This window comes from Emys orbicularis, chromosome 7 (genome assembly GCF_028017835.1).
Source record: "Emys orbicularis isolate rEmyOrb1 chromosome 7, rEmyOrb1.hap1, whole genome shotgun sequence".
Taxonomy (NCBI): domain Eukaryota; kingdom Metazoa; phylum Chordata; order Testudines; family Emydidae; genus Emys; species Emys orbicularis.
Window position 1 is genome coordinate 48693402 of NC_088689.1, and position 132985 is coordinate 48826386.

Genomic DNA, 132985 nt, shown 5'->3' on the forward strand with positions numbered 1-132985 from the left:
GAGCTGAAAACAGAAACTTGTATTTACTACTTTACTAGAAATTATGATCCCATTTAAACACAATCAATAATATAAAACTTACCCTAGGCAGTTTATCAGCTGATACATAAAAAATATTCTCTTTTCACATTTTCACTTGCCCATATTCATTTTGTTCTGTTTCTATAACTATAAATTGAAGAATTACTTTTGTCTGGATACAAAAGAATGTCTCCTAAGAGACAGTTACATTTTCTGAAGTTTTCTCTCTTTAATCCCTATCAGGATTTTTTTGTAAATGCACATCCTGAAATCCTGACTAGTAAGTGAGAGATTTGTTATGCTTGACATTTGAGATACATGTTTTGCCTTTTGTTTTGTGGCCTGCTTTAAAGGGCAGTGAGCATCAAACCTAATCTGACTTCTAATGACTCTAGTAAACACGTCTGAATGAATAAATGCCAAAACATTTAAAATACAGTGTTAAATGTACTTGTTTCTGTACAGAAAGAAAGGCAAAACTACAGCACTAGTCAGACATTGCAATTTATAGACAAAGGTGACATTTTATATTTATTTAAATAGTCTTGTCTTGACAATCTACTTGTCTTTGTAAGGCCATTTTTCTCTCCAAATGTTATCTTTGTTCACTGCTGTATGGTATGCATTGCAGACATTTGGAACAAAATCAGTATCTTTCACGTTCAAGAAAATAAATTGTAAGGAATGGCTCATTTTACTTCACATACCTGTTACAGGTGCGGTGAAATTTTACAGGCATATGCCAGAGGAATATTAAACCTTATCAGGTATAATATGATGATAATTCCTGATCAGTTGTTAAGGAAACTCACTGGATACACATTTTAAAATTTTCCCTGAAGGGAGAAGGGGAAGAAGGAGGGAGTCAGACAATCTGGGTGAATCCTTTGAAGTGGAAACAGAGTCCCAGTCTCATCTGATGAGTGGATTGAAGACTTGCTTACGGATTGAGTTGTCACTCCCAGGGAGTAAATAGAAAGTCCAGATGTACCTTTAGACAGTTGACCCAGGACAAGTTATTATAAGTGGGTCTGATATCACTGGTCCAGACAAAGCATGACAACCTAATGGTTACTCCATTTGTTCAGCAGCAGGGCCGGCTCCAGCATTTCTGCCCCCCCCCCCCCCAAGCAAAAAAAAAAAAAAGCTGCGATCGGCAGCAGCAGTTCAGTGGCAGGTCCTTCGCTCCTAGAGGGAGTGAGGGACCTGCCGCCCCCGAATTGCCGCAGGTGCCGCCCCTCTCCCTTGGCCGCCCCAAGCACCTGCGTGTTAAGCTGCTGCCTGGAGCCGGCCCTGAGCAGCAGAGTGCTGTGTCATGGATCTAAAAGTTTCCAACCTTGCTGATGAATCTTGTGGGGGCCAATACAATCTCTGTGACTCAAAGCACCCTACACACTATTCTAATATCTTTGTACAAAATATACCTTGTGAGGTATCATTTGAAAACTAATAACTTGCTAGTCAACAATACCATGGTGAAATGTAAAGCTATCAACTCCCCTTGTATGCTTGCTTTCTTGTTGAAAACCAAACAGCCCTGCCTAGGCAAAAGTTGTTAAACGGGCTGTCAGGGTTCCCTCCCCACTCTGAACTCTAGGGTACAGACATGGGGAACGGCATGAAAGACCCCCTAAGCTTATTTCTACCAGCTTAGGTTAAAAACTCCCCAAGGCACAAATTCTCCCTTGTACTTTGGATTAGGTAACGCTGCCACCACCAAGTGATTAGACAAAACTCAGGGAAAGGACCACTTGGAGTTCCTACTTTCCCTTAATATTCCCCCAAGCCCTACACCCCCTTTCCTAGGGAGGCTTGAGAATAAACAAGATGAGCACAAACCAACCTTGGGTTTTTTAGACCACTAAAAAACCCAATCAGATTAAAAAAAAACAGAACTTTATTAGAAAGAAAAAAGTTAAAAGAAGCACCTCTGTAAAATTAGAATGGAAGATAATCTCACAGGGCAGTCAGATTCAAAACAGATTTTCCTCTGGGCAAAACTTTAAAGTTACAAAAAGAAAACCAGGAATACACCTCCCTCTCAGCACAGAGAAAATCACAAGCCAAAATAAAAGTAAGCTAACGCATTCCCTTGCTAGTACTTACTAATCCTAATGGAGTTGGATTGCTTGCTTTCTTGATCTGTCTCTGGCAAGCACACAGAACAGACAAAGAACAGACAAAACAAAGCCTTCCCCCCCCCCAGATTTGAAAGTATCTTGTCCCCTTATTGGTCCTTTGATCAGGTGCCAGCTAGGTTACCTGAGCTTCTTAACCCTTTATAGGTAAAAGGATTTTGTGCCTCTGGCAAGGAGGGATTTTATAGTACTGTATACAGGAAGGTTGTTACCCCTCCCTTTATATTTATGACACGGCCTATCCTAAACAAAGGAATGTGTGTTTACCTCAGTTTGCACAGTTATCGGAACCATCAAGACAGCAGGAGAAGAAGATTGCAGGAAACCAAACAATTTGCATTTTAGCAAACACAGGCGTGTGGGAGGGAGCATGGAGCCTCCTTCATCACCCGACTCTATGTTGCCTGTCTCACTGATTGAATAAACTTTACTTTGAGGAATAAGCTTCAGAAGAATCGATTTCAAAGATTCACTGAACTATAAATTTTTTAAAAAGAGGCAAAAAACTTCAAGTTCTCTCCTTCATCCAAGAACCACCAGCACGTGACAGGGGAGGAGGAGGAGAAAAGAGGTCAGCCACCATATTGCTGAAAGACAGATGGTCAGAAAAGTTATCTTGAACAAAGCCTTGAACTGAACCTTGCTAGATTGTTTTAGACTTTTAAATGCATGTTTTCACTTCATTTGCTTGAAACCATTTCCAACTTTCTCTTATACTTGAGCTCACTTAATATCTTGTCTTCTTTTGTTAATAAACTTGTTTTACTGTTAATCTAAACCAACAGTGCTGTGTTTGTACTAAAACAAATGTCAGCTCCAGTTAATGTGGCAAGCTGGGGGGGTTTGTCTCCTTAAAGGAGCAAATGGATTGTATTGCTCTGAGTTGAAACAGGACTGGACATTGCAGAGCACACGGTCTGGGGAAGTTCAAGACTGGGAACATGTTGGAGGCACCTGGTATCATTAACCAAGTCTAGTAAAGACAGAAGTGTGTCTGTGATAATTGTTAGCAAGATAGTTGGATTCAACCACCTTGAATCAGAGCTGTACAGCACATAGAACATGAAGTGCACGCTGGCTTTGAGTATGTCCCCAGCAGGGAGCCACAAGTAGCAGAAGCATGTTGGGGCACTCAGAATTATAATACAAGTGGTGACACAACCTCTCACTGGTCCAAATTTCACCCAAGAATGTGACAGCCACATGATGGAATTTATCTTTTCAGTTTGCTTTATAAAAACCTATGAAATTATACACAAATCCTGTTAAAACAATGTCATAATGGTAGTAAAGTCAAGCACTTAAAAGTTAGGAAAATGCCTGAGTTAAGGTTGCCTGTGCAACCTTAATTCAGCGCCTTGTACCATCATGAATGCACAGTCTTTACACCATTTCATGTTATTTTCCCTCCCTCTCCCAGGTCCCTACTATATTTAGGATATGTCTGTACAGTAACTCCTCACTTAAAGTCATCCCAGTTAACATTGTTTCATTGTTACGTTGCTGATCAATTAGGGAACATGCTCATTTAAAGTTGTGCAGTACTCCCTTATAACGTCGTTTGGCAGCCGCCTGCTTTGTCCACTGCTTGCAGAGAGAGCAGCCCGTTGGAGCTAGCTGGCGGGGGCTTGGAACCAGCGTGGACCAGCAGCCCCCCATCAGCTCCCCGCTCCCCTAAGTTCCCTGTGCGGCAGCCGCCCAGCAGGCTATCAATTGCCAGCAGTTCAGATGTCCCTCCCCCCACTGCCATGTGCTGCTCCTGCCCTCTGCCTTGGAGCAGCTCCCTGGAGCCTCCTGCTTGCTATGCAGGGGGGAGAGAGTGCGGATAATGTCAGGGTGTCCCCCTCCCCCCTGCTCCTGCACCCCACTTACCCCATCTCTATGGGGGAGAGGGGAATGACAGGACAGGGCTCAGGACAGAGGGAGCTTCCTGGGAGCAGCTGCTGTCTCAACTTGCTGATCTACTTAAAAAGGCAGTGTACTTAGAGTGGGGTCAGCCTATTTAAAGGGGCAATCTCTCTCTCTCTCTCTCACAGGGTGTGTGTCTCTGTCTGCCATGCTGTCTCCCCTCCCTCCATTCGTGCTGCCTTGTAGAGTGTGAGGCTACATTAACAACAATGAATTAACCCTTGAGGGCTCAGCCAATTGCTAGTTCATCATTTAGCAGTAAGGCATTCCCTGGTGTGGGGGAAAAATAGTCTAAGGCCTAAACTTTGGTCAAGTGAACTGTATGTAGGGTCAGGTAAACTGTATGTGTGGCCTGGAGGAAGGAGAAAAGGGGGGGGGAGAGTAAAAGGAGAAGGGTAGACAGAAATCATAAAAGCAGAACTAACTGTAGACATTATAAAAGTAGAATTAACCTTTGTAACAAATTATGATTAATAGATGTCAGGTGACAGAGCAAGAAACCGCAAAGGGCAAAACTAAGAAAAAACAGGAAAACTTGTTTTGCTTTATTCCTTATATGGATGTAAAACTTTAAGGAAGTATATGTAATTTTTGTGGTTTTATCCTATATAATCTCTCGCATTTTATCTGTCGGGGGGGTTCGGCTGCCTTGGCTGACTGCCCCATGCATGCATGTTTGATTGATCAATAAAGAAGCCTCAGGCTGTCTAATCCAAAATCAACCGTGTGGTAAATTTTCCACAACACTGGGAAATATCCCACCCTCTTCCACTCTCTGACTTCACCACCTCAACCAACCTCAATCATCATCGCTGTGCATAGCATTAAATTATATATGTCTGGTGAAAAAAATTTCCCTGGAACCTAACCCCTCCCCCACCCATTTACATTAATTCTTATGGGGAAATTGGATTTATTTAACATCATTTCACTTAAAGTCACATTTTTCAGGAACATAACTACAACATTAAGTGAGGAGTTACTGTACTTCGTACATACTTGGGGCAGCTAGCCCCTCCCACCACTCATGCCACCGTGACTACATTTCTATTTTTAGCAAGCTCTCTCAATCAGAGCTCCTTGAGCTGGAAACATATCTTTAGTGCACAGCTTGGACAGCACTCACTCAATGAGCAACTATTCAATATTTTGTTTTCTCCTCATTCAGTGTGGCACCCACTAATTCTATCTTCAGAGCAGGATTTAAATGATGTCCTCATAGGCTTTTCTATGGTGCTCATCACTATAGGTTCCCCTGTGAGGTGAGAGACTATTATCCTCATGTTACAAATGGGGAGCTGAGGCACAGAGTATCCACTAATTCTGGGTGCTTGAGATACCTGGGACCTGATTTTTTTCTGTGTACTTTATACGTACAAAGTGCTATATAATGCTAAGCACAGCTCCCAAGGATTTCAGCTGCCATGATGAGTGATTAACACTTCTGCAAATCTGGACCCAGGGTTTCAGGTTGGACATCTCGAAAATTCAGAACACAACCCAAACTAATTGTAAGTGACTTGTCCAGCATGTCACAGGATCTCTATGGCACAAGTAGAGAGGAGTCAGTTCTCCAGGATGACATTCAAGTGTTTTAACCATGAGACCCTGCTTTCTCTTCCTGCAGTCTCCTAACTTATTCACTACTTATCTTCCAGCTTCTGCAACAAATGAGACAGGGGTCCTACAGACAATATCCTCCTTCACTACAGAGCCCTGATTCATCCGCAGAGAAGGTTCACATTGTGCATTAAATGAGGCAGGGGTCTTGGAGAAAAAAGGGTTTATCATGTAATTATAAACTCTATCATCATACGTACTCGAAAGGGGGCTGAATTTAGCACGCACAGACCAGAGGAAATGGAGCCATGTACCTTGTATTATCTTTACCATATTATGTAAAGTGCTAGAAAGCTCAGCCCTGCAATCTTTATTCAGGCAAAAAACTCTCATGAAAGTCAAATCAGCATTTTGTGTAAGTAAGAACTTCAGGAATGGGCCACTCATGAAGGAAATTGGACATTAAGAAACCAGATCTAAAGTCCATTGAAGTCAAGACTCCCACTAACTTCAATGGACTTTGAGTCAAGCCCTATATCTGCAGAGAGCTGTGAAATGGAGTTTAACAATGGAGATGTATGAAAGAATTGTATTATAGTTTTCTCAGCAAGGGCATTAATCTTGTCTGTTTCCTCCCCCTCTTTAGCAGGCTTATACTTAGGCCAACAGCCTATGCTTTCTCAGGGTGCTATAATGCATTTTATAGCCACCTGACAGGTAGGGCATAAGATCAACATCTTGTGAGCTATTCTCCTGTGCTAGGACAAGAACATCTTGTCCTCAGTGTTCTGTCTCTGATAACCTTAGTCCTCTCATTCAGTGGGCTATTATACAGGTTGTTACCATTTAAGACACCAGGCTGGCTACTACAGCATTAATGAAACAATACCACCAGTGAAGAGGAAATCATAAAAGAATCTAGAGTGACCCCACACAGCACAATTTATTGGATAACAACTAGAATTGGCAAAAGCTATTTTACAAGAAACTTTGTAGTTCATTTTAAACAAAACTTTGCTGCAAGGACATTTCCAGCTGTTTCAGTCAGACACAGGAATAAAATAAAAGGGACAATGGAGAACATAGGTCAGGAGGGTAATAGAGGGCTAGATTGTGGCATTCAGCTACAGCCCTGAGTAAGAGGCTCAGAAAACTCACAATAATTCCTAGGGCACTGATCTTGCATAGGAGATGGAGGGGACCTAGCTTTAGTAAATTAACTAGAAATTTGATGAAATTTTTTCATTAGAAAATGCTGATTCATCCAAAAATATTTGTACTTACGTTGCAACTGTGATTCTCAGATGTGTTGTTTACACAGATACCATTCTAGATGCTCCATAATCTTTTTGAATAGCAACATCCATTGTTGCTGTGCCAGCACCCTAATGTGCCCTCACAACCACTGTAGCAGAGGGTGTAAGGGGCAGGGTGGCCTCAACCACCACTTAGTTCCTTTGGCAATAAGAATCCCAAGTGGATAAGACTCCAAATTGGTGGGCAGGTTATGCAATCTGCATGAGTAGCACATCTCAAAAGAATCTCAGTTGCTGTAGGGTAAGTAAGCATTCTTTCTTTGAGTGATTATCCACACAGATTCCACGCTAAATGACTGACAAACAGTTCTCAAACATGGAGGTGGGAGAAAGAGTTCTACTTAAAGAGTGACTGCAGGACATCCCTATCACAGCTGGCACCCAATCTGGAAGGTAAGTAAGTATGAACAGAACTCAAGATATACCTACATATTTCAGATAAAGGTATCTTACTCAAGCAAACAGAGAGGCTGCCTGAGGCCTAGTGCAGTGGGCTCTAATGGGACCCTTTCATAAGCAGAACGTGAGCAGTCTAACCAAGAGGACAGAGTGGGAGTCTAGAGCCAGACCAGGCCTGGCTACCAGAACTTGAGAGCCCAAGGTAGGCCAAAGGGCAACTGGGAGTCAAGTGTCATGAGGGAGGCCAGGTCAGGATACTAAGAAGTCAAAAATCAGGCAGCACAGGGAAAGCCAGTTGCACAAATGACTTCCTGGACCCCTGCTTGGTTTACATAGAAGTAAAGAACCAATCAGATCCCAGGACTGGAGTCTTCTTCCAAAGTTGAGCTTTGAGTTCTGGTGACTGTTATCCAGGGCCGGTGCAACCATTTAGGCAAACTAGGTGGCCGCCTAGGGTGCCTAGTGGTTGGGGGCGCCTAAAAGCCCGCTCAGGCGAGAAGGTGGAGTGGAGGTGAGCTGGGGCGGGGAGGGCCGCCCGCAGTAACAGGGGGGGGGGGGGCGCACAGGGGAACCGTTCCCCGCCCCAGATCACCTCCACTCTGCCTCCTCCGCTGAGCACACAGCCCCCGCTCTAAGTCTCCTCCAATCGGCGCCGCAAGCCTGCGAGGGGAGGAGAAGTAGAGCGGTGCCGGCGTGCTCAGCAGAGGAGGCAGAGCTGAGATGAGCTGGGGCAGGCTCCCCTAGTAGGGTTAGCTTCCGCGGCGGGGGTCTCCCCAGGCGGGGTTAGCTGCCGCAGGGGGGGGGGCTCCCCGGGTGGGGTTAGCTTCCGTGGGGTGGGGGGGGAGTCTCCCCAGGCGGGGTTAGCTGCCGTGGAGGCGGGCTTCCTGGGTGAGGTTAGCTGCCGTGGAGGGGGTGTCTCCCCGGGCGGGGTTAGCTGCCACAGAGGGGGGGTAGCTGCTGCGGGGGGGCTCCCCAGGTGGGGGGGTTGGCGGGCTCTTCAGGTGGGGGGCTGGGTTAGCTGCCACGGAGGGGCGGGGTTAGCTGGGTGAGGGGGGGCGCACAAGGTGAGGCAAAACTTCCTTGCACCGGCCCTGCTGTTACCAGATTACTGGGTGGCAGGTTGAAACATATTGGCTCCTAAGAGCCTTCTGGACCAGAGTTTGGAGACCTGTGGGGCACCCTCTGAACAGTGTTGGACTGGAATTTTGCGGTGGCTCCTATGGAACACTTGTACATTTTTCCAATGGCTCTCGGGTGCACTCCTCAGAGCCATATCCCTCCCAGTTGATAAACAGGGGAGGCTGTGGTACTTTGTTCAGAGTCCAGGACCTTGTAAAGCACATAGTTCTCACAACCTTGAACCTGTCCAGGACGAGACGGCGGCAGCTGGGTCCTGCATGGCAAATGGATTTTCATGTCAGGTTTCAGAAGTGATACCTGAAACATTGGGTCAATCTTCAGAGATTAGGGTAGTTGCAGTTCAAAGGGACTAGGTTGATCTGTTGCTGGATCTTAGGAACTGAAAGTCCAGCATATGAGTGGGTCTGCATATGGAGGTGCTCTGCGCAGAGCCATATTTTTCCCCACTGAATAGGTGAGACCTTGCTGTTGATGCTGATCCACGTACTGTTTGTAGTCTATTCTGGCCTTTTCAAAGTGTTTCCTCACCTTTTTCCTGGGTCTGGTGAATCTGCCACACTAGGTCTCAGGCAGCCAGCTTCAGAGAGAACATGGGTAGTTGTGGGTGGAAGCTATAGCTGTTTTTTTTAAAAGGGGGTGGGGGGCTGACCTATGGATGTATGGTCTGCATTCTTATATGCAAACTACCCGTAAGGGAGAAATGAGAACCAATCATCCTGGTGATGATTGACATATCATTGTAGATACTGCTCGAGGAGCTGGTTGGTCCTTTCCATTTGGCCGTTGGACTGGGGATGATAAGTGGCGGAAAGGCATGTGCAGACCCCCATACCAGAATTGGGCCATGATGTGGGACTTCTGATCAGAGATAATGCACTCAGAAGGCCATGGGGATGGACTTCATGGCTAATCCATAGCTGGGCCATTTCCCCAATGTGGGAAGAGGAGGCCTGTACAGGGAATGAAGTGGTTCAATACAGTCAAAACTGTTGTAAATTTGTTGGTAATTCTGGTAATTCTACAATGAAGTCTGTGGTGATGGCTGCCCAGGGATGAGATAGGGTGCTCAAGGGCTGGAGGAGACCACAGGTTTTGTGGTGTGGATCTTGGTGTGGGCACAAACATTGCAGAAGGCACTGAATAACTATTATTTGGCATAACCTGGGCCACCAAACAGATAGGGATATTAGTCATTGGGTCATAAAGCACGCCAAATATCCTGCTAGGCAAGAGTCACGGCACAGTTGCCAGACCACAATTCTTCTAGGACCTTGGGGAATAGATGCAGTCCCTTGTGTATGTGATCCCATCCCAGGAGTGATCTCTAGTTACTTGTTGATAATAGCTTCTTCAACAGGAAGAAATATTGAGGCAGAGTGAATCACTGCAAGTATACCCTAGTGAAGAGCTGTGCTGATAAAGTTACAGGGCTTGAGAATGAGGGTTGGTTCCTGGCTGAGGCCTCATGGGTTGGTACCATTCCCAGAGACAGGGCTTCAGCCTGGCCATTTTTGATTCCAGAGCAGTGGGATGATTAAATCAAATTGGGAGAAAATACTTCCCACCAGAACTGTCACTGGTTTAATGTTTTCATGCTATGCAAGCACTCCAGTTTGTGATCAATGAATACCTGGACTGGGTGGTGAGCTGCTGCCAGATAAAGACCGCCTTTTCATAATGGCAGTGCTATCACCAGAGTTCTTTATCTAGTATTTCATAGTTGAACTCTGCTGGGGTGAGCTTCCTCAAATAATAAGTGCATGGGTGTAGTACTTGTTCGGGTCCAAGTCATGGGGAAAGGACAGCCCCAAATTGCCAAACTGGAGGCATCAGCTTCTACCATGAAAGCTTGTGACACATCTGGGTGAGCCAATATGGGCAGAGTGGTGAAGGTAAGTTTCAGCTGACTGAACACATACTGGCCCTCAGAAGACCCATGGACTTAGACATTTTTCCAGGGGACAGCAGTGAGGGGCTCAATTTGGTACAAAAAATAGGGATGAATAGTCAAAAATTAGTTAACTCAGGAAGCAGTGCAGGTCACATACCAAGTGGGGAATCTACTAGCCTTGGATGGCTTGGACTTTGCGCAGATCCAGCTGGATTCCTTCTGGAAATAAGAAAGTCCAAGAACTCCATGGAGGCCTGCTGGAAGGCACATTTTTTGAGTATGCTGCCCTAATTGTGCCAGGACCATTTGGACAGCAGCATTATGCTGTACAGAGTTGTGAGAGAAGACCAGTATATCATCCAGGTAAACTACTATGTATTTGTTCAATATGTCTTAGAACACATCATTTATAAAATGTTGGAAGGTGGACATGGCATTGGTCAGCCTGAAGGGCATTACCAGATATTCAGACTGGTCCTACCAGGTTTGGAAGGCAGACATCTGCTCTTCCCCTTCCTTGATTGCTTGTACACACCTCCCCACAGAGGACCAATGTAGTGAATATACAGGGAGCCCACACATGATCCAGCAACTTAGGAATCGGGGGTAGCAAATACCGGTTCCTGCTAGTTATTTGATTCAATGTGAGGTGGTCAAGGCAGAGCTGCAGATCACCATCTTTCTTCTTGACAAAAAAAAAGAAAAAAGGCTGGTGCACTGCACAGCAAGGTCAACTTGTGGATGAACAAGTTGGGCTTCTCATGGAAGTATTATCAGAGTGCTGTCAGCTCAGGTTCTGACATACCATTTGAATGAATTTATGCTATTTTTGCTCCTGGTTGCAGCTCTATTAGCCAGAGATAGTCCCATTGTGGAGGCAGGGTTTCTGCACTCATCTGCTCAAAAACCATCAGGGTAGTCTTGGTATTTCGAGGGGAGTTCTGATGTTGCTTTGATGAAGGGTTCAGTCTGGCTGCCTGCCCCCACCTGAGCCTTTTGAAATTCAGTCACTGAGACAAAAATCTACCAATCTCCAACAGTGCTGCCAACAAAACTCCTATGAGAAACAGATTTCCTGTGCTTACCACCAAATGAGCAAATTGTGAAGGATCAGCCAGGAGATATGGCATTTCAGGGGAAGTGCAGAGAGTGAATCATGCTGAATTGTGATGTTTCTTAGTGTCCCTGAATCATGGCCACTAGGGGAGTGGTTTCCTCCATTACTGGACAAGAGGGCAAAGGGGAAACTTCAATAGTCTCGTGAGGTCATTGTAGGGGAATCTGCAGGATACAGGCTGCTACTGTGTATAAGAAGCAGTCGGTTGTGCCTGAGTCAATCAGGCCTGTTAGGATGGGAATTCACCAGGTTGCCCCAGGTATATGCAACTGGACCAGCACCTGCAAGGGGGAATCAGGTAGAGCTCAGGGTGTGTTCCAGTCCAGACCAAGGTGCAGGGGGGTTCTTTTCTTCCAAGGTCCAGGTCAGTCCCCCTTAATGTACCTGAGCCAGCTCATTTCCCAGGTCCCCAGAGCAGGTAGAGACAGAGTGACCCAATACACCATAGTAGAAGCAGAGATTATGCTAGCGGCAGCATTCCTTCTCTACAGGGGTGAGCTATTGTCAGCCCATATCTTCTTGCATCGATTCAGCAGAAAGTATTGATGATGAAGTAACAGTATGTGGTTAAGATAATTTCTCCTCCTTCCCATAACCAGTTGTCTATATGGATGGCGAGATCCACTAGGGCATCCAGATTCATAGGCATCTCCATCCAAGGCCAATTCATCTTTAATTTCTTCTTGCAGACCCCCCCAGAACAAATATAGCTGTGCTACCAAGCTCCAAGCTGTTTTGCCCATGAAGCAATGGACATGCACTACGTTGGAGGCTATGGTACCCTGCCCCTGGTGGAGCTTTCTTAGGGCATTCTGCCATTCGAGCTTGGTGCACCTCATCAAATAGCACTGAGATGGCTTGGAGGATGATCCACCCCCCCAGTGGGACAGAACTGGGCTGTCCAACTTCAAGGGAGAGGCCAAGTCTAATGCTTCTCCAGACAGCAGGCTGATAATCAGGCTCACCTTTGTACAATAAATAGAACAGGACTGAGGATGCATCATGAACAGGAAGTAGCATTGGTTTATAAAACTTAAGCATTGCTGGGGTTATAAATCAAATTGTTTGAGCAGATGTGTCAGGAAACAGGGCTTCACGGCCTTAGGGTGGCCAGGTATTCGGTTTTCAGCCAGAAAGTCCAGTCAAAAAGGGGACCTGACAGTGTTTGGTCAGATCTACTGACTGGACACCACAGGCAGAGAAGGTACTAGGTTGTCACCTGTGGCAGCCCCTACTCAGCCAGGGCTGCCTACCTGCCTCGGGCAGCTGCAGCTCCCAGCTGTAGCTCTGCGGGCAAGTCCCTCCCAACCTGGGTAGGGTTGGGATGGGTAGAGAAGGGAAAAGCAGCGAGCGATGAGGGGAGGGGGACAGACAAGCAAATGGGAAGCAGGGCCTTAAGGGAAAGAGGTGGGGCAGGGGAGGTTTCGGTATTACAGCTGGAGTGTCCGTTTTTTAAATATTACAAAGTTGGCAACCCTACAGCCTACCTAGAGTGCAGCATTTTCTCCAAGGTGAGCTGGAAGACCCAGGCCTTCAGGGCTCGGTTGTCCACCTGAAGGTAGGCAGCCCCCTCGAGCATGTCTGGTGTTTCCAAAGGTAGCAGTTGGGTTGCTAGGTCCATTCTGGCACACCAGGCTCACTCCTGTGGCCTAAGTATCTGTGCAAACTATCACAACAAAGATGTGAGTAGTCTTACCTAGTGTTCAGAGTAGGAGTCAGAAGCCAGGAGACAGGCTCGGTCTGGATACCAGGAAACCAGAATCAGAGACTAGGCAGACCAAGATTCGGGGTAGGCTGCACTAACAGCATCAGGCCAGTAGAGTGAGTGCAGCCTATGGGCTGTCAGTCACAGTGTCCACTGTGTGACCTGTGCAGGTCTGCCCATGTGCAGACAGGATTCCTGGCCTTAGGAGCATGGGACTCCAGGTCCTGTTGTGGTTGTGACTCATGTGAGGGTTACTAGTCGTACTCTGCCCAGCAACAGTTTGATATATACACCTCTACCTCGATATAATGCTGTCCTCGGGAGCCAAAAAATCTTACCGCGTTATAGGTGAAACCGTGTTATATTGAACTTGCTTTGATCCACCAGAGTGTGCAGCCCCGCCCCACCGGAGCACTGCTTTACCACGTTATGTCCAAATTCGTGTTATATCGGGTGGCGTTATATTGAGGTAGTTATCAGTTCTTTGGCAAGCATGCAACATGTGTGTGTGTGTGTGTGTGTGTGTGTGTGTGTGTGTGTGTGTGTGTGTGTGTGTGTGTGTGTGTGTGTGTGTGTGTGTGTGTGTGTGCCCGACCACAGCTCCAGTGCTTATGGGTTTACTTTCATTTCGCTAATAAAGGTTTATTTAAAATACTTATCCAAATTCTAGCATCTTTTGTATCGGACCAGACAGGTAGCAGGAGGAATCTGCAAAGCGGCATTATTGCCTCAAAAGGAAAAGGCTTATCAGTGCCCAACATCAGGAGGCAGGCAAAGGTTACCACAAGCCAGAGGGCAAACCAAGAGTCAGTATACTAGGAGGTCAGAATCAGGCAGCAGGAAGAGATAGCACAGGGACAGCACTCCTAAGCAGGCAAAAACCCACTTATTTGGATGGGTTCCCATTCCTCTGGTTGGTTTAAATAGAAGCAGGGAACCTATCAGGACCTGCAGAGTTTCACCAACCAATCACTCCTTAATCTTCTCTTTAAGAAATAGCACTCTTTGAATCTATTACTATAAGGCATGTTTTCTAATCCTTTAATCATTCTTGTGGCTCTTTTCTGAACCTTCTCCACTTTGTCAACATCCTTCTTGAATTGTTAACACTGAGACTGAACACACTATTCCTGTGGTGGTCATTCCAGTGCCAAAGACAGAGGTAAAATAATCTTCCTTCTCCTATTTGAGATTCCCCTGCTTATACAGCTCAGGATCACATTAGCCCTTTTGGACACAGCGTCACATTGGGAGCTCAAGTTCAGCTGATTATCCACCATGATTCCCAAGTCCTTTTCAGAATCTTGTTTACTAGGATAGAGTTTCCCATCCTATAAGTAGAACCTAAATTCTTTTTTCCTAGATGTATGATTTTACAGCATGTTATTTGCTTGTGCCCAACTTACTAAATGATTCAAATTGCTGTGTACCAGTGAGCTGTCCTCTTAATCATTTACTGCTTCCTTGATCTGTGTGTCACCAGCAAATTTTATCAGTAGTGATTGTGTTTTCTTCCAGGTCACTGATAAAAGTATTAGATATCAGTTCTTGGTCCTATGCTCCCAATGGGACCCCGCTAGAAACATACCTGCTTGAAGATTTCTTATTTTCTAGAAGAAGGATTCATGTCCCAGGGAGACCAGTAGGGCCAGGATTGAAACACATATTGAGGTAGAGGACACATGACAGTAATACTATCATGAGGATTCTTTGAGAATTCCTATCTTCTTTCTGTGTCCTCTGATGGATTCCTCTCTAGATTTCCTACTGAATTCTTGTTGAGCCATCCAGGGTGGAGCATGAAGGTGGAAAGGTGAAGAACATCCTCTGGGGAGGAAGAAGAGTAGACTTCATCCATAGGTGAAGAAGTCCTGTCCAGAGTACCAAGTCTAAGAGAAGGGATGGGTGCTAAATCAGGTTGAGGCAGGGGAACGGATGGCATGAAACTCACATCTCAAACACTCCAGTAAAGGATTCTCCGTTATTTGATCTATGAGTAGATCAACCAGTACTGTGAAAGGCTTCAGTACCAGAATATTTGCTGCCACAATGTTCATCAGTAGTGTGAAAGTTTTGATCAGTACCGGGATGAAGAGGTCGGTGCTGAAGGTTTTGGCGCTGAAGGCAATGCCAACAAGCATGGCACCATGATGGACAGTCCTTGAAGCCTGACTTGGATTCCACCACCACCATCATAAGAAGTACACCCCTCTATGGGAGGAAGGGGAGAGAAGATGACCTACCCGTAAGAATCCACCTTTTGTTATATAGAGATAGTGATAGGGTGTACAGAGGTACCCACATGAATCATAGAAGATTAGGGTTGGAAGAGACCTCATGAGGTCATTTAGTCCAACCCCCTGCTCGAAGCAGGACCAACACCAACTAAATCATCCCAGCCAGGGCTTTGTCAAGCCGGGCCTTAAAAACCTCTAAGGATCGAGATTCCCCAACCTCCCGAGGTAACCCATTCCAGTGCTTCACCAACCTCCTAGTGAAATAGTTTTTCCTAATATCCATTGCAACATGAGACCATTACTCCTTGTTCTGTCATCAGCCACCACTGAAAACAGCTTAGCTCCATCCTCTTTGGAACCCCCCTTCAGGTAGTTGAAGGCTGCTATCAAATCCCCCCTCACTCTTCTCTTCTGCAGACTCCCTCAGTCTCTCCTCATAGTCATGTGCCCCGGCCCCCTAATCATTTTCATTGCGCTCCGCTGGACTCTCTCCAATTTTTCCACCGCCTCTGTAGTGGGGGGCCAAAACTGGACACAATACTCCAGATGTGGCCTCACCAGTGCTGAATAGAGGGAAATAATCACTTCCCTCGATCTGCTGGCAATGCTCCTACTAAGGCAGCCCAATATGCCATTAGCCTTCTTAGCAACAAGGGCACACTATTGAATCATATCCAGTTTCTCGTCCACTGTAATCCCCAGATCCTTTTCTGCAGAAATGCAGCTTAGCCAGTTGGTCCCCAGCCTGTAGCAGTGCATGGAATTCTTCCTGCCTAAGTGCAGGACTCTGCACTTGTCCTTGTTGAACCTCATCAGATTTCTTTTGGACCAGTCCTCCAACTTGTCTAAGTCACTCTGGACCCTATCCCTACCCTCCAGCATATCTACCTCTCCCCCCAGTTTAGTGTCATCTGTGAACTTGCTGAGGGTGCAATCCATCCCATCATCCAGATCATTAATGAAGATGTTGAACAAAACCAGCCCCAGGACCGACCCCTGGGGCACTCCGCTTGATACCAGCTGCCAACTAGACATCGAGCAGTTGAGCCTGACAATCTAGCCAACTTTCTATCCACCTTATAGTCCATTCATCCAATCCATACTTCTTTAACTTGCTGGCAAGAATACTGTGGGAGACCATATCAAAAGCTTTGCTAAAGTCAAGGTATATCATGTCCACTGCTTTTCCCATATCCACAGAGCCAGTTATCTCATCACAGAAGGTTATCAGGTTGGTCAGGCATGACTTGCCATCGGTGAATCCATGTTAACTGTTCCTGATCACCTTCCTCTCCTCCAAGTGCTTCAAAATGGATTCCTTGAGGACCTGCTCCATGATTTTTCCAGGGACTGAGGTGAGGCTGACTAGTCTGTAGTTCTCCAGATTCTCTTTCTTCCCTTTTTTAAAGATGGACTCTATATTTGTCTTTTTCCAATTGTTCGGGACCTCCCCAGATTGCCACCGGTTTTCAAAGATAATGGCCAATGGCTCTGAAATCACATCAGCCAACTCCCTCAGATGCACTAGATCTGGGCTCATGGCCTTGTGCATGTCCAGGTTTTCTAAATAGTCTTTAACATGTTCTTTCACCACTGAGGGTTGCTTGCCTCCTTCCCAAACTGTGCTGCCCAGTGCAGCAGTCTGGGAGCTGACCTTGTCTGTGAAGACAGAGGCAAAAAAAGCATTGAATACTTCAGCTTTTTCCACATCATCTGTCACTAGGTTGCCTCCCCCATTCAGTAAGGGTCCCACACTTTCTCTGACCTTCTTCTTGTTTCTAACATACCTGTAGAAACCCTACTTGTTACCCTTCACACCTCTTGCTAGCTGCACCTCCAATTGTGCTTTGGCCTTCCTGATTACACCCTTGCATGCTCGAGCATTATCTTTATACTCCTCCCTAGTCATCTGTCCAAGTTTCCACTTCTTGTAAGCTCCCTTTTTGTGTTTAAGCTCACCAAAGATTTCTCTGTTAAGCCAAGCTGGTCGCCTGCCATATTTGCTATTCTTTCTGCACATCGGGATGGTTTGTTCCTGCGCCCTCAATAAGACTTCTTTAAAATATAGCCAGCATTCCTGGACTCCTTTCCCCCTCAAGACTCAACTGTGTTCATGGGCTGCCTTGGGCCCAATCAGCCATGCCGGTGTCAGGCGTTAAGGGAAGAGCTAAGAAGCTGCTGCCTGGCTGGGGGCAGGAGAACAGACCTTGAGTTCTCACTGAGGGACAGAATCAGTGCCTCTCTGAGGGAAGGAGCAAGTTTGTATCTTGGTTTGTTTTGGATACCCTGAAAGGGGTGGAACAGTTACATTTCCTAGCCAGAGAGCTGAGTCACCACAAGCCAGAAGGTGATGGATGCTGGGCAGACTACCAAGAGGGAAACAGAAGCAGAGCCACTACTTCACCATGCCACACCATAAGGAGGATACTGTACTACATATGTATATATATTAGCAAATGGGCAAAGAAGACATACAAAACTAATTCTAGCTTCACTAACAATGAAAATGTTTTAATTTGTATTATGAAGCTTCTACCGCATTGTTGTTTCCTATTGTTTGCTGGTGTTAGTTGTCAAATAAGGGAACTTACTCCTTTCAACTATTGCAATACAATTTCAGTATCCATTTCTATAGTCAGAATATAAGTTTTTAGTAGCATTTACCTTTCTCCCATGAGAATGAAGCCCAAATGCAATCTGAAATCCTAACAAAAAATTCCTGGTTTCTGTCCACACTTTAAAAGTCAAAAACAATTAGCTTTCATCCTGCTTAACCAGCTACGGTGTATCATTTGATACAATATTTAATACAAAGATCAATCTCCAGCACTTATCTGAGTTAGGAGAGAGTGGCTGACTATTAAAAAAACCCTAATACTAATTAAAAAAATAATAGTAATAATTTTCAAAATGCAACTGTTGGCAGAACTCAGGATGAGAAAGTTGTCAGACAGCATTCAACTAATACTTGTATTACTTTTGCTAACCCCACTAAAGATAGTTATGGGACTCTTAATACCCCACATTGCTGCACACATGCAGGAATGGAAGTGTTTAAGTCAGATCAAGACTAGACCTTTTTGAGGAATGAAAACATCCTGACAATCTAGAAAGAATATTTCTGCAGAAAAGTACTGTATATCACACACACAAAACAGGTATGGCCAAACAACAGATCACATTAATTGAGTTTTAAATATCCTCTTTCTACACAAGCAGTGCAGTTGACAGGGATATACTGTATAAAACTGTCCACAGTTGTTATATTCTCACCAAACTCTTCTGTAAATAGTTTAATTCATGTTAGGGCTACAGTTAGGTCTATTGCAGGCTGCAAGGACCCAGATCTTCAGCACATGTTAATTGGCAGTTATGTTTTGGAGGTACACTGATTTACACAAGTTAGGATCTAGTCGTTTATTTTTAGATAAAGTAAATGTTGGTAGATGTAACTGCTTAAGGGAAAAGAGACTGAAATTATACAGTATTAAAAGTGTGCAGGATCTACACAGACTAATTAATATGCAACACATTAGGTGCACTAAAGGCATGTGATTTCTGAAGTGCACCATTACCCCACCATGTAGACAAGTCCTTAGTCTTTAATCGCTGTTATATTTTAAAGAGTCCTGTATTACAATAATTTAATATTTTTCTGGTTATCTAAATCTTATTCCATGTTTTTCTCTAACATACATTTTGTCAAAGTTCAAAATTCTTAGTTATACCAATTCACAGGCTTGGTCTACACTTACCCCCCAAGTCGAAGTAAGGTACACAAATTCAGCTACGTGAATAACGTAGCTGAATTCGACATACCTTACTTCGAACTTACCGCGGTTCAGACGCGGTCCACACGCGGCAGGCAGGCAGGCTCCCCCGTCGACTCCGCGGTACTCCTCTCGTCTAGCTGGAGTACCGCAGTCGACGGCAAGTGCTTCCTGGTTCGATTTATCGCGTCCACACCAGACGCGATAAATCGAACCCGGAACTTCGATTGCCAGCCGTCGAACTACCGCGGTAGTGTAGACATACCCACAAAGTCAAATGGACATAATGTTTTGATGTGTTAAATATAAAGATTATTTCCTTAACACCTTAATTTTTATCCAGTTAGAACAAATAAAAGTTCAATGAATGTTTCTAGTATTGTGCCAATGCTGAAAAGATTTACTAAAAAAAAACCCCTGAGTATAGAGATAGTGCTGTGCATTCAGAAGTGAGCAATGGAATGTTATTAAAATTACTGGAAGCGTGTTACTCTCCACTCAACAGGAGTTGCCAAGTCCTTAAATATACACAATGTTGGGCTTAAAAAAAAGTTTCACACCAACATTAAAAAAATTTGCAATATGCAAAGCCAATCTGGAGAAAGGGAATTAAACACACTTGCTGATATTTTAGCCCTTGCTGCCACCTGCAGCTCTCATAAAAAACTGTGTTCTCTCATTAAAAGTTTCCATTTCAGAGCCCTAGACACCGCAAATTGAGGAACTGTTTCAAGCACACTAACTATAAACTCTCCATTACAGAACTGTGATCACAACTTAAATAAAACTATTGCCATGACTGTCAGTTCCAATGTAAGTGTTGTACCTCATTTAATATCCACATTACACAGGGGAATACAAAAGGCCAGACTCTGTTCTCATTTACCTCACTGTATATCAGGAGTAATACTACTGAAGGCAATGGTGATAGAATGGTATAATACCAGTGTGAGAACAGAGTCAAAACCTGTATCTTTTTGTTAAAGCCAACTGTCTTACCAGGAGTCTCACAATATTTACTGTTTTTCTAAAAGCCCCAGTTCATGGAATCACATGATTAAAAGAGAATCTCAAGATTTCATTTTTAAGTAGTCTTGTGATTACAAGGAAAAGCTTGAAAATCTGAATGCTACGCTCTAGGCTCAAAACCTAGAAGGCAAATAAAGAGAACCCAAAATGTATCATTTTTAAGATCTCATGATTTTTAAGCCAAGAGTTATGAACAGTTGTGGTCAGTAATACATCTCATACTTAGCCCTGTAGATTGTTGTTGACAGCATATTTTTACAAAGCAGGCTATGAAGGATAACGTACACTGCATGCGGTGCATTTGATCTAGATCTTCAGCTAACTGGCCTGAGTAAGCAGTCTGTGGGGTGTCTTCTCCTCAGTACTCTGGCCCTTTATATTCATTTTCTGGAGGGAACTTGCCCAGGGTCATTCCACATCTGGACAGTTATCAGAATACACCTAGATTCTACTTCGCATCACAGCAAGCCTAACAGCCCCTTGCTTTGGTCAGCAGCAGGACTAGAACCTGGCACCAGACCTGTGCAGTCTCCATTGTGGCTGGGAGGCTCCTGGGTTCAGCTGCTCCCCAAATTACTCCTGTCATTGAATATTAAGCCTGATTTGGGGAGCAGAGAAGATATGCTAGTCTGAATAACTATGGTTATGGCTACTCTAAGCAGGATTTACCAGGTTGGTCCTCCAGGACTCCAACCATAGAGACCCATCGAGGAGGCCTCTACCCAAAAAGATGTAGTCCCGAACATTGTTTCCTCACCTAGCAGGTTGCAACTCCAGAGGGTCACAGAAAGTAATAGGGGGGGTTGGATAGAACGGAAAATTTTATTACTATTTAAATCAAAGAAAGTCTGACTTCTCTATACCCCACACACTCTTATCCTTCAAGGCCATGTGTTCTCCGTCAACCTCTCAAAACATCCACACAAATAAATTGTATAGGCTTATCATGAGTATAGTTTTTACTCTTATTTTTATAGCAAGTGTAAACAGGTCACAAGAGCGTTTTGACTTTGAATAAGAGATTGACAATCTGAGAAGGCTGAAAAACACTGGTCTATCTAGCACATCATCCCACAGTTAGCCATAGCTTGGAGCTACGGCTAGAGCACCATCTCTCACCCATGCCTGTGAGCAATAACCAGGGAAAAGTAGATACAGCCCATCAAACCAGGGTGCAACCAGAGCTAGACACCCACCAAGGGACCAGTCTCCCTGTCAGACCACCCCTCACAGACCAAAGAAAGGAGCAACTGGCACTAGGGGCTAGCAACCCCACCCCAGCCTTCCACCCACTCCAAGGTTGGAGCAACCACTGTCAGAGATGAGAATGTGAGTAGTAATACCTACCGGCTACAGCTGGAGTCAGGAATCAGTACCAGAGTCAGAGCCAAGGGTCAAAGCCAAGGATCAGGTATCAGAGCCCAGGGCCAAAGCCAAGGATCAGGTATCAGAGCCCAGGGCCAGGATCAGAGCCAAAGACAGAAGTCAGGAATTGGAGCTGAAGGTCAGAACCCAGGTTACCTGGAGCAAAGCAAGGGTAAGGCCAAGGCAGGAGCAGGACTAAGAACAAGCAGATACAAGGGCTACCATAGCCATAGGCAAATGTTTAGAGTAGCTACTACACTGCTGCTGCTGGGCTTAAAACCTGATCTGCTGACACTTCTAACCAATCAGGCAGTATAGCCTGTCAGGCAACCTACTACAGACCAGCTGCGCTTGTTAAATTGCCCAGAGATTGGCTTTGCTGCAGAGCCTGCTTCCAGACTGACTCTGCTGCAAGCCCTGATTCCTGACACCCATCAAACAGCACCCAAAGTTTCCTGAAGAACAAAGTCAGGGAGATGGCCCAAAAAGCCTGCCAGAAGCATAGCAAATCTTATATTCCTGAAGCTCATGCCACACTGTAGCCTTGGCAGGCTTAAGTTCCAGCAATCAGAATATTTGCTGTTGTTTATGTAAATAAGGCAGTACATATTCAGATTTGCAAATTAGGGTTTTGAGTCATTTGCATAAAATCTCCACATTTTTATGCCTTCAGCTTTGACAGGCATTCCTGGGACCTTCATGCTACAGCACAGATCATTACCACTTTACAGAGCATGAATAATATCAGAAAAAGGTTATCTGTTAACAACTTATGTGTCCATGTTATCCATTCATTGCTTTATGGACAAGCAGTCAGTTCAGCATCCAAATCCATATAATATTCCTGTATGCTACAATTTCCATTTTGATTGCTGACACATGAAAAACTATATATTACCACACACCTCTTCTGTGATTACACACATACAGCTGCTGAAAAGCACAAGTTACTCCAGCTAAAGTCAGCATCAATGCAAGCTCAAAATGTTTCATTCTGATCCACACGCTGCAATTATATATTCCAGTTTAGTGTTTTGTTTTGTGTTTTTTAAAGATTCCACTAACTTTTCCTCATACCTCTTTCAACACAGGTAACAAAGATCTCCAGATCTTCTTTTTTATTGTTTTGCAACAGAGCAGCATAGAATCTGAGCCCAAGAAGAGAAGATGCTGTCAGGTTTTCAAACACATAAATAACATGACATTTCAGAAATATGCAGTGCATATTTATTTATATTAATATGTCATTAATATTCTGGCATTTGGAATCATATTTAATAAAGCATTTTGGAATTGAGTTAATTCCTGTTTTCCCCAACTACTGTCTATTTTTTATTAAAATCACCACCACTCTCCTACTTCTCTAGATCAGAAGGTAGACAAGCAACTTTATCAAGATTTGATGCTGTATCTCAAATCAGCGTTACTCTGTGCTATATCTGAAATGCAAGCTAGAAATCTGGCTGTGTCACACTGGAAGCATGTCACCATAGGCCAGAGGTGGCCAAACTACGGCCCGCGGGACCATCCTGCCCACCCCCGAGCTCTGGCCTGGGAGGCTAGCCCCGGCCCCTCCCCTGCTGTTCCCCCACCCCTGTGGCCTCAGCTCGCTCGCTCCGTCGCGGCGCAATGCTCTGGGCAGCGGGGCTGTGAGTTCCTGGGGCAGCGCAGCTGCAGAGCCCGGCCTGACCCGGAATGGAGGCAGGGGTCCTGGAGGGGCAGTCAGGGATGGGGAGAGGGGTTGGATGTGGCGGCAGGGGGCACTCAGGGGCAGGGGTTCTGGGTGCAGTCAGGGGGCAGTCAGGGGACAGGGAGAAGGGGTGGTTGGATGGGGCAGGGGTCCCGGGGGGGGCCGTCAGGAATGAGAGGAGGGGTTGGATGGGACGGCGGAGGTCCGGGGGCAGTCAGGGGACAGGAAGGGGAGGTGGATGGGGCAGGGGTCCCGGGGGGGAGGAGCCACGACCTCCTCCCCTAACCGGCCCTCCATACAATTTACAAAACCTGGATGCAGCCCTCAGGCCAAAAAGTTTGCCTGCCCCTGATTTAGTGTATGATGGTAGTGTCCAAAGACTCCGGCTATGATCAGGCCCCCACTGTCCTAGACACTGTACAAACACAGTGAGAGACAATGCCTGCCCCAAAAAGCTTACAGCACACCTCCCAAAAGTTCTGGATTTCCCCCAAAACCTCCTGTTCCAGTTAAAGCAGGGCATTTCCCACATTCAGGGATATCTGGGGGGCAATTTGCCTCAGGTCCCCCATTTGAGAGGGCCAACAGATCAAGTGGCATTGCAACCTGGCACACAAGGTCTCAGTGCCACTCTGGTTTGGTCTGGCCACCCCTCTATCTCCATTTACAGAAGGGTGGCCAGGTCAAACCTGAGTGGTACTGCTTCCTGCTATAACCACTTGAAATGCTGGGAAGTATGTTACAGTCTAAATAGATAAGACGGATTGGGGAAGGGGGGGCAGGGAAGGAACAGAAGCTTGCCCAAGGTCACAAAGCAAAGAAAGGAATAGAACCCAAGTCTCTAGTAGTCCAGTCCAGTGCCCAACCACTGGACCACTGTGCTTCTCTAATGCTTAGCCAGTTATCTAGATGTTGCAATCAAATCTAGCTTCAAAAAGACTCTATGTTTGTTGCCCTGTATTAGAAATAATTAGGGAAACAACGTTCTTAAAATATAATGCCTTTATGGTAACACTACTGGCACTTGTTTTCTTAAGTCAGCCCTGTTTCCTCATTTCTAAAAACCTTCACTCCAGCAGTAGGGAAGCAGGAATCAGAGGGGTAGCCGTTTTAGTCTGTATCCACAAAAACAAAAGACTCCTCGTTGTTTTTGTGGAAGCAGGAATGGTTCTCAATAATAAATACAGTGATTAATGCATTGGCATTTATTATGTCTACACGGCAGTTAGAAGGGTGTTTCAAAGTGCGAGCAGACAGACTCATGCTAGCTCTGCTCGAGCTAACACACTAAAAATAGCAGTGCAGCTTGTGGCAACATGGGCAGTGGCTCATACCCACGCAGAGCTAGCACATGTCTGTCCATCCATGCCGGGAAACATGCTCCCAGCTGTGGTGTAGACATACCCATACATAGGAGTTAGTTCTCCTCACACTCTTTAGCTTACCTAAGGAGCACTAGCTATCTTTAGATGCATGAAGCAACAACGTAATGTACTGGGGACAACTTGTTTTTGAAATGATAGATTTCATTATTCTAAGCAAAGGAAGGAGTGAGAGTAGCAGAACAAGGACAATGGACTTCAGAAAAAAGCAGACTTTAACCAACTCAGAGAACTGGTAGGTAAGGTCCCATGGGAAGCAAATCTAAAGGGAAAAAAGAGTTCAAGGGAGCTGGCAGTTTCTCACAGAGACAATATTAAAGGAACAACATCAAACTATCCTGATGCAAAAGAAAGATAGGAAGAACAGTAAGATGCTAATATGGCTGTATCAGGAGGTTTTAATGACCTGAAAATCCAAAGGGAATCCTACAAAAAGTAGAAACACGGACAAATTGCTAAGGATGAGTACAAAAGAATGGCACAAGCAGGTAGGTACAAAATCAGAAAGGCTAAGATACAAAACAGTTATACCTAGCAAGTGACGTTAAAGGCAATAAGAAGAGGTTCTATAACTACATTAGGAAGAAGAGAAAGATGAAGGAAAGTATAGCAATTTTAAAAATTACAAAAGAAGAAGTATGTGTAAGACCTGAAAGGGTGGACTGCAGTTAGAACTTTACAAATTACATTTGCAGCAACGTCTAGCATAATTCTGACAAGAAAGCAGATTTTCAAGTTAAGAGCACAAAGTCTGGTGGTTTTTGGAAACTTAGTGCCATCCAGTGCATCAAGATGAACACTACATGATGTATACAAAGATGCTAGTAGAAGGAAAATTAGAGAGACAAGGTGGGTGAGGTACTATCTTTTATTGGACCAACTTCTGCTGGTCAAAGAGAAAAGCTTTTGAGCTTACACAAAGCCCTTCTTCAAGTCTGGGAAATATACCCAGAGCACCACAGCTAAATACAAGGTAGCACAGATTGTTTAGCATAAGTAGTTACTAGTTACATACTTCAAGGGGCCATTCAAGATGAAATGGCCTGTTAATGCCCCGTAAGTCATAGGGGGTAAAGGAAAGGGAGGGGAAGGACAGCTGGGGAGGGAGGTTGTTAGAGGAAAAGTAATTTTTCTGGCAAGTATTGTGTACTTGCTAATGAATTGTCACTAGTGGAAAACTTATGGTTATTATCAGGATACCACAGAGTAGGGAATTTTTTTTAAAAGGTTTCTTTATTATGACAACACTGGCTAAAATACAAATTGAAAGAAGTCAGACACATTTCAGTAGGGTTTTTTTAAATGTTTGTTTTAGAGGTGATATGATAAGATCCCTGATATGGTAAGGAGACAAATTGATGAATGATAAGATTATACAGCAGAAGACGAATAAGTCTTTCAGATAATTCATATAATTTTATCAACCATGTTTGTATGCCAGAAATAGAATGTGGGGGGAAAATCCATTTACCTCAAGAAAATTTTAAATAAAAATTAGCATAATGTTGAATCTGTGTCCAGAACAGGCTGACAAGAAATAACTGTAGGTTTTTTTCCTTCCTATTTGTAAGAGGCTGAGAATAAATGGAAAAAATATCAGTGAGTTACTCATAACTTCATTACTTTTTAAAAATAATTGCTAGAGCATTTTAGCTGCAAAGAAAAGGACAAAAATAAGGATGAAAGTAATCTTCAAATGCTCTAGTAATTCTATGTGATTCATTATTTTGGGAATAAACTAGCAAAGCCCATTTTCTCTACATAGACTGAATCCAAGTACCATTTAAATCAATGGCAAAACTCCTCTTTGACTTCACTGGGAGCAAGATCAGGCCCACTATAAAATGACAAAAGAAAGTGTAAGGCCTGCTATTCCTCTTTCCCAGTTCCTTAAAGAATTTCCAGTTAGCTGGACATGTTGGGTATAATTGCAATTGGCTAATAGTTAAACTTGCACCAAGGCTTTGAGGGTTTTGCTATTCATTCATTTAAGAGGATTCTGCTGTTTTAGGTAACTTATTGTAATTTGGTAAATGGAGAATACGTTTTTAACAGATCTATTCTTACATAATATCCATTTTTATTGCATTTTACTTTTTGTGTTCTTGATGTTTATTCTTTTAACTCAGTGTTCATTTTCAATGTTTTCAATGTATTTCTGGATGGATTTTGGTTCGGTGCATGGAAAATATAATTTTAACTTTCTATTCCTTTACCAGGAATCCAATCACTGTGACCTCTGTGTACTTGTTCCACTACTCAGAATGTACCATGAACCAGAAATTCTGAAATGAAAATCAGATTTGGAAAAGGATTATACTGAAAAAAATGCTTATGTTTGTATCTCATAAGCAACAAAAGCTTTTTTCTGAAAGATGAGGAGACTTCTCCTGATGGGAAGAAAGAAAAAGGTAATCGTGTACTGTAATGAGAAGGATGAAGAACATGAATCAAGCTGTCTCAGATGAAGGCATATGCAAGTTATTATAACTGTGAATCACACAGTAGGTGAAGCTGTAAGCCAAGAATGGCAAGGAATGTGAAGTGAGAAGAGAACAGTGATTTCATATTGAAAGTTGCAAAACAAAAGTAAAAATCAAGCCTATCCAAACCACAGAGTTTCTGAAAGCCATGTTTCAAACTCTTTGACTTTTATTTACAAATCCCATAACATGATCCTTTCATGGTTTTATATTGTAGAATGTCTTATTGTCTAGCTGAAAGTATTCATCAAAATCACCAATATAATTTATTGTTGTAACCTGAAGTAGCATGTCGATCATCAAACACTATTGCAAAAATATTCTGTTCTCATTTCCAGATATAAAGTCAATGAATTTAAATTCAGATTAATCATTTCAGATACTACAGTGACAGCAACCATGTAAATACCTGGATAGACAGACAGAGAGACAGACATGTTTTGTCAGTCTATGGACTTCTTAGATACAAGCTTAATTGTGATCTCAGATATTCAGATATATTGCCATATTTATGCACAAAGGCAATTTTACTCAGCACAAAGCTAATGAGCTTTGAAATTCATGAGAAACAAGTTCATAATATATGTATCATGCTGTTTGTCATTACCCCAGTCTACCACCATATTTTCAAATTGGAAAAAACTGTACACAGGCTCATAGGTTCTTTCATAATAAAGGTTTTACATTCACCATGGGAAACTGGTATTTTTCACTTAGCACATTTATGTCATGCCATACATAAATGAAAAAGAACTGTCTCACCATAGTGGCACAACAATGTGATGCACCTGTGAAAAAGGCTAATAATCTGGGATGTGTTAACAGGAATGCCATGTGTAAGACATAGAAGATAATTGTCATGCTCTATTAGGCATTGATGAGGCCTCAGCTAGAGTACTGTGTCCAATTCTGGGCACCCCAGTTTAGAAAAAATGTGGACAAATTAGAGAAAGTCCAGAGAAGAGCAACAAAAATGATAAAATGTTTAGAAAACCTGACCTATGAAGAAAGACAAAAAGAAGACTCGGGTGGGGGGGGACACCTCATAACAGTCTTCAAATATGACTGTTATTAAAAGGTTGGTGGTCAATTGCTCTCCATGTCCACTTAGTGTAAGACAAGAAATAATGGGCTTAATCTGCAGCAAGGGAGATTTAGGTTAGATATTAGGAAAAACTTTCTGACTATAAGGGTGGTTAAGCTTTGGAATAGGCTTCCAAGGGAGTTGTGGAACCCCCATCATTGGAGGTTTTTTAAAACAGATTAGACGAACACCTGTCAGGGATGGTCTAGGTTTACTTTGTCCTGCCTCAGTGCAGGGGGCTGTACTTGATGACTTCTCGAAGTCCCTTCCAGCCCTACATTTCTATGATTCTATGATACATACATTCAAACAATATTTTTAGTTGGAAAACCACTATCAATTCATCAATCCATATTTCAGCTAAAGGAACATTAACTGCTCAAGCAAAACTTGCTCTTCAAAAACACCAAACTTGTTTCTTTTTTTGTTGGAAAATGAACACTAACAAAAACAGAACTCCCCTTATAGACTTGGGGTCACACACATGAAGTGACACGATAACCCAACATTTCCACACACTTATTTAGTTTTCCTGCCCTCTCTAAGATGCCTTATCATTGGATGAAGAATGAACCAGAAAGGCCTTATGTTCAGCTTGCGGGGGAGGGATAGCTCAGTGGTTTGAGCATTAGCCTGCTAAACCCAAGGTTGTGAATTCAATCCTTGAGGGGGCCATTTAGGGAACTGGTGTAAAAATCTGTCTGGGGATTGGTCCTGCTTTGAGCAGGTGGTTGGACTAGATAACCTCCTGAGGTCCCTTCCAACCCTAATATTCTATTCTATTCTATTCTATTCTATTCTATTCTATTCTAAGCTTGACTGACAAAATCCTGAGAACCAAAAACCTTGAAAAGGTCATAAATTTGGCTTTTAACATTCTGACAAATCAAGTTCTTCACTGGGTCAATATCCAAAAACCTTCCCATTCCCATCATCTAGCTCGTGGGCCACAGAATCTTCTAAGGTGCAAAATGCTTCATCAGCTATTGCACAGCTCATTATTACAACTAATTGAAACACAGAATTTCCCTTTTGTGGGAAATTTCAACATTTCAAAATTTCCAGCAGAACAGAAATTCCATACAATTTTCATTTTGGAAATAATGACACATAGTGCTTCTGAAACAAAATATGTTCTCTGAAATCCCAGTAATTTCTGTTACATGATTGTTTCCAGGATCTCCATTTGGATTCCTAAGAACTGAAAACATAACAACTTTCTCATGGCCCAAACAGACACTGCTGGCCAAAAGAATCTTATCTCACATACACAGAGCCCATCAGTGGCATGAGTGTGGACAATCACTTAAAAGAGGACAATAAGATTCCCTAAATACTCTCAATTAATCTTCAATCAATTTCACCAGTTTATCCTTCAATCAGATTGGGGAGAATGTAATAGGGTTGTATATGGAGAAAGATGCTATTAAACATTTTTTTCCACAAATAAAACTAGCATTTCCTGAAAGCAAATTTCTTCCTTTGCTGATGGTGTTCACAAATATAATTTTATGGCTAATAATATAACCATAAATTATACTCTACAGTATTCACTTTCAACAGCTCAAGGTTGGAGATAAAGAAAACATCCATGAAATTTCAGGAAGTTAATAGCCTCCTCTTCTAAAAGGTCAGTTGTTTTCTTCTTCTTGCTGAAGAATGTCTAAAGGGGCCCAGCAACTTCCTGCTGAGGCCAATCAAGTTTTCCACTACTGCACCCTTGGTACTGTAACTGACCCCAGTGCAGAGTATGGCTAAGAGTGTTGTGGTACTCTAGGCCCTAGGTGTCTGGTAGCATGCTTGGTGTACCACAGCCTTGGAGGCAAGTGCTGTTGACGCTCCAAGCGCTACAATTTTCAGGCTCCAGCCCTCTGCTAGTTTCCAAAAACACTCACACACTTGAAGTAACCAAGAGTGTTTCTTTACTAGAGTTGCCAGAAATAAGATATGCAAACGACCTAGGCAACATTGTTTTAAGTAACGGCACAAAAAAGAAACAACACTCTCTAACTCGGCTACTAAAGGCAACCCAGTGCAGGGCTGGGAAGGTCAGAGTACAATTGCACCTCTTCCACAATGTCCTCCTGCCTGCAAGCCACTACTTTGTATCCTATTGTAAAAAGAACAGGAGTACTTGTGGCACCTTAGAGACTAACAAATTTATTAGAGCATAAGCTTTCGTGGGCTACAACCCACTTCTTCGGATGCATATAGAGTGAAACATATATTGAGGAGATATATATACACACATACAGAGAGCATGAACAGGTGGGAGTTGTCTTACCAACTCTGAGAGGCCAATTAAGTAAGAGAAAAAAAACTTTTGAAGAGATAATCAAGATAGCTCAGTACAGACAGTTTGATAAGAAGCAAGTGTGAAAATACTTACAAGGGGAGATAGATTCAATGTTTGTAATGGCTCAGCCATTCCCAGTCCTTATTTAATCCTGAGTTGATTGTGTCGAGTTTGCATATCAATTCCAGCTCAGTAGTCTCTCGTTGGAGTCTGTTTTTGAAGTTTTTCTGTTTTAAGATAGCCACCCGCAGGTCTGTCATAGAATGGCCAGACAGGTTAAAGTGTTCTCCCACTGGTTTTTGAGTATTATGATTCCTGATGTCAGATTTGTGTCCATTAATTCTTTTGCGTAGAGACTGTCCGGTTTGGCCAATGTACATGGCAGAGGGGCATTGCTGGCACATGATGGCATATATCACATTGGTAGATGTGCAGGTGAACGAGCCCCTGATGGTATGGCTGATGTGATTAGGCCTTATGATGATGTCACTTGAATAGATATGTGGACAGAGTTGGCATCGGGCTTTGTTACAAGGATAGGTTCCTGGGTCAGTGTTTTTGTTCAGTGATGTGTGGTTGCTGGTGAGTATTTGCTTTAGGTTGGGGGGTTGTCTGTAAGCGAGGACAGGTCTGTCTCCCAAGATCTGTGAAAGTAAAGGATCATCTTTCAGGATAGGTTGTAGATCTCTGATGATGCGCTGGAGAGGTTTTAGTTGGGGGCTGAAGGTGACAGCTAGTGGTGTTCTGTTATTTTCTTTGTTGGCCCTGTCTTGTAGGAGGTGAATTCCACCGTGATTTCAATAATTTCCATCCCACCATCAACCTCAGCCTAGATCAATCCACACAAGCGGTCCATTTCCGGGACACTACTGTGCTAACAAGCGATGGTCACATAAATACCACCCTATACCGGAAACCTACTGACCGCTACACTTACCTACATGCCTCCAGCTTCCATCCAGGACACACCACACGATCCATTGTCTACAGCCAAGCTCTAAGATATAACCGCATTTGCTCCAATCCCTCAGATAGAGACAAGCACCTACAAGATCTCTATCAAGCATTCTTAAAACTACAATACCCACCTGCTGAAGTGAAAAAACAGATTGACAGAGCCAGACGAGTACCCAGAAGTCACCTCCTACAAGACAGGGCCAACAAAGAAAATAACAGAACACCTTCAGCCCCCAACTAAAACCTCTCCAGCGCATCATCAGAGATCTACAACCTATCCTGAAAGATGATCCTTTACTCTCACAGATCTTGGGAGACAGACCTGTCCTCGCTTACAGACAACCCCCCAACCTAAAGCAAATACTCACCAGCAACCACACATCACTGAACAAAAACACTGACCCAGGAACCTATCCTTGTAACAAAGCCCGATGCCAACTCTGTCCACATATCTATTCAAGTGACATCATCATAGGACCTAATCACATCAGCCACGCCATCAGGGGTTCATTCACCTGCACATCTACCAATGTGATATATGCCATCATGTGCCAGCAATGCCCCTCTGCCATGTACATCGGCCAAACCGGACAGTCTCTACGCAAAAGAATTAATGGACACAAATCTGACATCAGGAATCATAATACTCAAAAACCAGTGGGAGAACACTTTAACCTGTCTAGCCATTCTATGACAGACCTGCGGGTGGCTATCTTAAAACAGAAAAACTTCAAAAACAGACTCCAACGAGAGACTGCTGAGCTGGAATTGATATGCAAACTAGACACAATCAACTCAGGATTAAATAAGGACTGGGAATGGCTGAGCCATTACAAACATTGAATCTATCTCCCCTTGTAAGTATTTTCACACTTGCTTCTTATCAAACTGTCTGTACTGAGCCATCTTGATTATCACTTCAAAAGTTTTTTTTCTCTTACTTAATTGGCCTCTCAGAGTTGGTAAGACAACTCCCACCTGTTCATGCTCTCTGTATGTGTGTATATATATCTCCTCAATATATGTTTCACTCTATATGCATCCGAAGAAGTGGGTTGTAGCCCACGAAAGCTTATGCTCTAATAAATTTGTTAGTCTCTAAGGTGCCACAAGTACTCCTGTTCTTTTTGCGGATACAGACTAACACGGCTGCTACTCTGAAACCTATCCTATTGTAGCTACTGTTGGCCACCTGCAAGCAACAGGATGTGTCTCTGGTCAGCTTTCCTGGCTGCCTGCTATACAGCACTCTCTCCATAGCCTGCTTCCAGGCTGTGCCTCCAGCCTCCCTCCTCAGCCTGGTCAACTCTGACCTAAGGATATTAATTCTCATTCCTGTGGTTAAGGGATTGTGGATCCCACTACTGGCCGGAAGTTAAACTGGGTGGGAAAAGTGCCCAGAAATGACCTTGCAGGTTACAATACAGAACTGCAGTGTCTGGCATATCTCAAGACTTAAAAGCTTTTATTATGTTGGTTCCATTGTCTCAGGGGGCCACATTGATAACGTATCCAGCAATTGCCATTTATCAAGCATGACTAGAAGTGTCTCCAGAATAAATGTGCCCATGAGTTTGCTATCAAAATCCTTGGTGTGCAGCACAACTGTGTTTCTTATTAACTCGTTGTCTACCATGATATTGCTTCATGTCCACATATCCACAGTAAGATCCCAATCAAAGAACTTAAGACACTGCTTCACTTTAAGGATCTGAATAAAAGTCAGTGGGGCTATTCAAATGCTTAAAGTTAAGCACATGCAAGGTGCTTTGTGAGATTGGGGCTTATAGGAGTAGAATTCCATGCTTTTAAAATCTAATTTATTTGCTTCCAAACGTTTTCACACATCTAAGACATAACAGCGGGAGGGGGGGGGGGGACTTTGGGACTGGAACAGGTAATGAGGGTCTAGTACTTTGATGTGCTTTCACAAACACAAATCTTCAGCAATTGAAATTGACTACTGAGCAAACTTAGCATTGAGGACAGTCCCTCTTTGGGTTTGGAAAATAAATTTACCGAGGACTCCTTTGGGCAGCATACTTGTGTGTAGTCTGTTCTTAGTAATGTGCTTATCTTGAGTTGGATTACTCTTTTAAAGATTCAGTGCTCTTATAGTACGGTTACATTTCAGGCAACCTGATCGCCACATGTCCTCATAGCAGTTGTGGCAGAATCTGATACTGGGTTGCCACATAAGCTTGTAGTTTTGCATTCGTGTAGTCAGCATTTGCTAGATAGGAGGACCACAACAGAGAAAATCTGCTATATTATAGTCTGCTTTTTTCCCCTAGCCTTTTTAATTATATTTCAATAACAAAATTAAAATATATTTGATCGATATACAAGCACAAAATAGTACAGTGCTTTTATACTATAATCATAAACAAATTAGTGTGTCCATGAGAGAAATGAAAACAAAACAGGGATACCACATGAAATTACGAAACTAGTTGATGCTAATTAAATGGATAATAACCAGTAGAAAAAAGAAAAAGCAGGGGAATTAATGTGTTCCGTGCTCCAAATGTTCAATTAAGCTTCACTTCTGTGCCCCGCAGTACTGTTCATGCATCTTTGTCCATTTCATCTAGCAGTTTGAATATCACTTGACTTTACTCCCCCCCAAAAGACGTGCTCATTTCTGCTAACAGCACAAAACAACAGAATGGCCCTACAGATGGAGTTCTTTGACCTATCACATAGTCACTAAATTGGGTGGGGGGGAGGGAGAGATTATTTGTTTTTAATGGGGATCTGATCATCTAAAGATAATTATGTTACTGGAACTAAATTCTCCACCGATTCGTACCCTATATAATTCCAGTTATATTCGATTATTTATGAGGTGTCACCTAAGTCTGACGTCCTGCAGAATACAGGCCATATAATAATAATATAACATGAAATTATATTGTAAATCAGCAGAGAATTTATCACAGGAGAAATCAAATCCAGGGGGCAATTTGTTGGACAAATGATATTCCACCTGGGTCACTGACTGAAAAATGGGTTTTACAGAATACATTGTCCCAGGAAAGGCAACAAAATCTGCCCCTTCTCCCTAAAAAGCCAATACTAACATTACAGTAACACTCTATTTTCAAGTATTTTCTTGTTTAAATTTAGCATTTTATAACTTTTCAGTAGGCTGTCCAGCAGCTTCATTGTAAACAGGGATTAAAATAAGGGAGGGTGGGGCAGAGTTTAGCTTCCCTCCTCCTTCCCCCCCCCCCCCCCCCCGATCTTATTACATCACCGTGGCCTTTGGTAAATCTTATCTATACTCCAGAGTGCTAGTCTTGTTCTCCCATCTATTAAGCCAGTATTCAACAATCCCAAGATTTTATAAGTGGCTCATTTTTCACTGTATGCCCGTCATCATCCGAACAGTATTTTCTAGTACGGTGGCTGATGATTCTCTCCTTCCTCCTAGACTTGTAATGGATTGCACCTTGTGGGAATTGCAATATATCAGCGGTTCTCCAACTTCATTGCACTGTGACCCCCCATTAGAATGACTGCCACTGTAGTTTCTGGGTAGGAAACATTTACAAAATCCTAGCCCAGGACTTGAACAGAGGGATTTGAAAATGATAAGTATCAGGGGGTAGCTGTGTTAGTCTGTATCTACAAAAACAACAAGGAGTCTGGTGGCACCTTAAAGACTAACAGATTTATTTGGGCATAAGCTTTCGTGGGTAAAAACCTCACTTCTTCGGATGCATAGAGTGAAAGTTACAGATGCAGGCATTATATACTGACACATGGAGAGCAGGGAGTTACTTCGCAAGTGGAGAACCAGTGTTGACAGGGCCAATTCAATCAGGGTGGATGTAGTCCACTCCCAATAATAGATGAGGAGGTGTCAATTCCAGGACAGGAAAAGCTGCTTCTGTAATGAGCCAGCCACTCCCAGTCCCTATTCAAGCCCAGATTAATGGTGTTAAATTTGCAAATGAATTTTAGTTCTGCTGTTTCTCTTTGAAGTCTGTTTCTGAAGTTTTTTTGTTCAATGATAGTGACTTTTAAATCTGTAATGGAATGACCAGGGAGATTGAAGTGTTCACTTACTGGCTTATGTACTCCCACCTGTTCATGCTCTCTGTATGTGTGTGTGTATATATATCTCCTCAATATATGTTTCACTCTATATGCATCCGAAGAAGTGGGTTGTAGCCCACGAAAGCTTATGCTCTAATAAATTTGTTAGTCTGTAAGGTGCCACAAGTACTCCTGTTCTTTTTGCGGATATAGACTAACACGGCTGCTACTCTGAAACCTGGCTTATGTATGTTACCATTCCTGATGTCCGATTTGTGTCCATTTATTCTTTTGCGGAGGGACTGTCCGGTTTGGCCAATGTACATGGCAGAGGGGCATTGCTGGCACATGATGGCATATATAACATTAGTGGATGTGCAGGTGAATGAGCCCTTGATGGTGTGGCTGATGTGGTTGGGTCCTCTGATGGTGTCGCCAGAGTAGATATGGGGACAGAGTAGGCAACGAGGTTTGCTACAGGGATTGGTTCCTGGGTTGGTGTTTCTGTGGTGTGGTGTGTAGTTGATGGTGAGTATTTGCTTCAGGTTGGGGGGTTGTCTGTAAGCGAGGACTGGCCTGCCTCCCAAGGTCTGTGAGAGTGAAGGATCATTTTCCAGGATAGGTTGTAGATCGTGGATAATGCGCTGGAGAGGTTTTAGCTGGGGGCTGTATGTGATGGCCAGTGGTGTTCTGTTATTGTCCTTGTTGGGCCTGTCCTGTAGTAGGTGATTTCTGGGTACCCGTCTTGCTTTGTCAATCTGTTTCCTCACTTCCCCAGATGGGTATTGTAGTTTTACGAATGCTTGATAAAGATCTTGTAGGTGTTTGTCTCTGTCTTAGGGGTTGGAGCAAATTCGGTTGTATCTTAGGGCTTGGCTGTAGACAATGGATCATGTGATGTGTCTTGGATGGAAGCTGGAGGCATGTAGGTACATATAGCCGTCAGTACGTTTCCGGTATAGGGTGGTGTTTATGTGACCATCACTTATTTGCACTGTAGTGTCCAGGAAGTGGATCTCTTGTGTGGACTGGTCCAGGCTGAGGTTGATGGTGGGGTGGAAATTGTTGAAGTCCAGGTGGAATTCTTCAAGGGCCTCCTTTCCGTGGGTCCATATGATGAAGATGTCATCAATGTAGCGCAAGTAGAGGAGGGGCACTAGGGGACGAGAGCTGAGGAAGCGTTGTTCTAAGTCAGCCATAAAAATGTTGGCATACTGTGGGGCCATGGGGGTACCCATAGCAGTGCCACTGACTTGAAGGTATAAGTTGTCCCCAAATCTGAAGTGGTTGTGGGTGAGGACAAAGTCACAAAGCTCAGCCACCAGGCGTGCTGTGGCCTCATCAGGGATACTGTTCCTGACAGCTTGTAGTCCATCCTCATGTGGAATATTGGTGTAAAGTGCTTCTACATCCATGGTGGCCAGGATGGTGTTTTCAGGAAGAACACCAATGCATTGTAGTTTCCTCAGGAAGTCGGTGGTGTCTCAAAGGTAGCTGGGAGTGCTGGTAGCGTAGGGTCTGAGGAGAGAGTCCAAATAGCCAGATAATCCTGCTGTAAGAGTGCCAATGCCTGAGATGATGGGGCGTCCAGGGTTTCCGGGTTTATGGATCTTGGGTAGCAGATAGAATACCCCTGGTCGGGGTTCTGGGGGTGTATCCATGTAGATTTGTTCCCGTACTGTAGCTGGGAATTTCTTGAGCAGATGGTGTAGTTTCTTTTGGTATTCCTCAGTGGGATCAGAGGATAGTGGCCTGTAGAATGTGGTCTTGGAGAGTTGCCTGGCAGCCTCCTGTTCATAATCCGACCTGTTCATTATGACTACAGCACCTCCTTTGTCAGCCCCTTTGATGATAATGTCAGAGTTGTTTCTGAGGCTGTGGATGGCATTGCGTTCTGTATGGCTGAGGTTATGGGACAAGTGATGTTGTTTGTCCACAATTTCAGCCTGTGCACGTCTGCGGAAGCACTCTATGTAGAGGTCCAGTCTGTCATTTCGACCATCAGGAGGAGTCCACGCAGAGTTCTTCTTCTTGTAGTGTTGGTAGGAGGGTTCCTGTGGGTCAGTGCACTGTTCAGTGGTGCATTGAAAATATTCCTTGAGTCGGAGACGACGAAAGTAGGCTTCCAGATCACCGCAGAACTGTATCGTGTTCGTGGGGATGGTGGGACAGAAAGAGAGTCCCCGAGATAGGACAGACTCTTCTGCTGGGCTAAGTGTGTGGTTGGAAAGATTGACAATGTTGTTAGATGAGTTGAGGGTACCACTGTTGTAGCCCCCTGTGGCAGGTAGGAGTTTAGATAGCTTACTGTCCTTTTTCCTCTGTAGAGAAGTGAAGTGTGCATTGTAAATGGCTTGTCTCATTTTTGTAAAGTCCAGCCACGTGGAAGTTTGTGTGGAAGGTTGGTATTGTATGAGAGTCTCCAGTTCTGAGAGCTCATTCTTGATCTTCTCCTGTCTGCTGTACAGGATGCTGATCAGGTGGTTCCTCAGTTTCTTTGAGAGTGTGTGGCACAGTCTCTCACCATAGTCAGTGTAGTATGTTGATTGCAATGGATTTTTTACCTTCAGTCCATTTGGTATGATGTCCATCTGTTTGCATTTGGAGAGGAAGATGATGTCTGTCTGTATCTGTGCAAGTTTTTTGTTGAGGTTGATGGATTTCCACTCCATACGGCTAAATTTAGTGCCTTGCATGGTGTCAAGTATCAGGGGGTAGCCGTGTTAGTCTATATCTACAAAAATAACAAGGAGTCTGGTGGTACCTTAAAGACTAACAGATTTATTTGGGCATAAGCTTTCGTGGGTAAAAACCTCACTTCTTCGGATGCAACTACACACACCACACCACAGAAACACCAACCCAGGAACCAATCCCGGTAGCAAACCTCGTTACCTACTCTGTCCCCATATCTACTCTGGCGACACCATCAGAGGACCCAACCACATCAGCCACACCATCAAGGGCTCATTCACCTGCACATGCACTAGTGTTATATATGCCATCATGTGCCAGCAATGCCCCTCTGCCATGTACATTGGCCAAACCGGACAGTCCCTCCGCAAAAGAATAAATGGACGCAAATCGGACATCAGGAATGGTAACATACATAAGCCAGTAAGTGAACACTTCAATCTCCCTGGTCATTCTATTACAGATTTAAAAGTCACTATCATTGAACAAAAAAACTTCAGAAACAGACCAAAGAGAAACAGCAGAACTAAAATTCATTTGCAAATTTAACACCATTAATCTGGGCTTGAATAGGGACTGGGAGTGGCTGGCTCATTACAGAAGCAGCTTTTCCTCTCCTGGAATTGATACCTCCTCATCTATTATTGGGATTGGACTACATCCACCCTGATTGAATTGGCCCTGTCAACACTGGTTCTCCACTTGCGAAGTAACTCCCTGCTCTCCATGTGTCAGTATATAATGCCTGCATCTGTAACTTTCACTCTATGCATCCGAAGAAGTGAGGTTTTTACCCACGAAAGCTTATGCCCAAATAAATCTGTTAGTCTTTAAGGTGCCACCAGACTCCTTGTTGTTTTTGAAAATGGTAGTGCTGTAGCAGTAGTGCTAGGCTAAGCAGTCTATTTTGTACTGTAGAATAATGGTTGGACAATAACGTTCACCAAGAATGCAGCCCCAAATATGATGAACTGAAGGAGCAGCAGTTGAAAGTTTAGAGAACACTCTGTGATTTCTATACTCCACTTATCAACTGAGTCCTCAAAGTAAAAATAGCAAATGTCTTATGCCCAAACCTGCCTGAACTGAATGCTGAAAGTCCTATCATAAATTGCAAGAGAATATGCATGGTATGCCACTACAACATCACTGGCAATTATATCTATATTTTTCTCAAAACCTTACCTGCATAATTCCAGATATCTGCACTATCAGTGGATTCATGCATTATATGAATTTGAATTGGGAAATATTAGCCCCAGAATCTGTACCTGCAGCCCGGTTTTCAGAGCTTACCCCTTTTCTCTAACCAAATCTCAAATCACTGCTGTAGGTGTTCTCTTAGGAGAGAAGTTGTAGCTGCATGCCAAAAGGGGAGATAGAAGACATTTGCTGGGTAGACAAATTGGCTTGGAGGTGCAGTTGCAGAGATGGCTGAAGAATGCTGATCCTGAAAATAGAAAGAGTACTGTAACTCTTATCTCTAAGCTGTTCCTGAGAAGCTACTAAATTGGTTTTTGGGGACTAAAGGGCTAAGTACACTGCAGGGAAAGAACTATATAAAATTCTCATTCTCTGTCACACTCATCTTGTGATCCTGGAATGTAACAGGAAAAGACTTGGTGCAAATGTAAGGAGTCACTTTTCAGAAGGTAAATTAATGAAACACCTCACAGACACTTTGTCAGGTTGGTTCTTTCAGGTGACAACCTACAACTATTCTTCAGATACTAGCAGCTAGCTAGGCAAGCTCAAGTGTGGTACTTCAAAGACTATGTATGCTTAGTTTAGATTTTTTTTAAATTAAGTAAATGGTTTATTCTGAACTTTTAAAAACATTTACTTCGGCATTCATACGTTTTATTTCATGGGTAATTGTGAAGAGTATTAATTGCTCCACTTGTACTGGTAAACATTCTGCATCATACCATGGATCCATTTGAGACCATCCATCGAACATACAGTCATTTTTTCTGCACATGTACCCTGCCACAAACATTCTATTTTAAATGCTACCCATTATTCCTCTACGCTAACTGGCACATTAGTTATAGCAAAGGGCCATTTGCCTACTATCTCTTAAAATATCTTTCAAATGCCTTGATTTCACAAAGCCTCTCTAGATTTACAGTGTATTGACTTATGGAGTCCATACAATGGGGAGAATAGTATCAGAGGGGTAGCCGTGTTAGTCTGAATCTGTTCCACCCCAGACACACCACACGATCCATCGTCTACAGCCAAGCACTGAGGTACAATCACATCTGCTCCAACCCCTCAGACAGAGACCAACACCTACAAGATCTTCACCAAGCATTCTCAAAACTACGATACCCACACAAGGAAATAAAGAAACAAATCAACAGAGCCAGACATGTACCCAGAAGCCTCCTGCTAAAAGACAGGCCCCAAAAAGAAACCAACAGAACTCCACTGGCCATCACCTACAGTCCTCAGCTTAAACCTCTCCAACGCATCATCAGTGATCTACAACCCATCCTGGACAATGATCCCTCACTTTCACAGACCTTGGGAGGCAGGCCAGTCCTTGCCCACAGACAACCCGCCAACCTTAAGCATATTCTCACCAGCAACCACGCACCGCACCATAACAACTCTAACTCAGGAACCAACCCATGCAACAAACCTCGATGCCAACTCTGCCCACATATCTACACCAGCAACACCATCACAGGACCTAACCAGATCAGCTACAACATCACCGGCTCATTCACCTGCACGTCCACCAATGTTATATATGCCATCATATGCCAGCAATGCCCCTCTGCTATGTACATTGTCCAAACTGGACAGTCACTACGCAAGAGGATAAATGGACACAAGTCAGATATCAGGAATGGCAATATACAAAAACCTGTAGGAGAACACTTCAACCTCCCTGGCCACACAATAGCAGATGTAAAGGTAGCCATCTTACAGCAAAAAAACTTCATGACCAGACTCCAAAGAGAAACTGCTGAGCTCCAGTTCATTTGCCAATTTGACACCATCAGATCAGGATTAAACAAAGACTGTGAATGGCTATCCAACTACAGAAGCAGTTTCTCCTCCCTTGGTGTTCACACCTCAACTGCTAGCAGAGCACCTCACCCTCCCTGATTGAACTAACCTCGTTATCTCCATACTGATTTATACCTGCCTCTGGAGATTTCCATTACTTGCATCTGAAGAAGTGAGGTTCTTACCCACAAAAGCTTATGCTCCCAATACTTCTGTTAGTCTTAAAGGTGCCACAGGACCCTCTGTTGCTTTTTAATGGGGAGAATGAATGTGAATGAAACTCTATTCAAAATAAAACTATACATGTTGCTCTTAGCATTCAGATACTCAGCAAGTATTCAAGACCTTTTCACAGCTGGTATTCTATCTCACCGGTAGTGCTACCAGTTGTCCATTACCTTTCCATTGAAATCAATGCAATATTAGGCTATAATGGGTACATTCAGTAACAAAATAGATAGTTCTACCTACCTGTACAATGCCCATAATATTTCACAGCACTCTATTTAACACATTTGCCTTTCATTTCTAGGGTTAGGTTTAATCCATGGCCAGGATACATATGTGATATGAGTGTTAGTTGTTAAACCTTTGATCCTAGTTATTGATTTTTTTGTAATATTTTGGTTTAATGATGGTTTGATATACAATACTTTCATATCTACAAAATAAATGCTAAACATTTAGTTTCTTATAAGGTTGCAAATGGATGTTGGCCCAATTCTCTTCTAAATGATGGTAGCATGGCTGTAAAGTGTGTGTTTTGACCTTCTTCTCTCCTTCACAAGAGCAACCGGTCTTTGGCTCCATCAAATACACAATGTAAACCACAGACCTTATTCCAAAGCTCTTTCCTCTTCTGCAAAAGCCACCAAAAACTTCTCTGGTTCTCATAATCCTCCACTGCAAGCCCCTGACTCTCACCGAGCCTCTCCAAATTCAGGGCTTCAAGTTTAGTCCCATAATTTAAACAACTGTGAACTTTTTCTTGCAATACATTCAGATTAGGCTTCAGTTCTGTTTAATAATTTGCAAAGGATTTCCAGCTCACAGAAAACAAAGTTCATTCACCAGTTACAGTTAATTAGCTTCACTTCATTTTCTGACTTGCATGAGGAAATTTATCCAGTTTTACATTCTCTGAAATAATTATTGCAATATTCCACACTACAATTTTTGACAAGTTGATTAACGGCCTAGAAAAAACAGTGACATTTTTGGCATATTATTACATGCATAGAATATTATTGTAAAAGTGATAATGTAGTCTTTTGTGAAGCAATTTCTCATATTATAAATACTTTGTGGTATGCATGCTATAAATCCTGTGCACATTTAATTATTTGTAATTAGTTGTGTGTTTGTAAAACTAACAGTTTAATCATGTTTAATTAGACACATTGTAATTGAAACATTTGATAGCTGCATGTTGTCTTGTTAAATTGATGAAGAACACCTGGAATGTGTAATTAGTTCCACCACTAACAAATTAACTTTAACTAAAATCTGCTATTAATAATTATTCCCCTTCCTTCCTGGTTGATCACTAGGCGGAGGATCATAACAAATATCCAGTTTACAGCCAATGTAATTTATTTGAAAAAGAACATGGCTGCATAAGCCCATCAACTACCAACTTTACGCTTCAGAAACACATTCTAAAATACATGGATGCCTTAACAACGATGCCTATGTATTTTGCACAGGACATTGTTTTTCCTGTTGAAAAAACAGCAGACAAAAGTTTACTTGTATTTCCAACACTAATTTTCAAACTCTAGAGATTGGGTGAGGCATAAGTGTGGGGGGGAGGGGGTAGAAGTCAAACCAGGGAGAAGCCCTTGAGGATACATTTTCATGTACTTCCTCAGCACTGGGAATTCTTTCATGGCATTTTCAACTAGTAGTCTTAGGCTTTGGCAGCTATTTTGATAAATAACTTGAAAGAGCAGGGTTTCTTCTATACAAATTGTCTGTCAAAACAAAAACTAACAAAATAGTCATATGTGATGTTAAGATTTTGTCATGGTTAATTTTAGTAAAAGTCATGGACTGGTTGTGGGCGATAAATAAAAATTCATGGGAGCTGTGACTTCTCTGTGACTTTTACTAAAAAGAACAGGGAAAGAAGGTGGAGGAGGGGGAGGAATGACAGCTGGAGCCCCACAGGGAAGGACTGACAGTCCCAGCCCCACCAGCACAGCCCCGTCTCCAGCTCCTGCTGTAAACAGAGGGAAAGGGGTGCGAAGCCCCAGCTCCGGCCCCAGCTGAAGCCGTGGGGAGGGAGTGCACAGCCCCAATTCCATTACCGGCTGAAGCCACAGCAGGCAGGGGGACCCCCACAGCTCCCCTCCGCAGCAGGAGACAAGGAGATCCCTGGAGCCCCTAGCTGCCACAGGGGGGCAGCAGGACCCACGCAGCTCCCCACTGTGGCAGCAGCAGCGGCATTCCTACAGCTCCCCACCACTGGAGAGGGGGTAGGGAGACCCGAGCAGCACCCCACCACTGCAGGAGGGGGCAGGGGGACCCTGAAGCTCTGAGTTCCCATGGGTGGTGGGGGCCCCAGAGCTCCCAGCCACCCGCAGCTGCCCAGTCCCTTCCCATTTTATCGTGGATATTTTTAGTAAAAGTCAGGGACAGGTGACAGGCTTCCGTGAATTTCTGTTTACTGCCCGTGACCTCTCCCTAACTTTTACTAAAAATATCCATGACAAAATCTTAGCCTTATATATGGTACATCTCCAGCCTTAGTGGAAATTACTACTGTAACCGTGACTCTGAGCCAATGGATACTTATCCCTGTCATGTGACATTAACATTTTGTAACCCTGACTCATGTTAAGTGACTGGGGAACAGGAAATATGGCCAATGCCTTCCCAGCACTGTGTTCCACATCCTTATCACAACTACAGCCCATCTTGTGCACCTCTTCCAGTCACAAGGAAAACAGAGAAGAAGAGGACAAGAGCCTCTTCTCTTATTTTACTATACGAATTTTTTTAAAAAAATGTATCTGCTGCACTTTGGGGCAGGAAGTGCCTTCCACTGCCAAATGCTGCTAAGAGGACACTGGGGGATTCCTGCACCCAATCAGTCCTTGTTCAATTAATAGTTACCTTCCTTATCTTCTCTCATCCTTCTACCTCCCATTTGTACCAAATAAAATTGAAGGAGGAACACCTCAGCCTAATGCTGAGTTCTCTTTGACTACACTGCATCTGTAACACTGGTCTACAATTTTTGAGAAGTCGTCTGCTTCAGAGATAAAATGTGCTATTTATTATGTATTTTGATGTGCTGAATTCAAATATGACAATTAAAACAACTGATTGGCTACTGTTTCTAAGATATTTAAGTTTTTACATTTTATGTCTATGGCTATTGTGTAGATAGTAGAGTTTTAATCATAAATTGTAAACCTAGGACTTTTCATGTGTTTATGGTTGCTTTACATGATAATATTTCACCTGTCCTGTTTATGTAACACTTTAAAAATCAGCAAAAGGGTTATATAAATAAAATTTATTATGAAACAAAAGGCAAAAAACTATTATGTACATAGTTTAGTCCTATTCAGTGTCTACTCGGCGCTTCTTGGCTTGTCTCTTGTATTCATTACATGGAGCATCTCTTGTCACTGTCCAGCAATAGTCTGCAAGCACTGATGGGCTCCATTTGCCCTGATAGCGTTTCTCCATTGTTGCAATGTCCTGGTGAAATCGCTCGCCGTGCTCATCGCTCACTGCTCCGCAGTTCGATGGAAAAAAATCTAGATGAGAGTGCAAAAAATTTATCTTTAGTGACATGTTGCAACCAAGGATTTTGTATGCCTTGAGGAGGTTTTTCACCGACAACCTGTAGTTGTCTGCCTTGTTGTTTCCGAGAGAATTTACTGCCACTAACTGGAAGGCTTTCCATGCCGTCTTTTCCTTGCCACGCAGTGTATGGTCAAATGCATCATCTCGAAGAAGTTTACGAATCTGAGGACCAACAAAGACACCTTCCTTTATCTTAGCTTCACTTAACCTTGGAAATTTTCCACGGAGGTACTTGAAAGCTGCTTGTGTTTTGTCAATGGCCTTGACAAAGTTCTTCATCAGACCCAGCTTGATGTGTAAGGGTGGTAACAAAATCTTCCTTGATTCAACAGGTGGTGGATGCTGAACACTTTTCCTCCCAGGCTCCAATGACTGTCGGAGTGGCCAATCTTTCTTGATGTAGTGGGACTCTCTTGCATGACTATCCCATTCGCAGAGAAAACAGCAGTACTTTGTGTATCCAGTCTGCAGACCAAGCAAGAGAGCAACAACCTTCAAATCGCCACAGAGCTGCCACTGATGTTGGTCATAGTTTATGCACCTCAAAAGTTGTTTCATGTTGTCATAGGTTTCCTTCATATGGACTGCATGACCAACTGGAATTGATGGCAAAACATTGCCATTATGAAGTAAAACAGCTTTAAGACTCGTCTTCGATGAATCAGTGAACAGTCTCCACTCATCTGGATCGTGAACGATGTTGAGGGCTGCCATCACACCATCGAGGTTGTTGCAGGCTACAAGATCACCTTCCATGAAGAAGAATGGGACAAGATCCTTTTGACGGTCACGGAACATGGAAACCCTAACATCACCTGCCAGGAGATTCCACTGCTGTAGTCTGGAGCCCAACAGCTCTGCCTTACTCTTGGGTAGTTCCAAATCCGTGACAAGGTCATTCAGTTCACCTTGTGTTATGAGGTGTGGTTCAGAGGAGGAGGATGGGAGAAAATGTGGGTCCTGTGACATTGATGGTTCAGGACCAGAAGTTTCATCCTCTTCCTCTTCCTCGTCTGACTCAAGTGAGAATGATTCTGGTGCATCAGGAACCGGCAGGCCTTCTCCGTGGGGTACTGGGCGTATAGCTGATGGAATGTTTGGATAATGCACAGTCCACTTTTTCTTCTTTGACACACCTTTCCCAACTGGAGGCACCATGCAGAAGTAACAATTGCTGGTATGATCTGTTGGCTCTCTCCAAATCATTGGCACTGCAAAAGGCATAGATTTCCTTTTCTTGTTCAACCACTGGCGAAGATTTGTTGCACAAGTGTTGCAGCATATGTGTGGGGCCCACCTCTTGTCCTGATCTCCAATTTTGCAGCCAAAATAAAGGTGATAGGCTTTCTTAACCATAGTGGTTATACTGCGCTTTTGTGATGCAAAAGTCACTTCACCACAAACATAGCAGAAGTTATCTGCATTGTTCACAGAAGTACGAGGCATCTCTGCTCACTTTGGCTAAACAGAAATGTGTCCCTTTGCAAAATCAAACACTGACAAATAAGAGAGCACCACACTGTATGATTTCTAGAGCTGATATAGGGCAATTTGTTCAGCAGAGTGATGTAAGCTTCGTTATGATTGCATCATCCATGACTTCTAGGAATAACATGATGCAATTCATATCATGTATGACGCAATACCAGCTTCAGATTGCATCATTCATTGTTTTGCCTAAAAAGCAAGTACTGTCCAAACCCAGTCATAGATTTATTCATAGATCCAGTCAAAGATGTATTTTAGTCATTTCTGGTTTAAATTGAGATCCCTTCCCTTTATAACTCACTTATCCTCTGCCATTCCCAAGTCAAGGGTCGTATATACTGACCCAATAGCATATCTTGAAAACTAGAGCCAATCAACAATTTTAAGCATCATTTTCGTTCTCAGTGATCCAGAATTAGTAAAGTTTGACTACATTTATTTCAGAAGCATTTTGGCTGTAGAGCAGTACAATTATAATCTGTCTGCCAGGAATCATTACTCTGGCTCCATGATCCCTTTAAGGATTTTCCCTGTCTGATTTGACAGTTAGCTAGGGAATACAAGCCCATGTCTAGGGTATTGGGCCCGTTCAGTATAATTTTAGACATTGTTCACAATATATAGCATGAACTTCTAAAAAAAAAATCAGCCCGAAGTAGACACATAACATGGAAAATTTCAGCCCAAACAATCAAGTTTCGCAAAGTTATAAGCAACTGAAAACTGGGTCTTATAATGGAAACTGTCAGACAACCCTAACTATAAGCACATTACTACCTGCACTGCCTAGAACACAGAGCACATATGGCCATTAGGAGATATAAAGTTTGTCTGTTTCCCTGGACTGGGACTAGGCTGCTACATAAGAATGATACCAGAATGATGTCACTGAGAAGAACCTGGTCTGAGAGATCTGTGACGAAGGTGGAAGGAAACTGAAGCTAGACAAATTTAGACTAAAAATAAGAGTTTTAAAAAACAAACAGTGATAGCAATTAAGTATTGGAACAACTTATGAAAAGTGGTGGCAGATTGTCTATCACTGAAAATTTTTAAATCAAAACTGTATTGTGATTGAAGTGGATCAGATAGGTTATAAGGTTCTGAATACTGTACGTGTTGATCTGTATTCGTCATAGAATCATAGATACGTAGAGCTGAAAGAGACCTCAAGAGGTCATCTAGTCCAGCCTCCTGCACTTAAGCAAGACCAAGTACACCTACGCTATCCCAGACAAGTGTTTGTCTAACTTGTTCTTGAAACCTTCCAGTCATGGGATTCCATAACCTCCCTTTGGTCACCTAGCCCAGTGCTTAATTACCCTTAAGAGTTAGGAAATTTTTCCTAATGCCTAACCTAAATCTCTCTTGCTGAAGATTAAACTCATTATTTCTTGTCCTACTTGAGTGGAAATAGAGAGCAATTGATCACTATTCTCTTTATAACAGCCTGTGACTGGGGTCCCAGTGGGGGTCAGCCGTGGTCACCCAATTAGGGTGAACTGCAAAGAATGGGGCAATCCCCAAAAAGCTGGTGGATATTCCAATACTTAGGTTTCTCAGAAGTCCAAACAACACAGTTCCCTTAAAGTGATCCAGCCTCAGGCCTCCTTCCAGATACCTAAGTCAAATATGATGATTTCTGAAAATCTTATTTCATCATATAAAAGAAAAGTTTCTACCAATCCCAAAGAATTGGACACATTACCTCCCAGGTTAATGAATGTTTCAGATCTTACCCAAATACACGCTACAGCCAATTCTTACTAACTAAACTAAAATTTATTAAAAAACAGAGAGAGAGTATGGTTAAAAGATCAATATACATACAGACATGAGTTCAATTCATTGAGGTTCAGATTCATAGCAGAGATGGTAAGCTTTGTAGTTGCAAAGATTCTTTCAGATATAGTTCATAGGTTATAGTCCAATGTCCAAATATCATATTCAGGGAGTACCAGCATAACTGGGACCTCAGTCTTGTGACTCAAACTTCCCCTGATGAAGCCTAAGCAAATCTGAGATGACAGAATCAGGACCCAAGGGTCTTTTTATACAGTGTTCTAGCATCCACTTGACCACACAGTCCTGGTTAAACAATAGGCTTTTGATGTAACCAATTGCTTTCTAAACACCACCAGTAATTAGTTACACAAATTAACATAGGGCAATTTATCCATTAAGCAGTCTATGACCAACTTCAAAGACACAGATAGACAATGACATTATTTTACCCAAGATTCATCTAAATGTTAATATTCCCTTTTGATCTCTGAATTAGTAGCTATAGTGACAGACAGGAACTGTCTGTTTACATGGGTAGCATTTAAGATACACACAATTAGTATTACTTCTAACTTCTAAAAAGTTCTAGCCTACTTGGCACAAATGGTTCTCTTTACCATTCGCATACCTTTCTAACATGACTTTAAAGGTGGGCTTTGGGTCATTCATCCTAGCTGTTTAACCCTTTCTGGCCATGAGTTATATTTTGTATAAGATTTGCTGCATTATATAGCAGTGGTAGCAACAATGGTCTGCATGGTTATATTTTAATTAGACAAAAAGAACAGGAGTACTTGTGGCACCTTAGAGACTAACAAATTTATTAGAGCATAAGCTTTCGTGGGCTACAACCCACTTCTTCGGATGCAGTTGTAGCCCACGTGGGTTGTAGCCCACGAAAGCTTATGCTCTAATAAATTTGTTAGTCTCTAAGGTGCCACAAGTACTCCTGTTCTTTTTGCGGATACAGACTAACACGGCTGCTACTCTAAAACCTTTAATTAGACAATGTCACACAGCCCTTAACATATTTAAAGACCGTTATAGGGTCCCCTCTCAGTTTTCTTTTTTACAGACTGAACATGCCCAGATTTTTTAACCCTGTCCTCATAGGTCAGGTTTTCTAAACATATCATTTTTGTTGCTCTCCCTGGACTCTTTCCAGTTTCTCCACATCTTTCCCAAAGAGTGGCACTCAGAACTGGACACAGTACTCCAGCTGAGGCCTCACCAGTGCAGAGCAATACAGTACAATGACCTCTCGTGTCTTACATACAATACTCTGGTTAATAAACCTCACAGTATTAGACTTTTTGCAACTGCATCACATTGTTCACTCATATTCAATTTCTGATCCATTGTGACCCCCCAATCCTTTTTAGCAATATTACTACTTAGTCATTTATTTGCCATTTAGTAGTTGCACATTTGATTTTTCCTTCCTAAGTACAGTACTTTGCACTTGTTTTTATTGAATGTCATCCTATTGATTTCAGACCAATTCTCCAGTTTATCAAAGTCATTTTGAATTCTAATCCTGTTCTCCAAAGTGCTTGTAATCCCTCTCATCTTGTGGTCATGCACAAATTTTATAAGCAAACTCTGCACTCCATTATTCAACTCTTACTTAATACTATGTGACCCAGAACAGACCTCTGAAGGATACACCCTCCCAGTTTGACAGAAAGCCATTGATAAATACTCTTTGAGTGTGTTTTTTTAACCAGCTGTTCATCCACCTTAGTCATTTCATCTAGACCACATTTTGCAAATTTACTTAGGAGAATTTCATGTGGGACAGTCTCAAAAGCCTTACTAAAATCAAGATAAATCATATCTACTGCTTCTCCCTAGCCACTAGGCCAGTAACCCTGTCAAAGAAGGAAATTGGGGTAGTTTTGCATGATTTGTTCTTGACAAAACCATGCTAACTATTCCTGATAATTTTATTGTCCTCCAGGTGCTTACATATTGACTGTTTAATAATTTGTTCTAGAATCTTTGCAGGTATTGAAGTTAGGCTAACTGGGTTCTCTTTGTTCCCCTTTTTAAAAATAGATATTATGTTTGCCCTTCTCCAGACTTCTAGAACCTCACCCATCCTCCATGAGTTTGCAAAGATAATCACTAACCATTCTGAGATTGCTTCAGCTAGTTCTTTAAGTTCCCTAGGATGAATTTCTTCAGGCCCTGATGACCTATGAATACATCTATCTCATCTAAAAATGTTCTTTTAGTTATTGTTTCCCTGTTCTGGCTTGTGTTCCTTCTCCCTTATTGATAATATTGGGTGAAATATCTGGACACAACTACTTTTTTAGTGAAATCTGGTACAAAGTAGCCTTCTTAGGGTATGTCTACACTACGAGAGTAGTTCGATTTTACTTAAATCGAATATGTGGAATCGATATTACAAAGTCGAACGTGTGTGTCCACACTAAGGACAGTAATTCGACTTTGTGAGTCCACACTAACGGGGCAAGCGTCGACATTGGAAGCGGTGCACTGTGGGCAGCTATCCCACAGTTCCCGCTGCCCATTGGAATTCTGGGTCGAGCCCCCAATGCCTTCTGGGGGAAAAAATGTGTCGAGGGTGCTTTTGGGTAACTGTCGTCATCCAACCGTCACTCCCGCCCTCCCTCCCTGAAAGCGCCGGCGGGAAATCAGTTCGCGCACTTTTCTGGTCAGTGACAGCGCGGACGCCACAGCACTGCGAGCATGGAGCCCGCTGCGACCATCGCTGCAGTTATGGCCGTTGTCAACGCCTCGCACCTTATCATCCACCTTTCCCAGAGGCAGATGCTGAGAAATCGGGCGAGGAGGCTACGGCAGCGCGGTGAGGACCTGAAGTCTAAGAGTGGCACAGACCTGTCACAAAGCACGGGACCCCGTGCCGAGGACATCATGGTGGCAATGGGTCATGTTGATGTTGTGGAACGGTGATTCTGGGCCCGGGAAACAAGCACGGACTGACTCATAGACTTCAAGGTCAGAAGGGACCACCGTGGTCATCCAGTCTGACCTCCCGCACGACGCAGGCCACAAAAGCTGACCCACCCACTTTCCCTTAACTCAGCTGTTGAAGTCTCCAGATCGTGATTTAAAGATTTCAAGTCACAGAGAATCCTCCAGCTTGCGACCCCTGCCCTATGCTGCGGAGGAAGGCGAAAAACCTCCAGGGCCTCTGCCAATCTACCCTGGAGGAAAATTCCTTCCCGACCCCAAATATGGCGATCAGTAGAACCCCGAGCATACAGGCAAGAATCTCCAGCCGGACCCTCATTTTACCAGCGATGGCACGTTATTGCCTAATTGACTAAAATCACGTTATCCCATCAAACCATTCCCTCCATGAACTAATCTAGCCTAATCTTGAAGCCAGGGAGGTCTTTCGCCCCCACCGTTTCCCTCGGAAGGCTGTTCCAAAATTTCACCCCTCTGACGGTTAGAAACCTTCGTCTAATTTCAAGCCTAAACTTCCCCACGGCCAGTTTATATCCATTCGTTCTCGTGTCCACATTACTACTGAGCTGAAATAATTCCTCTCCCTCCTTGGTATTAATCCCTTTGATATATTTAAAGAGAGCAATCATATCCCCCCTCAGCCTTCTTTTGGTTAGGCTAAACAAACTGAGCTCCTCGAGTCTCCTTTCATAGGAAAGGTTTTCCATTCCTCGGATCATCCTAGTGGCCCTTCTCTGTACCCGTTCCAGTTTGAGTTCGTCCTTTTTAAACATAGGAGACCAGAACTGCACACAGTACTCCAAATGAGGTCTCACCAGCGCCTTGTATAACGGAAGCAGCACCTCCTTGTCCCTACTAGAAATACCTCGCCTAACGCATCCCAAGATCGCATTAGCTTTTTTCAAAGCCACGTCACATTGCCGACTCATAGTCATCCTGCGATCAACCAGGACTCCGAGGTCCTTCTCCTCCTCCGTCACTTCCAACCTATGCGTCCCCCCAACTTATAACTAAAATTCTTGTTAGTCATCCCTAAATGCATCACCTTACACTTCTCACTATTAAATCTCATCCTATTATTATTACTCCAATTTACAAGGTCATCCAAGTCTCCCTGCAGAATATCCCGATCCTTCTCCGAATTGGCAATACCTCCCAACTTTGTGTCATCCGCAAACTTTATCAGCCCTCTCCTACATTCGGTTCCGAGGTCAGTAATAAATAGATTAAATAAAATCGGACCCAAAACCGAACCTTGAGGAACCCCACTGGTGACCTCCCTCCAACCTGACAGTTCACCTTTCAGTACTACCCGCTGCAGTCTACCCTTTAACCAGTTCTTTATCCACCTCTGGATTTTCATATCGATCCCCATTTTTTCCAATTTAACCAATAATTCCTCATGCGGTACAGTATCAAACGCTTTACTAAAATCGAGGTATATTAGATCCACCGCATTTCCTTTATCTAGAAGGTCTGTTACTTTCTCAAAGAAGGAGATCAGGTTGGTTTGGCACGATCTGCCTTTCATAAACCCATGTTGTAATTTGTCCCAATTGCCATTCGCCTCAAGGTCCTTAACTACTTTCTCCTTCAAAATTTTTTCCAAGACCTTGCATACTACAGATGTTAAACTAACAGGCCTGTAGTTACCCGGGTCACTTTTTTCCCCCTTCTTGAAAATAGGAACCACATTAGCTATTTTCCAGTCCAACGGTACCACCCCCTAGTTTACAGATTCATTAAAAATTATCGTTAAGGGGCTTGCAATTTCTTGTGCCAGTTCCTTCAATATTCTAGGATGAAGATCATCCGGTCCGCCCGATTTAGTCCCGTTTAGCTGGTCAAGTTTGGCTTCCACCTCTGATGCTGTAATGTCAATCCCCCCTCCTTTATTCCCCTCTGTCCTGCTCACTCTATTTCTAAGCCCTTCATTAGCCTTATTAAAGACCGATGCAAAATATTCATTTAGATATTGTGCCATGCCTAGATTATCCTTAATCTCCACTCCATCTACATTCTTCAGCGGTCCCACTTCCTCTTTCTTTGTTTTCTTCCTATTTATATGGCTATAAAACCTCTTACTATTGAACATAAGAACATAAGAACATAAGAAAGGCCGTACTGGGTCAGACCAAAGGTCCATCTAGCCCAGTATCTGCCTACCGACAGTGGCCAATGCCAGGTGCCCCAGAGGGAGTGAACCTAACAGGCAATGATCAAGTGATCTCTCTCCTGCCATCCATCTCCATCCTCTGACGAACAGAGGCTAGGGACACCATTCTTACCCATCCTGGCTAATAGCCATTTATGGACTTAGCCACCATGAATTTATCCAGTCCCCTTTTAAACATTGTTATAGTCCTAGCCTTCACAACCTCCTCAGGTAAGGAGTTCCACAAGTTGACTGTGCGCTGCGTGAAGAAGAACTTCCTTTTATTTGTTTTAAACCTGCTGCCTATTAATTTCTTTTGGTGACCCCTAGTTCTTGTATTATGGGAATAAGTAAATAACTTTTCCTTATCCACTTTCTCAACATCACTCATGATTTTATATACCTCTATCATGTCCCCCCTTAGTCTTCTCTTTTCCAAACTGAAGAGTCCTAGCCTCTTTAATCTTTCCTCATATGGGACCCTCTCTAAACCCTTAATCATTTTAGTTGCTCTTTTCTGAACCTTTTCTAGTGCTAGAATTGAATTTAATTCCCCTCGCAAGGTCCAACTCTACACGGCTTTTGGCCTTTCTCACTGCATCCCTACATGCTCTGACCTCAATAAGGTAGGTTTCCTTGCTGATCCCTCCCCTCTTCCATTCTTTGTACGCTTTCTGTTTTTTCTTAATCGCCCCTTTGAGACGCCCGCTCATCCAGCTAGGTCTAAATCTTCTGCCTACTAACCGTTTTCCCTTTCTCGGGATACAGGACTCGGACAGCTCGTGCAACTTCAACTTGAAATAATCCCAGGCGTCATCTGCCTTTAGATTCCTAAGTATGTTAGCCCAATGCACTTCCCAAAGTAGTTGCCTTAATTTATTAAAGTTGGCCTTTTTGAAATCGTAAACCTGAGTCACAGTTTTATTTCTGTTAATCCTTCCATTTAGTTTAAACCGAATTAGCTCATGGTCACTCGAGCCAAGGTTGTCCCCTACAACCATTTCCTCAACGAGGTCCTCACTACTCACCAGCACCAAATCTAAAATGGCATCCCCCCTCGTCGGTTCAGTTACTACTTGATGAAGGAATTCATCTGCTAGCACGTCTAGGAACATCTGAGCCCTATTAGACTGGTGGGACCGCATAGTGCTGCAGGTCTGGGATGAATCACAGTGGCTGCGAAACTTTCGCATGCGGAAGGGGACTTTCATGGAACTTTGTGAGTTGCTGTCCCCTGCCCTGAAGCGCAATGACACCCGGATGCGAGCAGCCCTGAGTGTCCAGAAGCGAGTGGCCATAGCCCTCTGGAAGCTTGCAACGCCGGACAGCTACCGGTCAGTCGCGAAACACTTTGGCGTGGGCAAATCTACCATGGGGGTTGTTGTCATGCAAGTAGCCAACGCAATCGTGGGAAACGTGCAGGTCATCATAGATGGCTTCGCCGCGATGGGATTCCCAAACTGCGGTGGGGCTATAGATGGAACTCACATCCCTATCCTGGGACCGGACCACCAGGCCAACCAGTACATTAACCGAAAGGGCTACTTTTCAATGGTGCTGCAAGCACTGGTGGACCATAGGGGACGTTTTACCAACATCAACGTCGGATGGCCGGGCAAGGTTCATGACGCTCGTGTTTTCAGGAACTCTGGTCTGTTTAGACGGCTGCAAGAAGGTATTTACTTCCCGGACCACAAAATAACTCTTGGGGATGTGGAGATGCCTATAATCATCCTCGGGGACCCAGCCTACCCGCTAATGCCCTGGCTCATGAAGCCCTATACTGGCGCCTTGGACACTGAAAAAGAACTCTTCAACTACCAGCTGAGCAAGTGCAGAATGGTGGTGGAGTGTGCTTTTGGACGTCTCAAGGGGAGATGGAGAACCTTACTGACTTGCTGTGATCTCAGCGAAACCAATATCCCCATTGTTATTGCAGCTGGTTGAGGCAAATGGCCTGGCTGCTGATTATGCCCAGCCAGACAGCCGGGCGATTAGAAGAGCCCAGTGGGATGCGCTGTGCATCCGGGAGGCTTTGAAAGCTAGGTTCCTGAGTGAGCAGGGTAACCTGTGACTATTACGTTTGTTTACAGAGAAGCTGAACCTGCCCCCGTTTCTTTACCCAGTAAATGTTCACTATCCTCTCCAGTTACATACCCCGTTCACCCCGTTCCCCCCCTTCCAACACATGTTTAAAAATAAAATCACTTGAATTTTGTTAATGAACACCGTTTTCTTTATTACTGTTTTCTCGGTAAAGTGTTGAACCTGGGACGCAGACTGTGGTGGGGAGCGGGTGTAGTGTAGTGATGCAAAGGACGCTTCTAAACTCCAGGAATGACAAGCTCCGCAGTGATGGACTGGTTGTTTCAACGGAGCCTGCCACCCCTCCTGTTCGGGACTCTGTGTGTGGGGGCTATGTGACTTTGTGGCAGGGGGAGGACGGTTACAGATCCCCTGCTGCGTGGCTCTGTGATCCAGGATAAGGACCGCTGCATAAGATCTCTAACCGCCCTCCCCCGCCACAAAGTCACATAGCCCCCCCCACACACAGAACATGAAAACCACCTCCCAGACTGACCAGGGTAACTAGTGACTGTAATGTGTGTGTGCCCTGCTGCTGAACCTGCCCCCGCCTCTGTACCCTGGTAAAGGTGACTGTCCTGTCCAATTACCAACCCCCTTCCCCCCCTTCAGACAGACTCTCCTCTAAAAGAACATGATGGAAACAGTAATTAACAGAAACGTATTTTTTATTAGCAACTACACATGAAACTGGGGGATGAAACTGGGACGGGGGCTTGGGTGAGGCGGGAAGGAAAGGACTTATCAAATTTTGGGGAATGAGAGCCTTCTGGTACTTGAGCAGTCTGCAGGGGTGGAGTGAGAGTTTTCACGGACTCTGCCGCCCCTCCTTCTTGGGACTTTGGGTGAGGGGGGTATGGGACTTTGTGGCGGGGGAGGGCGGTTAGAGATAGACTGCAGCGGGGCTCTGTCCTCCTGCCTCCGGTCCTGCAGAACATCCACAAGGCGCCGGAGCATGTCCGTTTGCTCCCTCATTAGTCCAAGGAGCATTTGAGTCGCCTGCTGGTCTTCCTGCCGCCACCTCTCCTCCCATTCCATGTGTGATCGGTGCATTTGGGACAAGTTCTCCCTTCACTGGGTCTGCTGGGCTGCCTGGGCTCGGGAGCAGCCCATAAATTCAGAGAACATGTCCTCCCGTGTCCTCTTCTTCCTACGCCTAATCTGCGCTAGCCTCTGGGAGTGTGATGCCAGGCTAGGTCGGGAGACAGTCGCAGCTGTGGGATGGGAAAAAGGGAGTGAATTCCTCAGAAAGATAAATTTAGTTGTGAACAAAGAACATAGTCTTTCTCTGTGAACAAGACCATGCACAGCACCTATCACATGCGCACTCAGGACAAGGTTGAATTTTCGGCCTTCGCATTCAGTGCCTGGGGTCTTGCAGTGCAGATCAGAGAAGCGGGGCAGGACACCGGAATTTGTGTAGCAGGCCGACATGGTAAGCCGTAGACTTGTGGCTGCTTAAAACTTTAATAATAGCACTGGCCTCCTTTCACGTTCAAAGCAATGCCAGTCCCTGCTGCCAGTAATCCGGCAAGCATGAACTCTGCCCCTGTCCCACCCCCTCGCGGCTGTCCCAGGGAAAGATCCCTGTATGCTGCCCCTCTCCCGCCTTCACCGCGTGGCTGTAAACCGCCGGTTACTGTTCTGTAAAGGAACAGGCAAGCAGTCCCAATACTAACATTCCCCTACCTAATTCAAAGCAGGTCACCATGAGCGACATCACTCTGATGAGGATTTCAGAGACGGAGAAAGAAAGGATGCTTCGGGAAAGCATGCAAAGACCAGGGCCGTATGCCGCCATGCTCTGCAAGGCAATGATCCCGGAGTATTTGCTTGTCTCCTGGCGCGGAAACGTTTCGTACCACGGAGGACCCAATAAGGCCGCTCTCCCCAGGAACCTGATGCAAAGGCTTTCCAATTACCTCCAGGAGAGCTTCGTGGAGATGTCCCAGGAGGATTTCTGCTCTATCCCCGGACATATAGACCGGATTTTACTGTAGCTGCACTGGCAGGGACTAAACAGTAGAGCGCCTAGGGCAAAACAATCATGCTAAACCGGACATTGTTAGATTTTTTTTTCAGTAGTTGCACTGCCAAGGACTGAAACGTGAAGCGTCTAGGGCAAACTAATCATGAAAAACCCATTGTTAATATTGTTAATATTCCTGTTCTGTTAAAAATAAATGTTTACATGTTTAAAACACTTACTGACTGATCCTTCCCCTGATTCTGTGTCTGGGTTAACGCCTGGGGACGGTTGGTAGGGGATCTCTGTAAGGGTGATGAAGTGATCCTGGCTGTCGGGGAAATCAGCGTTGTAAGCGCTGTCGACTGCCTCGTCCTCCTCATCTCCTTCCTCATCTTCCCCGTCCGCTAACATGTCCGAGGAAGCGGCCGTCGACAATATCCCATCCTCAGAGTCCACGGTCAGTGGTGGGGTAGTGGTGGCGGCCGCACCTAGGATGGAATGCAGTGCCTCGTAGAAACGGGATGTCTGGGGCTGGGATCCGGAGCGTCCGTTTGCCTCTTTGGTCTTCTGGTAGCCTTGTCTCAGCTCCTTGATTTTCACGCGGCACTGCGTTGCATCCCGGCTGTATCCTCTCTCTGCCATGGCTTTAGAGATCTTCTCGTAGATCTTTGCATTCCGTCTTTTCGATCACAGCTCGGAAAGCACGGACTCATCGCCCCACACAGCGATCAGATCCAAGACTTCCCGATCAGTCCATGCTGGGGCCCTCTTTCTATTCTGAGATTGCATGGCCATCTCTGCTGGAGAGCTCTGCATCGTTGCCAGTGCTGCTGAGCTCGCCACGATGTCCAAACAGGAAATGAGATTCAAACTGCCCAGACAGGAAAAGGAATTCAAATTTTCCCGGGGCTTTTCCTGTGTGGCTGGTCAGAGCATCCGAGCTCAGACTGCTGTCCAGAGCGTCAACAGAGTGGTGCACTGTGGGAGAGCTCCTGGAGCTATTACCGTCGATTTCCATCCACACCTAGCCTAATTCGACATGGCCATGTCGAATTTAGCGCTACTCCCCTCGTTGGGGAGGAGTACAGAAGTCGAATTTAAGAGACCTCTATGTCGAACTAAATAGCTTCGTGGTGTGGACGGGTGCAGAGTTAATTCGATGTAACGGTGCTAAATTCGACATAAACTCCTAGTGTAGACCAGGCCTTAGTGTCATCTGTTATTACTTCTTCTTCCCTTCTAAGTAGCTGACCTACACTGTCCATCTTTTTCCTGTTCCTAACATATTTATTGAACTTATTATTGTCTTTTACATCTCTTGCTAGTTGTAGCTCACTCTGTGCCTTAGCCTTTCTGATTTTATCTCTACATGCTTCCACTATTATTTTGCACTCATTCATAGCAATTTGTCCACGTTTCCACTTTTTGTATGATTCTTTTTTGATATTCAGGTAATTAAAATGTTCCTGATACAGCCATATTGGCCTCTTACTGTTCTTATCTTTCCTTCACAACAGGATAGTTTGCTTCTTTGCCTTTAATATCGTCTCCGAGAAACTGCCAGCTCTCCTGAACCCTGTTTTCCCTTAGAATTTCTTCCAATGGGATCTTGTCTACCAGTTCTCTGACTCTATCAAAGTCATCCTTTAAATCCATTGTCCTTATTCTGGTACTCTCACTCCATTCTTTCCTTAGAATCATGAAATATACGTGTTTCATGATCATTTTCACTCAAGCTCCCTTCCACTTGCATCTGAAGAAGTGAGGTTCTTACCCACGAAAGCTTATGCTCCCAATACTTCTGTTAGTCTTAAAGGTGCCACAGGACCCTCTGTTACTTTTTACAGATTCAGACTAACACGGCTACCCCTCTGATACTTCCACCTTCAGACTCACACCCAAGTCTCTCTGTTAGTCAGAATGAAGTCTAAAATGGCTGCCCTCCCAGTTACTTCCTCCACCTTCTGAAAGAAGTTGTCCCCAACACATTACAAAACTTTACTGGACATTTTGTGCTTTGCCCCATTACTACTAGACCCCCATTATTGCTGTGAATCTTAAAATAAGATAATGGTACTAACACTGTATGTGACCAGGTGAGTGAGAGAAGTTATTTCATATTCAGTTATAAGACTTTCGTTTGTGATTGCATTAATTTAAGTTGTATTGGAATAAGTGGAACATTTATTAGATGCCCTATAATGCTTGAAATCAATGGGAAGGCAACACAATGGCTTCCCAGATAAAAATACCTAGTTGCACACAACAGAGAGACACTAGGGGCAAGTTGTTAGCTTCAAAGATCCTTTATCTTGTCTCCAACTTCCTGTAAACCCAATAGGGTAATGCTAGGAACTACCAGACCAAAGGTCAACAAACCATTGAAATGTGTTTTGATTCCTGGAATGGGGCTTCATTTGTGAGCAGCTGTCTAGGGAGAAAGGCTGGCACAGGCAGGCTCTGAGGTGTAATCTGAAGGAATTTCCCCTCCCCACATCAGATCCAGACAATGGTAGGCCTTACACAACAACCAGATGTGTATAGTATTCTTTATTGTTTTTAAGGTATGTTTTCTCTGAAATGCTTTTGTTCTAAATAAATACTTTGCTTTAAGGAAGCTGCTTGGTCATCAATTACCACTCTCATTACCCCAGAAGGAACGGAATTTCAGGATCTGAGCCCAAGTCAAACCTGCTAAGGTGGTCATAATTGATGCATGGGACAACCATCCAGTACCTGGTCTGAAAATAGGAGAAACAAATAAGAAAGAGATGATGACCTGATACCTCACATTTAAAGGAGGTGCATAGGGAGAAACCTGCTGGCACGTGAGGTGCATTTTGCCTGGTAACTGTGACACGGATGTTTTTCTAAAAGATATGTCTAGTTCAAACAGGAATTAATTCCTGGCCTATGGCCTGTGTTATGAAGGTGATCAGCACAGAGGAGCACAATGGTCCCTTCTGGCCTTACAATTTATGAAGATAAAAATTAAAAGATGGGGATACTTCTTCCTTCCTGGCAGGATATGAGATGGGACAAGAAAGGTGAAAAGTAATCTTGAAAAATGCTAAGGAATTCATCGTAATATTGGCCTATGCGGGCACATGACATGAGTAAAGGGAAATTCAAGAAAAATAAAGAGGAGACTTGGGAAGAGAAATGAAAACTTAAAATCAGACATAGCTATTTTTTCAAGAGCCTGCTGGCACCATGCATGAGTTTAAGGAGATTGCACTGTAGCCAATTGATAGATTCACTCATGGTGTGGAGAAGAAGGCTTCATTGACCGCTGAAATATGTTCTGGGATGAGAAGAGAATGTTTGGTTTAGAGTGATGGTCTCCACTTAAGCACAAAGGGAACTAGTTTCCTGGATTCTAAACCGTCAACACTGATTAGGCAAGCTTTAAATGGAAAGGAAGAGGCAGGGGAGGAGATTTCACAAGCATGGTAGTGTATTTCCACTACACAAAGTATGAGGTTGACGGGGATTGTTCTGTCACAGGAAAGGATGACTAGTTCTGTAGGAACATTTGTGTACTGAATTATCTATACACAAGTGAGGAGTATGGGAAATAAGAACTAAAAGTGGTACTAAAAGATAAGGATTGTGACCTAATGGGCATAACTAAACTTTTTTCTTTTTTTTCTTTTTTAAACTCAGCTCTCTTTATTCTCTAACAGCTTGGAAAGAAAAAGTAACAGATGGAGAACAGTTATACAATGAGTAAAAAATGTATCAGGACATTCCCAAACAAGCTTTCTTCTCCTCTTAAAAACAACAGAAAAAACAGTTGCTCTAAATTAAGGTGCTCTAACTCCCTAAGGCCAAACATATGAAATTACCACAGCTTTGAAAGGAGATCTATTCAGAAAAGCAGTTATTTGACTGTTGGGTTCCTTTAGGAGCTTTAAGCTCCCAAAGCAGTAATTGTGCTAATCCAGTAGAAAATGACAAAGCTGCAGACAATCCCTCTATTGAAATACCTAAAATGAAAAACAGCAAATATTAAAATAAACTGCCTTTTCATCTAGCCATGGGGAAAAAAACAGCAAGGTGGTGAAGCATCTACTGTAACAAGGTGTTAAACCTAACACCATTAAATGCAGGGATACAAACATCAAAGGGAAAGGATGTAAAGAGAGATTACATGATGTGTGTGTGATGTTACACTCCATATTCTTCATAGAAATATTATGATAGAAATATGGCATAACTAATATTTTTTATGCAAGATGGGTCATATGAGGTATCATTGAAAAGGCTATGATCTACTAAATGTGGTTATCCAATTTGTATGCATATATCATTTCTGTATCTGGAGTTAGGAATATTGACTGTGTAACAATTACAACTGTGTGTGTACTTGGGGGAATGCCAACCAGACAGTAGACAATCAGCCTGAATGAGTCGTTTAAGAAGGACAATAGAACTTTGAAGTTCTCCCACCTTCTTGGGATGTTGCTTTGACACTGCAGGGTCATCTGATGATGTCACCTGGTACGGAGTACCACCTTGGACACTGCTGGTATTTTTCCACTGGAAACAAAGCATTACTGCCTTGTATAAATTCTATTTAAGACTGGGAAATAAGTCAATCAGGGCTCTTCTCCATTGGCTCCCTGCCCAAGAAGGAAGACTGCTGAAAGCACCTGAAGAGACAAAGGAACTAAGCTGCGAAAAGGCAAGGGCTGAGTCCAGGCTAAGACAGGGGTCTAGTAAAGACCTAGTTTGTAAAGGGGGTCTAGTCTGTAAAGAGAAATAACTGGAAATTTAAGCTGCAGAAACTCTGCAATCTGCTAAAAACAACATTTAGGGTGAGAAATTACGTTTTGTAACCTGTTTCTTTAGTGAATTAAGCTTAGGTTGCGTGTTTTGTTTTATTTGCTCAGTAATCTGCTTTGTTCTGTTTGCTCTCACTTATAATCACTTAAAATTTACCTTTTTTAGTAAATACACTTATTTCTTGTTTATTCAGAACCCGGCCTGTGCAATTCATATCGGGGGGGGGGGGGAAGGGGGGGGAAAGGCAAAAAGCTGTGCATAACTCCCTCCACATTGAGAGAGAGGGCGATTTTTATGAGCTTGTATTGTACAGATCTCACTATACAGTGCAAGACAATATTATTTTGGGGTTTACACTCCAGATGGTGTGTGCGCACCGGAGTGTTGGCCATTCCCCTAGCTGAATCCTCCTACACAGAGCTGTTTTCAGTCTGTATCTGCAGCTGGGTGTGGTCTTACCTCTGCTGGAAAGGAGCTTGAGAGCCTGGCACCGCAATCCAGTGCAAGGGAAACCCAAGCTGGTAGGACTGGCAGGCTCAGTGGGAACCCAACACATCCGGTGGCACCCCAAAAGGGTGGTCCAACCCGTCAGAGCATGTATGCATGCATATCTATTCAAACTTTGGCCCCCATATTTCCCTCTGTTCTGGGTTTGTGATGGGAAGGAAATAAGCAAAAATTCCTGCCAAAAGAGGCCTAAATTCACGGAAGGGATTGCAGCTGCAAAATGTGACTCCAAAGAGATGCAGAGTCAGAGGATGAATCTTTTTTGTGGTCTGTATTATTACAGAGATACTTGCTGATAGTTGCAAATAAATTACCAAAATAATTGCAAATGTCAGGATTACATTGTGTTAATTTTGATGAATAAAATAAGCAGAATTATAAAATATTGTGCACAGAATTTTTATTTTTTTGGCACAGAATTCCCCAGGAATAGACTTTTACAACTGTCACATGTACAAAAATCTTAGTAAATGCTGAGCAGGATACATTCCAACTTTTAAAAAAATTGGGAGATATAAGCACATTTTAAATACAATTTATATTTATTACCTGTTTTCTACAAGAACTGGAATAAAAGGATGTGGAAAATTCATTATTGAGGCTGATACATTAAACATCTGGCAGAAGGGGGACATGAGACATTCACCATACATTGATGTATTTATGGAGAGCCTCTCTCAATGTGTTACTTCTGCTTCTAAGAAAATGATACGTTTTAAGATTCAATTTTTATTACCAAAAAAAAATAAGAATCAACAGAGCTTTTCATAATAAAAAGTTCTAAATTGATAGAAACATGAACTCCTTTTTACCATTTCCTTGATGATGTAATTATCCTTTGAAGAGGGATCCTCAGTTGTTGTGGTTATGAACATTAAAGGAAGGTAAGAGACTATCAGAAGGTATTCAGGAACACTTTCACCAGCTGAGTTCTAAAGCCCACAAAAATGGAATATAAGGCAACTAAATATATATAAGAAAATAAGAATTGTGTGTTTTGTGTTATTTTGAACTTTGGCACAGAACTTAAATGCACATATACAGATGTTTTATGCAATCTAAAATCATAACTTTCTCTGCAAACTGTATTTTGTGATTTTAAATAATTTTATACAATTTAAGGATTCAATCATGCCATTTATAACATACAGATGGACTGTTGTACCCCTACAGACTTCACTGGGGTTCCACAGGGGCAGAGCAGTCTACCCATGTGTTATAACTTGCAGGCTCATAGTTTAAATATGAAAATTATGTCAAAATGCAGTGGCTTTTCCTTAAGCTTTTCCTACCAGATGCATTTAATAAAAGGACTAAAGTCCAAATGATAGGAAATATCCTTATAAGAGCATGACAAATTTACATGTAAAAGAAACACTAATTTTATATTTATAATTTTTTAAATTTAATTACAATACTGTTTTGGCAAACCAATCATAACAACTATGATATCCCTACTCAAAAATAAATATTTTAATTGGTAAGTGAAATCTACTGAACTTATTTTTCTATTGCAGATATTTCCAATTCTAATTGAATATAACATTTTTTGATTATATATCATATTTGATACATTTTTGATAATTTTCTTCTAGTTCTGCAATTATAGCTAGCACTTAGCTACTGGTTAATTGCATCTTTTGAATTAATATTTCAATAAATGTTCAGTACTAATTTACTCCCTCTTTTAAATATACCTCTTGTCTGCAAAGACCTCATATTATTCTTTCCAATGTTGCAATTTTTCATGTTAAATTTCTTTGTTGTTCAACTGGGTCTTATAAAAAAAACCTACTGTATCCGGCATTAAAGTTAATTTACTTCCCTTTGAAATTTCCTGATCAATTTGATTGAGTTTCTCACATTATTAATGTTACTGTTAAGGCAATAGTCTATACAAATCTTTGGTCTTTTTGTATTATGAGGTATGCAGTAGTTTAAAGCAAATGAAAAAAGAAAAAAAAAAATCTGTTGAGTACATTAGCATGCACAGGATGTAATTATTTCTAACAATTACAAAATACCTGAATATAGTAGGCTGCCCTGCAACCTTCCAATCAGAAAATATCTTTTAAAAAACACTTATTACATACTACCTCAATTTCATCATTATATTTCAATTCACAGCTAGCAGTTACATCTTACAAAATAAAATAATGGAATATTTTATCTGTATCTTCTGTGTCCAGAGTGTGGTTAATTAAGTCATTAAATTAATGCAAGGATTTGCCATCTCTCTTTTCACAAATTTTGGCAAACTTTTTCCATTTTCTCAGTTGCGCTCCATATAAAAATAAACTGTTCAACATACTGGAAGTGGCATTATACTTTATGCCCCTTGACATTTCCATTCTGGTTTCTCAGTGGCTCCACACCTCCACTATGAAAGCACTTTACCAAAAGATGCTTGACTTTTCACCAGAAAGATGTTTTTTGAAATTTTAAGTGTTTTCTTCTAATTGGTTTACCTGTTAAACAGATGAAATATAAATTATTAAAACAATTTAAAGTATCTTATTTTTGCTGATGTTCACAGATTAATGTCAAAGGGGGAAATCAGCATACATTCAGTTGATCAAAATTCAAAAATGAAGTGAAATTAAAAAAACAAAACTGCACAAATATAAGTTTAAGAGACTGTGTTTCAATTTCTTTTCATTTCAATTGAATTCAGTACTACCAAATATTAAACTACATTAAGTATATATGGACTTTTAATTTTTTAAAACTCATTAACTCTTTAGTACAATAATTAACATAACTAACAAAACTCATTAATTTGTTAGTGTGTTAAGGACACTTAGTATTCTTTTGTTTCCAAGCTACCTGTGTTGACTTCATAGGATAACCTTTGTTGTTGTCATTAGATATCCTACCATTCATATTTATCTGAGTAAGACGACATATGCAAAATCTTTGAATGTGTTACACATTCTGTGTCATGAGATAATTAAATTTTGAGTCTTCACAGTAAAGTTTGTGTCACCATACAGGATTGGAGGGGAAAAAATTGTAGTTTCTACAGTATAACAGTGATAGACTGATGCTTGCTGCATCTTTTGAAGAGACTTTATGCAAATTCCAGCAATTTGCATGAAGTCACTGTACTGTTAATTGTAGTAATAGATTTCAGCTAAAAACTAAAGCTACAGTATATCTTTTCAAATTGTCCTGGTTGTAATTTTGAAACTACCATTGTTGACCATTAATCAGACAAAACTAAGTTACTTTTCAGTTTCAAAAGTTTTATTAGGCATTCATCTACTAGAGGAAAGTGTTCCAAATACTTCTAACAATGGAGGAGAAATAAATAAAGGAATTAAACACTCTCCTCAAATATCATACACTGTTTTTTTAAATGTTATATTCTAGTAAGGGACTTGACATAAATAGAAAGGGTACAATGCAATACATAAGAGTGACTTAATTGCCTTACTGCAGAAGTACAAGTTATGTTATCTACAGTATCACCTGTGACTATTTCAGGTTGTTTTTTAAAATTATGTTCAACAATAACAAAAATGCACTGTGGCTTATGTGCTGTATCATATACACAGGTGAAAATGAGTGCAAAAAAAATTATTTTAAAGCTTTCTTCTTTGACATACAAACAATTGTAAAACTCTATTTAACAAATACAGAGCAAGGATGTTATGAATAAAGAAAAAACAGAAATTTAAGATTAATGTCCAAGTTGAATAACTTAGAAATGTGTGCTACAGTGTGACTTGCGCAAGATGTATGGAAACTGCTTTAATAAAAAACTAGATTAAAAAAAGTTTTTTTACTCTGCCTTTTTGTTTTTAAGCATTTGGTATACAGGACCCTGAAGGTCTTCAATGCTCTCTGCAATTGGCTTATTAAGAGTTTCCGGAAGAAGAAGAGTCAAGAATCCGGCTGATACTCCACTGATTCCAAACACCATGAATGGTACAGATGGGTTAAGAGTTTTCTGAAATTAAAAATCAGTGATAAAAACCCCAAATTAATTCATGCCCCAGGATATTTCTAAAAATATTGCAGCATTATTTGTTCATGTTTCATATATATATATATATAATTTCAATTAATTATACACAAAAACAAGTTATATCAAAAGGTCTGTTCTTCACAGCATTCACGTATGTAATATCTATTAACAACAATGGTAATTATTTAGATATACATTACGAAAAGAATGGATCAAAAACTCACTATACAAACAATTATTCATATCAAAATCTCCATTATGAATGTTTGCAAGCCAAAGAGCATTCAGGTACTAAACTAGGTATCAATACAAAATTTGTTTACAAAGACAGCAGCAGCAGATAAATACTAGGTAACTCACTTAATGTAAAAGATAAAATGTTAATTTGCTTCTTTCTCAAAGGAATGACATTTTATAAAAAGATATTCTATTTTGTAATTACCAAAAAAAAACCAAAACACACAACAACCAAAACACCCTCTCTCATTAGTTAAGTCTGGAATTTGACTATATCAATATAATTAAATAGAGCTTAAATATACATTTGCAGAGGTATATATAAGTATCCCTTGAAAAAGATCTACCTGCCATGTCAGAATCATGAAAGCAATTCTGAGATTATTCCAATAAACTAGAAGTCTTGGGGGGGAAGTGTCAGTAATTAACATGAATAAAATAAAAAGTTTACTTACCATGGATGGCACAAACGGAGCCAAAACACCACCAAATCTGCAAGTCATTGAACAGACACCCAAGCCAGCATTTCTGTTCCAAAGGGGGGAAAAAAGGATGTGTAATTTCAAAACGTGATATGATTAGAACGAGCCCTTAACAAGCAATTCTATTCTCAGGTATGATCCAAGCTTTATTGTTCTTTTTCAAATGAAATGTACACAAATACTTTTTTAAAATGTCAATCCATCACTTGGGAGAGCCTGACAATGTTTTTGTTTTGTTTTGTTTGGGGGGGGGAGGGGAAGTCAGTCTATTAATGTAATTAATATAAGTCCAGCAGGTAAGTCAACCTGTGTAACAGTAAAAATTACTATAACCAGCCAATGAAGAAAATATCCCATCTTGTTATACCAATAGAATAAAAACCAGCAGGATCTTATTGAGAGGGATAAGGCAAAGATGCCACATTTATTGTAAATATAATGATAAAGCAAAAGATAAAAGTAAACAATGTTGTTTGACTACTTATTCCTATCACTACTTATTCCTTATACACACACACACATATATATTCATTCACACAATCATTCATTCAAGTTCTGTATAGGTGTTATAGTTATCAGCCTAGAAGTTGCTCATGCCAAGTTACTGGCCAGGTATCTTGGTCATGAGGATGGAGCCGAGTCTGTGTCAGGTGCACCTGATGCTCTTGGAGGTTGGCAGCAGAACCAGAGACTCAAAATCCTCAGTCTTGAGAGTCCATTCTTATAGGAATTAATTCCTATGTTAGTCTATGGGAGCTGTTTCATCCTGCTGTTGCTGACTCAATCAGCGGATGGCACATTCCTGGGCACATTCCTGGTGGCTCCACACTGTCCAAAGTTTGTGTTTCTCATCCTTCCAGGTGATGGGGTGGATCCCAGTTTACCCTCCGGGGGTTCTGGTGGTCCACTTTACACATTCTTCGGCCGATGGATACTCCCTTTCTAGGCTGGCACCTCCCTAACCATTCATGTACATCAAGCATTCATCAACATACATTCCATATCTTAACCATATTTTAATTTACTGTCTCCACCACTTTCGGGGTGTGTGCTAATTCATTTGAGACTCCCGGCCCTTTAATCACAGAGGGTGGGGGTCTGTTCCTAGGAGCCGTTGCTGTTACAATGAAGTGAAAGTCACTTAACGGCTTATAGCGTTTGTTTACATTGTATCGATTACTTCAAGAACAAAGTCAATTAACTTGTTTGTAAGTTTTACATAGTGATAAAGTATCTTTCACAGGACAGATACAATCAATGGTTTCTACAGACAGTAGCTTACACATTTTAACAGAAGACCCAAGAGATTTTTGTACTTGGTGAAACTGTTGCATTTTAAAGTGTGGGGGACAAATTATTGGGGGGGGTCACTGTTACTTGTGGGAATCACTGTTAGTACCTTCTTTAATATCCCTACAATCTATCTCCCAAGGATATCCATGCCAAAAACCCCATCCTCTGATGCAATCCAGTACTTCCCCAAAAGTCTGAATAAACAGATAGGCTTTACATTATGCCCTACAAGTCAATAAATGTGGGCTACTCTGGACTGGGCTACAGAATGAATTCCAAAGTTGACAGGAACCTCATGGAGAATGATCTAGCAACTCCCTCCTTTATAAACTGAGTAAGCTGCAGCTTAAGGGCCTCTACTGCAATATCTCACCGGGAGAATGGCAGTCTCTGAAACAGGCAAGGTCCTAAGTCATTTAAGTCTTTATTGATCAAAAAGAAAACCTTAAAGTCCACAAAGAAGTCAGTGGCCTGTCAGTGCAGATCCTTGAGCACTAGTGTATCATGCTCCTAGAGAAATACACCAGCTACCAACTGTGCTGCTGCATTCCACTCAGTTTTCAAATTAATTTTAAAAGGTACAACATCATAAAGAGTGGACTGTAATAAGACATGGATAAATGTAGAAAGGTCCACCTCACAAATAAATGGTTGCAACTTCCTGATCAAATGCAAATTCTTTCTGGGCCACTGCAACTATATGACTGCCTAACAGCAGCTGGGAGGTCTATTAATACCACTGGTTGTGAACCTGAGTGACAGAGAATAGACACGCATGATATTATCTTCAACAAATCTTTCAGTTGCTTCTCCCAACCTATCATCACCTCAGTCATATCCGGTCTGAGCTTCAGCCTGGTTGTCCTCATTTCCCTAATCTCAACCACAACCTGGCTAAATCACCGAACCACAGCTAATGGATTAAACAAGACAAATATAGAATTAGAGATAGGTCACCAACATACCAAAATGACTGAGGTCCATGTCTTTTCCTCACTAACTTCTAAAAGCTCTTTACCCATGTTGAGCAAAACAGATGACTGCACAGAACCCTGTGGAAGCCCACATAAGAGTAACTTCTCTACTATCTGGCATTCTCGCAAAAGGGAAATAAGGAAGTCACTCAGAATCTCTGCATCTACCCCTCTCATGTTTGCAGGAAAGCCAATAATTCCCCAGGCAATGATACCGCAAGCAGCTGGCACATCTAACAGCAGCAGTGTGGACATCTGATCTTTGGCCATTGCCAGGAGGAGTTCTGCCAACAAAACTCAGGGCAAACCCAGGTCTCCTCCCAGAATTACATGGGTCAAAAATTCTTAATTCTCATCCTTTATCAGGTATGGTTAATATTCTCCCAACCCCTCTAGATTACCACCAGCTCCAAACACCTCCTTTCTCCGACAGAATCCATACAAAGAACAACCAGTTAACATATTGAAAAAAAATTCATAGTAAAATGAACCTTCCCTCTCTTTTCCATAAAACCTAGGTCTCTCAAATCCAGAATGTTAATGGATTTTCTAACAATAATGGGGGAGAACACGGTGTTCTAAATGCAAAATACTTATTTTCATCTACATACAAAAGAAGTATGAGTTAATTAAAAAATTAGTACTTAACTAACCTAATCCAAAAGTCAACAACATGTTGCTCATGTAAAACACTGTCACTACAACTCAGAGAACTGAATCCATTAGCATTCCAGAATGATTTAGAGAATATTTTCTAACATGGTACATTTTGCTCTGGCTGACTAGAACCTCCACTACCTCAATAATGTATCTACTACAGGAACTATCAAAACTGAAATGAAGGATTATGGTTAATAAACAAAGTATAGAAAGCCCATGCCAAAGCAAACCATGGGAAAAAAAGGCAAGTGTGTTTTGAAATACAAACATATCTACCATCCTTCTCCTCCATTGTTGACATACACATTTTATGACACCTTTCAGACCATTGTGAAAGCAAGTCTTCAGATGCCATCTCAGACAGTCTAAGGGCCTGATTCTGAGATCAGTGTAATTCCAGAGTAACTACACTGTAGTCAACAGAATTACACTGGTGTAAAACCAGTGTGAAATCAGAATCAGGCCCTAAATGTTGTTCTAATTAGAGATCATCTAAAATTCACCTGCCAAGTTTATTGTTTTAGTTCTACTATATCGTTTATACATTAGGATTGTGGAAGCACCATATACAGCTTCTCACACTCAAAAGTGGTGGCAAGCTTATTATATCCAATCTATCTATCATATGGGTAGAATTTAGTGGCAGGTAACTGAAAACCAGAAGAATATTTAACATTTCAGTTCAGTGGATAGAAAAATTCATCAAGCAAAAAGGAAATCTACTCCCCACATTCTTAAAATTGATGATTTGCAAATGCTTGAGTTTCATATACAAACAAGTATTGATAATATACAGTTGTCTATGTGGTTGCATTAGGGTGAATGACAATCCTTCCAAAGGATTTTTAAAAAATGTTAATACATTAACTTTTATTGGTCCAACTTCTATTGGTGAAATAGACAAGCTTTCAAGCTTACACAGAGCTCTTCTTCAGGTCTGGAAAAAGCTCTGTGTAAGCTTGAAAGCTTATCTTTTTTACCACCTGAGAGTCTACAGTACATTACTATTGATGAGGCTGAGATCTCACAACAAACATTCTGTTCACAGTATGTATTCTTAAAGGGTAAGGTGCTAAAACATATTCTGAATAACCAGAGTACTCATTTTCTGAAAACTGTATACCCTATATTTTATTAGGCTATGAAGAATCACTGACTGATCTTTTACTCTTCATAAACATATCAACGGAAAATGATTTCTTATCAGCAAACACCACAAACAGTCCAGGGGTGTTCCTGAATGATTTTGTCCTATTAAGGTAGTACCTATGCCCTTACTACAACTAGTGTATGTAGCTTAGTTTCCCCAGGGTTGAGTGAGGCTTTGGGAAGAAAACTGGGAGATGAATAAACTGGTTCATATGAACTTTAAACAACTTTGGGCAAGAGGTCTGAGAGCAATCCTGTCCTTAGAAAATCATGTATAGGGAGGACCTGACACAAGGGCCTGAATCTCCCATACCCTTCAAGCTGAAGTAATGGCTCCAAAAAAGTCAGTCTTCACTGACAGGTGTTATAGTGAACAGGTTGCTAAGGGCTCAAAGTAGAGGACCCATCAACCTCAATAATGCTGTACTGAGGTCCCAAAAGGGAGGAGACTACTGAACTAGAGGAAAACCATGAATAAAAGCCTTTTAGGAATCTAGCCATTGGAGGGTGAGAAAATACAGTGAGGACAGCCCTGCAGAGGAGGGTGATATACAGATATTGCTATTAGATGGACCCTTCTGGAATTAATGCAAAGATTGTTTTAGAGCTAGTAAATAGTCCAAAACAGTGTTGAGAAGGGAGCCAGTTGGTCCTGAGATGTCCAAATAGAAAAACCTTTTCCACTTCAGCTTTCTAAGTCAGTCCAGATGAGATTTTCCTGCTTGGGAGCAGAATGTTCTTTACTTTAGCTCAATAAGTTGTTTCAATGGATATAGGCCAGTCACATCTAGGCTGTCAGACATAACTATGATGGATTTGGATGTAGAATGACTGGTATTCTGCAAGACTATGTCAGACAGAGCAGAGAAGGTGACTGGGGCTGCACAGAGAGGCTGGTGAGGAAGGCTGCCATCTTACAATAACCTGCTGTGGTCATCTTCCTCAGATCAGCTCACAAACAGACTATGGGTAGACGTGGATCACTTGTCTCTAAATGCGTGGCTATCTCTGGCAAGCACTTGATGAACACCCTCAGTGCTATAGAAAGACCAGCAGACAGGACCCTGCACTAGTAGTGAAACGTTCCCACCAGGAATCTGAGGTACATTCTGTGAGCTGGATGTTGAGACATCGAAGGTACAGAGTAGGACTTCAAACCTCTTTCTTCTTTTGAATGAGAAAATAATGGGGAATAAAAATCAGAATCTCATGATTGAGGATCCTGACGAGGGACAGGGAAGGTGGGTGGGCATGGTGGTAGAGAGATTTTAGAACATATACAGTACCGATTGCTAACAAATCTCATGGTATTCCCAGTCCGGGTGTCCAAAAAAAAGGCAGTTGCCAAAAGTGATGAGGGGGTAGCAAAGTAGTGATCTTCAAAAAGTTCTGCTAGGCTCTCAACAGAGGTGTAGAAACTGCTGTTCAGAGGACGTCAAGTGTGCTGTAACTCAGGAAGAGATATCTATGTTGCAACCTCTTTTTTCCTCAGTAGCTCTGATGCCTTCTGTGGATTAAAATGATGTCCCTGTCCCCTATACTATCTGAAGGAAGTTTTAGGTCTGGCTTGCTTTCTCCTTGGATAGAGTATACAAGCTCAGCGAAAATGCAAAAGTAGCTCTAAAGTCCTTTAATGAATGAAGGGCTTTATCAGTTTTTGACTTGAAGAGATTGTGGCCCTCAAACAGAAGACCTGCTATGGTGGTTTGGACCTCGGTAGGTATTCCTGATGACTGGAGCCAGAAGGATCTTTGCATCACCTCGGATAGCTCCCCCCAACCACCACCCCCCACCAGGCTCTCAGCTCCCAGCTCTCTGCCACAGCCAGGCGGCTGCCCTCAGGCTCCCAGCTCCCCGCTCAGAGCCCGGCAGCTGCACTGGAGCCCAGGAGCCACCCAGACTTCAGGCATGGAGCTCACAGTGGTAATTACTGCAGTGGTTTTAAATCGACGTACGTTTCTAGTGTAGACATGCCCTAGTCTCCTCAGGAACGCAGCTACCAAAGACATACGTTTTGTGAAAACTTGAGGAGCTGCCAACAGGCTAAAAGGCAGCACAGTGGATTGGTAATGTGAGTGTTTCACTGTAAACCTGAGCAACTTCTGTAACCTTAAAATATTGCCTCATGAAAGTAAGTGTATCTTAAGTCAAGCGAAGCATACTAGTCCCCGTGTCTGGATGGGGCAGGCACTGATGCAGAGACAGAAAGAGGAGATTGTCTACGCCTATAATCCCTACTCTTCTTTCTCCGCAGGTCCTGCTGAGGAGCAGGGCCAGAGTAATGGTGGGTCTGCTGCATGGGCAGGGAGGCTAGCCCCCCCAGCCCCATCACCTCCATCCGCGGCTCCCCCCCAGTGGCCGGAGCCCCGAACACACCCCCTCCTACTGAATAGGAATGCCTCGAATATGGTCTGGAAACTGGGAAGGGGGATGCCACAGATTCCAAAAAGGCCACTGGACAGGTTTAGGACCCCAGTGACCTCCTGGCCACCCACTCGATAGTGCTCCAGCTGAAGGATCCCTGGCAGGGTAAGTAGTGCCTCAGTGGGGAGTAGTGAGAGCAGCTGTGAGGTTGGGAAATGTAGGATTCAACCTCCGATTCAGAGCAGGACAACTCTCCTTCCGTTGACTGATGATGCCAGTGACTGGTGCCGAGTTGGAAAAGAAAGCACTGTAGCAAGTGTTGCAGGCTTCCCCTTTGAAGGTACTGAAGGATGAGCCATATGAGGCAGTCAGGGCTGACCTGGCACAGAGTCCTGCAGCAATATTGTTGCAGCTCCCAGGTCTGCCGGTACCGAGAGCACAGACTCCTGTACCGTTGGCAATAGCAGTATTGAAAAGCTCAAGAGATCTCTGGCAGCCACAAATGTCTCCAGTGTAATAGGTACCAAGACGGTGTCAGTACAGTGCGGTGCTGCAGATGTGGAAGGTGATCCCTCAGGCTCCAGCCTCAACAGTACCTGCCTCAGTCCTGGAGTCAATGGTCCCTGTTTCTGCATTGCCAGAGAAGAGATGTGCTTGAACTTTGGCAGCACTTTACTCTTAACTGCACTTCTAGCAGATTTCAGTCCCAGAGATCTACTCTCAGCGGTCTACTTGGAGGCCTTATGCCTCTTCTTAGGCAATGGGGATGGTGAGCAGTGGCTGGACTCAGGCAAGCAGGAAATGCATTCTTCACTGAAGCCAAAGCACTCAGTGCAGAGTCCAACTGACCTGGCTTTGATGGAGGTCTCAAGCCTGCCTCCATAAGAAAAACTTTAGTCTGTTTTCATGGCCCTTTTTTGTGTGAGGCTTAAAATCTCTGCAGATCTGGCAGCGATGCCAAACACAAACTTCCTCCAAACACTTCAAGTAGCCTAGGTGTGGGATGCTCACAGGCAGTGGCTTACTGCAGGAAACACAGGGCTTGAAGTCCAGTGACTGAGACATCCCGCTGTACTGGGTACTGGATGAAATCATCAGGTGTGGTAACATTTAATCTAACTACACCAATAACTAACTAATAACTTATGCTATAAAACCATTTACAATAAAATCTAGAAAGAGCCTACTGAGAACCCTTGCAAAGGCAAGTCCGGGTGGTAAGAAGAAACTCAAGGGGCTTGAAGTCAGCTGGGCCCTTTATATTGGTGACCGGACGGGTGTGACAGCTTGAGCTTGAGCCACCCCAACAGGTTTCACTGAGGGAAAAATTTCCAACAACTGTAAGTGGAGCGCACAAACACCGAGTGGAATGCATCTGTGAGATCACTCAAAGAGCTTCTGTTGCATGAACTACTTTGAGATTTTGAAATTTGGCTGAATTTCAAATCTGAACAAAACCCAAATTATTCAAAATTCTCTGAAGGAAAATTCCAGAAAAAGTTGTTTTGGATTGAAACATTTTGTTTTAGCTTTGACTTTTTATTACTATATATTATCTTCTAATTTATAATTCAAAAAATAAAAACAAAGTAATTTCTAAACAAAAGTTGATTTTTTTGGTTTTACTCAAAATTTCTGTGAAAATAATAAAATTTCACAGAGTTTCAATTTTGACTGAGCTGTATTTTCCATCAGAAAATGTTGTCAAAACGTTTTTATAACCAGATCTATTAATACCTATCTATGAAAAATTAGTATAAACTAGTATATATTTTTATTTTTTATAAAGCCAAGAATCAAACTAAAAGTTACAGTAACACAACCCCTGCAGTGTCCGTGTGCTTCTCTGTGACTCTGTTACAGAATCACAGAGAAGCACACGGACACTGCAAGGGTTCACAGGTGGTAAGAAGGATCTAAGTGACGACTGGCCCTGCCTCCACACATTATGACCTGGGAGTGGGGAGGTGAAGAAAAATCTAGGGTTGGGGTGCGGCTGCAACAGACACTGCTGGCCAAAAGAATCATCTTGCATTTGCCTGGGGTGCTTGTGCATCCAATAGTAGAATCGATATGAACAATCATTTGAAGAAGAAATAAGTGTTCTTAGTGGGTACTGTAGCTTTGTGTTGGTTCTAGTAAACTATATTCCTGGATTGAGTCATTTTCTGCCATTGTTTCTATTATAGGATTAGTCTCTGGACCAGCAGGCAATGCACTTCTGGTTTTTTTGGTTCCCCACTCTCTCCTCCCCCCTCCCCCATATTTTCTGGATTTTAGGAAGCATATTAAGTGTCTATGGCACTAAATAGGTGTTAACTGAAATTAAAACCTGCATGTATTTTACTAGTAATAAAATTGAAGAAATGGATTGTACTATGACATCTCTGGTTTCCTCTGTTTTTAAATTTTTGCTTTTGAACAAAATATTTAATTTAACAACATACAGCATAGTTACACTTCAGTATAAAATGGGGAAAGGAATACTGAAGATGTCTGCAAAACTGCATAATACCACGAGGTGGTGCTAAAGTTTTGTTTTCAAATTAACCATCTGGCACAAAAATTGAAGTACTAGTGTGACATTTTTCTTGTATAAAATAATGAAAATATTTTAAACTAATTAAAATATCAAGAATATATAAACAGACAATCACTAACCTGTAAGTGAAAACATTTTTAGTATGGGTCCTGCGATGCAATAACATACTCTTTTATAAAACAATCAAATTTCAAGAATGCAGATAGTTTAGAAAAATGGTACTCTTCCTCGCTCCACCCCTGCTCTCCACCTCTCCAAACATAACATATGGTTATTTTTGTTCCAGAAATAAGTGTACAGATTCTCCAGGGGAACAGTGCTGTACCGGATTAACTCTCCCCTCCTCTCCCCTCCACCCCCCATCACAAATGACTTATTTCAATTACAATTGAGTATTGGTATAATTCTCAGTAGATATGCACTGTTGCATATCTGGCAATAGCAGCAATATGACTTATGAAATAAAATGTTTAAACCATATGATCACTGTGAAACAAACAAAAGCCAAGAAATTAAAAAACTTCTCAATCCAGGCTTAACTCACACAATTCAGACTCAGGGAGAATGATAAGTACAGGACGAGGAGGCAAACATTAAAAATACACAAAATTTTTCTAACAAAACCCAAATTCAACTAGTTTTTAGGTGAGTTAGTTATAAACCTAAAACTTGGCCCAGGTTTTCAAACACAGGGATTTGTTTCATGTAAAGCTCCTCCCATGGTCTGTGACAGAAACTGCAAAATCCTGAAGAGTCAGAGTGTGCAGATCTCTTTCAGTTGTGATATTTTATAAGCTGAGAATTACTATGAACCTTTAGTGCTAAGTGCAGTTCAAGGTGTTGGTGACCATTTTTAAAAGCTCTGACTCTCCTATGACCACCCTCAACTATGCTCCTACTGTAGTTCCTAGTTTATAACTCTCCAGGAGCATCAGTAGGTCTTCCTTAATGGAGGGCCTCAGGCTATGGAATTTGCTCCCATTGATTGTCCCCTAGAGCTCTAGATTTGTATATTTCAAAGCAGAACAGCATCTCTTGGGTGTACAGCCAGCTCTAATGAGCTGCAGGGAATTCCATAGCCATATAGCTTGGAACAGCAATGACAGCATAGCAGGCAGAGGCTCAGACAAAGGGGTTTTAACTATCCACACTCTCCTGACCTCTACAGCTAATGAAGTCATCAAACTGATTTTTACTATTTGAACTCTGAACATTATTGTCTGGTGTTTGGTCCAATCTCTTCCAACCCCTCTCTCTCACATTCCTTCCACTAACAGCCTCACTTTCCTTGTCTGCTGCTCCTTCCTTCCCCATTTCACTCTGCGTCCCTACCCCCTTTCTTACTATTTACTCATCTCCTACTGCTATTTCTCCCTACCCTCTAATAAAGAAAAATGAATAAAAGGAAAAAGAAAAGGAACTAACAAGCAGTGTGCCTAACATAGTCCTGTGACTTTGCTTATACGTGGTTGCCCCTCACCTCTTTTCTCCTTACTTATTGTTTTATTGTCCTTTCTAACTGTAAGCTTTCTGGAGAAGGAATCATATATTCCTTTGTGTTTGTTTACGCAGCAGCAAGCACAACAGGGCCCAAATTCTGACCAGCATTTTTGGGGCACTACTCCCATATAAATGATAATATTTTGGCAGCATGGGAAAGAGGGGGAGAACAGGACGGGTATTGTGTACTTCACTTCTGTAACTTGGCTGTTAACTTACTCCTGATAACAGGTGGGATAGTTTTTGTCAACCTATTGTGAATTATGTAATATATGGTGGGTATTTCAGTTCACTTGTTTGCATATTATACATCTGTAAAACAATGTGTGGTTGCTAAGGCTCCATATAAATTATTTGTTAAAAATATTTAATTAAATAACATGAAGGTATAAACAAGTAACTGTTTTTCAAAAGACATCACATAATTACTACATAGGGGACTTTAATTATACAGCAGTGTTATAAGAACTCAGCTTTTTATTGCATGTGCCATATTGACTAATTAAGTTAAAATGTTCTTCCATCATGTTAATTATGGTATTTTGTATAAGAGCAAGACAAGAGTTTCATGGAGTAGAAATTTGTTTTTATGAATAAGAATTTTACTAGTAAAATTAGTGATGGAAATAAGAAAAATATACCTAGGGTTATATTTAATTAGGGAAGGATTTTTGTTGTTCACATTTTTAAAGTGGATTTAGTTTTTGTGAAAGTTGCTAGTTCAAAAGCTATGGGGAATGAAGTCCTCAACCCATCAAATGGTGTAGACATAAAAAGTATATTCAAGTAATAAATTTTACTATCAGCTGCTTTGATAAGTGTGAAATCATGTTATTTTACTAAAAAATTAACAAACAGAAATTATAATAACCCAGCCACTAGTCAACTCCTGTTGTGTGAAAATTGTTTACATTTACATACGTGCTTTATCAACTGTTTCAGACTCTTTAGCCTAACTAAAAGAAGGCTGAGGGGAGATATGATTGTTCTCTATAAATACATCAGACAGATCAATACCAGGGAAGGGGAGGAGTTATTTAAGTTCAGCACCAATGCTGACACAAGAACAAATAGATATAATCTGAACATCAATTAGTTTAGGCTTGAAATTAGACTTCCATCAGAAGAGTGAAATTCTAGAAGAGCCTTCCAAGGGCAGTAGTGGGGGCAAAAAATCTAACTGGCTTCAAGAATGAGCTTGATAAGTTTATGGAGGGTATAGTACGATGAAACTGCTACAGTGGCATGTAGCTGATCTGTGACTACTAGTAGCAAATATCTCCAACAGCCAGTAATGGGACACTAGTTGGAGAGGGTTCCGTGCTACTACAGAGAATTCTTTCCCAGCTATCTGGCTGCTGGGTCTTGCCCACATGCTCATGGTTTAACTAATCACCATATTTGAGGTCAGGAAAAAATTTACCACCAGGTTAGATTGGCAGACACCCTGGGTTTTTTGCCTTCGGCTGCAGCACGGGGCATAGGTCACTTGCAGGTTTAAACTCATCTTAATGGTGGGTTCTCTGTAACTTGAAGTTTTTATATCATGATTTGAGGACTTCAGTAACTCAGCCAGAGGTTATGGGTCTATTACAAGAGTGGGTGGGGCGAGATTGTGTGGCCTGCAATGTGGAGGAGGTCAGACTAGATCAGGGGTTCTAAAACTTCATTGCACCGCGACCCCCCTTCTGACAACAAAAATTACTACACGACCCCAGGAGGGGGGAGTGAAGCCTGAGCCCAGCCACCCCAGGTGTGGGGGCCAAAGCCAAACCCCAAACCCCACTGCCCCAGGCGGGAAGGGGGGACAAAGCCGAAGCCCAAGGGCTTCAGCCCCAGGCAGTGGGGTTCAGCTTCAGCCCCAGGCCCCAGCAAGTCTAAGCCAGCCCTGGTGACCCCATTAAAATGGGGTCTCAACTCACTTTGAGGTCCAGACCCACAGTTTGAGAACTACTGGACTAGATGATCATGATGGTCCCGACCTTAAAGTCTATGAATCTAAATGTTAACAATTAATGCAGTAAAACAAATTTAAACAAATCATTAGCCAGAAGTTATATTTCCTATGCCAAAAATGATTCAGATCTAAATTTTCAATTACCTCACTACTGTTGGGTAGAGTTCAGAAGTATAAATATACACTATGTTGAAGGCAGCACTGACAGTCAATTTTCCACACAAGGCTAACAGAGTTGGACTGAAGAAAAAACCTTTGGAAGAGAGAAAATAAATAAATGTGAATATAAAGAAATATGTACACGTCTCTGGGGTTTTTTGTACTAAGTTGAAAACATGGTCTTTTTCAAGAGACTTAAATACAAGTATAGCATTTACTCTTTGCTACTGAAGTTTGTTCTTCCAGCGTAAAAGCTATCTATCCTGTCACTTACCTTCCTATGCCAGTTCAGGAGGATATTTGGAATTAAAGACCTCTTTTCTGTAGAAAAAAAATTCCCCACAGTTCACTAATTAAGTGTAGACCTTTTTAAAAAAAAGTTATTTTAAACCACTTGTAAATGGGTTTTGCATAGTAATATTTTTTTATAAATTTATTGTCTGACCTTGTGCGTTCCCTGTAGGATCATAAATTGATGCCTAACTGATGTACTCAAATTTATGATGCTACTGCACCACATATACAGGACTTCATCACACTGACAGACGTCTTTCTGACAACTAAAATCCTTGCCTCCAGAGAAAACACATTCTGTTTTGTGACTAAGATGTATATTTCTGACCAAGAAGTCTCTCCCAATGCTTTTTGGGAAACCCAAGGTTACTAGCAATAATAATGACACGAGAGAGGGAGAGAAAAAAAAGAAAAGGTGGGATTTTTTAAGGTAAAAATTAAATAAAAACATGAATGTATTATGAAATACAAAATCATGGACTATGTGACTGAATTCATAAGCCTATTCAATCTAAAGGCATACATGGTCTAAAAGGAAAAGTTTGAAATTCTGTAAGTAAAAACAAGAACATTGTAATTGATACCCTAGTCCACTAACTAGATAGGCCTACTACTTCCTTGTATTATTCCTTAATGACACACTTTTACCAACTTATTTGCCTTTCACTAAACACACACTCAATTGATGCTATATTGACTGGAGAAGAGTACAGATCTTTTAAAATCTGAAAGAATTAAGTTTAACTCTCCTGTTAACATGATTTTACTTCCACCATTTTGATGAAACAAACTGTGACACAAACTCATTTGTAAAAAGATGTTTTGGATAGAAATCTGGATCTTCAATTTTACTTGCTAGACAAGAAGGAAAAGTCAGAATTATGTTTCAAGAACTGTATTTCAGATTCTTCCTCCAGTTCTGGGTTCAACTTATTTGGATCAAGTCATGTTGGCTAAGTATTGGAAAAGATAGTTTCTCAATTGTTTTTTATTTTTGTCCTTGTATGATTCCAATTCTTTTTAACTGGATCAAGCCAGATTTCTACTTGAACTGAAATACTAGTGTCATCAGCATATACACTGGAACTCTGAAACTTCCTTCAATTGCTTTTCCAAGTTTCATGTCTTCCTGCAGAAATCTTTGTAATGTAAAGGGGATACAAAGGTTATTCAAAAAATCTTCCACGTGCTCAATGCAAATGTCAACATACATCTACTAGCTGGATGCAAACGCAGAAACCCAGTCTTCCTGATAATTCCACTGAGTGTCACTGGGAAACTGGGGCATCAATTTTCTTTTTTTCAATCAACGAATCATGAAGCTGAGGGTGTTTGCAGCACTTTTTAAATTCCACAGTGCATTTTAGAACTTCAATTATTACTGCTTTTTCAGTGAGGCTTATATGATGTGCTGAACAGCCATATATTAGACATTTAGGATTATTATACCTGAGATGTTATCATGTTATTCCTGAGGCAAAAGACTCACTTGCCATATTTCCCTTTGCATTCCTGGATGGCATCGTTAGCAACTCTGGCACAATATTCCATGGCCTTTTTCTCAGAAGTAGAATCAACAGTATTAAACACAGTTTCTCCTGAATGGATGTTGATAACCATCAGTGAGGCAATTCTAATTTTTAACCAGCAATTTCACATCAAGTGTCAACATGAAACCTTTCAGTTCTTCCATTATTTCTTCGCCTAAAGCATCTAGTAGTGGCCCTGTGAATTTAAATCTGTCTGGAGGAATAGATCCAAAGGAAAGTTCTTCAAATATTTCTGATAATGGGTAATTTTGTGCTACTATTTTGGGCAGAATTTTGTGAAAATGATGTTAGAAAATAAGAAAGTTCCAAGTTTCTTATCAAGCTCAAATCTTTGCCATTCAGTTATTTTTTATGGTATAATCACCAATTGGTTGATCTTTGCCATTTTTTGTGTGTCAGAGATGACCAGAGATTGCTCATAAATGAAGTTGATATTAAGCAGCTGCTGGAGCACCTGGAATAGGGAATGGTCACCATGACTATGCTTTTACGATAATGGCATCAAAAATGTTGCACATGAAGGGTCATCATACACATTAATGTTTTACTCTTCCGCTTCGGTAGGCAAAGTTTTATTCAATGGCACTTTCCATCTTGAAGAACCCAAATATAGGTTTATATTTTACTGCAGAAGAACTATCCATGCAGGAAAGTGTAGCCCTCAAAGTCCCTATTACACAGATTAAAATTCTGTCTGGCACTCACAGTCAAACACTAGAAAAAGTCCCAGGATATGATTAATTCAATATGAATTGCTTTTTAAAAAAATTTCTCTCCCAGATACACAAAATAACTTTCAACTTCAATGGACCATTGACATCAATGGAAGAGATGCACAAGTTAAAAGAACATTCATGTTGTATACTACCACGCAAATCTAAGTAAATAATTTTCTCCCGTTGGAACTTGCTACCTTTGTTCACCAGAGTCCATTACAAGAGACGAAAATGGAGGAAGCTGCACCTACCTCTTAGAATTATTTTTGAAACCAAACAAAATTATAGCTTAGTTTGCCCCACCTTCCAACTCAGAGTCCCTATGAATGAATGTCTTAATCCTAAAAGAATGGGAAGGAGGGGTGGATGGGGGACTATAAGAAAGTTCTAATTGTGTTTTAATTTAAAAAAATAAGTTTTTAAATTGACCAACAGACAACATCTTTAATGGCTGAAAAGTTGTAATTTGTCTTATTCCACATGTGAAATGATTTGGATCTATTTTGGTTGATAAACAAGTTGAGCTATCTAGAAATCAAGATAGATTTCTGATAGATGAGGGCATGCAGTGCATGTGTTTAGTACCTAATTATAATTTTAAATCCACTATAATAAAATCAAGATTTTTTTGTTAAATACTTCAAGGAATGCAGACTCAGGCTAATAAAAATTGCTTTGTTCTAATAACTACAAGGTCAGATTAGAGAGGGAATAATCCTCACTTCATGCTGGGAACTGAATCACTGTATGATGCTGGGAGCTGAATGGTTTAACTGACTACAATCATTCTGGGCCAAGAACCAATTTTACTCAGACCAGGCTAGAAACTGACACACATGGTAACTTTATCAGTTACCCACAACACCAAAACTCCAAACAGAGTAGGTTTTATGAAATTCAGCAGTGCTTCAGCAATCATTACTCTGTGCTAGTGCACTATCTTTAAAGATGATTTTTTGATTTTTTTTTTTTTACTCTTGCTTTGACACATGGATGAACATCATGCTGTTTTTAAAAAATCATCAGAAAAAGTAAAAAATTAATTTGGATTGAAAGGGACTGAAATGAAAGTCAGTCAGTCACATAAAATAGCAGAAACTACTATTTATTTCTGCCTGTATGCCAAACATAGATACACTTCTACCCCAATATAACACGAATTCGGATATAACGCGGTAAAGCAGCGCTCCCAGGGGGCGGGGCTGTGCATTCCGGTGGATCAAAGCAAGTTCGATATAACATGGTTTCACCTATAACGCAGTAAGATTTTTTGGCTCTGAGGACAGTGTTATACCGAGGTAGAGGTGTATAACTTTTTCTTAAATCAGTGTATTTTAAAAAGTGGTTAGAATTCAGTGTCTATGGAAAGCTGATATTTGGGGCTGCAGCCCCACATTAGCAGAATAAGCTACCTGTTCCACTGAAACTGACACCAATGTTATATGGTTTTAATAAATGTTTGATCCTTCACTTGCTCACGGGTATAATATAAATTGAGGTTGCAATTGCTAAATGCAGTTTAATATTTCAGACTGAGTGCTCTTGCATTCTATTACTATTGTACTGAAGTGTGTTATGGTAATATAGTATATCTTATCCTCCTCAAGCACTCATGCAAATGAGATGTGTATCTCATGAAGCTATCCCACTGAGAAAAGTTTTACATTAAAAAGGGGGGAAAACTGCTTACTTGTAATTCTGTTTCTCTGAAGATATAATTCCAAAAAGATTTCCACTCCTAAGCCTTAGGTCATCACCACAAGCCTGGAAGAACTCCCTCTGCGCTTAAATAATTTTGACCCTTGAGGCTCGCAGTAGCAGGATAGAGAGAGAGAGAGTCAGGTCCCCTACTGGCTGTTGCATGCTGGATATAAATGCTTCCCGTTGAACATTTCAGTCAGTTCCTTTGGTTTCACAGGATGTGAAACTCCCAGGATGGTCATCCAATTCAAAATGGTTAATTAGGACTCAAAATAAGTCCCACCCCCAAAACACAAAAACTAAGTGCAAACACTGAGGCACCTTAAAAAGGGACTAATCCCCAAACTCTGGGGGAGTTACGGTTACTCAATGAGAATCCCTTTGTAATGGTATCTCCAGAGAGCAAGACTTACACATAAGTAATTCTTTCTTCTCTAAAGACCTTATCCACCATGATTCTTACTCCTAAACAGTAGGAAGCGGGGTGAATGTCCCAAAAGAAAAAATAGATAAGGTTGATACATGCAGCAACAACATGGCTATTGCCAATAGCGAGAACAAGAAGCAGCCTTAGCTTTAATTACGACTGAGTTCAGCACTTTGATGACAACTACCTATCTGGTCTTAGTCAGGGGAAGGATCTACACCAGCATGGGAGGCGTTAGCACTGAGTCCTGGAGCTCAAAAGCTGTGGCTAGCTCAGGCTTACACTTTGAGAATTTATCCTTTGCAGTACTCTGGTCTGGCCTTGGGCTAGACTTACAGGAATCCCTAGGATGCCTTAAAGAGGGATTTCAGGCACTCCAATATCTTTTTCAGTACACTGGGTAACATCAGCAGGCAAATTTGACATACCCACATATCAAGGTTAACTCCTAGGCAAATGACGTATTGAATACAGTTATGCAAACAGGACACAATCGTGTGGCACTAATATTCATATGTTCACAGAATTTAAAACTACAATCTCTTTCTAGTTTCCATTCTTATATTATTTTCCATTCAGTACAAACTAAAAATTCATATAGACAATGACCTGTTTATATTGCTCTATATTCTATACACTGAAATGTAAGTACAATATTTATAGTCCAACTGTTTTATTTTACAATTATATGGTAAAATGAGAAAGTAAGCAATTTTTCAGTAATTACTTGCTGTGACGCTTTTATATTTATATGTCTGTTTTTGTAAGCAAGTAGTTTTTAAGTGAGATGTAAATCAGGCTCCTGAAAGGGGTACAGTTGTCTGGAAAGGTCGGGAGCCTCTGCCGAACAGTATCTCAATAGTAACACTACTATTTTGTAACATTAAGTAAAATAAAATGTACATATGAGTAGATAGCTCAAGATTCTACAATGAATCTGGTAGGATTTTTTAAAAACTACTGTAATAATTGTGAAAATACTGTTTGTCACAACTTTATTCAATAGTTTGTACCATGTCCAGTTCTAATGCAAGCAAAATATCTCCAAAATATACAGAGACTTTACTAGCCCCCTACTATTTCCTAACCGATTAGTTGAGTTTAATTGTAAAACAGGTATCTGTAGATGGACTAACTCAAGTTTCAGTACATACTCACCAGAATTTTCTGGTAAAAACATGGTAAATATACATGCAAACCCTGAAAATATCAGAAAATAAGTTGTAGTTTTACGTCTTCCAGACCTAAAAGGAAAAAGAGCACATGGTTAGATAAGGTTAAAATCTAAGCTCATCAAGACAGAAAACTTGCCTTTTTGTAATTGTCTGTGAAAAGCCAAGGGCTGTAATAATAATAATTATAGACATATTGTCCCATGTTTCAGACAGTGGTTTCAGTTAAGTAATTACATATTTTTTTAATTACGATGCATTAGTATTCACAGAAACTGTTTTCTAGCAAAATGTTTGATTTTTTTCTCTAAAAAGCTTAAGTGAATTCATGGTTCATGAAAACTGTCAACTTCTGCAACAAATGAGCGAGGGGGTCCTATAAACAACAGCCTCATTCACTACACAACCTTGATTCATTCTGTGAGCACAATCCATTCTGTGCAAAGAATGGGATCCTGTGGAAAATATAATACATGCTCGAGTAATTAAGAGTTTATTTAATAATGCATACACACAAGGGGACTGAATTAAGGCTGGATAGGCAACCTTCATTCTGGCCTTTCTAACCCGAGTGCTTGACTGTGCAACCTTAATATTCTTTTACATAGTTTTTGTTGTAATATAAAGTAAAAAGTATAAAATACATTTTATATTTAAATCTTGACAAGAATACATACGACTCCACAAAGGCTATTTCCACACCTGTTTACTTTGGAATAAAAGTGAAGTGGACCTGACTGAGAAGAACCAGCCAACAGTCACATTTGCAGTATTATATTATATACAATTGATATTTACTTACAAAGGATTACAAATATATTTGATTCTCAGTCAGTAAGTTAGAAAATCACTGACAGTTCAGCTGAAAAGTTAAATATATTTCTAGAATAGGGAACGTGCCTATTACTCAGTTTACACTGTAAAATATATTAGCTATATCTATATATTTCTCTTATCAGCAGCAGAATTCTGGATTCTTTACAATCAACATAGAATATTTGCATTAAAATGATCCTTTTCACCCTTTTGAAACAAAATGTAAGAATTTCTTAATGCATTGTAGATTAAGGCTTATACCAAACTTCAGGCTACCTGGCTTGTTACAGATAATATCTTTTAAACTTTTATAACTACATACATCACTATGCCCTCATAATAATGGATAAAAAAAAAGTTCTCAAATACAGATGAATATATTTTCAACAAACTGCACAGGGACTAAGCTGCTTATGTCCCATGAATGTGTGTTATACAGTTTAAATTGTAGTCCTTGATCATTTTAGCTTGGCAATCTTACAAGTTCAGTGAGCTTTGCCAACAAAACTTATATGTGAAATCCTGGCCCCAATGAAGTCAATGGAGTTTGCCACTGATGTAAATAGGGCCAGGACTTCACACCAAGTTCCTTGAATGGCAAGGGGGCTGCAGGCCTACATAGCTGCGGATTTCTAGAGCTAGTGCTTAGCTTTTGGCACTGACAAAAATTTCTATAACTGAGGGCCTCCAAATACGGAGAGAAATATGAAAAATTATGGACTAAGTGATTATGACTTTAAAAATACTAAACCAGTTCTTCTTCATAACTGGCTTCATTTTTAATGCTTGATAAAAACAAGCTAAGTTCAAAGTTTTTGCTACTTTAATTTGTTTAGTTATTTGGGTGTAAAATTTCTAATTGAGATATGACTCCTGTGGGAATTCTGCACCACTACGCATACACAGAATTAATGTCCCCCCAACAAATTTCTTTGTCTCTCCATACAAAGCCCCTCTACAGTTAGATCCTGCTGGAATGAGCCTGCCTTCCCACACCTGGTACGCCTAGCACAGAGTCGCAGGGCCTGGAGTGTTTCTGGGACAGGCCTGGCCCTTGTGCTCTGTCAGGGTTAGGTGCAGCCTCACCACTGAGTCCCTGCCCGGAAGTGGGAGGGCTGCAAACTGATCTCCCACCTCCATGCAGCCAGTGGCCTGTGCTCCTCACTGCCACACTGGAGCCTTCATATTTATTTATTGACAAAATTTGCAGAATATTTTTTAAAATATTTTAAAATGTTGTGCGCAGAATTTTTTTATTTTTTGGTACAGAATTTCCTCAAGAATAAGATATATAAAAAGAGTATTCTATCCATACTGACAATTATTTTACTCAGATTTTTCAAAAAAATAAAGTTCATCCTTAGGCTAACACTAAATATTGAAAAATTCAACCTAATAGGACAAAGTTAGATGACACCAAAAAGGGAGGGGTGGAAAATGCTAAACACATTCCTTCCTTAAGTCCAGGAGGCCCTACAGTTAACTGCCTCCCAAGAGAAAGACAAAGAGGGCGAGGTAACATCTTTTATTGGACCAACTTCTGTTGGTGAAAGAGACAAGCTTTCAATCTTACACATAACTCTCCAGGGAAAAACAGTTTCAGAAATACATAGTATCTTACCACTAAAAAAAAAAAAAGCCTAAAATAAGCTTTTCCCTATTTTATATATGATTCTAGCCTTACAATATAGACATAAAACTAGAAAGTTACTAGTCTTACCAGGATTTCTCAATAAAAAACATGCAGAGAGGAAATGCAGGAACTTCTATAAGGCCATAAAGAGCTACATTTAGATACAGATTTCCTCCTAATTCACCAGCATTGAATGTTAGGCCATAGTATACAAGGCTGCAGACATACCTGAAAACATCCATAAAGTTTGATTAGTTTTGATAATAAGCATTTAAAGCTAAGATCTTAAGTTAAAATGTATTTAAATACGTACTAGTAGTACAAAGAGAATTATTTCACACACAGCATTATGGATCCCAGTCAAAGAAAGAAAAGATACCACAGATCCTACTTAAAGTCACAAAAAAAACCCGATCTTCTTGCCAAAGTACCACCATAAATTAATATATATATATATATATATATATATATATATATATATATATATACACACACACACACACACACATACACACACACAGAGAGAGAGAGAACAACCTGTGGAGATTTGACATTCCATAAGTATTTTTAAAAACTGTTTAATAGACTGAATAGATGTTAACTTCTATTCTATTAAATATATAGCTAAGTTTTCTATACATCAGACAAGTACATGAAAGTAGAACAGACTGTCCAGCTTCACAAAAATAATTCATGTAACAAATATAAAAAGGATAATAAAGTATATTGTCCAGCTAGGAGCAAAGATTCACTCTCATGGATCAAATATATTACCTCTTTTGACCCAAGCAGTTTGCCAAATTCGGGGTGTTGCAGGTTGTTCCAGTTAGAAGTTGATGATGGAGTCAGGTATTTTCTTTGATGCTGTCACTGTGCCTCAGTGGGTCACAGCTGAGAATGCCAAATTCAGGACTAACTGCTGAGAAATAGGGCAGACTCATCCCAAACTGATGGTCATTCTATCATTAGATTATACCAAACCCGTAACAAAAGTAAACTTCTGGAACAGACTGCTGGCTTGTAAAGTCTCTCTGGTAACTTCTGTTGTTCGATGTTTGGCTGCATGTGTGTTCTCTCTGTGTGCTATCCCAGCTCTGCGCAGATAGTTGGCACAGCAGACTTGACTGAACTGTTCAATAAGCACAGACCCGTTCATAGTGAAGGAACATGGTCAGGTTTATTGTTAATAAAGCACAGTTCTAATGTCCTGGCTCAATGGTTACGGGCATGGGCGGCGGGTATCATAGGCTGGAGGAGGCTGGGCCTCCCCAAACAGCCAGGTGTGGGCCCGCCCATACTCCGCCCCCAGCTCCCCCATGCAGTGGCCCTGGCTCAGGCAGCTCAGCCTGCCCTTTTGGCACTCCTGGGCTGGGGGGAGGGGGGTTAGCCTGGGGCAGCCGCTGGTGGCCATGGGGAGGGGCCTCTGGGCTCCGGCAGGGGGCAGGGCCAAGGGCAGAAGGGGCGGGGTTGGAAGCTAGCCTCCCCCAGCCGGCAGTCCACGTGCCGTCCATGGTTACAGGTACACTAACACATGTTTGCCCGTTGCAATGGAGTAGCTCAGTTAACGGCAGAACTTCCCATTATCCCCTAGGCCAGCCAAAGACACTCCCTCTGAGATACCTCTTTATACACCGATACAAACAAGTTACGTATTGCCCCTCTGACATGGTTAGGTGACACTCTCTGGCGTATTTAGGTGACACTCATTACCTTGTACATGTTGGTTCAATCAAAACATCTCTATCCATTATATTGGCATCCTGACCTTATCTTTAAGATGGATCAGCATGTTCCTATTATCTTTGGGGAATGTGTTGGTATTGAGGTGTTCTGGTACCACCTTTCTGGAATGTGTTTGCATATGTGTTCTGTACCTAGAACTTCTTAACAATGTGTGTTTCTGAAATATCAATGCTGTTCTTGCCAGATTCTGTGAGCAAGGCCTGTCTCTTGCTCACAACCTGACTTTGCTTTATAGCAGCAAAGCTTTGACCACTACTTCAAACCAGGCCTCATACCAGGCCTTTGATACAAGGGCTTATGTCTCAGGCTCTCTTCCTACTACAACTTCCAAAAGTTTTTGTTGTAAATCCACAGTCCAGAGAATCAGAGCAGGTAAGAAGCAAAATGGAGATCTCAGGGGTATTTTATATCCTCTGCCACATGCCTGGAAATTTATTGTCTCAAACAAAGCTCACAGCCCAGTTTGTGGAAAGTTACTGACAGAAGATGGAGTCCAGGGTCACAAGAGCATATCACGTGTCCTTACATGGCTTGATGACTCACATGGAATAGCCATTGGCCCCTTGGAGGCTGGGGCATCTGCAGGAAGAGCTATCTGGGCGGAATGAGTTTCCTCTATGGTCCATTGTGAGAGCTAAATGTCATTGATGAGCCATCAATACATAGCTGTTTGGTCCTGATGTAAATCTCATCTGGTGGGTGTTACCCAGGAATACAGCACATATGTATGATGCCAGTACATAGGCAATATTTATGACTTCAGATAAAAAAAAAAAAAGATACATTCATATAAACAGGATAATCATACTTAGCAAATCATAACTTTTCCATTGACACCTCACGTGACATACTTTGTACAAGATTTGTTGCAATTGTATAACAGTGGCAATATCAAAGATAATTGGCCATATTCAATCATTCAGCATTACAGATGCAATCTTGTTTATTTATAAGGAATGTACAAAGTCCTCTTTGCCACAAACACAGGAGGAACCCAAAAACAGGAGATAGGCGTGAGGCTGAAAGCAAAGCAATTCTTTTGCCAGCACCAAACCCAGAAACCCTACTTTCGCTAGGCTTCTCTCAAAGTCACAAACCATGGTTGTCCAGGCTGTGTGTGTCTCTCTTCCTGTATTACTGCACATGGCGAGTAATCTTTTCTTCATTGAGTGATGTCCCTATGGGTGCTCAACTGTATATCTGTGCCCCTAGTTGGAAGGCTGGGGCTTCGGAGTGGCTCAATGAGTCTGCAGTGGCGTTCTGGTGTCCAGGGAAGTATGCAGCTGAGATGGTGATGCCGTGCTGGATACACCAATTCTATAACTTTAGTGCCTCCAAGCATAGAGAATGAGACCTCGCTCCACCTTGCCTGTTGACGTAGAACATGCAGGCAATATTGTCTGTCATGACTCTGATAGTGCAATGTGTGATCAGTGGGAGAAAATGTAGGCAGGCATTGCGGACTGCTCGTAACTCTAGGAGGTTGATATGTAGAGTGAATTCGGTTAAGGACCATCTGTCCTGCACTGTATGAGTGTGAGTTGCGCTCTCCAACAGATTAAGGAGTCAGTTGTTAGTATCATGGACAGTGCTGGTTGAAGGAAAGGGACCCCAACATGGATGTTTTTGGGCTGTGTCCACCAGAGTAGTGAGTCCTTGACCTTCATAGGCATGGATAGAAGTTTGTGAAGGCCGTGTCTGTGAGGAACATAGACTGTACGTAGCCACACCTGGAGATAACACATGTGTAACTGTGTATACTTTACTACGAATGTGGCAGTTGCCATATGGCTAAGTACCTGGACACATGTCCTGGCTGAGATCTGGTGATAGGTTCTCACCATCTGTGAAATAGGAGGAAGGCTCTGGGTTGTTTGGCATCCAATTGTGCCCTGATAAACTCCAGTAGTTGCACTGGTGTTAGCATAGATTTCTCCAAGTTTATGCGAAGGCTGGGGCTCAAGAAAAGGTCCACTGTCATTCAGGCGGCGTGAAGGGCGTCAGTTTCGGATGAGGCCTTGAAGAGACAGTCGTCTAAGTATGGAAATATTACGATGCCCTCTTTGCATAGGTAGGCAGCCACTACCACAAGGACTTTGGAGAATGAGGGGCTGTGCAGAGTCTGAAGGGCAGTACTTTCTATAGTGATCAGACCTCATGATGAATCAGAGGAACCGTCTGTGGACAGGGTGTATTGTGATCCGAAAATACACGTCTTGGAGGTCGAGGGCTAAGAAGCAGTCCCCCTGTTCCAGTGCTGAGATAATGGTGGAGAGAGTAACCATCTTGAAGTGTTGCAGTTTGTCGCACTTGTTTAGGTTTCAAAGGTCTAGGATCAGTCTCCACCCGTTGGATTTCTTTTGGATCAGAAAATAATGGGAGTAAATACCCTTCCCTCTGTGCTGGGATGGGACCAGCTCTATGGCTCCCTGTTGCAGAAGGTGGTTTATTTCTTCTCATGGAATGCGTTCGTGAGAATGGTCCCTGAAGAGGGAAGGGGAGGGAGGGAGGGTGGCGGGGTGGGCTAGATAGGAATGGGATGGAGTATCCTTCCTTGATGATCTCTAGAACACATCTGTCTGAGGTAATCAGCATCCATGATGGAAAGAAACGGGCTAGACGGTTGCCAAACTGGCAGGATGTTGGAGATCGTTGTTGTGACTAGAGCAGGCTTCTTGGGGCCTTGACCACACCTTCAAAATTGTTGTTTGGCCAAAAGTGTGATAGAGATAGCTCCTTGAGGAGTTATATGTCTGCATTTGGTAGGGGGCTTCGGTCAACTTGTTGGGTGTCCTACTGTCAATGGGGAGTGTACTGCGGTGATTGGGATCACGGGGAAGGTTGGTATTTCCCTGGTCATCTCTTCAGCATTTCATGCCAAGACAGCAGTGTTGCTCGCACATCCTTAAGGGAGTGTAGGGATTCAGCTGTACGCTCGGCAAATAATTTGGGGCCCTCAAAGGGTAGGTCCTCAACGGTGGTTTGTACCTCCTTAGGGAGGGAAGAGGTGCAGTCATGACGCCCATCGCATGACTACGGCAGTCACAATAGAACTGGCAGCGGTATCCGTGGAGTCCAAGGAGGCTTGTAAAGCTGTATGGGCCAAGAAATGTCCTTTGGATACAATGCCTGAAGTTGCTCCTTTTTGTCATCAGGAAGGTCTTGGCACAGTTCCTATATTTTGGAATAACTGAGATAACTGTATTTGGCCATAAGAGCCTCATAGTTCGATATTTGGAACTGGAGCATAGTGGATGAACAAGCCTTGCAACCAAATAGGGCCAATCACTTCCAATCCCTTTCATAATCATGGGGATTGAATGAAGTTTTGAGAACCCCTGGTCTAGACAGTGGGCTGGAATCACCAATGTAATTTAATCTAAATAGAGGTTGGTATTGTTGTCCCTTTTCATGCACAGCATTAACCACTAAGGAATTTGAAGTCAGACGAGAAAAAAGAAAATTCCATGTCCTTTGCGAGAATGTAATATTTTTTGTCTACCCACTTGCAGGTAGGCAGGATGGACGCTGGGGTCTGCCATAGCACCTTGGTGGGGTCGAGAAGGGCCTCATTGACAGGGAGGGCTATTTTGGAGGATGAAAATGCATGCAGGATGTTGAGCAGTTTGTGCTGTTGTTCTTTCACTTCCTCGAAAGGAATCTGGAGAGAGTCTGCTATCATGCCAAACAACTTCTGGAAGTGTTTAAAGTCGTCAGCTGACGTAGGGAGTAGAGGCATGATAGCCTCATCAGGGGAAGAAGAGAAGAAACAGTGGCAGCAGAACTTCCTCCGCCAGTTCTTCTTCCTCATCAGCTATGGAGAGAGGCTCAGTCTCTGGTAGTCAAGAGACCAATGGAGATGGCGAGCCTGTAGGCCTTCAGCTTTGCTCTATGAGAGGCTTCCCAAACTGTGCTCTATACATGGCCCAAGGATCCCAGTATGGCCAATGTGGAGGGAGTGACACATGGAGTTGCATCCATGGCAGTCCATATCAGGGCCCTGGTCCGATTGTGGATAGTAAGGACATGTAGAGGACACCTTTTTTTGCCTGTCCCGAGTATGAGGACGGGACAATGTACTCCTCCTCCTCTTCCTTGCTGGGAAAGGGCAGTGCTGTCCTCAGAGGGGAAAGAGAGCAACGCTGTGATTCCAGAGAAGAGGACAGAAGTGGAGGGAGGTTGTGTCTGAGTAGTGGTGACTGAGGCAGATCAGATACAAGCAGGTACTTGGGGTATCTGAACTCTTGGATGGGGGCGGGGGGTGGGTGTATCAGTGCCAAGGGAGAGGTTCATTCTCTTGAGCAGCCAGTAGATGGAGTTGAGCACTTGCTCAGTGCCAAGGATTTGCTCGGTGCTGAAGACTTGCTCAGTGCTGGTGGTTTCATCAGTGCCATGGTGCCCGAAGTTGATCTGGTTGGCGTGGTCAGCACCGTTCTTGAAGGTCTCGTGTCCTGTCTATGTTGCTGACAGCTGTAGGTCTGCCTGCTTAGGGTCTTTAGATCTGTGCTTAGCTCTAGCACTGGAGGTACTTGGATGGTCCCTGGAGCAATGTCCCCTTTCTGAGGATGTCGAAACAACTGACCTGGCAGGAAGTGGCGTTCTGGTGGGCAGAGCCTCAGATGGTGATGAGGGAACCTGTTTCTTCCCGTCAGCACAGGAAGGGAAGATTTTCTTTTAGAAGGACATGGCAAATCAGTGAATGACCTAGCGGAACGTGAGAGCTGCCCGGGGGAAGTGTCTGGGCCAGGGTCTGATGCTGGACGCAATGATCTCTCCATGAGAAGTCGTAACCAAATGTCCTGGTCTTTTCTGGACTTGGCAGTCAGGTTGTGGCAAGGAGTATACTTTTGCGACATATTATATATATGGAGAGGATGAGAAAGGAAAGAACTACTGAACTACACTAAAACTAACAGGTAAGGCACTATCTAACAGGTCAAAATGAGAAGCAGGCTCTGTTGCAGATTCCATAAGAACATCCATACTGGGTCAGACCAAAGGTCCATCTAGCCCAGTATCCTGTCTTCTGACAGTGGTCAATGTCAGGTACCCCAGAGGGAATGAACAGAGCAGATAATCATCAAGTGATCCATCCCCATCCCAGACTAAAGGCGGTAGAGAAGGAACTGGGCAGCGGTCAGACTGCACAGCGCTATATCTAAAAGTAATAAAGAAATCCAGACTAATTTTTTTTTTGGTATACTGAAGACTTACAAAAACATAAACTATTATTTAGTCATAGGTCAGAAGGTTAGTAATAGGTGTTCCCGATCAGCTTAAACAAAGTTGGAGCTCTTCCTGTGACTTATTGTTGCTCTGGTCAAGGGCTTTTATTTTCAGATGTGTGATCTCCTCTCCCATTATGGGCCCATTTTTGAAACTGTGCTTGATGCAATCAAGGGCGCTAAGCCCAGTGCATATGTTACCAAGTGTGCACCCACATTTGATATTTAAAAAAAAAAAGTGTGCACCTGCTTTTTGTCAAGTCCTGTAGTAATTACAGCAGTAATTAGAAAATAAAGGGGTAAGAAACTAACAGCAGAAATGCAAGAGACCTACAGGCCTACATAAAACAGCTTAAGCATTTAACATAAGCATAAGGCCTTAGGGAGCCTGAGTAGGAATAGTTGCTCAATAAGTTAGCATAAGTAAGTAAACTAACAATGACCTTAAGTCACAAGATGGCATAAGACTTTATTTATTGTTTTGTAATCATCACAAGTGTTACAAACTGCTGGTAGGTAACTGCAAGAAGGCAGTTTATACCAGTTTAAAGTATTTTTGGAGGGGAACATTAGCAGATGCTCAACCGCAGGTAACCATAGTAATCCAACTGACCTATATGTTAATCAGCTTTGCTTAATTAATATACTAACCTATAGGATAATGACATCCCAATATTACCAGGGTGAGAAAGTTAAGATATGGTAAAGGAGGGAAGAGTTATGCATAAGGACCATCAAGGCCTATAAAACATCTGGTCTTAGGTACAGCCATTGGAGTGCTTCATCAGCATGCCAGAGTTGGACTGAGATCGGTCTCAACTTTTAGAGCTCTCCTCAAGGATAGAGTGAGTGTATACCTGTAATGGTGCCAGTCGCACTGACAGTGTTATATTATATAACTTTACTTGTTTGGATGGTTTTACTTATCAGACTAATTGTAATAATAAAACTTTCACAGTTGCAGAACGTCTTCCCTGAGTACTGCCGTGCCCTACAGACAGTAATTCTGACAAGAACCTAACATATTAGAGTGCTAATTGGGTAAACTAAATCAATAATCTAATCAATAATTAATTAATAGACCAGGCAACATGTGAAAGCTAATGACTAGATGGCGTGCCCATACTTTGCCCCCACTTATATCTACATCGGTCTATTTTTAGCTCTTTGTTTCATTTTTACACCTACATTTTGACAATTCATATATTTAGTATATATTCAGTCAGAATGTAAGATGGAAACAATTTTTATTAATTTCTGCATTAGCATTTAATTTTGTTAAGGTTTTGTTGTCTCCAGCTAATGTCTTATTAGTCTTTGGAACAGTTTCCAGATAATACAACTTGATCAAAGGCATTACAATGTAATACCAGCACAATTTTTCAGAAAACCAATGCCTGGAATTACTAACAGAAAAACTCAAAATTTTACTTTGAGAAAGCTATTATTAAATGAAGGGAAGAAATTGAAAATCTTAATCAGTTTCTCATCTTTGACTAATTCTTGCCATCTCAGCACACCTCCTTTTTATTACTTACCAGATGTACATCAAGATGATAGTTCGCCACCGAAGGACTGGGTGTTTTACTAGGTTTAGGACACCGGATGCGGAGTCATTCTTTTTCATTGTTCCTGCACATGGTTTCAATTTTATAGTCAACCTTTCTTTTCCATTACCACAGGCCAGGTATTGAAGCACATCCTCTGCTTCTGCAGTATTCCCCTGGGAATACAGCCATCTTGGTGACTCTGGAAGCATACTACCAAAGAAAGATACAATAGTGAAAGTTCAGTCCTACCAACAAAGTACTGTATCAATTTTCTTTCTCTGCAAAATACCTCAAGTGTCATCTTGTAAAGCAACTGTATATTAAATCCAAACATTTGAGATCATCTAACTTATAGTACAAGCAAGTTAAAACCCAGATATTTTCTCAGCCAGTTTGTATCAGGTACCCTTTTTTTAAAACCATGTAAAATATTGTGGACAAAATGCTATGATGTCCAAGTATTTTAAAAATGTAATTTAAAGCCAAATCTTGACCTCTGCTGAAATGACACACAATGGAACAAAATAAGAGAGTACATCAGAAACCTTTTCAATTCCCATTCACTGTGCTGCCCAAAGCAGAATTTTGTCCTTTTATGTTAAAGACTATCTTAACTCTTCACCCCCTAACAGAATACCCACATACTCATACCCAAGGAAAATACCCTCACTTGGTAATTACCTTGACGCTATACCTCAGTACCAATTAATCTCCAGTAACAAAAAAATTCGGAACTTTAGTTCTACAGTAACATCAAAATGTTTAAAGCCAACTCCAAAACAGTAAAAATCATAATGAAAAATAGTAATATTGAATTGTTAAAACATATCACTAATTCAAACAAACAAAAAAGCTAGAGCAGAAAATTAGGCCTTGTTGTATTTGATTATAATCAACATAATCTATTTCACATTTGCTAGTATAGCAAATAAAATGTTTCAAAAATTCTCTGCTCTTCAAAGTCAATTTATCTAAAGTAATAAAGAAATCCAGACTAATTTTTTTTTCCTGGCATACTGAAGACTTACAAAAACAGACACGTTTGCCACAAGACAAAAGCATACAAGATATATGCATAAACAGTATAACTTAATATTTACTTATTTTGTATTTTAATATTTATTTAATTGCTGATTTAAATGATAACAAGCCTCCTAGATATTGTTTGGCAAGTGAGGAATCAACTTCTACAACAGAAAATTCACTTAAAGACACCATAAGCTAGTATTTCTAGAAGAGACAGCCCAAAGCTGAACTGATTTAGTCAATATGACAAAAGCAACATTAATAAACTAGGCTTTAATATTATACTGGCACTAAAATAATACTGAATTGCTACTTGTCTTAACAGTGTCTACCCAATTTAAATATGTGGAGTATTATTTATTACTGCAGCCTAGCTCATGTTGTAGATGGGGACCTGAAATGTGCAAATGGACCAGAAGTCACCTCCATTCCCCCCCCCCCGCTTTTTTTTTTTTTAATAAAAAGGACAAAGGTTTTCCTATTGTACCTCTGACTGACAAAAGTTTTCCCAACTAAAGTGCAGTGTAGACATAGACTAAGTAATTTATCTTTCACTTTTGCTCTAGATGTTACACTCTGTCTCTCAGAACATGAGTTTTACAGATGAATTCTAGGTAGCATTGCTTGCAGATTTAAGGATCTTATTTTCTTCACTGGGAAAACAGTTCTAACAAATAGTTTTAAAATAGCAAATCAATTAAATCTGATACTCAATAAGTCTATTGTACTATTGCAAAAAAAAAAATTAGTCTATAGTTTACAGACTATAGACTATTGCAAAAAAAAAACACTAACCCAGGAACCTAACCTTGCAACAAAGCCCGATGCCAACTCTGTCCACACATCTATTCAAGTGACATCATCATAGGACCTAATCACATCAGCCACGCCATCAGGGGTTCATTCACCTGCACATCTACCAATGTGATATATGCCATCATGTGCCAGCAATGCCCCTCTGCCATGTACATTGGCCAAACCGGACAGTCTCTATGCAAAAGAATAAATGGACACAAATCTGACATCAGGAATCATAACATTCAAAAACCAGTAGGAGAACACTTCAACCTCTCTGGCCACTCAGTAACAGATTTAAAGGGGACAATCTTGCAACAAAAAAGCTTCAAAAACAGACTCCAACGAGAAACTGCTGAACTTGAATGAATATGCAAACTAGATACCATCAATTTAGGCTTGAATAGAGATTGGGAATGGCTGAGCCATTACACACATTGAATCTATTTCCCCATGTTAAGTATCCGCACACCTTCTTCTCATTATCACTACAAAAGTTTTTTTTCTCCTGCTGATAATTGCTCATCTTAATTAATTAGCCTCTTAGAGTTGGTTGGGCAACTCCCACCTTTTCATGTTCTCTGTATGTGTATATATATCTCCTTACTATATGTTCCCTTCTATGCAGCCGATGAAGTGGGCTGTAGCCCACGAAAGCTTATGCTCAAATAAATTTGCTAGTCTCTAAGGTGCCACAAGTACTCCTGTTCTTTTTGTGGATACAGACTAACACGGCTGCTACTCTGAATCCTACTTCACTTAATACACAAATCAGAAGGAAGAGGTTAAAAGATTTCTGTGTACCAATACTAATCAAATGGGGACATATTTAACGACATTAAGGCAAAGCTTCTGGCTTCTAATGCTTCTGTTTCAAGAAGGTTAACATCTCTACCTACATGATAAGGACACGGAGGGTAGGCTTCTTTTGGCATCTTTTCTTCAAAGTCAAGTAAAATCTCAAAGCCTTTGTTTTATTAGTGAAAATATCTGCCAAAAAAACTCTTCCACCTTTGACCTCATATATGCACTAATCTTGTCTTGCTCGGAGTATAAAACATTTGAAAAAAATCAACCGTACTTCCATTGCTCTATCTTTCAATGACAAAATAAGGTATTTTTGTTAAATTGCTACACATTATATTCTTACACACATAACAAATTTGAACTACTTACAAAGAAAGAAGAAAGAAGAAAACCCCTGGAGAATTTGATACAAATGCGAGGAAGCGCCATTCTCGTATGTAGTAACCCAGGAAGGCATAAACTGCTATGCCGACTGCAAATGTTAAATTTGTTAACGAGCCTGAAAATAAAAACAAAAAAAAAGCTACTACATCAAACAATGACAAAAGCCCACACTCAGATGCCTCAAATTTCTAAGCAGTGAAATACACTAAGTATATATTCTTCCTACAGTATATAAAGACTTTGCAACATTCTTGTGCAGTTGTGATATTGCTTTGAGTTCATTTGAATAAGTTAACTGATTCTGACAGTATATGGATTATGTATATGTATTTACAGAATTTTAATATTTAATTGTTTTTTGGGAGGCAATCAAAGCAAAGCTCAACGTAAAAATTGTATAGAGAAGCTGAGGTGGGAGAGGAAGTGAAAGGATATACTATAACTGATTTAATTGGATGCATGATGACAATCTGGAGTGGTCATGAGTCAGACAAATTGGAAGAGAGCTCTAAAACTGGAAGGGTAGTTAGTATTGTATAGAAAAGCAATAAACTTGAGTGATACTAGGGTAAACTTACCAAACCTTTCTGAAGAACAAATATCTATAAAAGGTGTTATGGAAAATATGTAGTCAATGTCAATCACAAAAGCCTAAGAGCAAACTTTTTCAGTCAATTATGTGAGATACAGTACTAAACTGGAAGTTCTCAAACTGTGGTCGATGGAGCCTTGGCCACTGCTGGCAGCTAGAAGCTCTTCTTTAGCACCGCTATCAGGAGCTCTATTCATTAGCTCCCCCTCCCTACCAGCCATTGATCTGTTCTTCACTACCCCCTACTCAACAGCTGAGAGGTACTAAAACAACAAAGCACCTGAAATGACAAGCAGCAGGGAGCGGAGTATCTCTTCAGCCCATCAGGGGCCAGCCCTGTAGGGGAAAAGACTGGGAAGAGCTGAGATAGACAAACAGGAGGCAGACAGAGACAACATGAGTGGAAATGTAGAGACAAACAAACGGGAAGGACAATTGGGGGGGGGAGGGAAAATCAGTAATTGAAAAAACAGGAAGATAGAACAAAAGAAAAACCTACTCCCTCATTCCCAGAAGGCAAGAAAATATAAAGAAACAAGAAAAAAAAGAGTGTGTAAAGACTGAAGAAATAAAAGGGGAAAACAGGCTCACAGCCATCACAGTTAAAACATTTAGGACCAAATTCTACCCTCAGTTACTCCAATGCAAATCCACTAAAATTAGAGTTTCTCTACATTTACAACAGTGTGATGGAGAGCTGAATCTCAACTTTTATTATTAAATGTACGTTAAATACTCGCACAGTCAGAGCAGAGAGACATTTTTAAAATATTGGATTCAGTACAGAATATGAAAAAAGCACCAGGCATATGCTATCCTATTTTTGTGGGACAGGAGAAATGAACTACTTTAAAAAAACGGTGATGGGGTAAGAGGCAAGAGTTCTTGCCATCATAAATATTTTCTCAAAACACTGGTGGTGAAATTGGGAAGTTGGGGGAAAAGGAGGTTTCTGGAAAAAAAAATTGTAATGCAAAATAGTCCACAGATTGTTTTGGTAATCATTATGCTAATCTTGAAATATCACCACTACCCTGTTGTTAATTACACTGGCCCCAATCAAGCAGTCCTTATTCAAGCAAAATTTTGCTTGAAATCCTTGGCATTTTGGGTGGAATATTGTATTTATTTGACTCACTATAGTCTTTAATATGTACTAAAATAACTTCATACATTTAAAATTATTTCTAAAATTGCAAGAATTTATGAAAAAGAAAGTTTTGTATAAGATATTAGCATCATTCTTAAATCTTACCTGTTAATGCCCAGTAAGACTTTCCTACATATTCTTGTGTCAAGACAAAAGACACTAGAGACATTCCACCATTCATAATCCCAACAATGAAGCGTGACATTGCAAAAATTTCATAACTTGGAGCGAATGCTGTGACATATCCAAAAATGACATCAAAGAACAGACCTGAACAAAACAGAGTATAAAAATCCAGTCTATCAGTCTTCTCAAATAGTGTAAATTCAGAAAAGAGAGAAGGAAGGAAAGAACAGGACTGAATTACTTACCGTAACTAATGGTCTAAAGATTCAACATCTCAGGTAACATGAGGATTCCAAGGGGCTCCAAATTGTTAATATCTATTACCTCATCTCCAAGTCACACACCTGAGGTTTGTAATACCAAGAATGGAGATCCACAAGAGGAAACTTACCTTTAGACCAGTGTTTCCCAAACTTGGGAGCCGCTTGTTTAGGGAAAGCCCCTGGCGGGCCGGGCCAGTTTGTTTACCTGCCGCATCCGCAGGTCCAGCCGATCATGGCTCCCACTGGCCGCGGTTCACTGCTCCAGGCCAACGGGAGCTGCTGGAAGTGGCGGCCAGTACGTCCCCTGGCCCGTGCTGCTTCCAGCAGCTCCCATTGGCCTGGAGCAGTGAACCTCGGCCACTGGGAGCCGTGATTGCTTACCTGCTGCGTCTGCAGGTCCAGCCAAACCGGCCCGGCCCGCCAGGGGCTTTCCCTAAATAAGCAGCGTCCCAAGTTTGGGAAACACTTCTTTAGACAATACTATATTTCAACACTAGACCCTTCAACTAGAAGTACAACTGCAAAATAAATGACCATGACATTAGTTATCAATTGTAATCCGAAGATTAAGTCTCAATCAATTAACTCACAACAACACTCCTACCAGTCGGAGCTACCGGTAACTAGATAATCTGATTGGTTGATAGCAATTCAGAGATAGCATAATAATCATGTAACTTCAAAATATACTTTAAATTAATTAACAAAATGGTTTAAGAAAATTACCATCTGCAGAAAATGACGATTACGCAACTAAATTTCTTCCTTCAAAATTAAGTACATCCATTGACCTACAATCTTCAGTTTTGAACTTTAGAGCTAAAGGGATGCTTCATAAAACAATTTAGAAATCAGGAAATTGAGTTCATAGGTAACAATGGGCACAACTGTTTTATTTCATACAAAGGTTAAAAATGCAAAGAGCAACTGTTATTTAAGAAAATAAAACTGTGCCTCAAGAACCTTTTAATGCCAGCTGGCAAAGGGGTACAGAGGTAGTTCATAGAGGTTACAGGTAGCTCCCGAGTCTGGCATGTATAGTCTAGTTCTCCAAAGAGAGCCATGTGAGGTCTCTACTAAAAGCTTATGTCAATCCTGAGCCTCATAATCACAGAGAGATATACATATGAATGACATCAATGGAGCTGTGTTATATGTACTGAAAATATGTTTTAAAGTCTATCACCAACCAGAGACGAAAACAGGTTTTCTTCCAGACAGCAGGTAAGATGTGTGTGTATCTGTCAAAATGTAAGTTAAGCATTGTAAGCCAACATAATGAAATCCCAGTTTACATACAGAGTCAAGAGGAAAGGCAGCAAACCAGAGTATAAACTACAGGGGGTCATCCTGACTCTGGGGTACAAACAATGAACTTGGGGAAATACAAGAAGAAAGCAAGAAAGACACCACTTTATCCTGCACCTATGAAGTAATCGAGCAGTACGATTACATTCATGAAAACGGGGTCTCAAGTAGGCTTGGTTGAAAACACTGCAAAGGACATGTTGGGTGAGATAAACTTATTTAGATTGGAAGTTAGCCTGTTAAGTTAAATTTAGTCTCTAGGAATCATGTTATGATTTTGTTTCACATGTAACCCTTCTATTTCCATTATCCTTACTCACTTGCTCTTAAATAATAAACTTATCATTGTTTTCACTATAAATATATCTCAGTGCTATGGTATTATACAAGGAGCTGATCCTGAGTTGAAACAAACAAGTTAGTGTGTACATTGTCCCCTTGGGGACAGCAAGCCTGGTATTTCTGAGAGCGTTCAGAGGATAAGGGGCTGGACACTTCTGGGGAATAATTTGAAGGGGCTCAGGGACTGAGTTACACCTATTGTTAACCGGGTAGGCACAGTAAGGGCTGACATAACAGACTGGAGGTGTCAGGGAGCTGACACCCATTTAAAGCACAAGCAAGTCTCCCTCTCGCTGGAGGAAGGAAGATGATAAGGTGACTCATAGCTCTGGTACTCCAAGAATCATCACAACAAGGTTTTATGGTAATAATACACCAGTTAAGGAGATATAACTAAGTTTCTGGAGAAGGAGGAACTGTGAAAAAGCAAGATGGAATTAAAAATCTCATGATAAAAGAACTATGATAAAGAAACTATTGATAAGGTTTCTTTAGAGCATATGGAAGCACTGTAGTATGTGTCTGATCAATCTTGAAAAATATCAGGCCAGGGCATAGACTTTCCTTATTACTCAAAATGGCTTGGATACTATCCTTTATCCAAATAGTGTCCCTGATGCCATGTGGTCTTGTGCTACACAAAGGGGTCCTAGAAACAGAAGTAATCTTTTCTGAGAAAAGCAGAAGCAGCCGAGGATTTCAATGGGACTGATTGAGAAATATTATAGGGATGGTAAAATGCTACCTCCGTTGTGAGGTTGCAAGGGAGTGTGGCTGAAATTGACTTTCAAAAAACCTGAGAAGTGAATTCCAGTGGGATGAAACTGTGCTGTTTAGACTACACATTAATATATTTTGACGTCTTGCCCTGAGAAGTTAAAAGCTTCTACAGAGAATTAGTCCCAGTACTACTAACTGTATCTATATGATCTCCTTTAGTTTAAGTAGTAGGATTAGTGATTTGGGATCCAAATGTTCAAATCACAGCAGGGCTGGATTTCTCACACACTGGCAACGGTGTCTCTTGAGGAGCTCAAATCACTTTAAAAGCACTAGAGGGACAAGGTGGATAAGGTAATATCTTTCATTGGATCAACTTTTGTTGGTGAGAGAGAAAAACTTTCAAGCTTACAGAGAGCTCTTCTTCAGGTTTAAAATAAGAACACTCATGACAACAGGAAGAAAATATATTGTATTATGTGGCTGGAGAAAGACTTTTTAGTTTTAGACATCTGAAATTGATGGGTCTACGTGTTGCAAATTCTACAAGAAATTGCAACATATTTTCTCATCTTTTTATGGATGGGTGATGATTTGTGAAAACCCATAGCACCACCTCCCCTTATAATAGACAATAATTACTGGAAGGCTGGAGAATGTAAGTCAAGTTGCATTATAGCTGGCTAAGAAGTAGTAAATTCAAAATCTTATGCTGAGGTCTCAAACATGAAGAAAACTCTGGAAGTTTAACATAGTGTGTTATACAATATAGCCAATTTCAGAAAACTTTTGAACCAGAAAATAGATTGCCAAATAGTACAGAAAAACAAAACAGACAGACCACAAGTTCAAATGGATTTTTTTAAACCACAGCTGGTGGAACACCACAATCAACACAAAACAATACAAGCTTTCTTCACAAATACTCTTGCCTCAGAAATATTCTTGTCCCCATCCAGGAAATAAACTTTTAATTGAAAAGTCTGATGAAATGCATATGCTGTGTACTCCCAATGGAAAAATATTAAATGCTCTTATTCTGGCCCTCATTTCCTTCAGATCCAGATATTATGTCCAAATTGAAAAAGTGTAAGAAACAATGATTTTACTTTTATCTTACCTGACATGTACACTGGTTTCCTGCCCAATTTATCAGACAATGGTCCAAAAAATATATTTCCGATAAGCAATCCAGCAAAATACAAGGATGATGCCAGGTTTACTTTATAGGCTTCGTGTTTGATTAAGTACCACTGTTGAAAATAAAGGAATCTGTAGTTTAAAAACAGTAATAGATTCATTGCCTTCTTGAAAATATTGAAGAAAACTTAATACTTTTACAACTATGCAATATCTCATACCATTATTCTGTATTCTGGCCTTGTGTTATGTTCACCTGAGTTTTGTTTAAAGCTCCATGGCAGATTATGGCCCAACAACTTTTTAAATGTACATACTTCTGTCAAGAAGTTTCATTACAATATATTTCTCATGCTATGTTTCAATGTTATATGTTCAAGCAAAATAGAAATGCATCACAATAAACTTTGGCCCATCAACAGCAACACAGTCAACGTTATTAAAAATAGGAGATACTTAATTTTTAATAACATGAACTGGAAATCTTCAGATTTGTTTCTGACGCACAGGCTTACAATAGTAATATGCTATTAAAGCCATTTTGGCAGCTTAAAATTGAAAGATAGCAAAAAATGTTCATCAGGAACAAAACAATATAAAATATGATTTACTTGACTATTATCTTGCCCTGAACAGTGTTTCTCAGACCACCAGAGGTCCATGGAGCCCTTTCTGGTAGTCTGCAGAATAAAACACTGAAAACCAAACAGAGAGGGATCAAGGGATTGCACAGGAAGGTGGTGTAAGAGAATCGTTCTCTTATGAGAAGAAGTTTGAGAACCATTAACCCACATTACTCTATTTTGTAAATGCAGAACAGAATTTATTTCTCCTTGCTTTGCACAAAAGGAGACTCTTTGGGTGAGATGGTACTGCAATATACAAGCTGTACAAAATATCAGCCACTTTTGAGATTTCCTGTTAGCACACCAGGTACGCACAACAGATTGTGTTAAAGAAGGAGCTTGACTTCCTAACTTACATTTTTGTGTGAATTTACTTCAATTATTAATTTTAAAGATACATTTAAAAACAAAAATACAAAGCAAAAACCAACATCTAAATACTTGATAGGTCATGATTACGCTTATGAAGTCAGACAGACAATAGGGTAAATTCACATTTGGACATTTAATATACACAATCTGGTTATTTGTTCAAAAATCATTTTGTATCAAAGAAGTCCTAACTACTGACAGCTATTAGATGGCCTACATCAGGAGTTCTCAACCTATAGGTGGTAACACCCTGGAAGATCACCAAAAAAAGTTTTAGGGGGCTTGTAAACTACCCTTTCTCCCTATTTTTCCCTTGCATTCAATATATACATATATATAGTCTCTAGCCCTTGAAGTTGCAGAGATAACTTTGAAAATGTGCACCAAGCATAAACTGAAGCAGTGATACCAGCCTGAATCTACAAACAGCCTGCAAGAGCAACTCTGAAAGGTACGAGCTGCCCCTTTCATCAATTCTGTAGCCACAGAATTTGACTTTTTTCCCCCCCAATATGCCATGGAATTCAGCATTTCATTGTTTTGTTTTAGTCAGAGCTCAATATTTTGGTTTGGGCCCCCTGCCCTGATGGGACCTGCTGGCTGTTGCCTCTGCATTCTCAGCTTTCCTACTCAGGGGAAGATATTTAGATTATATTGCACGCCTCCTGCACTGTTCCATAGAGCCAAACAGCAAGGAAGACATGTCTACCCTCCATTTCTTCCCTCTTCTATGGAATTGGCTCTTTCAGCCAGAATTTCCTCTCTGCTAGCCTCTGACCAAAATGCATATCAGAATACTTCAAAAAGGTGGCTGCAGTATCTGACAGAGGATTCAGGGGCATATACATAGCCACTAGGAGAGGACACCGCCATTTGAAGGCTAAACATACATCTTTCCAAAATAATCTCCTGAATTCTTCAATCAAAAGTTTACAAAATGAGGTGACCTTCATTAAATAGCAATGCTGTAAACATGAAAGCCCTTAGAGAATCATACTTGGTGTCATCACAAATAACAAATGCCTCAAAGTCTCATAACTAGGGAACCACTGATTGTTCCCTTAGTCTCAGATATTAGAATCAGTTGCTGCCAGGCCAATCAAAGGACTCTGCCCTCTTCAATATCAGTCAGCAAGATGACAAATTAATGACATGCTGCAGATGTTTGGAAACAGATGTTAGAAGCCAGCAGTTCTCAACACAGCTGAATGAAACTTTCAATATTTGTCCAGTCTGAGCAGCATGGACTTCCTGTTTTGCTGTCCACTGAGAGGATGCACCAAAAAGGAAAAATATCTTTGAAGCTTTCCTGCAGTACTTGTAGTTGGGACTGATTGGTGTCACTGTACTTGATATTCAACACTGATGATGCCAGAGATATGATAAAACACACTGGCTTTATATCTAGGATAGCATACCAAGCCATTGGAACACGTTGATCAATTCAAGGGGAAGCTTTTGGCAGCAAACAGAATGGCAACAGAACTGAAAACAGGTACTTGGAAGAGGCTGTTAAAGTTATGGACTTTACAACCTTTTATCTATATTATGTGAAGAAATGGGCACTCAACATGAGCAACTCCTCTTCCACAAAGAAGTTTGTTGGTTTTTACTATGAAGTTTTGAATTTCTAGTCTGAGCTCAGAGAAGACCTTTTTTCCCTTGTTTAATTTGGCTCTGCCCTTGCTGAATAATTCACAGATCAGCATTCAATTATTCTGAATACTTCTTTCCAGGATTGGACCATGACATGGGTTCTCAAACTGGGAATTCCAAAATCCTGGAGTTGGGGTGGCAGGCTGGGGATTCATAATTCCTGGGAGGTTGCAACCACCTTGTACTTCTCTTATTGCTAAATGGGAAGAGGCGCCCTGGGTTAAATGTTGCCATACCAGGTCAAGTTTGAGAACCACATGAAGTGTGCTGGCATATTCAGCCCAGGTCATAATGATCTGGTGTCCACATACGTAAAACCACTACCACAATTAGCACAAACTGACATTGTGGTTGTCAGTCTCTCTAGAGAGGTCAAACTAAACAGGTATGGAAGTGAACTATCCTCTCCATCCCTAGATGTGGCCTCTTCAGGTCACAGTTAGAGCAAATTGAAGGGGAGTATGGGGAAGCATGAGTATCATACAAGATGCATGACATCTGGCAGTCTGAGAAAATAACTATGGAACCCCAGGATGACATTTTCACACATACATATTTCATATCTGAACTTTAAGGAGATTGAGCAACTACTGCAAATTCACAATAAAATATTCCATAGCCATCTTCAAAGGATCCACACAACCAAGTCCTAGCATCTTTTGCAAAACAAAATTACACACACGCAGTTACTGTTGCTCATGTATATAATATGGAAAATAAATAAAATGGGAAGATCTCTAAAAAAATATATAGATAACCATCCCATTAATTTCAAGAAAATTAGAGATTTTTTAAATATTACCATTAAATAATGTATAATATTAATTGCTAACAGTTCAGCACTATTTTTTCCAAGTGAGTTGGCAAAACTCATAAAATGATCTGATCATGACAAAATGTAGAAAAAAATAGAAATAATTAAAAGTCAAAAGCTGAAAAACAAAAGTATATGATAACTAATGGCAAAGATCAAGTCTTATTTTATATTGTAAAAACATACTATCAAAACATTAAGAAATGCATTTGAAATCCAAAAATCTGTAATCAATCAAGTAATTATAAATGATATATGTTTAACTGACTTCTAGATGACAATTATTGTAGTTAAGTACAAAGCCTGAGAAAAACTAAAATACTGCCAAATCTTATTTACTGGGTAACAAATTATTGGGCCAACCATGCAAAACGTTGACAGCCTTTCAACTCCCATTGACAGTAGGCTCTTTATGTTTACACTGAGAACAGATTATGTAGTCCTTACTACAGGAGGTAAAGCCCCTCTTGAATAAATCTGGAGCTCTGCTTGAGGAAAGACAACAGAGTTTAACATTGGTTAAGTGATTAACAAAATGTCAAATGCAATGCATAATGACCACATTTTAACAGCTGGATCTCATATTTCAGACTGTGGCTAGAAAGTTTTGGATTTGAAATACATGATGAAGTCCTTGATATGTAGGTGAAACATCAGTATAAAAATACATTAAGCTATATCCAGGCATGTTTATCGAAGAAGAAAGGGTCTGAGCTACAGGAGCCATTGCCTTGATAGTAAAATTTAAATGCAGAGGATCAAAACTTGCATTGTAAATGATGGGATAGCAAATCTAATTATGGCAGAGAAAGTATCTTCACTTACATATCCCTAATTCAGATATTTAACTTTTGGGGTGAAAACTAATTTTCTGTAGTTTCTCACCTTTACTCTCAGAACATTTTGAGACAGTTTGCAGAAAGAGGGGAAAATATGTTTACACCAATTAGTTTTCAGACAATTCTTGTGTGTAAATGTATAAGTCAAAACAGCTTCTTTTTAAAACTTGAGAACTTACCAGGGACTTGGTCCTCAGTAAGAACAAATGTTTTTAACATGTTTAAAGTAATGTAGTTTAGAAATAATGAAGTTATAAATGTCAAAGTGTCATGTGCAGTATTGTACATGAATTTTCAGCTGTGATTTTAAACAATGCACAATGCTCCAAATAATCATTTGCATATGTGTGTCTTAAGCATCACATATTTTATTACGTCATCTTCAAAATCAGACAGATGCCCATTTAAATGGGAACAGAGTACAATAAGAAGGATGGGAAATCTCTTGTGTCTCTTCTCATGTCCTGCAAGTCTTGTAAGTAGAGATGTCCTAATTTCTTTTTTTACATTAATTTTCTTTAATTTAAAAAAGATAAAGCATATATAGTTATTAGAGCAATGGTATAATTTTATATACAGAAAAGTCAGGAAAATTTAAGTTGTAGATCCACAAAACAATCTTAATTCAGCCACACTATATAATATATTTAATACACAGTAAAGAGTATATCAACTCAAATAAGCCAGAGGTTTTGCTGAAGGAAAAGGGCTAAACTTGGAGGAATATCTAGGAAATGCAACCTCAATCTTCATTAATGGCATCTTCCAAGTGAATGTCAAGACAGTCTGAAAATGCAAGACATTTAACTTCTCATGGACACAGCAGCAGTAGCCAGAAACATCTTGTTTCACCTTCCACTACTCAGGAGACCCTGCTCCTTTTTCCCCAAAGGTAGACTTGTTCACAGAAATCTCTGGTTTGTCACCTCAGAGCTAGACTTCTACAGCATGCAATAGCTTGATGTGATGCTCAAACTACAGATTGCTCACGGCTCACAGCATACATGCTAAACAAAGCAGGGTTGGTAAAAATAGATGATTTTTTGAAAAAATACAAAAACAAACAGATTTTTTAGATTTCGTTATTTAAATTATAACTTTTTCTTTTTTTAAATGAACCTGTTTATAATAAGTTTAGGCCTTAACATATTTTACATTAAATTCAGCTTTCATTTTAATCTCTTACATTTAAATAAAAATAAATATGCTGAATCCATGAGCCTCTATCAAAACCTTTGAGTTAAAGGCTGCTTTTCTATATAAAGAAAGAATCGGGGGAAAACATCCAATTTTTGAGGTCAAAGTTTATAAATATGGCACAATACATTATGTACTGTATGAAGGTCTTGATCCTGTGGGGGACCCAAGGGCAAGAGACTGGCTAAGTCATCACAGGTGTTGGGATCCAGCCTCTGACTCCAAGAGACACTATCATACATCTCATCAGGATCATCCATTTAGCCCACCTGGTTGGTCTCACACTCCTATTTTATAGCTTCTCCCTACCTGAGGTCTGATTGTGTTAGTTCTCGAATTATGAATATTTATGACTCCACCCACCCATAGAAACTTACTCTCCAGCTCATGGAAAAACACTGAAGTTTCCGTATCCAAAACACTGAAGGTTGTTTTGTTTAATAAATATAAATTTTATATGCTGTTTTGTGTATTTAATTAAATTCCATTTACTATCCTAATGCAGCTTGGCACAGATCATGAGCAAAATGTTAATTATCTAGTATTTATCATTCAACATTTTCTAACACACTAAAAATGTACAATTAACAAAAATCTAAAAATATTCAGCTATATAATTGCTTAAATAAATGTATATAGTTATAGTGTACCCTTCTAGGTAGCAAAAAAATATATATATATACACCGAATCTAGTATAAAGGCTCTATATAGTTGTAAATCTACATGTTTTAATGTTATATCAACCAATGACAGTTCACCTTTCTTTAGAAAATAACTGAAGTACAAATGGAAAAGTTGATTAAAATTGATGACATAAATTGAGGTTTTCCGCTTGGTGATTTACATTTTATACTGTATGCAGTTTGTTGAGTCCTGTCAGCCCCAGAATATTAGAAAGAAGGTGGGTGAGGTGATTTTTTTATTGGAAGAACTTCTGTTGGTGAGAGAAAAGCTTTCAGGCTTATGCAGAGCTCTTCTTAAGGTCTGGGAAACGTAGGCTATGTCTACACTGCGCACCTTACAATGATGCGGCTGTACCACTGCAGCCATGCCATTGTAAGGTAAGCAGTGTAGCCGCTCTTTGTTTCTGGGTCTCCCAGCGACAAAATAAAACCACCCCCAATGTGGGGCAGTAGCTTTGTTACTGGGAGAACACCGCCAGCCAACGAAGCGCTGTCCACACTGATGCTTTTCGTCCACACTCCTGAGCAATGCAGTTTTACCAAACTAACACCTGTTGTAGGCAATGCTATGTTGATGGGAGGGCTTCTCCCATCAACATAGCTACTGCCTCTCGTGGAGGTGGATTACTACACTGAGGGGAGAAGGTCTCCCCTCAATGTAGTAGCATCTTCAAGGAAGCGCTGCAGCTGCACCACTGCAGCGTTTTAAGCATAGACCTGACCTCAAGTGTCACAGCTAAATACAAGATGGAACAGATTGTTTAGCACACATAGTTAACACATATTTCAAGGGACAATTCAAGGTGAAGTGGCTCATTAGGGCTCATCATCAGAAGCAAACTCTTCACAGATACTCTGAAGTTTCCTAAAGAAAAGCTCTGTGTAAGCTCAAAAGCTTGTCTCTCATCAACAGAAGTTGTTCCAATACAAGATATTACCTCAGCCACCTCATCTCTCTAAGAACATATACTGTCATGCTCCAAACTGACTGTCCGTACAGTTCTTAGCATAGTTCAAGTTGCTAGATCTTGTTTTCAAAGCCCTGAAAATGCCATGAACAAGCCACCTCAAGGCACTATCTCTCACAGGGAGAGACCTCAGCAATGGAATCAATTACCATAGAAGGTGAGTCCAGCTCTTGCAGCCTTCTGATTGTGATGCAAGGCTCACCTCTTTCAGAAGAAATTCCCTTAATAGCCAAACAATAAAATAACTCCAGCAAGTGAGCATACAGCAAACAAGCTATATCCAGACACTTTTATACGGCTCAAAATACTGAGGAGGAGAAATACCAGGCCAGAAGAATCATGTCCATAATTTTCAATGTATGTAATGATGCCAAGATACCACCGTGATGGAAACTTTAGAAATGCATTTTCTAATAAGATATTTAAAATACCACCACATACTGGAATACAAAATACAAATGAACAAAGCTATGGTTCTTATTGCAACCATTTGCAACTTTCTGATTTCTGTACTCTTAAATAACTACCCTGATGTTGTATTGACATAGATTTTGCATTTAGGTGATCTTTCAGGTGCTTTTTTAATCTAATACAATTAATTCTGTGTCATGCTACCAACCATTATCTGAAAGAATTATGCATTAGGCTGTTATGTGTATAGTAATACAGTACACATGGAACCACCAAAACTATGTAGTCTGAACAATCTCAAGGATTTTCTTCAAAACTGTTGTAGAGTCATTCAGTTTTCAACATGGATTACTTGATATGCAATCAATCATCTTTTCCTTTTCATAAGTTATTTCTCAGTTCAAATTTGGTATGTTTTATTTATTTAATATTATTATATTGTAAAAAAGATGGGGAAGGAAAAGTTAGGGAAGATGGAACATATACCTACAGAAACATCTGTAGTCAGTTGCAGGTACATTACAAATTTCAATAAGCAATTTATTTAAAAATTAAAAAATAGTTAATCATAATGCTAAAAATAGATATGCTTTTAAAGTTTTCTACATTCTCCTGAAATTCCATGGTGAGAGATGCAGTAGCATTCTAAAAAGTCAGGCTTATCTAATGTTTTTAAATTTTTGAGACTCTGTTTCTTAGTCCTGAAGGTAGCTCTGCATTAGTGTTGAATTAATAAAGATCTCTAAATATATTAAGAATATTGTGAGTCCTTTATTATTCTAGACTGGAGAATCATGTTTATCTTTAAATATTTCTGCCAGAAAGATTTCCACCTATTGCTCGTCCACATGATGTTTTTCTTTTGCTTTACACACACACATATTATATACACATTTTAATTTGCTGGAAAAACTCTGTTAAACTACCACCACATTAATGAATTTCTTACATGTAGGTTCATATTCTCTGTGGTGGCTTTGCAGATCACTGATATAGAAAGATTATTTAACATATATAAATTTTAAAAAATTAGAAAAAAAAAATTCTGATACCAAATCCCAGTTAAATCTGCTTATCACCTTACAGAGAACTAAGAAAGAAGTGTTCTGCTTGAATTAGAAGATGACTACTTGTTAAAGTTTATCAGTCATATGTTCTAAAATAGTCTTCCTTTGTTTTATTCTACTCTTCAGTGCTTTTTGTAGTCTTCTCGAAGTTTGAATATAAAATTGTGATGGTCTTCACTCGTGGGGAGCATTGTCTAATGGTCAGGGCTTAGGCCCTTCAAAATGCAGAGGGAGTTGGGGGGGCAGGCCCTCCTACTACCCCAGGCTCCAGGTCAGGACCCTGTGAGGGTTATCAAAAGTCTGACAGCCAGGAGTGCCTTAAGGCTGCCCTCCTTGGGCCACTTCCTACCACCCCACAGTTGTCCAAAGTTTGCCGTCTCTAGTGAGTTCACCGCTTGGCACCTCCTTGTGGCCATGCGTGGCAGCTCCCTCTTTCTCAGGGCAGTGGCTGCCTCCTCCTGTGGCTTGGCTCTCAGCCAGGTCAGTTCCAAGTCTCTCCTCTGCTGGGGTAGTCCATAAACAAAACAAGGAGAATTGGCACAAACAAACTAAGGCCCCCGGGGGAGGGGGGGCAGGGGTGGAGAATGCTTCCCTCTCAGGTTCTATCATGGAGGGACCTTTGGGCAGTTGTTGTAGGGAGAGATCCTGCCTTTCCTCAGCTCTGTTCACAGGAGCTGCAAGTCTTCTCTCTTCCCTGATCTGCCCCTAAGTGTGCTGTTTTGCTCCCAGGTGTGGTGGGGCGGGGCTGGCCTTGTTGCATTCTTTTTGCTCACATTTTCAATATCATTCTGCTTTTAAGCTCAGAGGGGATGGACATATTGAAAAACCCACCACAACAGTCACAAAATCTGTCACACAGACCTGAGTCAATGTTGCATCATTTCTCCAATTGCATCTAGTCCTTAAACCAGGGGTCGGCAACCTTTCAGAAGTGGGGTGCCGAGTCTTCATTTATTCACTCTAATGTAAGGTTTTGCGTGCCAGTCATACATTTTAACATTTTTAGAAGGTCTCTTTCTATAAGTCTATAATATATAACTAAACTATTGTTGTATGTAAAGTAAATAAGGTTTTTAAAATGTTTAAGAAGCTTCATTTAAAATTAAATTAAAAAGCAGAGCCCCCCGGTCCGGTGGCCAGGACCCGGGCAGTGTGAGTGCCTCTGAAAATCAGCTCACGTGCCGCCTTCGGGAGTAAGGGAGGAGAAACAGATTAATAGTTTCTCTAGATCAGCAATTCCCAGACTTTATCTGTTCACATACCAATTCTTAAAAAATTGTTGTGAAGTGAATGGATGGCACATCACACTCACTCACGTACCACAGTTTGAAAACCCATGGCCTAGATCACATTCCCTAGCAAGTTAACTGAAAATTGCCCATGGCAATCAATCAGCATAACTCATTTCTACTAGAAGCCAGGCAACCCTCTCAAAAAAAATGTTTAATACAGGCAGGGATGTTCCTAAGGCAGCTATATTTCTTGGGTGATGGGGACCCAGGAAGTAACACAAAGAACACCTAGCTTTGAACAAATGCAACAAAACACATAAAACTAGAGGGCGAAGTGCTATGTCCAGTCCCCAGGATGCAAACCCTGGTTCAGTCCACCCCCACCCCTCAAGATGACATGGATATTTTGGGAAATCCAGAAGAGTCGTGTGAACTTAGTTTTCAGAATAATTTTAATTCGCCTATAGGGAAATCTATGGGAGGACATGATGCAGCTATAGTCAAGATTTATTACACTGAATAATAAAAAACAGAACAAAAAATGCATTCCAATTCATTAGCGCTTCCTGAGTCATAAGTATTTCTTCAGAGGCTGAATTCATTCTCAGTAGGAAACTGACTGTATAGTGGGCTGATGTAAGATTTCAAACATGTAATTAAATTGTGTAAGTTGCAATAAGTTGTCCTCTTTAGTGAAGGGCTCAAAAAGATGAAAAAAAATTCCTAAAAATCATGAAATTAAGACCATAAAGCGAATTTAACCCAAAGCATTTCACTCAGAAGAATACTGAATTTATGCTAAGTAAAGCCAAAGATAATAGTATGTATAATTTGAGCAATTAGACCTGATTACAGATTTAAGAAAACTGAAGAAACTAGTAATAAAGCAGAGACATGTGGGTTCTGGTAAGATCAAAAGTGAGATGCCTGGCCCAAGTGACCTTTTTATCATCAGCAATTCCTATGTCCTCATGTACAGAAGAATTACAATTTGTGAAAGCAACATATTTAACTAAGTCTTTTTCTGGCTTCACAAGAGAGAATCCTGCACTGATGATAAAGGAATAAACCAGAAACACAGAAAAGAATCGTTAAGAAATAACATAGAACAAAGTACTTGCCTCAGTTGCTATAGATGTGAAGTTATCTGCAAAGTGGACATGTCTGGCAAGCTCCTCTGTGCTATCAGGAATTTCTCCCTGGTCAATATGATACTCTGGCACAGCCCCCACTAATACAATAAGCATAGACTGACAGGCCACATATACCTAAAAAGAAGAGAGAAACAATTGTTTAGGATAACAATTGTTTAGGATAAACAATGTACATGATATTTTGCCCTCGTTTATCATAAATATTTTAACCTCTTCATTGAACTAATATTTAAAACTTGAGCTACAGTAGTTCTCCTAATTCAAAATCACAACAGCTCAGCTCAGTCAGTGTATTGTCTTTGAGTCCCTAGACAGGAACACATAGGCCAGGGCATTTTGGAGGGACAGCAGTCATGTCATAGTTAAGATTTTCAGTGGGTTTCTATTAACATTTTGATTTTGCAACCCTCCCCCAAATTTCAAAATTCTTCAAACTTCTTGCTACAAAGCAGCAAATAAGAACACAGAAAGGAGATTATAAACTACCGTACTTTACTAGGGACTTCTAGCTGATCTAGCACCCAAGGCCAAAATTTAATTCAATTAAAGTTTGTTTCCAAGAGTTACTAACACTTTATATAGTAACATCACTAAGGAATATCAATTCCAGAAACAAATCAGTACAGCAAACCAATGGAGTTAGAAACCTCTAGCTTTTAACCTCTAGCTTTTAACCTCTTGCAGGGACTGAACCTGATCACTATGGAGGTTAGATCGGGGTGGGCAAATGCGTCTCGTTTACAGTTAAACTACGGCTCCAACCCCCTCCCCCATTCTCCACCTAACAGACTGGGAGGGAGCGGGAGCTTGGGGATTCTGCCCAGTGGCAGTGTGGTGGGGCTAAGGGCTTCTGCCAGAGACAACCGGTGCCTGCTGAGAGTGGGGGAGCACAATTTAGAGGTTCCCCCCAACAGCTGGAGTCATACTCCTAAGCCCCCAGGCATGCCCCTCCTTACCTCAACGGCCCCTCCCTGCAGCTCCCAGGTATTAGCTCCACGTGGAAAATCAGTGGCAAACAGCTGGAGCTGCCACTTTAGCTCCACGGGGAGAGGCAGCAGCAAAAGCAGTGGCTCTCCCTGAATCTCCCAGCTGTTTCTCACAGCCTCTCCCCACAGCTGCAGCTCCCAGCTTACTGGTTCCAGCAGCTGCCATGCAGGGAGTGGGCCCTGCAGCACAATGTGACTGAGTGGGGCAAGCAAACCCTCGCAAAAATCTGGGAGGGTACGTGCCGGGACTCAGGGCTTCAGCAGGAGTGGGGCTGAAGCCCCAAGACTCCCCGTCCCCACAGGGCTAAAGCTTGAGCCCTCTGTAGGTGCCTCTTACAGTGACAGGGCTGAAGCCCCAAAGCCCCCTCCCTGCAGGGTTGAAGCCCCAAGCCCCAGCAGGGGCACCCCATGGGGCAGAATCCCCAGCAGGTGTCCCCTGGCTCTCAAACTTCTGAAGATTGTTGTATGCAATTCAGAGGGTCTGTAAGTTTGGCCACCCCTGGGCTACGTAGTAGAAAAAGAAAGTTTTCCATCAAAAGGCTCATGAGGCTCTCTCTTCCTGCAGGCCTCAGGAGGTTCACAGTAAGTTTGAATGCCTTGTACGAGAAGTGCAATCTTAGTTCTGTGTTTCTAACTTTTTTTTTCTTTAAACCAACTTTCTTGAAAAATAATATATATCCAAACCTTAACCACTTTTTGATGCTGTATTGTCTATGGAAGGAACTCAGCTCTGGAGCTAGTTTCCCCCGACAGGTCCAGCAGGGCCCAATATTGTCTTGCAGCTTGATTTGGGGATTGGATCTGTTTATATTTGGATTAGCCAATTTTGTTGTTGAAAACAATGTGTTTACACACCTACACATAAATATGATAGATGCAGTTTTAGAAATAAAAAAAATAAGTATACAATTTTTCCTAATGCTTGAGATTTTAACAAACCAAGTAAGAGAAGTGTTCAATTAAAAGGTCTTATTTAAAGAAACATTTAAGATACACTATTCACTGAAAAACTGATTTTAATATTACCTCTTCAGTTTTAAAGTATTTATATTTCACTTCTGTCTTTTTTAAGTGGCACTCTTTATGTTTTGTTTTTTTTAACAGTTTGCATATGAACCATGTCCAACTTTCTCAAAAATGGGTACCTAACGTTAGTCAATAATTAGGTCAATGGAAGTTATTGGGTATTTATATCTTCTGAAAAACCAGATGAGCTAGAGACAACTGCCTGGCATCAGCCCCCAAGACTTATGGGCAGAACAAAAATTTAAGTGCTTCTTGAGCCAAAGACAATCAGTTCTGAAGAAGTTACAAAAGAACAGTGAGGACTGAAGAAATACTACAATAAGCATGCCAAACAGTTCAATTACAAATGCAAGAGAATGTTAGATTTCAAACTGAAAGCAGCCAGCAAACTGCCAAGGTAACAGCTATTCTATCTACACCAAGGTCATAAATCAGGGGTGAGCAAACTACGGCCTGGGGGCCGCATCCAGCCCTCCAGACGTTTTAATCTGGCCCTCAAACTCCAGCCAGGGAGCGGGGTCAGAGACTTGCCCTGCTCTGTGCAGCTCCCAGAGCAGTGGCATGTCCCCCCCTCTGGCTCCTACGCGTAGGGGCAGCCAAGGGGCTCCGCACGATGCTCCCGCCCCAAGCGCCACCCTCGCAGCTCCTATTGGCCGGGAACCGCAGCCAATGAGAACTGCAGGGGCGGCGCCTGCAGACAGGTCAGCACACAGAGCCGCCTGGTCACGGCTCCGCATAGGGGCCAGAGGGAGGACATGCTGCTGCTTCTGGGAGCTGCTTGAGGTAAGTGTCGCCTGGAGCCAGCACCCCTGACCCACTCCACCACCTCAACCCCCCGCCCCAGACCCAATCCCCCTCCCGTCCTTTGAACCCCTCGGTCCCAGTCCGAAGCACCCTCCTGCACCCCCAACCCCTCATCTCCAGCCCCACCCTAGAGCCCGCACCCCCAGCCGGAGCCCTCACCCCAGCCCCCAATGTTGTGTGCATTCATGGCCCACCATACAATTTCCATACCCAGATGTGGCCCTCGGGCCAAAAAGTTTGCCCACCCCTGTCCTAAATCATCTGCCATCTTGAGGCTCATTCCTACTGGAAGAACCAAAAACCATCTATCTAAGACCATGGAAGATGCTACCTCTTATCTCTAGATGAAATCTAGAAAAATTATAGTGTTTTCTTGATGTGAGAAGTTTACATATGCCCCCAAATACCCCACCACATCTCTGACAATGAAAAATGCCAGGAGCAGCAAACATAGGGTCCATCTAGCAGCTCCATCTCAGATCACTTCAGAAGAAATCCCTAAGAACAAGTGGTCTTGTGATCAAAAAGACACTGGTGGTTTGTTTTTTTTGCATTTGATTTTTTAAAAACACAAGATTTAGAAACAGTAAACTCCAACACCTTCATCTATCTCATGTGAGTGGAGCCATAAAAGATCAGCAGCTTTTCCAACACCATCCATGCTTTTTTTGTTACACTGTAGCTACAAGGAAATCTTCCTGGGGTTAATCTTGAAAGGCCAACTGTAAACTTCAGCTACAGAAAAATGTAGCAATTATTCTCCACAATCCTACAGCATATTTAAGTACTATCCCAATTTTACAATAGGGAAAAATGATATGTAAAGAGCTTAAGAGACTTGCCCAAGGTCATACAGCAGGTCACTGACAGATACAAGAAGAGAACACAGGAGTTCTTGACTTGCAGTACTATGGCTCAATCTCCTGATCTACAGTGCAGGTCAACAGATTCACAGGCTGAAATATAAAATTTACTACCAAAGATTATTTGTATACTGGCTCATGCACATCCAGGCTTCCACCGTCCTTATATTAAAATAACACATGTAAATGTTGTCATCCTGGCCTTCCAAAGTCCAAGGGAACTTCAGAAGATAAACAGCCAATGACAACATCCGCTTAAAAGGATAAAGACTGGTTTGCACTATAGGGGATGTATGAACAAGGAACAGCCTAGTTTAATATTCAATAACCTTCTTGCCTAACGATATAAAACTATTCTGAAAGAAATTTCATTTAACATCTATTTTTATAGTACAGTATCCACATGATTTCTTTTGGGAACACTACTCAGGTAATCTGGACTCTACGTTAATTATGTGAGAGCCAGAGAGAGCGTCTGTTTGTTTGCTATTCCAAGCATTCCAGGAGGTTATAAACCGAGGCCAGCGTTAGGATTACAGCAGGGTTCCTCCGTGCCAGTAACCCAGAAAGAAACCCAACCCCGCGGCTGCGAGAGGAAATTCCCTCCTCTCCCCTGCCAGCCACGCTGAGCTAATCCACTCACGCCTCGGTCTCCGCGGGGGCCGGCTCACGCTGGCCGGAGGGACGCAGCGCAGCCACTCAGGCTCCAGTATGACACCCCCGCCCTCCGCACGGGGCTCACGGAGGGTTTAAAACACGCAGCCAGCGGCGCGGACAGACACGTTTGCGGAGCTAAGGAAAAGAGGCTCCTGCGCCCCCTCCCCGCCCCACGCGCGTCCTCAGGGCAGCTGCCACCGTCCCTCTCGTGTCCCATGAAATCGCTCCCCGCTCCACAGCGCCACGCCCGCCCCACCCAGCGCCCCGTGGCACCCTGGCTCTCCCCCCCCGCGCAGCGGATGAGGGCGGGTCACCGCCGGGGACCGGGGCAGGCCGGGCTGAGCAGCTGCGCGCCCCCCGCCTCCTCCCACCTGCAGCAGCACCAGGAAGGCGGTGAGGCGCTTCTGGCTCCGGCCGAACTCCCCCACCGAGCCGAACGCCTCGTCCAGCTCCATGGCCCCGCGGCATCCCCGCCACCAGGCGCGACCGCGGCGCCCTCTGGCGGCAGGAAAAGCCTCAGCTCGCAGGGGAGGGAAGGGAAGAGGCGACGAGCGCGGCCCTGCCAGTCACTAACGGTCTCCTCCCCGTGCCCGAGGCTGAAGCGCCGCCCCCGGTGGGTGGGAGCGTCCGCTCAGCGGCTCAGGCGAGGAAGTTGTAGCTCCCTCGGGCCAGGCCCGGTGGGAGGCAGCGTCTGCGGAGAGTAACCAGATAGTGTGAAAATTCCGGGTGGGGTAATAGGTGCCTAGATAAGAAAAAGCCCCAAATATTGGGACTGTCCCTATAAAATCAGGACACCTGGTCACAGTACATGCCCCAAACAGCAGGGGCAGAGCCTGGGGATCTCCCGAAGCACATGGCCTGAGAAACAGTAACTTAGAAAACAAAACAGTAGTGAGGCCATAACAGAACTTCCAGAGTGGGGAAGAGGAGTTGAAGGCTCTGCCTACGTCTACACTGCAGTGTAAGCCCAGGGTTCGAACTGAAGCCTACCCTCTTTCTATCCATGCTAACCTAGGGCTCAGGCCCTTGGTCCCACAGGAATGGAGAATCCACACCTGAGTCAAGCCGGGACTCAGGCTTCAAGCCCTGTTGTTTCACAGGCAGTGTAGATGCAGCTCCATTAGAATTGTACTCTAGGATTCTACCAAAAGTATCCCACAGGCTGACTTTCTTTGTCTTCTCCAGAGGCAAGTTTGGTGGACAGTTGGGTTTTCCCATACTGCACCACGAACAAAGGGCTAGAGTGGCCATATTTTTGGAGGGCACTAAGCACTCTGGGATATGGATGGGTGGACCTGGGCTTGCATAATACAGTATAGATGTTGGAGCCCTAGGTTGGGACCCAGGGTTCAACAGTTCCTAGCCTGGGGTAACAAATGAGTGTAGACACTTAAGCCTTAACTTAACAAACCCAGTGTCTGTTAACTCAAGTTCAGCTAACCCTGGGCTTACATTGTAGTGCAGACATCTGCTCTGAGTAGGATGACCAGATAGCAACTGTGAAAAAACAGGACAGGGTGGGGGGTAATAGGCGCCTATATAAAAGAAGTCCCAAAAAACAGGACTGTCCCTTTTAAAAATGGGACATCTGGCCACCCTAGCTCTGAGACCCACTAGGAACCATGTTACAGCAACTGTGGGTGGAGCTCAGATACCACAGCAGTGGGTTCCAGTATAAAATAAACCCTAGCATAGATTTAGAGGAATTATACAAATGACAGCCAGCATGCTGAAAATCACACTGTTTCTCCTGAATTAGAATGTATGGCTGATGTAGCCATTGTCCAGATTAGCCTCAGCTTCCTTTCCTTTTATGATGGTATTCTTTTCCCCCACTCTGAAAAGACACACAGAGTTGGCATCTGGCCCAGTTACCGTGGGTGATCTTGAATTTGAGATTTATTTTAGTCCAGCCTCATAGCACAACAATGAGATGCCCTAACCTCACAAAATTGCCATCACACAGCTTACTTGTGGAGGTCTGCAACTCCCATGGTACGGGGAGATTTTGGCAAACCAGTAAAGTACCTGAAACTACTATTGCTTATTGCTAAAAGCAGCCAAGTCAGCAGGCTGTAAAGTGGCCATGCAGCAGGCTTAGCTTAACCAAGGCAGGAAGGGAGGGGGTTTTGGGTGTCACAGAAAGAGCAGCTTGACCCCCACATCCTTCTTGATAAGAATTGTGTTGAAGTTACTGATACATGCATTTTAGGGGCCTCAAGGCTGCAAACTTTGGGGGGAAAACACACCTGGTTAATCAATAATCAGAAGAAAACCTCTTGCTTGACCGTTGAAACAGCTTGCTTAACAAGTTTTCTTTAAGTGACATGTCATTGTATTACTAATGTATAAATAAGGGGGGAAAGTTTGAGGTAGTTGGACTCTCTCTCCCCCTTGTGTTCCCCATCGGCAGATGGGCTGCCACTCGAGAGCCACACTCAGCTTTGGTAATTATCGAGGGTTGGGGGTGTTTTACTAACCTGTTGCGGACATGTGTAAGTGCTTGAGACTAAGTAAAGTTTAGCTTTTTATGTTGTCCTGTTTATGCCAGCCATCTATCGGTCGGACGGCCATGTCTCCCCTGATTTATTTCCTGACACCACCTCGCACAGAGTAAAAGTTACCAAGAGCTTTGGGTTGAAAGAACCCTGGGTAACACCATCTGTAGCAGACGCATTTTGAGAGGTAAGGAAAGATTTCAGCAGCAGTCTCTTCACAGGGCAGACCAGGACACCCATTCTTACTACTCTGTGCTCCTCTGGTGGAGGGGCCCATGTGGGTAGCACCTCTTCACCAACAAAGTCCATTTCCAAATGTCATATTACAGTATTTTTTTTCTCTTGATATCACTGCTGCTTCTCTGACTACAATAGAGTTGGATCGGAATCTTAGGGCTTGTCTACACTGGCAATTTACAGCGCTGCAACTTTCTGGCTCAGGGGTGTGAAAAAACACCCCCTGAGCACAGCAAGTTTCAGCACTGTAAAGCGCCAGTGTAAACAGTGCACCGAGCGCTGGGAGCTACGCCACTCGGGGAGGTGGTTTTTTTTAGAGCGCTGGGAGAGAGCTCTCTCCCAGCACTGTGCCTCAACCACACAAATCACGTTAAAGTGCTGTCATGCTATGCACAGCTTTAGAGAGTTCCTCCACAAGTATAGTGTCTGTTAAAATGCTTAGTTTTTTGTTTGTTTATTTGTTTTAATACATCTCCTGTAAGTTGTATATACACTATGTGGATGGCTAATTTGGAGGTCACTTAAGATTTGTTGACCCTTCATTTTACATATTGACAAACTCTTCACCTTAATTATTGATACTGAGAGTCAATAAATTATTATGGTTTCAATAGAAGTAAATAACATGTAGAATTCCCATCATGTGGGAGGAGATACATAGTTAATCGGCTATTTGATTTCTTATTAGTAATGCTTCCTAAAATTCTCCTTTGTAGGTCCTGTCAGGTCTGTTTTTCCAGGTTTCAAGCCACAAGAGATCCTGGGCAGTACTTGGCCAGAGCTCAGGGTAGCAGTCTGCTCCCTTCCATTGCCTGCCCTTTTTTGTACTGCTCTATTTCCCCTTTTAAGCCCCATCTTCAGTTTGTGCAGGCTCAAAAGCAAAAAGGTGATTACTTTCAAGAATGAATTACAGTGCCATGGAAGGAACAGTGCCTCTTTTCCCACATCTCTGAAGTTACTTTCCTTTGTAATGTGCTTTGAGTTCTATAGATGAAAAGAGCCAAGTATTTCAGTAGTGGGATGTTAACTGATGCATAGGAGGGTCTTTCACCTTCCATATTCATGGAAACAAAATTGCAGAATCTGACTGGCTGAGTGAATGTAGAATTCCCATATTTTGCTTGGGAGAGGGGAAATGTAATCCAATCCTCTTCTGCTCCCCTAGCCCTCTGCACCCTCCCAGTTCCTTGCAGATCTAAATCCAGTGATCCCAGCTGTAATTTGTAGGGAAGAAAAAGAAAATAGTTTGTTGGGAACAGAACCGTTGTTCTGAAGCGCACACTGGTATTATTGCACCTTATCAGCTACACTGAGCCCATCTTCTTCTCTGTACATAGTACTTCCTTAACCAGTTGCAGCATGTGATGGCAGCGCAATATTGGGACAGACACTAAACAATTGAAGGGGCAGAACATTGATAAGAACTGAGATTCATAGATTCCAAGACCAAAAGAGACCATTGTGATCTAGACTGACCTCCTGTATAACAGAGTCCCTAGAACTTCCCCAAAATAAGTCCTAGAGCCAGAGCTGTCACGTCCATAGGGTAGACCAGGGCAACCATCATAGGCCCCATGCTTCAGGGAGACGCCGGGGGGGGGGGGGACGACGACGACACGACAGGGCAGCCCAGGGGCCTAGTGAGGGGCCTTCTTCCAGCAGCAGGGGTTGGGCCCACGCCCTGCACTCATCAGCCCGGGCGTTTATTTCTTTTTCTTGCCCGCAGCCCCTTGGGCTCAGTCTCTGTGGGAGCAGCAACGAGCAGCCTAGCCCCAGCCTGCTCCGCTCCACTCTGCCAGCTCCCAGCGTCGCCTGCCACTGCAGGGTCCTAGTGCCCCTCAACCACTCGTGCCAGGGTAGGCTGACCCTGACCCTTCCCTTCTGCTTCAGACAGACCCTTCCTTCTCCAGAAGGATCCTCCCCCAGCACAGGGGGCACCCTAGCACAGGCGAATGCCAGCCAGTAGTCTCCATCATCTGTAGCCCCTTGGTGTCCTCCCCAGTGCCCCACACCTCCCTCTTCCACTGCCCTTTCTCCCCTCTCCCAGCACTGGGTGGGGTCCTCCACTGTCACCTCCAGGCCAAGGCCAGCCCTTATCACTCCCCTGCCTCAGGGTCCTCCTTGCCTTTCCACTCTCCAGCCTTGGGGTTCCCCTCCCTGCAGTACCGGGTCCCAAAACTCTGCTCTCTTCACCACACACCACGACTGGGGTCCTCCATTCATCTGCTTTTCTGCCTCCCTCCCCCTCCCAGTCCCCAGAGAAAACAGATCTTAGAGCCCCTCCTCCATGCTGGAGGGTCCTGTTTATGTATCTATCATCTAGTTCTTTCACAATACTATAATTTCGAGTTGCAACATGACATGGAGAATGTTTTTTGTTCCCATTCAGACAGCTTTGTGTGTGTGTGTGTGTGTGTGTGTGTGTGTGTGTGTGTGTGTGTGTGTGTGTGTGTGTGTATATAAACATTTGTTAATATTAGGTTTGGTATACAAAGTTATTTTAAACAAACCTACAATACATATGGAGACTAGACTACCTGTGAATTTTTAACTGACATCCTACCAAAGATATTGGTAGCAGTCTTAGGGGAAGGTGATTTATGCACCTCATTGAGTAGGGCATATTAGGGACTCTCCACATTACACACCAACCTGCCAATTTCAGGGCCATCCCTAATTCCCCCTTTCTAGTCCCATCTGACTGATGCCAGCCGGCTGGGATCAGTTCCCTAACTATCCTGCTTAGGAAGTTGTGGTGATGCCTAGACATAGACTGGGAAGTCAGGAGGTGCCAAGAGCCTCCCAAACACTAGAGAGATTCAGCAGTTTCTAGCCATCACGAGGAGGCCAAGGATGAGTACACTGAGCTGGTGTACCTGGGAGATACTGCATTGGCACCTCAAGTGCATCATACAGACACCGCTGAATGAGGGATGGGGACAGCCGGGTCATAGGGAGCATGAGAGCAATTGGAGCCCCACATAGGTCTCTTCACCCAGAGACACCAGGGCCCAGCCTGACGGCAGCTGGAGAACCCCAGGAGCCCTGTGCCTGGGTTGACAGAGGTGCTTCCACAAATGCAAAGCTGGCTTGGCTGCAAAGTACCAGGCTCTCTGTGTACTTAGCCAAGCAGGGAGACGCCCCTCGACCGCACCGCTGGCCAGACTGCTATGTTTCTCAGAGACTCCTTAAGGTATAATGGTCCTGTGTGTACATCAAGTGGCCTCTTTCCCCAGAGGCTCCAGATGCATGGCTCGAGCTGCCTACCTGCAGCTGGAATCGAGCAGGGCCAGACAAAGCTCAACTTGCTCTTCTCCCCAAGTGCCAACAGGCCTGGCCTCACAGAGCCATGGCAGGGGCAGCACAGGAGGAAATGTGCTGCAGCTGCATCCCAGCGCCGCTTCCCACCAGGCAACTGCAGCCGTAAAAGCTGCCTGGGGAAGGTGAGGTTGGGGCACTGCCTGGAGTCACCTAGCTCTTCATGTGCCTCCTTATACCCTAGTATGTGAGGGAGAGGAGTATGCTGTCCGAGGAAGTTGGCAGATATGTGACTTCTGAATTTGCATGTAAAATTATGGGATAGGAAATAAAACTTGGGGGGCAAGTGCCCCCCTCCATAAATGGTGCTCCTGCATAAAAGCAGCTTCAAAAGAAAAAGCCTTTCATTCCTACTCCTTTAAGTATGTTAGTTAAAATGACATGTTTAATTAAAAAAATCCACCTGAATATCCTAATTGATAGAATATCTGGGTAGACTTGCAGTTTTCAAAAAACAAAAACAAACAACAAAAAAACCTGACATTTCCTCATCAGATAACTACATTCATTTTGTTTACACACTTAATGATGTTTTACCTATTTCAAGTCAATGTTAATGGAACAACAAGCTTTTATGCACACAGTAGCTTCCTGTCTCTCTCAAATCAGGCACTCCAAAAATATTTAGTGACAATTTAACCACACATCAAACATTATTTAAGGAGCTCCCTACAGTTAGTGTGCTGTTTCAGATGAGGAATTTATAATAAAGTACAAAACAAGTTAGTTTCTAGTAAGTCTGCTGTTTATTTTACATTGTTTTAAAAAGTCATACTTATGGTAATTACATACACACTGCATCCTGCTCAGAAAGTAGCATTTACAAAAGGATTTCAAGAGAAGTGGATACAAAATGTTTAAAAAGCTCTCTACAATACAAATATGTAAACAAGTTGACAGTAATTTAATATTACAATAAGAAAAGTTAAAGCTTTTATTTCATGATTTTTAAAGCTACTATCTTTAGTCTCAATGCAGACTAATTTTGGGGTTCTTGTAGCATTGCAGAATGCGAATTCTTGAAAATGTTACAATATTCCTTTCACAAACATGCATCCTTTACAGAAAAAATATTTTAAAAAAATACTGAAGTCCCAACTGATAAAATTAACATAAAAATATAAAATGCATCATCATGAAATCACTGCTAAATACTTTAACACTTACTTTGTCATTCTGTAAACCACATTTTTCACTTTTTCCTATAGTGCTCATCAACTTAAGTTCATTAATGTCTGTGAGGTGTTCAAGATAACATCAGGTCACCTGAGAGGCAGGGAAGTAACTGAAATAAAATGGTCAACACTGGTAGTTGCTTTGCTTTCATGGTTTGCATTAAGTTTCTTTTCAAAGATGCTTATTAATGGTTCACTCTTTAGATTTCTGTTGGTGTTTGTACATGTGGCCAAGCTGAATCCGTTAAACATTAATACTAAGTTCAAACATTTTCCAAAACGTATCTTGCTTCTCTGACTAATCTTGTTTCATCTGGTTTACAAAACTTGCATAAATTGTCTTTAAGTAACTAACATTACAAATACTGTAGATGGCAGACAAGTTCAGAGTTCCCTGAAAATGCTCTTATTTATACCATATTTGGGTTATATTTTAATTTGCATACTGATAGAATAAAGTGCTAATTTCCTCAGAAGTGGACTTACATTTTTATTTAACATTTTTTGAGAAATCTAATAGCTAGAACTACACAGATCATCTTCACCATTGCTCAAGTCAAATCCTCAAGATACTCCACCACAATGTTTGAAAGACTGCACAATATTTCAGATAATTGGTTGACTACGTTTATCTAGCATGATAAGAGGACAGCCAATAAATAGGTATAGTTTGGTTAAACAGTGACTAACAGGACACAACGAGCCTACACTTTTGAAGAGTGTAAACTCAAGGAGAGTGAGAAATTTACCATTAAGTCACGATTAAAAATGAAGATTAATTTAACAGAGAAAAGCATAGGCTGTCAGGAATGACTAGACAGTAAGAGCTATTAGATTGAAAAACAGTCTGATAGGAAATAGTCTGAAGCAATTAAAATTAGATAGGACAGTATGCCAATACCATCATTAACATGGGGCTAAGGTTGCCAGCATTCCCCATCCTGTAATTCTCATCCCCTTCCAGGAGAATTTAATTCCCAGAACTCACACACTGGAAAACCGGGAATGCAGACAACTGGCTTCTGTTCAGCAGCACAGCACAATGAGTTACTTGGGGCATGTCTGCACTACAGACTTAAGTCGACTTACAGCCACCGGTCAACTTAACATAGAAGTAATTACTGTGGTGGCTGATGTCCACACTACCCTCCTTCTGTCAGTGGTGTGCACCTTCACTAGGAGCACTTCTACCAACTGAAGAGGGGCAGCGTGGGGAGCTGAGCCAGGGAGCCTACCTGCCCCTCCTCCCTTCCCCTCCCCCTCCCCCCCCCCGGCTCTCGACTCCCCACTCCCAACTGGTAGCAGGGAGCAGCTGCCCAGCTTCTCGCCTCCCCGCTCACGGCTGAGAGTCGGAGCCAGGCTTCTCCGCTCCCTGAGTGGGGAGCCTCCAGGCAACAGCCAGGCTTTCTTGTCAATTTCACGGCCCAGCATGGAGCTGTGAAATTGACAAGACAGCCAACAGCGGATGTAAGTAATGCAGTGTCTACATAGGGACTGTGTTGCCCTAACTACAGGGACAGAAGTGCTACGCCTCTCATGGAGGTGGAATTATGATGTCAGTGTAGTAGGGCACTTACATCAGCGGGACAAGGCTGTAGTGTGTACACTGACATAATGAGGTTGATGTAAGCTGCCTTAAGTCAACCTAACTGTATAGTGTAGCCCAGGCCTCAGAAGAGCAAACCCCACATCACTCTGCGTTGAGTGAAACTGACTAAGAACACAGCTAAAGTTCCTTCTTACTGAAGTGCTAAACACAAAATGCTCACTCAGTGGTGTAGTGCTAAGCAAATTCTGTTGCAAGTTCAATATGGTATTAAAGTACTTAAATAAGAGGAAGCAAATATTGTAGAAGAAAAGTGATTGAGCCATACTAAGAAAGAGGAGTGAGTAGCAGAACACTGAGAATGGGATGAGAGAGAAGCGATAAAGTAGGTGTGGGTTGCAATCTACCCCCACTACATTTTGTATCTTCAATGGAACAATTATGTGGGCTACCAAAAGTTATTATTGGGCCACAAGACCACTTTATTATAATGTTATGTCTGGCTAAATCCTTTTATGGTTGAGATTTTCAAACCAATGTATCTAAACATCTGTAGAGATACCTACATTACAGAAGAAATGCTGCAAAAATGATCTGTGAAGTACAGAGCTGGGCAAGTCAAGTCAGCCACAGAGAAACCAATCTTAATGGTCCCATGTGTAACAGACTGTGTGTCATGTATATGGCTGTGCAATTGTGTTTCAGAGGCTAAGCTTTAATTTAAAAAGTCTCTAGCCCTTAAATTTGCAAAGACCCTTAGAATATGAAGAGGATGTAAACTGATGGAGTAATTATGTGAGAGTAGGCAGACAACCTGAAACTGCAACTTTGAAAGGTGAGAATTGCCCCATTCCTCTACAAGGAATGTTAACAATGATGTCTAATGAGAACACCTTTATAACTATCATGTTATCAGAAAATAAAAGCTAATGTTAGCAATTATTGGTGGTTACAATGGCAAATATTAGAGTAATGAGATGGGGAAATGAGGAATTCAAATATCAATCTTTCCAAGTTTAAAGTCACCTCTGCCCAGCCAAAGAAGGGACAGGGAAAGATGCACTTCCTCCAACTACAAAAGCCTCAACTGATTCCCGTGTCTTCCCAAGTGTCACAAGGCATGAACATCCCCTCCTACCCTTTTGTCAGGACAACTAGCCTTAACATGCCACAACAGTTATAGGTTTTCAATACAAAAATATGCAGCATACTGAAAGTTTGGGCCTGGTATTAGATCAACTGAATTATCAAAACAAAGGCTACTATGTTAGCTAGACTAGGCTGACAGAGAGACAAAGGATTTAGGAAGGTGGTCAAAAGGAAATCAGAAGGTCCCTGATACATAATTTAAGTCTAAGTCTAATAGGCAGCGAAGGACACAAAGCCCACCCAATGGTGCTCAGATACCATGGCAATAGGCATGGTATACGAACCTAAGTAGAACAGAATGGCAGAACTCTCTAACAAAAGCTGTTGCCCAAGTATGTAAGGAAAGAGACTTTACCGTTATAAGATTGGGACCAGTAACCTCAGTTCTATTTGGTAGCATGACACTGGCATCAATGGTACTATACTCATTTGGGAGAGGGTGGCTGTTATCTGGTATATCATTGAATCTTTTAGTAAAGCTATGTCAATCTTAGCCCTTTTAGTCCCTTATGGAATGTAACTGGTACTAATGTGCTTCCGAAACTCCCTTTGCACAATACTCCCACTGTTCCCATCAGTATTGTCACTCTTGTCTATAAAGCCATGTCTGCAGTAATTTCACCTAAATTCCTACAGTTGCAGCCCCACTGATGTAATGCTAATGTAAACCAGCCCTCATTTTCAACTGTCATTTAACTCTGCTTAAATGGGGGGAGGGATAGCTCAGTAGTTTGAGCATTAGCCTGCTAAACCCAGGATTGTGAGTTCAATCCTTGAGGGGGCCACTTAGGGATCTGGAGCAAAATCAATACTTGGTCCTGCTAGTGAAGGCAGGGGGCTGGACTCGATGACCTTTCAAGGTCCCTTCCAGTTCTAGGAGATGGGATATCTCCATTAATTTATTTAGAGATGATCTACATGACACTGTGGTTAGAATGCCAGCAGCTGCCCCAAAAGATGCTCCCACTAATGGAGCTGCTCTCCTGGCAGTAACTGTAGGAATAAGAAAAATTCTAGCTAAAACAAGACTTAAAAGTCTGTCAGTGGGCTGCACTGGGCCAGTAGAGGGGGTTGCTACTGAATGGGGGGGTTCCAGAAGGAAACGTGCTTTTACTGCCCTCTTACAGTCTCTACTTGCTGTATTTCTCTCATATCTGAGAGAAGGTTTGCAGGGCAGAAAGTTTTTGGAAGTGATCCTATGACATTCCTTCCTTTAAATTGAGTGTGACACTTCTGTCAACACTCAATACATTTTAAATTCCATTTAATATTTATACATAGTATTTTCCTTCCATCCCTATTGGCTACAGAGATATTTGTATAAAGGATTTTTAAAATTAAATAAAATCATGATGTCAATTGGGTTAGAGCATTGCTGACTGAATCAGCGAGAAGACAGTCTTGAAAAGAGCTATTTATACACAAATATCTTAATAACTACTTCAGGAATAATGAAACGAAAGTATAAATTTTAATTATTGGTCAGAACTCAAGTTTGATATCTAAAGCTATTCTGAAATATAATATTATAAAATAAGCCTTAGCAAAAACCTATAATCTAGGACTTGAACAGTCCATCAAATGTGACTGCATTACTCCCATTCATTTCAATGGCAGTTGTACCACACAACTGATAAATTGATCAGGTCCCCGATATCTAGCAGTTGCTGCAAATTTGTATCTACCACAATTTAGAATTGAGAACTGGCTATTAGTCATAAGTCACTTTACATCTGAATGTGCTGGAGAAAGAATACTCCCCCTAAAATACAAAAGGTACCTGACAAAATTCTGTAAAGGTTAGTAGCAGTTATCTATAGCATCTTCCATGTGCTTAAGTAACCAAGAGTAAGATGTGGTAATACAAGGATTAAAATGCTGCCATTTAAAAATACATTGGTGAAACCTGATTTTTTTTTAAATCACTAACATTACATGTTTACTGTTTTACAACTGCACAAGGATGCAAAACTGTTGTACAGATATCAAAGTACACCTATTAATATTTAAAATATTAGGAAATAAGGTGTAGGAAGTTCTTTTAAGGACATACCAAATATAACTGGCTTTTCCTTTTTCCTTTCCCCACCTTCATTCAACTGTCCTCTAAAACTGTACATTATTATATAATT

At 41.7% G+C, this 132985-nt stretch overlaps 1 protein-coding gene across 1 annotated transcript; it reads right to left on the reverse strand.

Moving 5' to 3' along the window:
- Positions 1-65248: 65248 nt before the first annotated feature.
- Positions 65249-121385, reverse strand: LOC135881680 (solute carrier family 22 member 15-like). Its single transcript, XM_065408349.1, has 13 exons — positions 121302-121385; positions 116562-116708; positions 105555-105687; positions 101781-101945; positions 100512-100535; positions 99919-100048; positions 96910-97131; positions 88491-88631; positions 85941-86026; positions 80080-80188; positions 67470-67542; positions 66601-66759; positions 65249-65275 (listed from the first exon to the last, which is right to left on the reverse strand). Exons 1-13 carry the CDS (start codon positions 121383-121385, stop codon positions 65249-65251), a joined length of 1500 nt encoding a protein of 499 aa, XP_065264421.1.
- Positions 121386-132985: the final 11600 nt, after the last annotated feature.

Bases quoted from the DNA above. Each gene is read 5' to 3' on its own strand.
- LOC135881680 (XM_065408349.1), bottom strand. From the start codon at position 121,385: ATGGAGCTGGACGAGGCGTTCGGCTCGGTGGGGGAGTTCGGCCGGAGC. The intron at 100,049-100,511 runs GTAAGTTTACCC...TTTTATTTTCAG, and splicing joins TTGTTCTTCAGAAAGGTTTG to GCTCGTTAACAAATTTAACA. The intron at 67,543-80,079 runs GTAATTGAAAAT...CCTTTGGAACAG, and splicing joins CTCTACCCAACAGTAGTGAG to AAATGCTGGCTTGGGTGTCT.